Raw genomic sequence first — 135,257 nt, forward strand, 5'->3', positions numbered from 1 at the left:
TTTCTACACAGTAACTGCTGTGTCAGAGTGTGTGCGTGTGCGTGCGTGTGTTAACTTCTGGGAATCCCTTTGTTTCTGTGTGTTGTGTACATCTGCGAGACACAAATCTTGCCCACGCCCCATCCTATATGTTCTCTCGCAGCCTATGGAATTTACCCACAATGCCTCAGCAGAGAAAACAAGAAGAGATGATTGCGGTAACTTTAACCCTATGATGAATGAGTATTGTCCCCGCGCTGTTAAAGCAGGCCGGTCCTGCTCTTAAAAAGCCTGAATAAACATCGCTTTGTTTAACTTGGAAACCCCATTTGACAGTTAATAATCTGGTAGTGAGGCCCGGCATTGTTGGATCATAGACTCCCTTACAATAGATTACGGCGAAGTGGAGCCCATCCAGCCGATATTGACTCAGTGAGGTAAGAGAGAGAAACAAACAAGCAAAGTAACACACAGGACAAATGCTTCACTTTTGTAAAAATAGTGCTCTTTAATATAAATTATTGAAATATTTTAGAAATATAAATATGTGCAACGTTCCTTTTTCATTTATTTTTTTTTTGTAATGCTTTGTCATTTCAGATATTACAGCTTGTATTCTGCCAGACTAGTGGCCAGCCTTTTATGAGAGAGTCTTTATAAAAGACAAATGATTCACATACACGTGTGGTCCACTGCTGCTGCAACACATGTAACAACTTGGTTTTTATGTGAGAGAACAAGACTCGGATTTGACCTCGAAATGTGTCTCACTTGTTGCGTTTCCGTTGATGAATTTTTTATGCAAATTTTAAAGCATTAGAAAAGCTGTTTAGAAAACTTCCTCATTTGAGCAAAAAAAAAAAAAGCTGTTGCTTGAGATGTTTTTCGCTTCCGTTGTGATGTGGGATATTGTAGCCTACAACACCAACTTCTGATGATGCTACACAAGCCAATTGACGGGAACAAGTTTGCTTAAAACTCGCGACACAGTTGAACGGAAACACAGCGGTATATTTCAGTGCTCCTGTCTCAAGTGGCCACATGAGATCACAAAGTGTTTCAGACTGTGAAAAGGCTACCACTCCAATATGGATCACAGGTAAGTATGAGCACTGGAACAAACACAGAAACAAACTTCGATTCAAATCCAAGTCTTGTACTTTGTTTACAAAAAGGCGTTTTGTTTGAAAGAATCACTGTGAGGAAGTCTTGTGTTCCCTTGACATTCAGACAGACAAAGCTCCTGCTTCAGAGGTAACGACGGAGAACAGGTGGGGTGAGAAACCATTCTAAAGTTACAGAGGATTAAACAGTCCACACAACAGTTAATGTCCGCTCCTCGCTCTTTGATGAGCCGTGTCGTAATGCCTCATTTCCACTGTTTGGTACGACTCGACTCGCCTCGCTCAGAACTGTCCTTTGATTTTACAATTGGAAAGAGGAGCACACCTGGCACCTGGTACTTTCTTTGGTATCAGCCACATTGACCAACTCTAACCACTGACTGAATCACTGTGGCTGCTTCACCGTGTAAGAGCTTAAATACACATTCCCTGCACTCACATTTTAATTCCTAACCGAACTTAGTAACTAAATTAAAATGAATAACTTAGTGGCTTTGACACTCAGCTAAAAGCTCAGCCTCGCCAGAGAGCAGATACTAACTTTAGTGGTAAATTAAGTTAAGAAAGCACTGGTACTAGTTCCGAGCGAGTTGAGTGGAGGAGAGCTCAGATCGGGCTGTGTGGAAGAGCGGCGCTTGAAAAGCGAGAGGGAGAGAGAGCAGACGGACACACCAAGACGGGGAGAAAAAAAACACTGAGATGATAATGTAAGAAGAAAATCACTGTGAGAGGGTTAAAAAAACAGAGTTAAGACTCAGAACTGAGGCTTCTTCAGCACGCCTGGCTTTATATTTACAGGAGCAGTGTCCTGTTGAGCCCGATCATTTCCTCTAAGTCTGAGACATCAATCACGTCAATGTTTTTGTTTAGCTGTATACCAGTATGTCTCCTCCCACTACTCCCCTCCCCTAGCCCCCTCCCCACTTCTTTAGTTTCCTATTAACTAATCCCATTTCCCGCTCTTCTTCTCTCTCCTTATTTCAACCCCTCTCCTCATCCTCTCTCCCCCTTTTTCTCTAGGATCTTCATTGTCATTCCCCCGAGGAGTTTTACAGTGTCGCTGACATTTTTCCAGCCTCTCTGGATAAAAATAAGTTCTGATGTTTTGTTTGGTCCTGCGCCAAGGCTTTTGTCTCAGTAACAGGCTTTTGTCTCGGCAACAGCAGCCTGTTTTTTGTCATTGTCAAAGCGAACATGCAACTCAAAAAAAAAAAAAAGAGTGGGCAGGGAGTGGGTAATGGAGGAGAACCGAGACACAAACAGAAAAAGGACAAGATGCTTTGTCAGGCTTTTTTCCACACTTTTGTTCCCACGCTAACAAAACCTACATGTGGGCCTGTACCTGTTTGTGTGTGCGTGTGTGTGCACAGAGCTCGCGTGCATGATCACCCCGCTCCCCCTCTATGAGGCAACATTTGCAGGAAGCAGCAATGGAAATGTGTGTGCCACCACAACACACAAATACACACACACACTCAGACAAACAAATACACTACGTTCTCTGCTTTGTGTCCCTCGTTTGGACTTTGCCTTTTCTCTGTAACTCCTCCATCATTCACCCCCCTCCCTCTTTCTTTTTCTTTTCCTTCTTTCTTTCTGTCCAGTGATCCACTGTGTTGTAAATGTCTGGCTGTCACAGGAGAGGAGACGTTTCTTCTAAAGCACGTTAAACCAGGAGGGAACTCCGGTCCCTTATTGATCATGTCGTTGCTGTCATCGTTAATATCTACCAATCGGGTTAATCTTCTACGAGGCTCTGCTCTGCGTCTGATTCAGTCATAGGAAACATTCACCTTTGACCTCTGGCTTCTTCTGCCACTCACACTAGTGGTCCGTTTTTAGGAGGCAGGACGGACGAGGTAATCATTACCCGATGCTCATCCCAGACACCCCAGGTTGGTGGAGGACTCTAGGAAGAAGTTGTCCGTCAGTGTTGAACCAGATCAGCTGGTCACAATGAAAATCTGACCTCACACTGACCTCACGTTAGCATCTAAGACTAACTCTGGTCAGTATCTGTTGGCGCGCATCCTCACGTATGCACTGAGAACTGGTTTTGCGTTGCCCCTCAGGCACCTGGTCCGTGTATCGGAACTTCTGCAGTTCCTGTCAGTCATATCGGAGCGTCGTACTCCTCCAGGAAGTCTCTAAGTGTGTGTGGGAGCTGCTCCGCTCGCTCTGACACCCCCAGGCCTTGGTTGTTCAGGGTCCTCCTGCACATGTGCTGCAGGGATGAGAGAGAAGTTGAGAGGGGCCGGAGCAATTCCAAGGGAATCCTCTCTCCACCGGTGTGGATCAGATACACGCTGCGGCCCTTCATTTCTGCCTCCCCTGAGTTGCTCCCACATGCCCCTTCTCTGCTCCTTCCAGCCTCTGGGCCCTTCCCCATATAGTGCGCTATGAGTTTCAGCACGCAGTCAAACTGCGGGAGCTCTTGGGTGTTTTGGGGGTCTGGCTGTAAGAAAAAGCCGCCCCCCTCGCTGTGGATGCGTAGGTTCTTTGTACCTCGAGCCGTCTGGACAGAGAGGGTGAAGAAGTGGTGGTGGTCCGAGGAGTCACGTATCAGGAAGGTGCCTGGTGGTTCAGAGCGGAGCATGGAGCTGGCCTCGCGGCCCCCCACAGCCCCCCAGTAAAACCCACTCTCCTGCAGCTTACGCAAAGCACGCATCACCTGAAATACATAGAAAACACATATTAAAAATCATTATTACACAAATGATAAAAAGCGACTTCTTAAATCCCCGCTGTGACTCACCTGCTGGTAGTGTGCATGTGAGCTGAAGGGCTTGAAGTGATGGGGGGTAAAGTTTGACCCTTGAACCCTGCCCACCGCAGAGGTCACGCTGCTCATGGTGAGGGGGTTGCGTCCACTTGAGGCTACCATGGTGCCATGGCCCCCTGCCCGCTGGTCGCGAGGCAGGGGGCCCAGAACAGGAGTGTCGAGGTGGACAGGTGGGAGAGAGTTTAGGGTCGAGGGAGAGGAAAGAGAGGGGGAGAGGGGTGAGTGTGGCGGGGTCACACACCGGGTCCAGGGCCCCGGGGGAGAGGAGTCTGATGCATCCAGAGAGGGGCTGTGAGAGGGCACCTAAACACAGCTGGAGAGAGGAGGGAGCGCAAGTTATACACTGATGCACAAATGCAAAAGCAGGCTGCAGTGAGGCAGTACAGTCTCCTTCTAGACATTAATAAACATGGACACAAATAAACGACCACTCGAACAGTGGAGCTCTCAGTTTACCCCCATAAAATGCAGTTACGGCGACTGTGACAAATGCATAAAGCAAGACTGGGCAAAGCAGCAGGTTATATTTAGTTTACATGAATCTTAGCGTGCTGCTGCTGCACCGTGCAGCCAGACAGCAACTGGATCCTGATTGCTTTCAATTGTCTTCGATCGGGCGTACCGCAACAAGGGATTTCAGAAACGGGGTCACTGTGAAAGGGTCCGGCGCGATTTTTTTCTCCCCCTCTTTCACTAAATAACTCCTTTTTCCCTTCTCGGTGGCGACACAGAGGCCCCATTCTCCGGTTTCACTGTGACTAAAAAGGTGTCCCGTCTGGTCTGGTTTGCTCTGATGCTCTGTGGGAGAATTACAGTCACCGGACAGTGCGGGAAGCAGGAGGCGCCATAACGGTTCAGAACCGTTACAGAGCCGTTTGTGTACGAGTCGGTCCACTATTCATAATATTGCGAAATAATCCCAAAATTTTACACTTCGCCCGCACTGCACCAAGAGCCCGAGCAACTACATTACAACTGCTAGCTTGTATCTGCACTATAACCCTGGTGTTTCATGTCATTTTGTCCACTTGAACCGCTTTCAGACGTCTTTTCACAGCCTTTTAAACTTACCTTGCGGATATGTTCAGCCCCGCACCGCAGCCGTTCGTCGCCAAAGCAAAAGCTATGCAAACTACCCGAGAGTAGTGCTAGATGAATTATTAACTCAGGCATTAAAATCCAAACAAAAAAAGTATCCAGAAAGTGTGAGGGGTTTCTTTCCTGAGCGGAGGAATGTGGCGGCGTCGATATCTGCCGGAGAGACCCAGTGAGTCCGTGTGTGGGGAAGGTTACTGGAGGTTGTGACTAAAGCCGTAAGGCTCCGCCTCCTCCGTTCAGAGGTTCTTCCTGGAAATAAACTCACGCACGCGCACACGCAAAGAACAAACGCACGGGCTCGCGCTCTCTCTTGGCAGATTGCCAATAAATATCAGCGCGACCTTTGTTGGGCTGTTTCCTGGTATTGGTTGGTTCTTTTCTTGACAAGGTGAACAAATTAAAAGCTCCACATATGACACAATATATAACAACAATATATTTCATGATTATATGACTATTACAGAGTTTATTTAAAGATATATGCAGGATTCATCAAGAAAATCCCAATATAGCCTTAAAAATTATAACTTACAAGTCACTATATTATTATACATCACATCATTATTTTTGTTTGCAAATATTAATTCACATATTTATACAGGTTAGAAAATTTGGCAAAAGTGACCTACTTAAAATGACACTGGGGCACATAGTAAGATCAGCTTATTTGTTTGAAAAGAAAGAGTAAACATTTGTCTCTTTAAATGTAGTAATATTTCAATTGTGGCAATACTATATCATATGCCATTTTGTACACATCGATATGCAAATCAAGCAAGATTGAGATATGATCAACTTATGATCGCTACTGCTAACCTTGTTGGATATTTTGGCATGTGTATAATTTTTCTGATTTTGGATATACTATTGATATTGATATTTTTTTGCTATTTTCTTTAATTGTAGGCTACCTATTGTTATTTAAGTTCTATCTTGTCTTTATCTTACACTTACTTACTACCTCTGTAAATATACACTCTTCTCAGTTAATACTACAGCTTTTGAATGCCACTGTAATTAATCAGTTATTTTATTTTTTTATTTAAATAATAAATAACGTATTTTAGACTCTTGTGCTACTGATTTAACTTCTCCCAATGAGGATCAAAAAATTCAGCCTTACCTTAAGATGGTCATCATTTCCATTTTCAATTTTTTACTGCTCCACTGCAGATCTTAAACTGAAATACTCTGTTGCAAGCAGAAGTCCTGCATCCAGAGTCTTACTTAATTTAAAGTATGTGTTATTAGCAAAATGCAAAAGTATTGTGCAGAATGGCCCCTGTCAGTGTTAAATTGTCATATATTGTATTTTTTTTGGGGGGGGGGGGGGGGGTTATTATTACTTGTATATTAATGAGAAAGCAGTAAGTTCTATTAAGTACATTGTATACTGTTTGGTAGTTTTTTGCACACACATCACGATGCATTTAGAGTAACAATAGCTGTCCAATACAGTAGATGTAGCGCAGTAAAAGTACGCTCTTAAAAGTAGTGTAATAGACTTCAAAAAATTAGTAGAAAACGGAAATACTTAAGTAATAAACACTACAAGTACCTCAGACTTTTTATTCCTTGCTTCAAACTGGTTATGAACAAAAACAAACAATATCACTATAAACAATTTAACGTACCTTATGCTCTATGTGTGGGCGTCAGTAAAACGACTATGAAACAATAACAACAGCATACTACTACTATTACCTGTCTTAAAATAGACTCATTGTCATATAATAGTAAGCTTGAACTGGGTGGAGCAGCCCTGGCAGTCCAATTCCCATCACAGGGAAACACCTTTTAGCTTGAACCATAGACTGTACTAATGATTATACAGCCTTAATTTAATGGTTTAAACAAACACCTGCATTCACGTCACATTACTGAAAACATGTGCATACACCTTTGATAGGAAGGGCAAAGTGTTGGCCAGGTATATAAACTGGGAAGCTATATGTTCTAAACATGGGCTCTATGCTGTGTGTCTGAAAAGCTGTTAAGATATACTATTGTTTTGTGTGTACATTTAACAAATGTTTTACCACAAAATAAAAGTTTTAAAGTAGTTTGCAGGTTGGCCACTAGAGGTCATTTAAAGTCATTTAAAATACCCCAGAAACACAGATATAAACATCCGGTAAGATATTATATCACTCGTTTATTTATATTTTAAAGCAAGTCAAAACATATTATACGTATTTTGCCTTCAGTTTCCCATTATAGACTAACGTTACACTATGTACAGTGTTTGTGAACTCGCTGTGTGTCGATAAAGTTTGTTCAAAGTGTCTCTGCTGCAGCAATGGCGGCTCCCATGTCCTGGAGGAGGCTGGTGCACTCCATGTACACACCAGCCATCGCCGGGGTTTTTACCCGAATATCTGACCGACTTTTCCGTGCACGGGACAGACGAGGAGGGTAAGAGACGCGGAACATCCATGACGTGAAAGAAGAAAGCGTTTGGGTCGTCTGTCGCTTGAGTTGAAGATGCCTTGCTAATGTTGTTGCTGCTAATGCTCTCAGTATCGGACGTTATGTCATTTTGGAGGTCTTGTTTTGATCCATAGTGCACAAACTGTACAAGTACAGTTCTCGATAAATTAGCCACCAACTTGTAACTTGTTTTTAATTGAAATAACCGTCATGGGACTGTTAGCCTAGCACACAGTAGCTAACCTTCAGGAGGAGTAGAGGTTTTCATAACTGAACTTCTGTACATCATGTTCCTCTTGACATTTATGTAACACAAGGGCTGTGTGACACCCTCTGTCACTGCTATCATGTCAGAGTTTACATGTTGTACTGACTGTCATGGTAACACAGATGACATCACTGATTGGCACACCTGCGGCTAAATAATAGTAATACTGTTGGGGCCTTTTCATATGTTAAGGGGGCGTGATAACTTGGCATAGAACACATTTCTATGTAGCAAGATAGATTTAAGGCTCCGTTTCAACACACATACTACTATAGCTTACTATTTATTTTGCGAGATAAATATTTAGTTTGAATCAAAACGTGTCAAAAGCAGTATGCCAAAAATACCAGGATTACTGGTAAACAGTTCTACTGGAGGCGACTATGAAACAAACTATAAAAAATGAATACAGAATAACAGAGAAATGCATATTTAATTAGACTGCTGTGAATATAATGCTCCATGTCAGACTATAAATAATTTACAACTACTTATATTAAAAAAGTAACAGCAGTAGGGCTGACCTCAGACTGTGTGCATGTCTCTGGGCAGCATGGCAAATGGTGTTTTGTATTTCCAGAGATCCCATTGTACCAACAATATTAAGATTTTGGGCTTCATACTGTGTTGAATGTACTAAATGAAGGGTTAAAGTTCAAGGTGTAATGTTATGACAAACTCGTATTTGACAGTTGTAAGCAGTGGCATACTCAGGCCGTTAGAGGAGCAGGGGGTAAATAAGGGGCACCCGCTGTATGCCATGGGGCACCAGTGCGCAGAAAGTTGTGATGCAAACTAACAACATGGGCATTTTTAATATGGAGCAATCCCATGAGGGCACATTATCTTACACGTAGGAGTGTGTGGAGGATGTCACTGGATGTGCACTCTGAGGGCATTATATCATTTTTTATCTACAACAGGGGCATCCATGAGGGCACTTTCACTCCGTTTTGTTTAGGCACGGGGGCACCACGGGGGGGGGGCAATCGTTCCCCCTGCCCCTCGGAACAAAAGATCAAAGGCTACAGATGTGATGCAAATCAAAGGAAAAAAGAAACCACATTGAAATTCTAACAACGGCAATAATCAAAATGCTAAAGCGTCCGCCAGGAAGGAGAAAAGATCAGTTACCTGCAATTCCCACTTTTTGCCACAGGTGCTGCCAAAGAGATGAAAAGAGATTTGGCATTGTTACTTTAAGATAACACCGAGTTCAAAGTTGTTTGTTTTATTTGGTGTCCTGATAAAATCTAGACAGTTCCTGGAAGGTGACTCTCTTTACTGAAAGGAAACAAAGTTTTGGCATGATGCAGCCTGTCATCTTCATATCTTTGCTATCTAATCAGTCATACTTTAATGGTTGTGCATGACCTCCATCTTAAAACTCTGGTTTCGGTGCGAGCCACAGCTGGCACAGGGCAAAGCTGTGGAATGCGTGTGTGACGGAGCAGACAAATGGGATCAGGTCTAATCATCACAGTTATTATAAAGACGACTTTATATAACAGTATGTGGCCAAAAGTATCTGGACGTATACTGTTATGTACTTTAAGCGTGGCGTGTTGTGTTTTTTATGGTATTAGCTTCTTCGTTCTTAGTAAGTCAAATTGTAATCGTCAACATTTTTTGTCAGCAGTCTTCCAGCTTATGGAAACAGTTTGGGGACGAGTCTTTCCTGTTTTAACATGACATCAGCATGACATTGCAAATGTGCTCGAAGCCAGGTTCACAAACTAAGTTTTATTTGCTTAATGTGGAACAGCCACAACCTGAACCGGATCCAACACCTTTTGTGATGAACTGGAGCTCTGACTGCGAGCCAGGCCTTCTTACCTAACTTCAGTGTTAGGTCTCGCTAATGCTCCTGATGCTGAATGGGAGCAAATCCCTGCAGCCAGGATCCAAACTGTTGTTAAAAGCCTTCCATGAAGAGACAACCCCAGAACCCTCCAGCCATCATCTAATGACCTCTAGTGTAGCCAGCGGATACCTGAACCAGGACTTCCTTTTTCTGCATTTCCACCAACGCTCTCGTCTTTTTGCTCTCCACGTGGACTGTTTTCCTGCATACATTTAAAGCCCGCTCAAACATGACTGTTCCATCTACACAACCAGAACACTCCCTACAACAAAGATCTTGTCTCTCACCTACAGATTCTGCAGTCGTGAGTCATTTAAGACAGACAGTTATTTTCCTCTTGAACATTTTGACAGAACTCTCTCCCTCTATTTACTGTATTTATTTATTTATTTGCTTAAGTTTGTCTGTTGCACACACCTTCCCCAATCTCGAAGCTTTCAGTTTTATCTTGCTGGCGGGGCTTATGGATGTGAGCATTGATTACAGGTTTGTTTTTGGACCTCGCTCACCTCACTCTTACAGAGATCCAAACGTTTCAAACACTTCTTTGTTTGTCCATAGTAACTGTGTACCTGCAACTCAGCAGAGACCAAAGAAAACCGTACAATGCTTCTGTTTATTCTCCCTGGGGGACAGACCACCTTTTGGTTTCAGGACGCCGCTCTAATCTTTCCTGGAAATGGAATACTGTTAATATCAGTGGGCCATAGCTCAATCAATATTTTATTAACTAATTTGGCCAACTACTGACTTTAAAGATCTTTTAAGACGATAAAGACAAACTTTTCCATTTTACTTAAAGTTATAATCTCAAAGATCTCGGTTTCGTTCTTTTTGGCGATAAACGGTAATTGCGGGAGCACACTTCCCAGATATCCAGACAGTGTTGCGTGTGTGACGTCCACGGTTGGCTCCGGTTGTAACTCTTGATTTTCCTCGCTGACGGTCGCTTTCCTTTTTAGACTGTTTGCCTTCATCTGAGCGTCGCGTTTGTTTCTTTTTCTTTGGATTTTCACTTATTTTTGAAGTTGTATTTGTAGTCATCGATCTTTTCTTTGTTTGTTCAGCCATAGTAGATTACTGTTTACTCGCAACACTTGCAGAGAGCGGAAAAGCAGCCGCTTAGCTCCGCCTACCCTCCCTGGCAGACCGACCACTGCTGGGTGATGGAAAACGCGTCACTAACTGGGCGCCGCTTGTGATTTTTTCTCTGAAAGTTGCCACAGACACCCAGTCTGTAATACTGGAAATACAAAGGCCTTAATCAGCGGGCCATAGGCTCAATCACCATTGTGTTACCTCATTCGGCGATAGATGGAGACTGAACAGACATTTATTTACATGAAAATCTTCGACATTATAACTTTAAATAATTCGGCCAAAAAAGTGACTTAAAAGATTGAAAATTCAAAGGTTAAAACTTTTAGAAGTAAAGGCCATAAAGACCAACTTTTCCATTTTGCTAAATTAAACCGGTTCTGTCAAAACGCATAAAAAAACAATGACGCACGTTCAAAGTCTTGTAAAGTAATTTTGACTTGACGAGGAGCAAAGACTGACGGATGATTTTTTTTCCCATCACATGCTTCAAATCAGGAGGAATGTGGAGCAGTGAGTCTCGTACCAAAGCAAACAGCTCCTCTATTCACTGGAGTTACAACCTCGAGATTCGCATTATTAAATCAGCCTCTGAACTCATTACATCGGTTATCAAGGCACCGTTACGTCAGATGTCCTGTATAGATAGCATACTTCAGTGTGTTGATATTAATGACTGTACATTGACTCTGTTTTATGGAGGCTTTTATTTCACTGAGGTAACAGCTCATTAAAATGTGTCCCCCTCAGTCCTCACTTTAAAGCGCTGTGCCTTACCTCGTGTCACACTCTTATCTTTTACCTCTTACGACAACTGCAGAGACCTCAGGATCAGCTGGTAGCTCCCGCATGTTACATAACTCTCTGCTCGATGTTCTCCTTTAAGATAACGTTTGTAATCTGCACCACAGCAAAACACAGAGATCCAGTAACTCAGTTAAAGCAACACAGACATAAGAAAGAACTTCCCATGTGCGGTTGAACGGTACGGCTCGTCAGTGTGTTTATGATGGGAGTCGAATCCCAAACAAAGGGGGAAATCCCCCTCCTGTGTTTGCTGCAGAGCTTCTCACTCAGCACAGCAGCTTTGGAAAGAAGCCCTCAGCTGTGTTTCCCCTTTTAATGTGACTTTTGTTTCCTCCGACGACTCCTAGTAGACGGTTGTTGTGGGTCAAGTCCAAACCAAAACGTAAACCATGTGTGTGCGTGTGTGTGTGTGTGTGTGTGTGTGTGTGTGTAGAAGACAATATCAAGGATTTCAGTAGAAGGACTCGATCCGCCTCTGAGGTTTTCTGAGGTTAACACTCCGCCCCGTCTTTATTTCATGTGGTCGCATTGTCAGACCAAACCGTGAGGCGGTACGGCAGACAAGGGGGGGCTGCAGTGTTGGGGTGAATTTAAGGACAATGAGGAAGAAAAACTAGATGCACAGATACTTCTTCTGATGGATCTGTGTCCGTAAAGATAATCCCTTAGTACACCGTGTATTAGTTGTTATTTTAAGCCAAACTTTTTCTGCTTTCATGAAAGTAAACTGAGCTGAAATTATACACTTTTCATAAGTGCAATTATTGTAAAGGAATATTTAAATTCTATTGATCATTTTGTATGTTTTTGTTCCCTTTCTGTGTTTCTTCAGGGTGTAGTTTTCATGTAAGCCAGTCAGATGTCTCTGCCCTTACACATACTTTCTTATGTGAGCTGTGGGACGGTTAAACGATAACTGTCAAATAACTACATTTTTAATGTTTACATCGACGTGTCAGTTGAGCAGCTGGTGGCCAGTTTGCATGAAGGAAACCTGAAGTTAAAGCGTCCCTCTTGTTCTGTGGTTGCTTGCCTTATCTGCAAAGTTGCTGCGTTTTGTTTCACGATACATAAAAGCAACGTTTAAGTCCAGCCTAAAAGGATATTCCTGTTTCTTTCACACAACAAAGCAGCTTTTCATTTAACAGTAGTTTCCGTTTGTCCAATAGTGAAATCCCAGGGGTGTCGTATTGAGACTAAAAATGTCTAATCTGTGCGTCCTAGGGTTTTGTTAACTTCTATGAAGAGTTTTTGTCTTGCAACATTTAGCTGATTTCTGATCGGCTTGCGCAACAACTTCCCCAAAAGAACCATTAATAACTTTATTGTCACAAAACTGTAGATTTTGTTTTTCTGAGCACTTTAAAGTTTGATCCAAAGTTCATTCTTCTCCTTGTAACTCCGGGTGATACAAAAGTCCCACTACAAAGGTCATGAGTCCAAACAGACGACACTTTAGCTCCGTGTGTGCCGAGCAGCTCCCTTCTTCTTTCTTTGAGCAAAATGGCCTCCGATGCCTTGAATACCTCAGCTCTATTTACACTACACCCAATGCAGCTATTTACATAAGTAGCAGACCTATATGTGATATAAGAACGAATGGGTGCATCTCTGGAATAAAAAAAACACTAATTATGTTTTAATATCAATTTGCCTCACATCAACAACAACAGACAACATCAGTTTATTCCCAAGCGCACCCCAATTATACGTCGACATTCCCTCCTGTGATCGCTGCTTGTGTATTTACTCTCACATGTACGTCGCTTTGGACAGAAGCGTCTGCTAAATGAAATTGTAACATCGTAATTATTCTCGTGGCATGTTTTGTCCTTAAGTTGCCGATAAACAGTGAAATTATTGTGTTGCTAAACTAACACTTTATCCATGTGTCCCGCAGCTCCTCGGTGCTGCTGCTGGCTCCCCTCCTGGCCGAAACCGACCCGGCCCCCCGACGCGTCTCCAGACCCTCGGGCTCGGCCGGGGCTCAGGGCACAGACGGCCTCTGCAGCCACTTCCGATGGATGGCAGAACACGTGCCGGCCTTCAGGGTGCCGGGCGCCCACATCCACATCCTCACCTCGCCTGACCAGTTCTACCAGGCCATGAAGGTCGGTGTCGCCGTGGAAACAAACGCTCGAGTTAGGCTACGTAACGATGATGCAGTGAAAAGCAAATGAGACAATACCGACCTTTCACGGTTGTTTCACGTCATCATGTGTTGATGACATGAAACTAGTGTGGCAGAGAGGTGATTAATGAGGCAGTGAAAGTGTTTGAGGTATTGAGGAAGAAGAAAATCCCAGAAGACTTGATTGTTTACTTTGCAGCACCTGATTTGGCAGAGAGGCACCCTGACGCTGACAGGAGCTAATTGTTGAGCTCTAAAGTGACTTTACTACTCTGCATAGCTATGTGACAAATAATATAACTTGTAAATACCATCCTGCGAATATTTGTCAATCAGGAGAGAAATGACAGCAGGTAATACCTTTAAATATGTTCCTTTACGTAGCCCCGCACCTGCTGTGTGTCACCACATCGGAATCCTTTTATGTCTCCTCTCTTCAGCCGATTCAGCAGCTCCAGGAACAAAGGAACAGGATCTGCTGCTGTTTTTTATTCTGCTTTTGTGGCGGCCATGCGGGAGCTCCTCTCATACCAAACTATTTAATCATAGACTTTTATTTTGAAAGATCAGACTCTCGTTTTAGTACAAACAAGATGCTACTTGTGGATGAATCTCTTTGCCAGATGCGATGATTTGTAACCTCTGATGTATTTACACCAGTGTCATAATGACTTGCATGTTAATGAGTCATACTGTGTTACATAAAGAGAATTTGATTAACTGTGTGTAAACGCATGTTAGCGGGGTGTGTGAGCGGGTGTGATTACAAAAACATGTAATTTGCTTTGTTTTTTTTTCCACTTCCCTTAAACATCAAGAGCTGGAAATTCTCCCTCTGAATGCCATTGTGCTGATTTATTTAAAGATCACTCTCTCCACGCACATAAAGTCACACACTCTATACTTTCCTCCGGGCTGCTCGGTGTTATATCACGATGACACTTGAGTTTGCCGAACCGGCGAAACATTTTTAGTGTCACAACAAAAATAAAAGTAGGCCATGTAATTATTTTCTCCTCATGACGGGAAGAAAACTTGAACAGAAAACAGGGTGAAACACTATTAAAAGCTAGATTTAAATTAAACAAAAGCATTTTTTTTTTAGTCTTTGAAGAGGTGACATTTTGGAAACTTGAGTTTGCATGGGGCCTACAGTAAATGTGGCGTCTGTTGTCGGCTTGTGAAGTGACAAGAATCCGGCGATACGATACGTATCATGATACAACTATTAGATATATTGCGATGCTGTGAACAAGTTGGTGTCTTCCAATTGTTTAAATCGGATTTTTAGGTAAACAGTAAAAAATATAAAGAACAAACCACCAAATGCATGAAATCACACAGTGGACTTCTTATGCAATCAGAACATAATGGGATCTGCATTTGTCTTTATCACAGTCCCTGTAACATCCAACTTCACAGCACTTCTTTGTTATTATTCTGAGCACAGGAATTATTATTATTATTATTAACATCTATTAGAAAAATAATGTCTCGCAAAATAGCAACAAAAACTTGATTCAGGATGTTTTGAGAATTGAACTGCATCAATAACTGCAGCATCAATAACCGTTTTGTTCTCTTTGGCGGCACCTGTGGCGATAAACAGTAATTGCAGGAGCACACGTCCCAGATATCCAGACAGTGCTGCATGTGTGACGTCCACGGTTGGCTCCGGTTGTAACTGTTGATTTTCCTCGCTGACGGTCGCTTTCCTTTTCAGACTGTTTGCTTCATCTGAGCGTCGAGTTTGTTTCTTTTTCTTTGGATTTTCACTTATTGTTGAAGTTGTATCTGTAGTCATCCATCTTTTCTTTGTTTGTTCAGCCATAGTAGATTACTGTTTACTCGCAACACTTGCAGAGAGCGGAAAAGCAGCCGCTTAGCTCCGCCTACCCTCTCTGACAGACCAACCACTGCTGGATGATGGAAACGCGTCACTAACTGGGCACGCTTGTCGCCATAGACACCCAGTCTGTAACACTGCAAAAGCAAAGGCTTTCATCAGTGGGCCGTAGGCTCAATCACCATTGTCTCACCTCACCTCATTTAGCGACAGATTGAGACTTAACAGACATTTATTTATGTTATTGAAGCAGCATCTGTTAGCACGAAATAAGCAACAACAGATTATTCTTTGTTCTTCTGTTTAATCTCCAATGAATGTTGCATGGAACACAGTATTGCAAAACTGAAATGACTCAATATTTTCTTACACCCCACCACTCTGTTGACTATTTCAGAGTGTGACACATTTGTGACCAGATTCCAAACCCACATACCCTCACACACACACACGGATTCATTGTTGTTTTTGTTTGTTTTTCTTCGCTCCAGGCTCGCATAAAGACTGCGAAGAGACGAGTGGTGATGGCCTCGTTGTATCTGGGAACAGGTCAGCTGGAGCAGGAGCTGGTGAGGAAAGAAGTGTCTGTGTGTATGTGAGAAGCAAAGAATTATGTTTTTAGTTTGGAGCAGGTGAGAACAATGGCATCCAAACGCAGCCGCGTGCCAAAGAACTGGTCAGAGATGCCAGAAAATGTGAGTCAGAGTCCTCCTCGGGAGAACCGCAGTGTGGTTTGTTCAGAATGAAAATGTACTCCAGGCCAGCTACAAGGAATGACCCTAAAATGCGAGGTTTTATGGGAATACGGAGACCACTGCTGGCATGCGATAGCCTGCTGTTCTTCATGCCTGGAAAGCCTAGCATAACAACATTAACCCGAAGCGAACCACAGTCTGGACTGCTGCTCGTATTCAGCTGTTTTTCATGTTGTTTTTTTCTGACAGAGGCCGAATTACAGAAAATACAGACCAGTCCAACATGTTTAATTCCAGTTTGAAGCGTCTGAATCAGCCGCGATGGCCGCCAAACTCTGTAACCTCACAGGGCGAGGGATTACTCGAAATGTAGAGACCATGTGACTTTTGTTTTCAAGCGCAGGTTTGCTTGTAATTCGACACAATGACCTGAACCCGCTTCAAAATGTGAGCTTGGATGTGGTTTAGACTGAAGAATGCAAACTGCAGGTGTGATTTCGCCCTAAAGCCTGAAAGAAGTAACACCACCTGCGTGCCCAGGTCCAGCACGGAAGATTTAATGCCTTCATTGATTCTGTGAGTGGATCTGTGCAGCTTATTTACCTTAGCGCAGGTTCAGACAATGATACAAATTTGGCATTGTAAGGAAAGGCACACAACGTGCAAAGTGTTTTATAAAAGTGCAACGACGCACATCAAAGCCTTTCAGCAAGTCTTTGCGAGTGCTGCGAAGGTGGAGAAAGTTGTTTTATAGCCTTTTGCGGCTGCAGAGGATAACTCGCCTCGGTAGACGCCCTCATCATTAGCAAAACAAACCCAGGAATACAAAGCTCAGTTTGTCGTTTGCTAAATGGCATGAACAGAAAACAGGACGCCCTTTTTGCTGAAATAATTAATCGGTTGTTAAATTAAAAGCCGGGACTTTAAAGTCGAGCTGAAACGGCATTTCTAGAGTATCTAGCTTCCGTATCGTGACGTATTTCCGAGTGAAACAGGACGTGCAGGCGGGACATATCATTAGAGGGATTTGATTTGATCGTTGAGAAGTGGGCGTAGACAGAAGTTCTCCACAGCGCAGTAGCTAGCTAACTGACCGAGCGTTCTTGGTGCTCTGCGGCTAAATGTTGCAGATTGATCGGTTGAAATTGTTTGGTGCTAACTTACGTAAGCACGCGTGAAATTTAGTTTTACCGGAAGAAAAAATGATCGGATTTTTATATAAGAATACGTAGAAATGGATTTTCTGTATTTTTTTTAACCTATATTGTCAAACAGATGCACAATATTACCGGGGATGTGATCTAAAAGGATTAAAAGCGGCGGCTGCGGGACTGCTACAGCGCCTATGAAACATTCCTACGGGTTGCCATAGTGATAGAAATCTGATGTCACTAAGCAACGATTTGTGACGGCTTCTTCTGCTTCATGCGAAAAACGCTACAATGTCTCTTAAAATTGCTCCAGAGCACTTGTTATATGCTTTAGATGACAATTTACTAATAATCCATACAACTACTAAAGGAAGACTCGAATACAAACAAAATGACAAATACAATAAAACACTCTGATGTTGTACTGACTACAGCAAACCTGTCTTTCTCCCATAATAGACAGCTGGGCTACAACGACAGGAAGTCGCTGCTCAACGTCCTGAGTGTTTCTAATTAATTTCACTGGAACAACTACTCAACCTTTTTAGCTCTCAAAGATTAGCACCATATAGACCGCCATGTGCAATGAGAATACGTGGAATTGAGGACAATGAGTCCATCAATAGTAAATCAGTGCTTGGCTCTTTTAATCATGCTCTGATGCTTGTTCTTGTGAAGGTGGACTGTATGGAGGAAGCTCTGCAGCGCTCACAGGACGACAGCCATGCTCCGGACCTGAAAGTCTCTGTGCTGCTGGACTACACACGAGGATCACGAGGTTGTTCACATTTTACATCTGATTCTTGTAACTCTTGTTGCACAGAGAGAGATCGTATTTAGATGACGAACGGAAAGAATTTCAAATCTGATACAGGCTTTGATAAGGTGTCCATATAGGTTAAAGGGCCAGTTCACAGATTTTCAGCCTCAGTCCTATCATGCTATTATGGGGAGCTAATGCCGTTATGGTAGAAGAAAAATGCAATTTGGCTCTGTGCCTTTGGAGGACGCTATCCGATCTCCAACGGGCCCTGGAAAACCTCCGCCAGACTACGTAAAATGCGTCATCTGGCGGAGGCCAGGGAGCTTGCTGAACTACACTTCCTCAATCTAGGACGCCCGCCTCCGATGTCATGTCTCGTTCAAAATCATCAGGTTTGAAATGTAGACTGCAGACCTGAAGATTTTTGAGACGATCCACCGGTATATTCTCGTTGTATTTTGGATTCTGTACCGCTCTGACCCATTGCCTTCAGCGATCAATGTCCTTGACTGGAAAACGTTAGTATTTCGCTCCAGCGTCTCTCGCTGGGCCGTTCCTTTCAGAGGGAGGGGCGCAATGCACGCTGGGTGTTGTAGGAATGTAGACTGGGCGAAACCACGAGCTGTTTGTACAACTTTCTCCACAGCTGTGGCGCCAATTTCAAATATTATTGCTTATATCGATTACAGAGAACACCAGCTTTGACTGACAGGGGACAAATTGCTCCTTTAAGTTGGGTTGCCAGATATTCAGAAAGGTGTTGTAGTCATTTCTTAGAGTATAAGCAATCTTTTCGAGTGGATTAATTTCCACCATCTAGCTATGAGAAGATGCAAATCAGACTTCCAAGTAATTGCTATATACTTCCTTACATTGCACAATGCTACTTCGAAAAACCTCTTCTGAAATGTTCTTAAATTTCCAGTTGCAATGCAGAAACGAGCCCTCCTCTGTCACACCTAAAACGCATGCTGGATATCTCTCAACATCCTGATTGTATGTTTGCATCTTTGGCGTTCAGGACAGGTAAACTCGAGGACCATGCTGCTGCCGCTGCTGCAGCGCTTCACCTCTCAGATGCGAGTGTCTCTGTACCACACCCCCGACCTGAGGGGGCTGCTGCGGCTGCTCGTCCCTCAGCGCTTCAACGAGACCATCGGAGTCCAGCACATCAAAGTGTACCTGTTTGACGACAGCATCATCATCAGCGGGTACGTCGTCGGTTCCTGGGAACAAAGTTTAGCTGCCGCTGCAGCGTCAGTATTTTTTCACTAAAGCTAAAGTTCAAACGTACGTTCTGCTTTCACCCTTGTTATGATCCGTGTCATAATGCTACCTTATCAAAGTGCAGGTGTTTTTACTTCTATTCCTAGGAATTGTTCCAAGCGTTCACCGCTGCTTTGTGCTCCAGGCCCAACGGGCACGGTGCCGGTTTGTGTGGTTTCCACTCCATTGCAGCTCGGCACACAAAATGGCTCGTGCTGCTTTCACTGGCCTGAAGCGACGACTTGTGGGGAGGGAACACAAAATACCATGTGTGCAAAACAAAAGACTAAAGACACTAAACACATATAACCATATTTGCCTTAATAGGAGACATCCCCTGTTTTGTAACTGCGTTTGGGGAAAATACAACACTTTGACACGAGTCCTGTTCAGACTGCTCCCTCATGTGTGAAGTCTTGTTTGTTTTTTCACTGTGAAAGCGAAAGTGGCTGCGTTACTGAAAACGATGTGCAAGTACAAGTATGTCAAAAACAGTATTAGAAAAAAACAGGATGTCCTAATCCATCTGGTTGCATATTGTAGCGTACAATGTAGCAGACTTTTGCCTATTTTTAATTTTATTTTATTTCAATTTATAAACGATACACTCTTCTCACAACAACAAACAATACGACTTGCATTCTTAACAGTGAAACAAAACAGAATAAGACAGAGCTTCACACTTTTAACCCACACATGAAACCAACCAGCTCAACTTCAGCATTTTCCTCTTTTTATGGCTTTTCTGACCCATAATCCTTTGCAGCAGAAGAGAGGTCACATTGACTTTCTCGTGTCTCTTTGCATCTCAGCATCCTTTTTCTTTTTACAATATTCAGATTTTGGGCTACAAACAGCGACAGATGTACAGACAAGGCCGATACAGCGTTGATAAGAGAGTCGTTAGCACGTTAGCTTTAAGTATTTTGTGAACCAGGAAGTAAATCCAAAAAGGAACCACAATCATTGAAACCTTCACTTTGAGAAAAAATGTCCACACACACAAAATTTCCCTCATTTTTCTTCTCGCCAAAACACTTCTGTCGTCTCTTTGTGGTTCAAGATTCAAGATATTTATTGTCACTCCAGTTGCACAAGTACAACTGTGACATTCTGTAGCCGGGGGCTACATTTAAAAAGAGGGATGTATTAAATATAAAAGGCATAAAATATAATAAAATATATATGTAACAAAAAAGGGAAGTGGTGCTAAAAATCAAAGTACGTTTAGACCTAAATATATACATTTAAGGTGCAACTTAAACATAACACCAGTAACTAACCTAAAATAACTCAAAGAAGCCCTCACAAGTGGAGCTCCCGTGCAAGTCGTCCTCATCCTGCTGTGCCCGTCTCCCCTCTTAGAAGTTCTTCTCAGTCTTCCCCCCTCTTATGTTTCAGGGCGAACCTGAGCGACTCGTACTTCACCAACAGGCAGGACCGCTACGTGCTGCTGGAGAACTGCAGGGAGGTCGCCGACTTCTTCTCCGACCTGGTGGAGGCCGTCGGGGACGTTTCCCTGCAGCTCCAGCCGGACGACTCGGTCACCATGCTGGAGGGGATGGTGCACCCGTACAAAGGTAGAAACCATACACGAGCCTGAGTGTGTGTGTGTGTGTGTGTGTGTGTGTGTACACACTGACTCATGTTTACCCTCCAACATGTTTTGACACTGTTTGACACTTTGTGCTCCAGTTTTTCAGCAAGAGGAGCCGATGGGTTTCGCTAATGGAGCTTGAAAGCTTAGACAAGCGAATAAATGATGGTCAGAGTGTGTGTGTGTGTGTATGCGTGTGTGTGTGTGTGTGTGTGTGTGTGAGAAAGTACAGTTAGAAAGATGGAGAGAGCTCTTGCGGTTGGCTAGCCATGCAGCCGGATGTGAAATTGTCAGGATTTTCTCTCCATTCTTACGAACACACACACACACACACACACACACACACACCAACACACACACTTGAACTGTGTGTCCGTAACTGGAGCGCAGACTGCCAGGATGTTAGTTTGAGGAGTGAATGACATCATGTCTGCAGGATCGAGCCGCTGTGGTAACGAACTCCAGGAATAGAGTTGTGATGTCAGAGTGTTGCTGGAAGACGATATGAAGTGGAAACACACACACACACACACTCTCTTAAGGCGCTGGTGAAATTCTAATGAAACACATTAGTAAGGTTGAGGGCTGATAACTGATAATAAAAATAGAGGAGTTCCAATGTACAAAAATAACCGATGCGGCTCAGTCATTGAGAGATAACAGGCAGCATAATGAATGATTGTTGCTGTGCAGTTTAAAGGGTCAGTTCACTTTAATACTCCCGCCTGATAATTGGTATGAATTTCTTTTTCGTTTCACCCCACACACTTAACTTAACATTGTGTGGAATTAGTTTCATTTGGCCTCAACCAATCAGTCGTGACACTAGATCCTCCCAGTCGTTCTGTTTTCTAGGAGAAGCTAGTCGGACTTCTTCTCACTGATCAAACAAATATGTTTTGTCTCTTTGAATGTCCTGGTGGAAGATTTGGGACATTTTGTTGCAAGTCATAATAAAGGAGTTCAATTTAGCTGCTCAAGACCCACTTATGATGAAGCTCATTAGTTTTCTTTGGGACACGAGCACATGGCAGTGCAAGGCATCGATGGATTTGAGGGGGGGGCGGCTGTGGCTCAGTGGTAGAGTCGGTCGTCTTTCAATCGAAGGTCGGAGGTTCGATCCCCAGCTCCCTCAGGCTACATGTCGAAGCGTGCTTGGGCAAGACACTGAACCCCAAATTGCTCCCGGGTATGAGTGTGATATCTGATTGACAGTTGGGCACTTTACGTAGCAGCCTCTGCCATCAGTGTCTGAATGGGTGAATGTAATATGTAGTTGAGTGGTTGCAAAGACTACATAAGCCCTATATAAGTACAGTCCATTTACCATTCCAGACTGAACGGCATCATGCTAACTGTCATTTGGGTAAAGACATTAAAGGCGTTACAGTGACGCCCATAAGGACACATATTTTACCTGGAAACACGTTTTGATTTGCCAAAAAAAATAAAAAGAAACGACAAAGAGAAGTGACACAGTTGCAATATAGGAATTGCAGTGTGAAGATTTTTGTTCTGAGATCCCTCTTCCCTGGCCTCCAGGAACTCGGGTACCAGTTGCTTATTTCTGCAATGTTTGCTAATGTGGGTTGACACTCTTTCAGTAACAATCTTTTTCTGTCTGAACACACTTTCAATTTGATGAATACCCACTATGAGGCCTACTTCTATAAACATTTAAAATCTGAAAGAAGCGTTTTCCAAGATGACACCGATCTCCCATCATGCTCCTCTCTGCTTCTTGTTCCTATGTGGCTGTAAATTTCCTCAAACAAACTCGGAGCTCCGGGCACTGTGACCCAGAGATCAGTCTGACCCGCTCGTCTTTATCTGTGTGTATCCTCACCTGCTGTGTCTCCATGGCGACCAGGCAACAGGCAGGACTTCTCTGTGGCGGCGAGGGAGCGCATCATGGAGGTGATGAACACGGCGCACGTGAGGCAGCAGCTGCTGAACGGCTCGGAGGACTCTGAGGACGAGGGGATGAGCGAGGCGGAGGAGGACACCTGGGTGTTTCCTCTGGTGCAGATGAAACCTCTGGGGATCCAGGTGGACGAGCAGGTCACACAGGTGAGGCTCCACACACGAGCGTGCGATGGCAGAGGCCTCCTCTGATTGGTTGAATCATGTTTTGCAAGAAGTTTACAGAAACAATAGTTAACAGAAAACTAGAATGACCGCCTTGTGGTTGTAGTTACATTTCTGTCTGGGTATAAATTAGGGATAGACCGATTATCGGCCGGGCCGATATGCGGCATTTTGACGCATATCGGCATCGGCCTTTTTTTTAATTTATTTTTTTTACTTGACGGCTGTTAAGAAAAAAAAAAAAAAAGGCCGATGCCGATATGCGGCATTTTGACGCTTTTTTTTTTTTTTAATTTGACGGCCGATAAGAGTTCATTTCTTTGCCAATTTTATTTAACTTTGTTTTATTTACTTTATAAAACTTCAGGAAGTTATTTATTTATTTATTTAAATTTTCAGTTAACTTTATAAGAGATGCTGCTGACCCTGGGAACTCCCTGCGCTTTTTGTTTGTTTGTTTAATAAACATATGCTTAAAGGCATTTAAACAAAGTTTAGTGTTGGAGTTTGTATTATTCAAAATTTTGACGCCAATATTTTCACTTTTACTGCAAATGAATATCGGCTCCAAATATCCGTTATCGGCCTCCTTGACTACTAATAATCGGTATCGGTATCGGCCCTGAAAAAACCATATCGGTCTATCTCTAGTATAAATGTCATCACTTCATCATTTTAAACCAATGAGAAATGTGTGTGAAATTTTGTCATAATTAGCCTATGAATTCTTATAACCCTATCTACATGTAAGTTTAGCTTCTAGATCTAAAATTTAACTTGAGATGTGTGGTAGAATTTTCCTGATTCAGATGTTAGAGTAAGAAGAGATGTGTGAGAGAGCATCCACTGAGGCCCAGAGAACTCTGCGGTCAGACCAGATGTGTTACTGTGCAACAGGTTCACGATGACCCCTGGCAGCATCAGTCGTAAGTCCCACTGTATGCTAGAGAAGATATGCACCACTCGCTACATGGCCTTCGAGTTATCTGTTATTGTGGACAGAATGGCACCAAGCCCGCGTCTTGCTTGTTAAGTTCCCCTCCCTACTCTCATTCTTGCTTTCTGCCCACTGAGGTTACACGTCTTATTTGTCCAAAGGTAAGATTGCACATTCAGTACTTCTGAGATTAGACACGGTTTCAGAAAATGTCCTTTAAGGGAAGATAGTACGTAGACATCATAGCATTCGAATAGGTTAAATACTGAGCTCAAGGGCGGGTCTGGTAGAATTGACTTGGTGCACTGATGCTCTGAGTGTACTGTATTGTCACTTCTCCTTGATCAAGTATATAAACTCTTCAACTTAAGACATCTGAGTCTCCCGAGTCTTCTTCGTCTTCTTGTTCCTCAAGCTCAAGAATTTCCATCACAAGATGAATTCCCTTGACGCTGTGTCACGAAAGTCGTTCAGTGTTCAGATTTCCCAGCTTCCTCGATCCGACCTCCGTTCAACAAACGAGCATTTTAAAAGTTTTCTTCAGACCTGACAAAGCTTGAATTTTTACTTCTTACAAATCTGCATCGTGATGTTGAAATGTCGGCGAAGGTAAGACCCGTTAATTAAAGTCAATCACAAGAAAACGGTTTCTCTTTCTGTAACAATGCAGAGGAAGTCTTGGCGGGAAGTTGATTATCGCTTACCGCCCGGCACGTTCACCGAGTCCCCAGAGGCTCTATTGTCTCAGACTATAGCTGATGGAATCCCAGATTGCAGTGACCTTGACCTTTGACCACCAAAATCCAATCAGTTCATCCTTGGTGAAGAAATTCCCTCAAGGTGTTTCTGAGATACCGTGTTCACAAGAATAGGACGGACGGACGAACAACCCGAAAACATAATGCCTCCGGCCGCAGCTATCGGCGGCGAGGAGGCTTAAAAAAGTTTTCTTTCAGCAGGTTTCAAAAATAAGTTCTCGTGAAGCAAAGAGAAAGTTGAGATAAAAAATGAGCTTTAATTAAACGGTTTAATTAATCTAACTGATGAAGCTTTTATAATTAGATTGTTACCTGGACGAATCATTTATCTTCCACCTGTTTGCTTTCAAGGTAATAATAACAAATCATGCTGTGCTCTACAACAGGCCGTGTGTATAAGGCAGTAATAAAACCAGCTCTGATTAAATCCCAGCATGCAGTTTTATTCCTGTAACACTTTTTCCATCACTTCTCCTGAAACCTGCAGCGCCTGCTGACGGACGCCGGGCCGGACTCCACTGTGTTCCTAACATCAGGTTACTTCAACCTGACCCGGGCGTACATGCGGCTGGTGCTCGGGGCCGGAGCCAGCTACCGCATCCTCACCGCCTCCCCCGAGGTCAACGGCTTCTTCGGAGCCAAGGGCGTCGCTGGAGCGATCCCCGCGGCTTACATCCACATCGCCAGACAGTTCTACAACCAGGTGTGCCGGCTGGGCCAGCAGGAGAGGATACACCTGCACGAGTATCACCGGTCACAGTGGACCTTCCACGCCAAAGGTGGGAGGAAACATACAGAAGAGTCTAACAAAGGGTTGAGTGTAGGAGTAGTAATTCATACTGACTTTAGCTTTCTGTGGCTCCATTTTTAACAGTTAGTTTCAGCACTAATCAACATGGTTTTAAAACAATCTTCAGGTTAGTTTAGCTTGGCTCAGTTAACACATAAAACTCGTCTGTCTGGCTGCTCTTTGCTCTGCTGCTCTTGTTGTGGTCTCAGAGGAATTCAGCGTGAGAGATGAGGGCCTGTACAGTCATCGCGTCGTAGCCTCAGGACAAGGATGTACGCTCACTCTCATACTTTGGGGTTTTGGATCCACGCTGGGGATTTCTGCATGTGCTTCCTCTTAGTTGTGGTCAGAGCCGACAGAACTCCCCGCTGGAGGAGGCTCTCTGAAGAGTTACCTCGTCACCGGCTCACTCCAGTTTTCCCCCTCCTGCAGGTCTGTGGTATTACCTCCAGGGGCAGGACCGGCCCTGCCTCACTCTAATTGGCTCGCCTAACTTTGGTTACCGCTCGGTTCATCGTGACCTGGAGGCGCAGATCGCAATAGTGACAGAGAATGAGGAACTGCAGAGCCAGCTGCAGGAGGTTGGCTCTTTGTTTCCTTAAACCACAGCTAATAAAATAATGATGCTGATGATAAATGACTGTGCTGAATTCACACCTGTGTTTTAAACTCATTCAGGAGCAAGAGACGTTGTACCAGCGCTCCACAGAGGTGTCATCCTCCACGTTTGAGCAGCCGGACCGCCACGTCAAGCTGTGGGTCAAACTGGTCACTCCCCTCATCAAGAACTTCTTCTGAGACTCAACCAGGTGGAAGCACACACATGTACAAACTCACCAAGCATAACATTTTTGAAGTTTTTAAAGGATAATTTTAGTTTGGGTATGCACCGATCATGATTTTATTTAAATAATTGATTAAAATGTAATGTGAAAGAAGTTCCCCTTAACTCTCTGAGGCGTTTTAGAGTCGTTCAGCTCTTTGTTTTTGTGCAGTCTCACAGCTCTCCTCAGCCTTGTCCTCAGATCCAGGTGGCAGCTCTTTCAGTAAAAATTCACTGTTGACAACCTGCCCTGCACCGAACAGCAGACAAACAAAGTTAGCAACTAGCTGGTAAACAGTTAGTGAAGCATTTGGCGACTAATGAGCCAAATATTTCCCTGTTTACGTAAGCAGCTGTTGGCTAATGAATTCACCATTACAAGCTAAATATAACTCCCGAAGGCATTCCCTGATTTATCGTCTTTGTCACACTAAAGAGGAGCATAGTTTTAACACAATGACCATAACTGATTATGGACGATATAAACTGAGTTTATAAATCAAGTGAGAAGTAGGTTTTTTTTATAGACAGGTATAGAATTGGATTTTGCAACCTGTTGAGTCGCCCCCTAATGGCCACAAGAAATAATGCCGTTTTAAGACACTACTTCTTTTATACCATCTGATGTTAAACTGATAATCTCGAAGACTTCAGTTTCGTGCTGTTGAGCGCCACCCACTGGCGATAATTATAATTGCGGGAGCGCACTTCCCAATTTAACGTCTACTGTTGGCTCCCTTTGTTACAGTTGTAACTCTTGATTTTCCTCGCTGACGGTCGCTTTCCTTTTCAGACCGTTTGCTTCATCTGAGCGTCGAGTTTGTTTCTTTTTCTTTGGATTTTCACTTCTTGTTGAAGTTGTATCTGTAGTCATCCATCTTTTCTTTGTTTGTTCAGCCATAGTAGATTACTGTTTACTCGCAACACTTGCAGAGAGCGGAAAAGCAGCCGCTTAGCTCCGCCTACCCTCTCTGGCAGACCGACCACTGCTGGCTGACGGAAAACGCGTCACTAACTGGGCGCTGCTTGTTGTTTTTTCCACCAAAGTCACCACAGACACCCAGTCTGTAATACTGCAAATGCAAAGGCTTTCATCAGTGGGCCATAGGCTCAATCATCATTGTGTTACCTCATTAGGCGATAGATAGAGACTTAACAGACATTTATTTTAATGAAAATCTTTCCTGCATTTTTAGCTTTAAACTAACAAGTAACGCAGTGCAGGAGAACAAATCTAAACATGTCTGACTAAAAATGCAGCATTGCAGATTAAAAAGTTACATAGTGCAAAAAATAGGAGGCATGATACTACTAGTTTATAACGTTAGGTAAAAGGTCATTAGAGTGTTTTATGTGACAAACTGTACAAAACCCAGAGAAACTAAGGTCACAATAAATCAGAGAAAAGCAGCAACATTTTTATTGGCATTGTTGCTCCAGTTCAGATTAAGTTTCTACCAGTACTAGAAGTTATGAGAACATAAACAACATCAACATAAACAATAGAACAAATTTGTTGCACCTTCCTGCATTTATGCATTGTTTCCATTGTTTTAATTCAGATTTGGTCTTTATGCCGAGTAGACAAAATACAACCCTGAACACAGTGTACAGAAACACACACGTAGAAAACAGGCTGTGGCTTCTTAGAAATGCCTGCAGTCATTGTGGTGCGTCCTAAAATCGCGGATCCCGTCCTCGCCTTCCCAGCAGAGAGAGCGAGCGGGGACGGCGGGTCGGCTGATTCACCCGTGTGGAGCAGTGAGTCAGCGCGGTGTTTAATGATGATTTGACTCTGTGGTCTGTGTGTGTGTGTGTATGTGTTAACCTGAGTCCTGTTTGGGCCTGGAGAGGAGCAGTCAGAGAGTTCATCAAACCCTGAAAGTACAGCGTGAAGATTTCAAGTTAATTTTGAATTTGTAGAAAAAGATGAGAGCAGAAGACGGTCAGCAGTTTTTCTCAGAACAGGAAGTGTGACAGGCGGGGTACTGACGGTAAATGGGCGGTGCCTTATCGCTACCTGAACAGAGTCATGGAAGAATCAAACTTGTGATCTGCTGCCAAAAGGAAATCAAATCTTTTCAGCACTGGAGTATTATTATTCACAAATATGTTTGCAGGAGATGTATAAATACCTCGGAGACAAAGACGTGACCTCAAGCACATGCAGGCCTTTTGTTGGGAAACATTTAAAGGACTGGAGTTACTGGCATTATTACGCAAGAACACGGAGAGGTCGAGCTGCGAGACTGTGAGCTGTGAACTCGGGCTAAATGACGAGTTGAAGTTTAAACATTTAGTTAGAAGAAGGAAAGTGTCGCAGTGTCGTCATGATCTTCATAAACTTGTTCCTGCAACATTTACATCCTGCAGCTACTCAAAAACAATTGAAACAAACACAGCTTATTATGAAAGAAAATTTGATTCCAATTCCAGTGATATCCTGATGAAGCAAACAAACTTTAAAGTCCCTGCTGTCGTTAACAGACTTAACAGACATTTATTTACATGAAAATCTTTCCTGCATTTTTAGCTTTAAACTAACAAGTAACGCAGTGCAGGAGAACAAATCTAAACATGTCTGACTAAAAATGCAGCATAGTACAAAAAATAGGAGGCATGATACTACTTGTTTATAATGTTTAGGTAAAAGGTCATTCGAATGTTTAATGTGACAAACTGTACAAAACCCAGAGAAACTAAGGTCACAATAAATCAGAGAAAAGCAAAGATCTGAGAACGAGCAGCCTGTTTGTTACTGGTTTATTTATCAGCCACACCGAGATAAAGATCGTTACACTGGAAAAAGAAATAAAACATATGTAATTGATCTAGGGCATCTGCAGATCCTGTTCCTGGTCAGGCTTATAGATCAGGTTAAAACGATTAAAAACATACTTAAATCAGCCTATTTAATAACATTTACTACTGTTACTAAACTACACAACAGATTTCAGACGTTTTATTTTTGTAATATCTTAAATTCTTGTATTTTTCGATCATGTCTTTGTTGCATTTTGTCAACAACACATTCCAACTGGGCCCCTCCTCACCAGAAGCTCAGTGTCACTCTCTCGTGGGAGAACACGCCCACCCCGCCGAGGTAACACCGACAGTGCGCTAGCATGCTAGCCGCCGGTTAGCTTTTTGCTAGCATGCTAACCGCCGGTTACCGTTGCGCAAACATGCTAACCGCTGGTTAGCTTGGCGCTAGCATGGTAACCGCCGGTTAGCTTGTTCTACCCGGTTTGAGGCACCTACCTGTCCAACAGACAGAACGCCGTCGCCAACGCTCTTTCACCATGTTCGCCGGTCTGAATGGGGGTTAGTTGCTAATTTGAACCACTCCCATACTCACCTATACGCTGTGATTGGCTCAGGGAACCACAACAGCGCCTCTCCTGAAAACGTCCCGTGCAAAGCAGAATAGATGCAGAGGGAAGGGTCTCACAAGGGTCTGCGGATTATATTTGTAAAAGTCTCTGTTTTATTTTTCTAGGAAAATCCTACTTATTATACCTTGAACTCAGCATATTTAATAACATTGATCACTGTTGCTAAATTAGTCAACAGATTTTAGACGTTTTATTTTGTAATATCTTAAATTCTTGTATTTTTCAGTCATGTCTTCTTCCGTAGCAACACTCACTGAAAACAAACTTTACTCCAGAAAAGAAACACTGAGCGCCCTGTTCGCTTATTTATCAGATTTTTTTTTTCTCAGTGGTGTTTTGTTTCCATCTGTTTTGGTCATCTGTAGACTTTACCGCCTTTTCCCGACAGGAAAAAACAAAACACGTCCTTCCAACAATAGCTTTGTCGGGTAAAAGCATTTAAAAAAAAATCCTTCCTTATCGTCAGCACAGCAGGTCTATTGTTAGAGACTAATGACAACAGGTTGGAGCTTCTCCAAACAGATCGTGTTGAACAGACTCGTCTCAGGGTCAGCGGGGTTAAAATACAGCTGATGTACACAAAGCAGCATCAGACCGGCTGGTGTGATGGACACAGCTGCCCTCTAGTGGTGAAGCTGGGGATTCACATTGTGGTTTTACAGGTTGAACTGGCCCCCTGTGACACTTTATGTTGAAGGATAGGACCAGGGCGTGTGTTTCAATAATTATACCAAATATCATGGCAAATAATGAGTGATAGATTGGATGAAGCACTATGTTAACTCAGAGCATGGGAGCTTTTGCCTTTTTGAACAGGAAGTTATCCAACTTTGTTTTGTGTTTTTTCAGGGATGCGCTAAATTGTATTTTTTTTCCCACTTCAGCCAAATTCCCTTCGACTTTAATTCCCATTTCTTCAATCATTTACAAAAACATACAGTAGATTATGAATAAAAACAAAGAAAAATGACGGTAAATAAATCCTAGGTGTGGAGAGGCAGAAAACAGGCATCCGAGGCACTCTGATGTTGAATAAAAATCCTTTATTTAATCATGGATAGGTCCAGTCAGCGCGTTTCAACTCAGCAGAGTTTCAGCAGGACATACATTTTATTTTTCACTACAACAACATCTACCCCAGTTTTTTGACCCAGTGCAGAACTCCCTTAATTTTTTCTTCACACAGTAGATTTTTGCATATTTCACTTGCCGAATGCTACTTAAAGTAGGACGTCAAATCCAAAAAAAACTTTTTGTTTTTACAGAAAAATCATAAAACTGTGGAGAATTGGGGATTTTCTTTTCAACGATAATGGTTCCGTTGAACTTTTCTCTGACTGGCTGATCTTGCTCTGAGATTACATGTGATAAAAACATGATCTGCTACAACACTTCAGTTACCTTCTTGATAAATGTGTTTTGTTTTTTAGGATTTTATTTATAGGACAAGTGCAGGGAGACAGGAAATGTGGGAAGCAGAGAGTGGGGGATGACATGCACCAAATGATCGGCAGACTGAGAGTCCAACCTTTGGATAGCGCGTCGAGGACTGTAGCTTCCATACATGGGGCGTCTATGGATAATTAACTGGACTTGTTGCTAGTTTTTTTAAGAACCAGAGAACCAAAATAACAATATTTTACAGTTTTGTTTTTTAACAAGAAAAACAACACAGGATAATAAAACTATTTTGATCATGCAAAAATATTTATGTGATATTTCAGTTTTGTCCTTTAAATTAATTTGCAAAGAAAACCAGCGTTTGTCATTAAGTTGTATTTAGTGTAGATCATTTTAGCGTAAGGCTGCGAAAAAGAGAATTATTTCTGAACGGACCCCAATTATACTATAATTTCATGTGAGCCCAACGACCCACCAACACCAGACGGTGCTAACCAGTCACAGGCAAGAGCTCAGGTTAACGACTCTCCCTTGCTTACACATCTAATTGCATACTAATGACCTGCAGAGGCTTAAATCTCTCGCTCCGTCCACCAGGCAGTTTAGGAGAAGCCTTTCGGATGAGAGGTGAAACGTCTTCAAGAACTTCAACCAAGCCCAGTTGCCTTTTGGATTTAGCTCTGAACTACTATGACCTGGATGACTGAGAACCTTCACAGACAACTCTTTTTCTTAAACGATGCTCCTGTAACGTGTAACATCAGCCTTCACGTGTCGTCCTTCCTGATAACAATGATTCACTCGTTCCGGACTCTGCAGGGACGTTGATGGAGACCAAACGCTGAACATATTTCTGTGTTGTGTTTTGAGCAGGAGGCGGGTGGCTTTGGTTTTCTTCGCTCCAGACGTTGAAGGTTCTCGGTGGGGGTCGCTCCTGCAGACGGGAAGGTCAGACACACTCGAGTATCGGTGGCGTGTTTGGAGACTCTTGAGCTTCTTCTTGGCGTGGAACAGTCAGCAGTGTGTCCCGGGGACGTGACGCTCTCTCACACACACTCACACGGACAGGAGCAGGTTGTGGTGCATTCAGGGGGTAAATCCTCTTTTTTTTCATGTTAACTCCAGTTCCTTTGGTTTACCTGCATAACTGTTACTCCACTAGATTCTTTACAGTGGAGTTCATCTCACTGTGACATTAGTTTTTTATGTATTACTAATAACAAAAACAACTTGTACTACACTTCTCTGCCGTTACGTGTTGCATGTATGAAATAGCAATAGAGACTTCAGCAGTGAAGCACAGTCGGGTGTGGTCAGCAATTACAATCCTTTGAGGAGCCTTAATGACTGTTTAAGAGCTCTGACAGCCAGTTTACAGCAGTAATCAAAGCTAACTGTACAGTGTCCGTGTTATTATCTTTGTAAATTAAAGGACAATGATGGGAGTTTTTAAAAATGACTTTAAATGTGTCTTCTTTTTTGTTTGGAAGTTGTCTTCTTTCCCCCTTCAAATACAAAGACAGCATTTTATTTTGAAGTGGCTAAAGGGCAACAAAAATCTGCCCTACCCTCATCTCTGTTTACAGATTCTACATTGAAGTCTGTAAGCAGTGAGGTGGATTTTAGGGACGGCAAGTGTTCTGGTTTCCGTTTGTACTACGCTTGTAGTCCAAGTTATATTGACCAATCACGTATCAGCAGGCTGCGGCGTATGCAGGAAAAACAGTCTGTGTGGAGAGCAAAAGCAGGCGTAATGTAATCCGCCGTTATGACACCCCGGCTCCCATCAGCGTGATCTGACAACGATTTAGCTTCTTATTAATCTCTATAAACAGACATCTGCATGCTAACAACAATCTGTTCTAGATCTAAAATTCAACCCGAGATAAATTCCCTGATGCGGTGTCATTAAAGCTGTTCAGCGTTCAGATTTCCCGACTTCCTCGAATACGTCAGAAATGATTCATCCGATCTCCGTTCTCATTTTAAAAGTAGTTTTCTTCTCCTCTTGAGGACAGACCTGACAAAGCTTCATTTTGACTTTTTACTAATCTGCATCATGATGTTCAAATTTCAGCAAAGATAAGACCCGTTAATTAAAGTCAATCACAAGAAAAACGTTTCTTTCTCTGTAAACGATGCAGCACGCGGAAAAGGAAGTCTTGACTGGAAGTCGTTTATCGCTAACCGCTGGCTAAACCGGACACGCCCACTGTTGTCCCCAGAGGCTATACCGTCATCAGGCTATAGTAGATGGGATCCGAGATTGGCCTAAACTCAGATCCAAACGGCAAAACACACACAGTTCTAGACAAGCTGGTGAACAGAGCCAGGAGGTTACTCGTCTTTGTTGTGTTCAAACTAAGGTCACATAAATCTGACAAAGCAGCTCTTATGAAAGTGGCTCAAATCAGAGAAATGGATCCGATTCAAGATTTGTTCTGTTCACACTGTCATGAGAAAAATACAGAAAAAGAAACATTGAAGCAACTTGTGGCTGCAGTCTGAGAGTTGCCTTTAAGAGCAGCTCCAGTCATGTTTTAAGACATAAAACGCTCTGCTTGAAATAATAAATTATGTCTGCAAAATATGTTTAAATTACATCTCAAACCTGCCGATCTGAAAACGTGTTGTTCAGCCTGTCCTTGGTACACTGCAGTTTAAAAGCAGACAGGCCCAGCCATGGAGATGACTGCTTATGTCGTCCCTGATGTGTCTTGTAGTGCATGAAGAACACCACATGGAGATGTTTACAAGGTTAAACACTTACTGGAGGGGGCTTTAAATTAATGAAGAAATCGCAGTTATTCTCCAGCCCTGGTTGACCTTAGCTTCTGACAGATCCAAAAGAAACACAAACCAGAGGTGAATATTATTCTGCAAACTTTTAATGAGACAAAACTTAACAATAAATTACAAGAAATCTGGATAAATAAATATGTAGCTCTTTCAGCTTTGCCTTCATTTTTCAGAAACAGTTTTTGACTAAAGACAAACAGCAGTAAGAAAACAGGCTTAGAAAAAAAAGGTATTTTTATGGCAAAACAGATTAGATGATGAAGTCCAGAGGCCAAACGCCCAGACGAGATGAGTCCTGCACCTATTCTGTCTTCCAGGCGAAACGTTCCAAGTGTTTGAATTAACGAGACGGTTTAATCCAAGTCTGGAAACCAGACCTCAACTGATCAAAATAAAGTTTCAGGCTCACGCTCACGTACAATGTGATTCATTCACCAGCTGTTGTAACGTCCTGCGTCTGAATAAACATCAGCACCTCGTGTTTAACCGCCAACAAAATGAAAAAAATGATCCAGGAAAGGTTACCCGCTGACTGAAACACCTCCGGCTTTGATCTTCCTGTTTACCGTCAGTGTAACTGTTTGAGCAGCTGCAGAGACTCATTATACCACAGCAGACCAAACACTGAGTGTGCATCGAGTGTTTCTGAGGTCAATCCGACACACTCAAACAGTCATTACAGCAGATTTAAAGAGGAGTACAGTACTGCAGGAGGAGAGAGTTCAAAAGGAGATAAAGGAGAGAGATGCTTCGTCTCTAGTCGGGAAGTTTTCAATGTGAAGTCAAACCTGTAGAGAAAGAAGTGCAGGTGCTGACGACAGAGGAAGAGCTCCTTTAAAAGTGGAGTCCTCTGTGGCTGGTCCAGGAGTCTTCAGGTCCACATCCAGTCAATGTTTAATCCTCTACAGCCCCTTCAGAGACGACACCTTCTTCTTCCGAGCAGCGAGCATCTCGTAGAACGGGTCTCTGCTGATGGCGGCTCTGCAGGAAGGAGACGGGGGAGGCTTAGAAATAATCATTCATAATTATCTGCAGGAAATGGAGAGAGAGAGGGTTTAAACGTGGCTCACTTGATGCTGTTGATCCACTCGTCCTTCTCCTCTGTGGTCGGGGCGGAGATCCTGTAAAAAGTGTGGTTTCCCTCGACGACGCGCCCGTCTGCCTCCGTCTTGCAGGCTTTGATCACCTGATCTTTGTGGTCCGGGATGAAGAGCTCAAAGCAGTTCTGGGAGAGAGGAGAGGAACAAACAGGGTGAGTCTACAGGAAATAAAAGGTGTGTTTTGAGTTCAGAGGGAATAAATAGATTTCCTGAAGACAGAAGATAAAAAAGTCAGGAACAAATCTGTAAATAAGTGTTCATTCTTTTTCTGCTTAAACTGAAAATGTTTTCAATAACACAGAATAACACTTATCTTACAATCTGTGCACGATACATAGAGTATAAGAACATTTTATGGGGGATGTTTAACGTAATAAAGTACCATATTTTAAAGCCATTACCAAATTGTTGCTTCACATCCATCAGCCTTTCATTTATAATAGTTCTGGAAAGTTTTGGAAGTATTTATGCCGTGTTTTTGTCTCCTCAAGTTTCTTATTTTATAGCACTTTTAGGCCATGTCCACATGCACATGGGTATTTTTCAAAACGTATCTTTTTCTCTGCGTTTTTGAAAACAGATCTTTTGTAAAACTCCGGCCAGAGTGAAGACGTTTAGGGCGCATTCACACCAAAAGTCCGTTTGTTTGGTCCAAATCAAAGACCAAATTGTTGCATTTTGCCTCGAGTTTGGTTTGTGTTCACACGGCACCTTTTACCAGCGGACCAAGAGTTTTGATGAGCGAGGAAACTGCTCTCTGATTGGTCAGAATTTCCACATGGGAAAACTCCCTGAAGTAAACAAAGCAAGAGAGCACACTGATCAATCGCACTCAGCATGATCGCAGACTCTAATGTTTTGTTATCTGAGTTTTTTACTGTTAACCGACACTGTTCCACAGATCGATCAGATCCATTCACTGAACAGTTTGAACACCTCCGTGTTCTCGTGCTTTTACACAAGCATATGTGAAATTGTTTAGTCAGCCCATATTTCTAATTCCGCATCGCTCCCTCACTTCTGTCCTCTACTCATCTACGTGTCTCTGAAAATGTCAGCACCCGTAAACATACTACAATGCAAAGTGTTATGGTTTGCTTCCTGTATTTGGTCCCACCAGAATCAAACCGGACTGTGGTTCGTTTTGTAACAGATCGAGACCGTCTTTTCTAGCAGACCATGGTCCGGTTGTTTGGTCCGCACCAGAGTTTCATTCCAGCGTTCACACCACCTAAACAAACCGCACCGAGGGGACAAACGCTCCAGGGTTCAGTTCAATCGGACCAAACAAGGCAAGGACTTTTTACATGGTTACACATATGTACAGTTACTCGTCCACTATATTGAGGAACACAGGCGTCGGGATGAACTACGGAGGTCACTGCGCTCCCCTTCGCTATCAGTCCACACACGATACTCTTCCTCGATTGGCCATTGCAGCCCGTGAGGTAGTCTCCCATTAGGAGATTTTTTCAGACTTTTGATTGGCCGCCATTTTCTTTTTCTTCTTTGCATGTCTGGGTTATATCGGGGTTGTGCTTTCGTTTGGACAGGGATTTTTTTTATAACCGTACTCGTGTGGACGAGATTCTTTTTGTAGACGAAAGAGGGAAATACTTCTTTGAAAAATCCCCGTGCAGACAAACAGTTGTATATAAGCTATTGCAGGATTTTTTTTTGCTTCCAGCAGTTTCTTGTTTTATGGTAATTTGGGGAAGTTTGTGATATATTTATGCTGGGGTTTTCTGCCTCCAGATGGTTCTTTTTATGGTAGTTTTGGAAAGTTTTATTGTGTGTTTTTTTGCCTCCAGAAGTCTCTTATTTTATGGTCATTTTGGACAGTTTTGTTGCAGATTATTTTGGATAAATTCGTGCTGCTTTTATATCTCTAGCATATCTTTTTTTGTAATTTGAGATCATCAAAATCTGTTTCTTTCCAACACGACTAAGTTAAACCTGTTATTGAGAGAAAAAAGAGCTGAAATGGTCGGTTATGACAAAACGAGGCAGAAGGTGTGAAAGAGTTTACCGGTTTCTTCGAGTCATCGACTTCCCTGATGCTCAGATTTTCCAGTGGAATAATTCCTCTCGGTTCTTTATCCTTGTAAACACAACAGAGAGGAAAACGAGGTCCTTCATACAGTATTTATCAGATGTCTCTTATGCTGTGATGTAGCTAAACAGAAGTACTCACAGTCGTGTATTCAAAGTAGTAGAGGCAGTTATCTGTGAGGATAAACCAGCGTCTCTTCCAGGTTTTTACTCGTCCACCTGAGGAGAGATGACAGATAAGACTTGAGTGAACACTTAAGCGTGAGAGTCAGAGCAGAAAACTGGACTTGATATGACAGCAGCGACACGGTGAAGCACACTGACGCACAGATCAGAGGGTTAAAGCCGACTGATCGCTGAGACCAAAGCTGAGGTTAAAACTCGCGTCAGCGGCCGACAGTTAGAAACAGATGTGAAGCAGCTTTTGTCTTCACATCTGTTGGCTCAGCAGCAAACAGCGCAGGGGGAAAGCAGGTACAGCAACAGAGTCTTTATTCTAATAATCAAGTGTGTGATGTGAGGGTGAAAGCAAACAGCCAGTGGGAGTAAGGGAGGCAGGGAGGGGAGGGGGGGAGCAGCTGAGAAGCAAAGTAGTGCATTAAAGCTGGGCAGTTTAAAGGTACATACCTCCTGGAGTCAAACACATGAAACACAAACAAACAAGAAGAATGTCAACAAAAGAGGAAAACAAAACATCCTTTGTGCTGAGATTAAAATAAATGTGTCCTCATGTGTACAGAGCCCGTCCACTAGAGGGCCCTCCAGCTCACATGGACATCAGCACCAGTGTAGTGAATCAAAGGGGGAGCACATACCGAGTTTGAGCAGCCACCCCTCCCTGTCGGGGTTGAAGAAGGTGTGTGTGAGGTCGTTCCCATCATCCTCTGGGATCTTAAAGGGTTCATTCTTGATGCTGTCGTACAAGTTCTACAGAGAAGGTGGGATAAGGACGATGAAATGTTATAATGAGAGCATTAATACAGGAAGTGTGACAGAAGCAGAAGAGGAGCAGGGATTGTTTTTGCATCTCTACAGCCTCTTTGGGGGCAAAACAACATTCTGTTTATGTGTGGAGTTTGAATATTTTTGTTTAAGTTTCATCTTCCTCTCAGTCACAGCTGTTCTGGTATGAAACAGATTTTTTTTCCAGTGTGACTTGGCAAATGAAAACACTATGTTCTTGTGGTGGCACTTTCTCTGTACATGTTGTTACTGCCTGGAGATATTTTAAAAAGGAGGGACGTGATTTAAGCTGTTTATGTTGCTTGAATTGAACCTTTTGAAACAGAACTCGTCTCACCCTGAGCAGCTCCTCCGGCAGATCTCCTCCATCATTGATTCCTCTGTTCATCGCCGTGAATCTCTGAACGGACGGTTTGTCCTTCACGTTCGGGTTGTGTAGACTGGTGTTCAACATGATCACAGCGAACGACAACACGTAACACGTATCTGGAAAACAGAAAGAGTGTGTGTATTTTTTAAGTACCGTAAAATTCGAGACGCACTTTTAATTCTTTTTTTTTTCATCTAGAAAGTAGGCTGCGCCCTCTATACCAGTGCAACCAATATACCAGTATAAAATGCAGAGAAGTTTGTTATTGTGTTACAGTATTTTACCCAGATGGCACTGTGCGGTTGTTAACTGATGACGCCACATCTCTGATTCTGGGTCCAAGCCACTACAACGTCTCCTATTCACAATAAGCAGCAGTGCTGTTTTCCTCGCTGTTTTAAGCAAGGAAAACTAACTTGATTGTCGCTTGTTGATTGTCGCTAACGCTTCGTCACAGACCTGAACCGTCATGATCGCCATTGCAGCCGCCACCCTCGCAACAATCAATGTTACCGTAGGCTGCCAGCGACCGCTAGCTACAGCACCGGTAGCTAGCAGGACTGCTAACTTGACATGGTGAAAACAGATGGTAGGCTGTTATTTGTGTGTGTTTTGAATTTGTGTTAAATGAAAATAAATTGAAAGAACTTGTACACACGTTTTTTATAAATACATAGCTGTAGAAAACATTTTCAACCCCCCAAAAACTGCGTCTTATATTTCAGTGCGTCTTATATTCTGTGTTTTACAGTTTTTCTAGTTTATTTCAGATGATTTCAATGCAAAGACAGAAAAGTGTGTTGAAATTGACTCATTCAATATAATTGTATTTTAATTGTCTGTGATGTGTTTTTGCAGCATTTAAGAAGTCATTATACAGTCGGGCCAAAGTACACGCTGTGCAAATACAGAATCATTTTGTTCCTGCTGTTCCTGAAATAAATGAAAGATTTAATAGAAAAGGTTTAAAAACTGTGACTGTAAACTTGTTTTGTCTTCCCGGCTGGCTGTGTTTTTTCGTACCTGTGCTCTGAAACACGCCGGGGTTGCAGCGACAGTATCTCTGAGCGAACGCCTCCATCATGCGGTCGATCTTCTGAGCCTCGCCCGGCAGCCTGAAGCTCCACAGAAACTGCCTGAGGGCCTGAACCAGGTTCAGATCTGTGAACTCGTGTAGCTCCAGGAAGGCGTGCAGAACCTCGATGTTGAAGTCATCTCTGCACGACACGCACGCCATCCCACACAAACACACGCACACAGTGGGAGTCAACAGAAGGAATACAGGCTGAATGCAGCTCACTGAGTTGGCAGCTTAAAAATGTTTGGACGAGATGTGACGAATCAGATAAAAACAGATTAACGGATGATCTGCACATGAGGTCATATTTCGCAGATTATGGTATATTGATAAGGCCTGATTTGTCCTCAGTGCTGCACACGTGCAAACATGTACAGCTTTGAGGAGTAGGCCTCTTTAACAGACATGTCACGGTAGGCTGATTTCATAAAGTCCCTGCTCTGACAGGTCAAAGTGTCTGATGTGAAAAAAGGTCATTTAGTTTGAAGGAACATCATCGGCGTCACTCACCTCTCCCCGAGGTAGTCGCCGATAGCCGTCTTATTAAGCCCCTCCCCCTTGTAGAGGAACTGAGCGATGTCATCACTGGTGTTTTTGAGGAGGGAGCTGTCAATCAAGAAGCGAATCCCCTGAGGGAGAAAACAAGACACACAATCTGGTCAGAACATCACACATGAAAACTACAATTACACTTTATATGAGCTTCTATAAGAGGTCAGACCAGGGGAAGACATTAGATTCATTGACATCAACTCTAAAACAGAGTGTCTTAGTTGGACAACACGAGACATTTAAAGGAGCAGTTCCCTGGAAATAAACACTGTCGGTCACAGCTGGTGTTCTCTGTAATCGATAGAAGCAATAATATTTTAAATTGGCGCCATAACTGTGGAGAAAGTTGTACAGCTCGTGGTTTCGCCCATTCTACATTCCTACAACACCCAGCGTGCATTGCGGCCCTCCCTCTGAAACGAACAGCCCAGGGAGAGACGCTGGAGTAAAAAAAACTACAGTTTTCTAGTCAAGGACATTGATCATTGAGTGATACAGAATGGAACAGAATCCGAAATACGACGAGAATATATAGGTGGATCGTCTCAGAAATCTTCAGGTCTGCAGTCTACATTTCAAACCTGACAATTTTGAACGAGACATGACATCGGAGGCGGGCGTCCTAGATTGAGGAAGCGTAGTTTAGCGAGCTCCCAGGGCCTATTGGAGAAGCGGATAGCGTCCTCCAAAGGCACAGAGCGAAAGTGCATTCATTTCCTACCATAATGGCATCAGCTCCCCATAATAACTGAAGCTGAAAATTGGCAAACTGGCCCTTTAAGGACAACTGGAATGGAAATTTTCTCTATATTTTCTGAGGTTTTTTTAGACTAAACAATGAATGGATTTATCTAGAAACAAGCAGACTGGTTGGCAAAGAAAACCTGTATTAGTTGTAGTGCTACACGTATCTGCTACCTAAAGAAAGAGCCTGATGAAGTCTCACCTTCTTGGGGTCCATGTTGAACTTCTTCCGGCCCATGGCCATCTGTTTGTTCCTCTGCATACTTTTCCTACAAACAAATGAAACAAAACAAAACCTTTGGAACACAGTCACTTCTTAAATCAACAGATCATTTGTCAGAAATGTTAATCGACAAAAAAAAGTTTGCGATAGCTACTTGTGAAATGCCAAACATTCACGAGTGTCAGCGTCTCAAATGAGAGGATTTGCTGCTTCTCTCTGTTTGTCTTAAAGAGTAAACAGAATATCTTTGAGTGTGGAGATTGATTCTCGACCTTGAGAACATGTATCACATTCCTCAGCTTCTTTAGCTGAAGAATTTAAAGCTTTTGATGCGGTCGAAAGCTCTGAGAATAGCTCAGTAACTGAACTTGTGAGCAGAATATTTGTCTCTGAATATCTCTGTTTTTATCTCTGCTTGTTATCTAGTTTTTAGATATCTCATAAACTAAAAATATTAACAGATATATCGATAATGTAAACAATCCTCAGTTGCAGATGGTTCTGCTCTGAGTGTCAGGCAGGTTTATTCAGGTCTTTCTGGTGCATCTGCACTAAAACAAAAGCTGAGTGGACCACAGCGGCCCACACACACGCTCAGAAGTGGTTGTTGAGAGATACTTCACCTCTCTTCAGTCAGGCCCAGGCTCTCAATCTCTATGGTCACCTCTGCTATCTCATCCTTCAGCCTCTGAGAGCAGACAGCGCGATGGGGAGAGAGATGCAACAGAAAGAGGAAGGAGAAAAGGTTATTCAGGTTTTTTGGGGTGTAGAATGAAAAAAAGAAAAAACAGCTACATACATTTGGTATATTTGTGACATCTGACTCTTTTTAAAAGCTCTGAGATGCTTTGTCAGCACCATGCCTGTCTGCTCCAGCTACATCCAGACAATGACTTCTTACTGAAATATGACCCAGAAAAGAAGCCTAAAAGTGCAGACGTGATTCACTCTCTAAGCCCGACTCTTTCTTCCTCTCGGCAGGAGTTTTGCGGAACAGCCGCCCTCTGCAGAAAATCCTCTCTGGGAGCTGTAGCACCTGTTCTAGGGTCAGTGCCGACCACCCTTTCCCCCTGCTTCCCCTCTCCCCTGCTCCTCCTCTCCCCTGTGCTGACCCAGATTTACCAGCCTGCCTCCCCCCCTGCGTGACTCCCTCCCTAGCCTGTGTGAGTGTCGCACTGGAAGGGAGACGGGAGTCTGCGGGATCAAAGACTTTGACTGGCTTAGCTGAGCTGCTCCACAGAGCTCAGAGGTTATGGGTGGAAAGAACAGAGGAGAGAAACAGATGGAAAGGAACACTGAGCGCAGCAGAAAAGATAATGAACTGAGATAATTATGGAAGAGAGAGACACGCAGACGAGGCCGGGGCCTCAGCCGAGCTTTAATCATCTACAACTCCCAGTGAGTGTGCGTGTATGTTGTGTAAAGCAGGTAAACAATGCAAATAACTTCACTTGTCTGGATTCCTACATGTGCATTTCCATGGTAACACCCCCTCACAAACAAGCAGCATCGTCTGTCTCCATTACCGGAATATTTTGTGGCTCATTACCCATCAGCCCCCAGGGCGAGACCTGGCTGGGCTTAGAGGAGAGAAGCACAGAGCGAGAGTCGACCTCAGTAATAAACTCCATCAATCTACTCGCACAGCGTCGCTGCCTCGAGGGCACGATTGTGTTGTGTTTATGCGTGTGTGTCTTCGTGTGTGTGTGTTTTGGATGTCCACCTTACAAAACACAGGGGACAACCTTTGACAGCATCTTTTCAAATCCAAATGATTTAATCCAAAAGTCCCTGATGTAATCATTTTGGGTAGCTTGTTTTGTCTTTGTTTCATCTTAAATCATCTTTAACTAATATGCAATGTTTTTATTTTACTCCAAATTACCCTTAAAGAGATTCTACTGTGCTCATGTCATAGTTTAATATTGTTGCACTGTATTGTAAACAGTGATTTTTATATGGATTGAAGCAGACTTTTATTTTGAAAGTGGCTGGCTAGCGTCTCCCCAAGCACATCCTGTATTTAGTTAAAGTTTTGTTGACCTGTTGTGAACATATTTTTAGAAACTGTTGGCATTCTTTCTCACCTTTTGTTGTGAGCTTCCTCCTAAAGAATATTGCATGGCCGTATGAAACTACCGTATGTGCAGGATGTAAACAACAGACATGGCGACACTCAAGGAGGTTACTATGATGTTCATTCTGAGATCACAGCAGAAACAGCGACAGCTTTTGTGTGTTCGTTGGACAGAACACATCGTCGGCACGGTCCACAATGTTTCTCCAACATTTTCCTCCGTGCACGGACGTAACGGTGCCGGGCTTGTTTCCATTTAGTTTTGCAGGTTTCCACGTCGACTTCTAAACTGTAACTTATCTGTCTCCAGCTGTTTTGACGGCCATGTTTGTCTCTGTGAAGAAGCAATGACACATCGGTGTGGATAATTGTGGACTTTGTCTATCAGCTTGTCTTCAGAACTTTCTGCCCTTGTTGTCCCTGCTGCTGTGTAGACCCACTCACATCCCCTCTGCCTCTACACCGGCCCTACTGCTCATGTGCATACCGCATCTAGCGTTAATTTTTAAGGACGTGCACAGCCGACGCTCCAAACAGACGCAGGGAACATGTGGCAGCTATGATGCGCACGTGAACGCTAGTTATAAGCAAGTATATATCCAGCTTTAGACAAAAGGCAACATACATCAGTATTAGTTCTTTTTCATTTCAGGCTTTTGTTTATCTTTTAACATGCATATATCTAAATGTTGTTGATGAGGACGAGGCCAGTTTTACCTGCATGTTGGAAAATAAATGAACCCAGGTAAAGAGCTGACACAGACAGTCTCGCTAATTTATTTAAGGTTGTAGAGAGAACTGATGCGGTGGGCTGAAACTGTCCCTACAGGCAGAGCTAGAACATACACACACACACACACACATGTCCCAACCCCCTTGTACCCATGCACCGCCACACAAAGAGGATCATCCATCGTAAATGCGTACAGTAACGCTCCAGTGGTCATATGCCTATACCCCCCTCATACACACACGCACACACACACAAACACACACCTCCCTAGACACGCTGGTCTAGACGTGCAGTTACAAAATCTACTCAAGGACACAGAGAGAAGAAAGAACTACCTCAACAATGGGCCGTTCAGACAAAGAAGAAAAAAGAAGAGCGTAAATTAGACGATATGTTATTCCTGGAACTACCTGAAACAATGAAACATAGGAACAAGAAGTTTCTCTCCAGATTAATTCAAATGAACGGACTTAAAGTGTGAAAAATTGTGTGTTTTTACTTGTATGTCGTGCAGCAGCTCTTGTTTTCTGCGGCGGATGCTTTCCAGCTCCTGTCTCTCCTCTGGACTGAGGTCATCAGGCACTGAGGAGAGAAGAACATGCAGCAGTCAAATCAAATATTCTCTCAGACACACACGCACAAACACAATAGATATACTGCACACACACACACACACACACACTTACAAAAGGAAGACAAGGGACCTGAGAGTCCCACTGCTCTGGGTCACTAAGGCAACACAATATTTTATCCATCAAATTACCCCCCCCCCCCACCCCCCCCACCCCCCCACCCCCCGCCACGCATCCAAACCCCAAAGTGGATGAAACTAAACCCCTTTGTCTGATACAGATGTATAAACACACACACACACACACACATATAAGTTTTCTACTCCTTTTCAACAACATTTAAGGTGACATCTTGGTGGAAATATTATGGCTGCTCAGGCTGCTCCATTATAACAAAAATCACAATCAGTATCATTTTGGTCAATAGTGATATCATGATTTTTTTAACCCATTTACCCAATGACCTTAGAATAATCATGCCATAATAAAACTTTTAAAAACAACTTTTTTTGACAACAGATTCTCTTGACTTTTAAATACGATTCAACTGGGAAAAAAACAGTATCTTGTTTCTTTAAAAACAAAACAATACTTGTTTCCAAGCATACAAATAGAGCTTCACCATGTGTCCGTGATGTGAAATTGATAATAGAAAACCTGTAGGCGTCAGAAACTGAGAGACTGAACTCTGAAGAAACGTTTAAATCGACACTTAAAAAAAAGAACTTCTTTTTAAAAGAAACAAATTCTTCAATGTTTTTACTAGGGCTCAAAGATTCCCTACAATATACAGCATTGACACATGTCCGCTAAAGATGATGCAACATACTGAGGCAGATACGCTCCACTACACTATACAAACTAAAATTAGAGCTAATGAAGAATGGCAGAAAAACACTGATTGTCTTCTTCATACAATATTTATATTAAAGTCCTAACACTGTACAGCTGATGGTTAACAGAATGTAGCCCAATCGAGGCAGATGGCTCATGTATCACAAGTAAAAGATGTCCGTAGTTTAAAATGAATGAAGAAGACAAAAGAAGAAATATATACTTGTTAAAAGAACCAAAACATTCTTCAAATGAATAAAAGTAAACGAAGAGTTCATAGCTTACTGTATCTGCTGAGCTCATACGTCCATGCTGCCTTACATCTATTACTCACTCTTAACGGTCAATGACCAAGTGTCAACTGTGATAGAAACAGAAGTTCATAAGCCCACAGACACCCTAGATATCTGCGGAGGAACAATAAGAGGAGGAAAGTTTGGACCTGTCACTGACACTGTGGTTTTTCTCTGGAAAACTTGACCAACAAAAAAAGGAAATAAAAGGGTTTACTTTCGAGTCATTATGCAGCATGTAGAGTTACAGCTGATCTGTATTTACATGTTAGGATTTTTAAATGTTACAACTTTGTACTGTCAACTGTAACTGATTTTCCTCTCCGTGTTTGGTGAAATGAAAACAGACCTTTGCTATGCTATAGATATTTCACAATAGACAATGTCAACCCATTTTAGAGCTAACCCCTGTCTGCTCAGCTGTCTACACATGCAGTAAACACCGCTGAGAGGATTGTCAAATATGGAGACATACAAATATACATTTGATAGGCCCACATATGGTGCATATGAAACAACATATTTGTTAGGCCCTAAAAGCAAAGGCTGGTTTTACTACGGGTGGAAATCGCATACGATATGATACGAGAAGATTAAGTGCTCATAATAAATAATCAATAGGGCCCAAACTTTGTAGTCAGTCCGCCTGGTGATGCTTTCTTTTTCAACTCCATTGATGTGTCGACGCAAAATGTACAAAAAACACTTTACGTCCCACACCGAAAGTTCCTGTACTTTTGGAAAGTACCACCTTTCAAGCAGGGATTTGTTGGAAAATGTTACCGAAACTTAATTAAAGTAGTTCCCTAATGTAGAAACAACCTAGAGACTAGGAAAGTTTCTGTGGTGGAACTATAGTGGACAAAAAAAACAAGCAAATATTCACTTTTCTGGACATTTTTTTAAACCAGTTGTCTATATTAGTACAATTGACTAATTGATTCCACTCTACAAATATATGCTAGCTCTATGATTAATATCTAAGACCTTATATATAGCTATAATATCTCCAGAGAAAGAGGACGTTTCTCTGTCAAACCACTAAAAAGCCTCTCAGGACATGTAGGCAAATTCAGATACAGGTGCCACAGACACGATACTGATATCATTTACATACTGCAGACACACACAGACTTTGTCATCGCACACACGCACACCTCTCATCTACAGAGAAAGGTTTAAGTAGGCCGGAGCAGCAGCTCTTTTTATAAACCTGAGGACAAGAATAAACGCACCATTGTGAGCAGAGAGGCAGTGAAACTGGCATTCAGGCTCACTTCCTCTCTCTGTCTGTTCATTAAGAGGAAATTAAATCATTTGTTTATGACGTTTTATCGCACATATCATCCTTCTCTTCAAACGGACAAAAACAAAACGCACACATCCTGACGTAAATAACAACATGCCTCTCCTGCCTCCTGAACCAGCTGCTCTGCATAGTCTCCAGGTCACCGAGTGTGTGTGTTTGTGTTGGCACGTAATGGGACACCTTGTCATAGCAATGCTGCAGATGACCAGCTGCTATGGACAACCAACATATTCAGGCCTAAAGTTCACTCTCTGTCCTTCTACTTCAACTCTCTGGCTTCTAAGTTATGCAACACTTGACATCCTGTTCAGACACAATGACATAGAAAAAATACTAAAACCACACGTACGTACTTCTGGCTGCTCATCCTGCTTTCCAAAGAAGACGTGACGACACACATGCACGCACACTCATTCAAATAAGTTTCTGTATAACAGCCCTAAAGCAGAAGTTATGATGACGCACTGAACACCTACACAATTGTGTCATAATCCTGAGGCTCATACCAGAGAAAGCTTCTGTCTGATGGGTGGCTTCACTACCAGAGTCAAAGGTCCCAGTGCTCCCAGTGCAGCCAAAAACACACTTCTTTGATATCTATGTGGTAGTCAAGGCCTGTTTGCTGCAGTCCAGTCTGGTGTCTCCAACAACACAATATAATCCAGTCCTGCCCGAGCCCTCCAATCCCAATCCTGTGGTCCTCTGGTCCAGCCTCCCTGCTCCCTAATCCTCAGGCACTCATTCCAGCAGAGGGGAGAGAGGAGGGGAGCAGCCAAATGGGGATGAGTGTGTTTGAGAGTGTGTGTGTGTGTGTGTGTGTGTGTGTGTGTGTGTGTGTGTGTGTGTGAGGGGAGGAAAACCCTTGAACTCTCATCTCTCTCTTTCCCCCACTCCTCCCTCCATCCATCTTGACTCCTCCCTCCCAGCTTCCCACCCTCAGTGAGCACATCACAAACACAGGCTCCCCCACGTGGACACCGGTGTCCGAGAGACAGAGAGAGAGAGAAAGAGAGAGGGAGAGGAAGAGAGGATGGGGGGTGCAGTTTTGCATCAGCAACAGTGATGAGGAAGGTGCAGCAGACATGAGGTTGACTCACCTCTCTGGGCGCCAGCAACAACCAAATAACCAATTACTAAACACAGCTTCTGTTGTGGTAAAATTAAATCATTCTTCCGCCCACACATACACCAGACTGTTAGCATTTTCTTACACCTCACCAATCAGTAACAGAAGGTACTAAGCCTAAATAGTGGGGCAAGTTAGTTGGCTGTAAAGTAGAGCTAGCAACAGAGCCGAATCAACATCTGTGTCAATTATGTAGCCTGCAGGACAGGGCTGTATGTGTGAGTGTGTGTGTGACGCAGATGCAGTTGTTAAAATGTCAAAATGCATTATACTTTTTCCCAAAAGAGCTCCACCAAATTGCGCTCATTTGCTGTAAAGTGCTAGTACTGGGATTGGTTAGTATTCGCTGCCTCTAATTTAGCCTTCAGAGCTTTCTGCAAGAAATGCTCTTTCACCGCAGAGCCATACAGTCACGTCAAGTTATTCTGAAAGCTGAAACCATGATTTCTTACTAAACCTTCCTTAAACTAACCAAACCGCAGCCATTTACCACGTGCCTGGCTAAGTTAAGGCACCACTACTTGGTTAGTTTTAAAAAAGATTATAGTTTGAGCGTTTTTATTTTGTTTCACACGAGACTCCCACAGCGGTCTCCACAGGACAAACCAGTGTTCGAGGTTTTCCTGGTCAATCACAGCACAGAAGTACAAGCCAAGCCCATCACAGGCCGGCAGAATTGGGGAAAAAAACATAAAGGGCCTAAAATTATACACTGGGGCAGCAATATGCCAGCGTTGCTATGTTCAAAGTAAAAAATCACAGCCGGATAACTGCAGGGGACTCTTTATGGTGAATCTCTGCACAATGGCATCTGTTTACCCCACAGCAAAGCAGCTGACCCAGGACCCAAGGCAAAGCCGTTTGGTTATGACTAGAAAACTATCTTCATATTTCAGATTCAGTGATTCAGTGTCTGGCGCTGTTTACATGGTAATAATAGTCCATTTCAGCATTCACAAGGCCATAATTGTCTGCTTAAACGTCCCCTGGCCCGAGGAGAGCAAGCTCAACATAGCGATATAATCGTGTGGTTCTGGTAAAATCCCTGGTGACTGATCAGTTCACACAAGAACAAACTGTGCCTTCAGACAGATTGGAAGAAGTTTCATACAACTTGAGCTTCTCTCTCTCACGTCTAAGTGTAGTTTAAGTCGAGTGGGGCAAAGCAAAAAGCACTACCTGAATTGTAACTGTGCTTTTAGAACAAGTTGGCACTCACTCTGTCAAGTGTAAAAAAAAAAAAAAGCTATGAAAAGCTACCTGTAATGGTGGAGGTTGTGAAATTTCCAACATCAGAGCAGCTACCATACTTTTTAGAGATCTATGTTTTATCTGTTGCTCACTTTAACAGCTTTTCCCCTCCAGAAGAAATGAATTGTCTTATTTTGAAGCACATCTGGTAATTTGTTTTCACAGGTTTTTCCTTCCTGACAGAATAAAGCACATCCTGTAGGGGTGGCTCAAACTGTCAGAGGAAACGAGTGCATTTGTGCAGAAGATGATTTATGATCAAAGCAAATTCTAATGTATTTGTGGCATTCCTCCCTTTCTGTCCTGACTTGTTTTAGTCTCTCCTAAGCCTCTTATTACAGAAACTGACCACGCTTTGGTCACAAGTTGGAAAACTGAGCAAAGAAGTGCATGCAACCAATTCAACTATGTTTGAGGGCAATCCCTTCATTGCACACCAATAAAGGGGGCATTGATCGTATTTATAGACACATGGACTGTAAAGTGCTGCACAGTAAGCACAAACCCCCATGAGGTCTGGCCTCAATCCAGATTAATAATAATGGATCTCTTGTGCCACTTAATAAAGACTGGCTTTAACAAGCATTAACAACTCAGTCAAATGAGGACTTGTTGCTTTCGCTCTGCTTATAGGTACCAAAATGTCAAAACACAAACAACAACGTGTTGCTTAGACAATACGTGACTGCTTACTTCTTCTATTCAACGTTACATAAAGTTACGTTAGTTGCTAGTTAGCGAGCTAACCTGGTTAGCCTCTCGATTAGCCCTGTTCACTGTAACTATATAACGCGGGTCGGGCAACTTACCAACTCCGTCCTCCGACTTTAAAACCATGTTTGCGCTGTTGGTCAACACCGGTAAAGAAGACTTTTTTCAGTTAAAAGTTGTTTTAAAGGTCAAAAGATAACGTTTTATTCCAACTCGGTAACCGTTAGGCTGGCAGTTGATGACAACTGTCTGCGGAGAGACAGCCGGTGCTGGGGCAGGATGACGTAGGCGTGGTCTCCACGGCAGCAGCCAATCAGAGAGCGGGTACGTGCTAACAAACTTCTGTATCATCTATCTATCTAACTATCTATCTCTCTATCTATCCAGCTATCTATCGCTCTATTTTTCCAGCTATCTATCTATCTCACAATAACTGACATATTATTATTAATTATTACTTATAATAATTTGTATTGTTACTATTATCATTATTATTATAAAGTGTATAAAATATATGTAATCTAATAATGTCCATCCTTGTGTATTTTATCTTCACTTCCACAATTGTTTTGTTTTTTCACCAATAAAAAAAGAAGAAGTAAGTAATGATTTCTAAAGTCTACAGTATAATAATAACTCTCTGACACTAGCATAATAACACTCTGACACTAGCATAATCTTTGACCTTGCATCTCATCATTACAGCCTATTATGGTACATCATTGTGTTGTGTGAGACAGCCTGTCCTGGTATTGTGACAGAGAAGACTATTACATAAATGTAATGTCTCTCATTCCTGAGGGAGAACAGAAGGAAGCTTCTGTGTCTATCTCTATCTGAATATGGGTGTAACTACATGCTCACAAATCAGATTTAATGCCTCTGGCCTGCGGGTACGTGTAATTGTTCCTTTTTTTTCAAGCCTCAGCCCTCCACCCTGTGTGAACATCCATGTGTGTTTGTACAAAGCGTTAAAAGTGTTGGCATAGTGACAAAAGCTTGCTGACAAAGGAAACATGACTCAACAAGAAGTAAAGAAAAATAATTAATCTTAAAGTGATGTTCCCGCCACCTGCGGAGGATGAGATACATATTTATCCAAATGAGTGTGAGGACAGAGGAAGCAGGTTTGATATGTGAGATGGATGGCTTTGTGTGAGGCAAAAAGGGGAAGGGAGAGGAGAGGATGTAGGGAAGGATAGAGGAAAGGAGGGCAGAGGATTGCAGCTGTGAGCTTGAATCAGGGCTTTATTCAGAGTTTGGACACACCAAAAACAGGATATGCTGAGGAGGGGTTTTGGGAAGAACTGCTGCAATGCAACAGTTTAAAGTGTCAGCTCAGCCAAACACAGAAGACATATTCTTATCTTTGAAGAAGCTGTGAATAGTTTTCATTGGGACTAGTTCTTTGAATAGAGTTGAATAGACAGTGAGGCCTGTAGATTACTCAGGGCAACAGGGACATTGTTTTATGGAATGAGATTTCACTTAAATTATCAGCATTAATAGACAGTGGCAGATCTCTCGCTGGGGCAGTAGCAAACAAATTAAGCACTAGACACTTGTAGAGGGGCAACAGCACGCCTGTATTGCTATGCATTGCATTTTCTCAACTAGAAGGTCATTATGTTTTCTCCAGTTTAGGGGCACCCTGAAAGGCTTGTGTTTTTCACTCACAGGGCACTTTTCCAAGGAGGTGAACTCTAGAATGCACATTATTATAATTTCGCCACAGCAAAGGGCATTTTAAGGGCTATCACTATCACACTTTTTCTTAACTGGAAAAACACCCTGGAGGACATGGCATCAAGTTTTCTTCACTGGGAGGGGAAGCTGTAGGGCACTTTATTCTGATTTCTCCACCTAGAGGGCAAACTGAAAAGTGTTTTAACATATTTTCTCAACTGGATGGGTTTATGAGGTCACTTTATTTAAGGAAGATTTTCATGTAAATAAAATGTCTGTTAAGTCACTATCCATCGCCTAATGAGGTAACCATGGCGATTGAGCCTATGGCCCTCTGATGAAAGCCTTTGCATTTGCAGTATTACAGACTGGCGCCCAGTTAGTGAAGCGTTTTCCATCACCCAGCAGTGGTTGGTCTGCCAGAGAGGGTAGGCGGAGCTAAGCGGCTGCTTTTTTCCGCTCTCTGCAAGTGTTGCGAGTAAACAGTAATCTACTATGGCTGAACAAACAAAGAAAAGGTCGAGGACTACAGACAAAATACGTGAAAATCCAAAGAAAAACAAATTCGACACTCAGATGAAGACAAACAGTCTAAAAAGGAAAGCGACCGTCAGTGAGGAAAATCAAGAGTTACAACCGGAGCCAACCGTGGATGTTAAATTGGGAAGTGTCCTCCCGCAATTACGGTTAGAGGGCACCCAAGAGAACTAAACTGAACTCTTCGAGACTCAATCTTTGAATGTACCCACTCAAAGGGTACTCTAGAGGGCATGTTATCACTTTTTCTCCACCAAGAGGGCAACTGGGAAGTTTTTTTTCAACTAGAAGGGCACCCAAGAGAGCATTTTATCAAGTTCCAACAGCAGGGCAACCTCCACTACTCTACACAGGGCACTCTGGGAGGAACTTTATCACACTGCTGAAGTAAAAGGGCGTCCTAGTGGGAACTTTACCACGTTTTCTAGGGCACTCTAAAGGGAATGTCATCACATGCTCTCTACTGACAGCACCCTGGAAGGCATGTTATCAAGTTTTCTCCACTGAAAGGACACTTGAGAGGGCCCTGCATCAGGATTTATTCACTGAAAGGGCACTCTGAAAGGCCTTTTATCATATTTTCCCCACTGGAAGGGCATCCCAGAGGGCACTTTATCCTGTGCGCTGTCTTCTCAGTCCACCAGTGTGACTAGATATCCGCTAGAGGTGAGTGATGACCCAACATGTAAATACTTACAAACGGTAAATATGTATAATATACATGAATGGTATAGCCTATTGAGGAAAATCATCTGCTTCACAGCTAAAGGGTTCATCTGTGAAAGCATCACTGTTTCAGAGGTCTTGAGGCTAGAGGAATAAAAAATGAGGTAACGAGAGCAGAAGAAACTCGAGGGGGAAGTCCAGCTTTAGAAAGAAGGGTTATCAAAGCAGAACAGCAAATGGAAATAACCTGGGTGAGTCCCATGCCGCTTTCATTGTGTGTATGATTGGCATTTGATCGAGCACATTTATACGGCATGAAAGCACCTGCACAGAGATGGAGATTAAGTTTAAAGTGAGAGGCTGATGGGTGTACGTCATGTTCTGGAAACGAGCCCTCGGTATCGCGCACACTTTGCCCGCCTCGTGTCTGCACCAACATGGAAATGAAACACAGCATGGCACACATCCACACACTTCAGAGTGCTGCGTGTCTTGATAAGCTAACAGAGGATCACCACAGCAACTGAACACTTGTAGCACTGTAGCTCTGAGTGTGTCTGTATTTAAAGATGTGTAACACCCTATTCATAAAGCTGTTTTTGTGATAGAAAAATGTGAAACAAAAGGAAGACAAGAAATATATATATTAACAACATATTTCTGGCACGTATATATCTTTAAAACACTTACCTGCGGCTGCAGCAGGTGGTCGTACAGACGGACAGAGAAAAGCCTGGAAACTGGAGGCACACAGCTCACTCACAGTCCCCATCACAACACAAGGAGTATTCAGGTGTTTCAAATACAGCCGTATCCTCTCTGCATCTCTTTGCTTTATTCCCCCTTAAGACGGCGTCACGCTCAAGCAAAAGGAGACAAAAAACAGCAACAGGTTCTTGAAAAAGCCGGGCTTTCAGCGTTTTCTCTCCCGCCTGCCTCCAGACTCTGACAGACTCTCAGAAACACTCTGCGCTCTCACTCTCTCTCCTCCCTCCTCGCTCTCGCTCACACTCTTGACCTCCTGAATCCAGCCTCACACACTCCACGCTGAAAAACCTCTCACTCTATGATATGTGTTATTCGATATAAAAAACAATCTTAAGGCATAAAAAAATATAGACGCACGCCCACTGCTGTGTCACTTTGAACAGTTGTTGTGTATTCTTGGAAGTGATGACAAATGTACACACACATGCTCGCAACCTCCTATCCTCCTGTTTCACACCCACACACACATCAGAGCCCGGCATAGTTTAGTCACAGCTCGCACAAACACATACATTATGTTGTATTAGAGGTAAAATATACATTAACACCTTTCATTTGAGTAGCAATACTACAGTGTAAAAATACTGCTTTACAACTATACATAAGTCCGTCATTCAAACTGTATGTAGATGTTGTAAAAAGCATGAATTAAGTAAGGCATGATGTAAAGTGAGCAGGTTGTAATCACAGAATGTGTGATGTTTTCTCTCTTTTCTTTTTTCCAGACTGACGTCAAATTTACCGGATTTCTTTCGGCGGATTGATTTGATTACAGTTTGTCCTCCGGCAACGGTCTGTTCTTCATAGCAACGGTCTGTTATGTAGAAATAGCAGACCTCGGAATGTGGTAATAACCAATCAGAATCAAGTGTTTAACACAGCTGTGTAATAAAATGTTTTAAGGCCCACCTCAGGCTTTATAAGAAGTTTTAATGGTTGGTAAGAAATTTAAAAGGACTCTAATACCCCTTTCCCACCAAAATGACTCTCAATGTCTCTTTTCCCATTGCCAGTGAAGTATACTCCTGTCGGTCTCTTTTCTGCTGCGTCACCGTCTGACGTCACAAACGCACCAGAGACACGGCTAGTAAACAGTGAAGATGTTACGGTGGTTAGGTCTTTATTGTATCTATTACTCATTCAGTCTGTTTGTCAAACTCGGCGCCTTTGCAAGGTACGTTCAATGTGCTTACTTAGACTCTTAACTGTATATCCTTTTGACTCAACTTCTATGGAATAATTTTTGTACATAAACACAAAATATTAAGTTAACTTCTAGTTATACTTACAGTGAATTTTACGTTTCCATGACTAATTGTTTTAGCAGCAACCGGATCTAAAGCAAGAACAATGCCTTATAAAGAAACATCCACTATAGCTATTAATACACGGCATCTGCCCTAAAGGAGCGGCACAATGCTATTTAGGTGAACACAGTGTGAGTGTGATATCTTCGACCTTTTCGGGTGCCTTTCAGTTTGATTTTGTTCCTTTATACACATTACACTCCTCCTCTGCTCCCATACCTCCACGAGCACTACATCCTTTCATCAGCATCACTCCATTTCTCTCTTTCACTCATTAAATCTGCTCTTCTCTCTCTGCAGAGCTGACCTCTTTCTGTGCCGCCTGACCTCATCACCCCGTTCTTGAACTTGACATTCATCGCTCCGTGGTCTGTAGATCTCGTGGCTCTGCTCTCATTAACACTCTCAAAACAGAACGTATACATGCACATTAATGCTGGAAACCTCGACATCACAAGTGGCAGGTGGTACTAAAAAGACAGAGTGGGCGGAGTGACGTAAGCAGCCCTGGTGAACTTTTGCATATGAAATATATAAATAAAGATAAATGGAGACAGTCAGTATTAACAGCATCAGGCTTCATCCGGCAGTGATGCTGTTGAAATGCGTACGAGTGGACCTTTCCATATATAGATGTATGCAGCTGGGTTAAACTTGTCTGTGTTGCCCCCTGCTGCATTTACACAATGCTCCTTGTGCACAACACAAAATCAATAGTTAAAAAGTTACAATGAGGAGAAGAAGAGGAGAATTATCAATAAACATAATGTGTTCATATACTTAACTTAATGTATTTTCTCTAAATAACTAGTTCTGTCTTTCTTTGTGCTGCTGTAACATCCACATTACCCAGCTGGAATTATCTTATCTTATCCTATGAACTTTTTTTATGATTAGCACACAAAATGTGAGCTGAAACTATCAAGTCAACTGTATAAAAAGGACAATATTTCCCTCTGAATTTAAGTGGAGTAACAAGAGTTGCATAAAATGGATGTACTTAAGGAAAAGTCTAATTTACTCATGTTTACTCATAATCTCAAACTGGATAAATGGTACCTTAGATATTTATGAGAAATCGCATTAAATATGATACTTGCCATATAAAACTACCGTAAGTAAAGTTGCATTAATTTTGAAGATCTCAGTTTCGTTCTCTTTGGCGGCGCCTATGGCGATAAACGGTAATTGCGGGAGCACACTTCCCAGATATCCAGACAGTGTCGCATGTGTGACGTCCACGCTGACGGTCGTTTTCCTTTTTAGACTGTTTGCCTTCATCTGAACGTCGACTTTGTTTCTTTTTCTTTGGATTTTCACTTATTGTTGAAGTTGTATCTGTAGTCATCCATCTTTTCTTTGTTTGTTCAGCCATAGTAGATTACTGTTTACTCACAACACTTGCAGAGACCGGAAAAGCAGCCGCTTAGCTCCGCCTACCCTCTCTGGCAGACCAACCACTGCTGGGTGATGGAAAACACGTCAGTAACTGGGCGCCACTTGTGATTTTTTCTGCTAAAGTCGCACCGGACACCCAGTCTGTAATACTGCAAATGCAAAGACTTTCATCAGCGGGCCAAAGACTCAATCACCATTGTGTTACCTCATTCGGCGATAGAGAGAGACTTAACAGACATTTATTTACATGAAAATCTTCCAGATTATCACTTTAACGCGTGAGATGAGAAAGTACTTACAGTGGCGAACAAATATTTTTGATTTTCTCTGTTCGGTCTATAAAATCAAAACCTGCTCGTTCCAGTAGAAACTTTTCTTGAGGTCAAGATAATATAATCAAATGTCTTGTTGTGTCTAACCAGCAGTTTAAAACCAAGGAGAGGAAATGTATTCTTATATAAGACAAGAAAAAGCAGCCAATCCTCTAACTTGAGAAGCTGGAACCATCAGACATTAGATCATTAGACATATTTTCGCTTGTAAAGTGATTCAAATTAAAGTCGTTAGCTGTTGTTAGAGTTTCCTAAGTACTGGCGCTGTTGAATAATGAAGGTACGCATCATGTAGATGTTGTATTTGTTGACCAAATAGGAAAGCTGCGAGAGCAGCAAAATGTGTCTCCATCCATTAGAGAATTTCACTTCAAGAGGTTAAATCCATAACAGCTACTGCCATGCTAGCAGCTACAGGCTGTACTCAGTCACAGCAGTGCTTTGAACTAGCTAAATGCTAAAGTTGGCATGCTAAACAACTCACAACAGCTATGCTAACATGCTGATGTTTAATGGGTATGCTAACCATAGTCACCTGTTTAGTTTAACTTGTTAGCATGCTATGTATAAGTACATGCGAGGGTAGCACGATTGTCATGAGCTAGCTTTGCCATTCTTTGGTCATTAACTGAACATGGTAAACAATTTATGAGCTTATGATGGCACTAGATGAAACAAGGGGGCCGTGAATATCTGCATCAAAATGTGCAGTAAAGGGTTTTAAAAATGTTTTTAAAGGCCTTAAATAAAAATATATGGGGGGAGGAGTGTTGCTGTCATAGAGTCTGATGAGAAGAATTTGGAGTTAAAAGACGAGGTCAAAAACACTTTGAATCTCTACGAGAATGCCAACAATTATCTGAATTAAATCACAAGTTTAAGGTTACATATTTGCCTTATTTAATCTCTCATATTTTCTAAGTGATTCAGATAGATTTGATTCGATATGGAGTTGAATAAATTGGCAAGGCAGGCATTTCCCCGAGCCATTGAGACAGTGTGTGTGTGGGCGCAAGTTTTAATTCAGTTACCCTGCTGATCCACAGTGTATTGGAGCTAAGAAAATTGACTTTGTGTTTATCTCAGAGCTACTTTTGAATTTGGTTCAACTACACGGTCGAATCTGAGAAAAGGGTTTGCTTTAGAAATGTGCGCTCTATGGACGTTTTAAAATTGACAAACACTTACAGAAGAACATTTTACACTTTTATAGCTGTTAGGGGCAAGAAGGCCGTGACCTGACCTGAAAGTATCCAAAGAAAGTCGCAGATGATTTAACAAAAGAGGAAAAGCACTGAATAAGTCTTTGAAACATACACGTTTTCACCAGTTTGGACATGTTTCATCTTTCATGGTCGGTAATGAACGGGTTTGAAGAAAAAGGGCCTTGAAAAAAAGAATGAAAAGTGGACTCACATGGTGCAGAGAAAAGATATTTTGGGAATATTTGAGTTATATGGCAACCCATTCAGAGGAAGTTCAATAAAGAAACCCAATTCCACATGTGAAAGAGTTGCTCTAAAGTGGAACCATTTACAAGACCAAACAACAAAATGAACCAACAATTCTTCTGAGCTTGAACGATGCAGCCTTAAAATATTACTGCACACAGCAGTAAGACTGTGAAAGCTGAACACCAGTCAAAGATTTTCATAACCACATTAGATAAACGTAAGTTACCGCGTGGGTTTTTGTTGACCTTTTCTATGTGATGCAGATTTTTTCACTTTATTTAGGTAAATTTCTGATTGTAATGTTAAAGAAATTAGCAAAGTAAATTCTTTACCTTCCTCGGTAAAAACCGCGACCAGGCACCGGATAAGCGAAAGATAATGGATGGACCTTTCTCTGTAAAATGCATAGGATTTGTAGCCTTGTTGAGAGGGATGAGGCTGCTATGTCCCCTGGTGGCCACTGGGTGGCATCACAACCACAAATAACAATTTGTCTGAATTATTAACATGACAGTGCAGCTTTATTGGACCATGTAGATGCAGATTTGACTTTATTTACATGCTTTTATTTCATCAGGTAACATCAGACTATGAGTCAAATAGCGTGGTTAGACTTAGAAATAAGTACAAAATAAGTGACCTCAGACCCTCAATGTTAACCATATACTGCTTTAATTGTTACATTGTGTAGATTATAATTAAAGATTGAGGCCTTCTGATGATGAATTAATAAAAAAAAAATTATCCTCTAACATTATATATATTTTTTTTCAATAAATAATTTAAATCTGAAAAGTAAAGCTGTCAGAAAAACAAAGTGAAGGAAATGCACAATATATCCAGAGACATATAATGGAGCAGAAGCATATTGCTTAGATGGAATATAATGATAATAATAACAACAACAACAACAACAATAATAATAATTCATTTCTTCACACATTTGTTGTGCCTGTATGTTATTTCCTTACTGGTGTAACCAGGATTGCAAAGGGTTGGCTGCAGCAACATCCGTCACATACTCAAGTGTTACCCAAACACAAAACAGGGAAGTAAAGCAAGTTCAGATTGAAGGGACATAAAAGAAGACATTCACACACACCTTGCTTAAGTCCGCCTTCATGTAAAAAGAAGTCAGATACACTGACCTGACCTCTGAATGTCCCAGTAGAAGCTCTGTGTAGGAAGAAGTGAAATCCCCTCTGTCACCAGATGATTATTACAATCCTGTTTGACATTTGTGAGGAGAGAATGAACAGAAATGACAAAACCGCCCAGTCTGGGCTGTGCCTGCACATTTCTCACATATTTTCCTAGTTGAGTAGATCACCACATCTATTTGAGCGTATTTGTCTGCCCTTCTCCCAACACAGCCTCTCAACTCTCTCATGGCTGAAGTACGTCCCAAACATACCTACAGCTGATAAAAGTGTGAAATCTACAACGATAATGAAGGCAAAGTTTGTTTGGTTAAAATCACTACGGCAGATGTTTAGAAGTGTAATTTAAAAATCTAGCCATATTTCAAGTTGAAACAACCTATTTAATAACCTATTAGCTATGGTCAACAACAGCTAACGTTAGCTTTTAGTCACTTATTAAACTACCCGAAATTGCTGTTAGCTAGGAAGTGGTTGAAGGATAACATTAACATTTGATGATGTTACACAATACAGAAGCTAAATTACAAGCTAACGTAATGTTAGCTAAGAATTTACTTCCTAGCTTGCTAGCTTAAGCTGTTGTTTAAAGGTAGCTAATGGTTTTCAAAAATTATATTTTAGCTAGAAATATGTTGCAATTTCAGTTTATGAAAGATTATACATTTTGTGATCTTAAACCTTTTACTTAATGCCATCAGCATCAAAACAATATTTGTTTTGTTTGCGTTGTCACTGCCAACCATGTTAGCTAGCTGGTGTTAGCGTTTGCCTAAAGCGCCCAAAAGCTGCTAGCTGTCAACAAAATTGGTTTTAATTTTTAAATCTTAAACTTTATTCTTCAAAATATCTTTTAACTTCTGTTGAAACACATGCTTTCCCTCCAACTATTTAATTTTATCATGCCTATTTTCATCTTGCTTTGCACTTAGACCCATGTCGTTAGCTTAACAGTTCTCGACCAAAGAAACAGCTAATTAGCTTACATAGTGAGTCTGCACCATTCGTCTTGGTAACTGCTGGACTTGTATTATAATAAAAGTAGCATTAAATAAAGTATTTGGGAAAAATAAGCTGAAATAAGAACGCTGGACTGGAATAACAAAAGCATACTGACATTCTTTGATGTAAACGCTAACATTCTTGCTAACATGTTGATGTTCGCATGTTCAGAATCTTAATTTAGTGTGTTTGCATTGTAATGAGAACTAAACACAAACCTGTCTAAACCCTTTAGCTTGGAGAAGCAGAATGAATTTGTGTTTAAGGCTTTTTACTTGCAACTATAATTAGCATGTAACAAAAGAAAAGGCTTAGTTCAGCGGCTAAGGTAAACAGGTCAAAACAAATCTGCAGCAAATAACTCACACATACAGCGTTTGTTCTCAAACATGTTTTTTATTTGATAATACTGAATATTTTGTCCTTCGCCTGGACTTACACAAAGCATCAAACACATGCACAATCCTCTATTCACACAAGGTACCCATTCTCATTTCTCTACACCTCTGCAAAAAGGATTAATCTCTTCTCACTCTCACGTTACTCCAGCGCAAGAGGACCTTCTCAACTCGACACTACAGCTAAATACATCGTAGACAAAGACAGCGAGAACACACAAAAATCATGACAGGTATAATAATAACACTGAAAAAATACAAAGTAATGGAAAATGGAAAGAGTTTACTTTTAAATTATGCCTCTAATACTCCATCATATATAGATTTTTTTGTTAATGTAGCTCGAGGTGTATAAAACAGCACTGTAAACTTCGATTGAGTAACTTGCTTTCTATGACAGCAATAAAGCTTTCATTAATAACGGGAAGGAGCAGGAAAGACAAGTCAAAGCTAACATTAAGCATGTAAAGACCTAATTACTCATGAAATTAACCGTCTGCGAGAATATATCGGCAAAATCATGTAACTGCTTTTGGCATTTACAATCAACAGATAATACAAAGACACTGAAATAACATCCCACAAGCTCTTTTTGTTTCCCTTTCACACATAAAATCTGCAAAAAGATCCCTTATATCCGAACCTCTCGCGCCCTTATTTCCCCCCTTTAACTGCAGGTACTGTTTTATCTCCTATGACAAAGATAGCAAGAATAAGCCTGTGAATATGGATCACCAAAAGCACTCAAAATAGGCGAAATCTGCACCTGAGGTGGATCTGTCGGTCTGGGCAAACGATAACTGTCACATCAGAGTGTTCAGGCTCTTGTCTTTACTGGTACTCATCCTCAAAAAGTGCAAATCTAGTTCTAATGCAGTAAATAATTATCAAGTAACAACAAAAGTATATGCATAGGTACTGTACAGCTACATAGTGGGGACAACAATGGAGAAAGGATGAAGATGAGATGAGGAAGAGAGAGAAATTTATGATGGGATATTTCTGATTTGTTTTTGTGTTGTTTTTACGTCAAGAGCAGGTTTGAATTTAGAGCGCTCATCTTTACACAGCATAGACTGGTCCAGTGAGGCCTGTGACGGTCACACAAGATCACAACAAGGAAAAGATTTTCACCTGACGAAACCAGAAAAAGATCAGCCGTGCAAGATGATTCATGTGCTTTTTAAAGAAAAGAGCTAAGCATGTTGTGGGCGTCTGATGTCACCGGAGGCCAAAACAGCTCCCAGCAGAGAAAATGAGAGAGAAGCTGTAACTTAAATCGTTCGGACAGAGCGAGACAATCATTTAAAAAAAGGCAACTTGGAATTTGGCTTTGGAGTAAAATGGAGAATGAGGTAATAAAAGTAGAAACACGATGGGCAACGAATGATCGTCGGTAGATCTGGGATTGATTTGAAGAGCAGAGCGGTTAAAGAAAGAGCTTTACGGGGCAGGAAGTGCTCTGTCTCACCTAAGATTTATGTCCTCCTGACGCCAGCCTCAGGAGGAAGTGACATCATCACTCGACCAGTCTATGTCTCATGATGCTATTTTAGTTGCTTTTAACAGAAACGGTCCGAAAACAACCTCTGAGCCTCTTCTGAGTCGGTGAATGTCGAGCAATGCCGAGCTTAAAGCAGCCTCGTGTTGCTTTTTCTGACTGAAATGCTAACGGACAACAAATTCAAAGAGAGGCTAAAGATTGTTTTCAGACCAGCTGGTAATTTCAGTCACATTAGCTTTGCTTTTTTTTCTAAATATATCAAAAATCCCTTTGCCTGATGTTGTTTTAAGTTTCAATGGAATCATTTACATTTATTTTGGTCAGGCGTGCCACATGACTAAGGATCCTCTGTGTCCAGGAAGTCCTTCTTGGGCGGTGTCACGCCACGGTACCAGGAGCAGGAGCTGTCCGCCCTCTTGACGCAGGCGTAGTGGTTGGCCTGGCGTCCGTGCACCTGCTTCTCGATCATCAGGTCCGTCCACAGACACTCCTCAGGGGCCGAGATCTCACAGGGCAACATGGTGCAGCGCACAATCTGCAGAGACACACAGAACAATCTCTATAGTGCGTGCATAATCTGCTTAATCATGGATAGCCTAAAATGAACTTAAACATAAAATAGTTTAAAATGTAAAAAATAGGCATATTTGCTTTTTTGGTAGTTAAAGTTAAATTAAAGATTAATACTACTTTAATGTGTGTGCATTTTCATTCAAAGCTGGTGTTCTCTGTAATTGATAGAAGCAATAATATTTGAAATTGGCGCCATTGCTGTGGAGAAAGTTGTATAAAGTTCAAGTTCTATATTCCCACAACACCCAGCATGCATTGCACCCCTCGCTCTGAAAAGAACGGGCCAGTAAGAGACGCTGGAGTGAAATACTACAGTTTCGCTGCAGGCAATGGCTCAGAGCGGCACAGAATCCGAAATATGACGAGAATATACCGGTGGATCGTCTGAAAAAATCTTGGGGTCTGCAGTCTACATTTCAGTTTTGAACGAGACATGACATCGGAGGCGGGCGTCCTATATTGAGGAAGTGTAGTTTAGCGAGCTCCCTGGCCTCCGCCAGATGATGCGCTTCACGTAGTCTGGCGGAGGTTTTCCAGGGCCCATTGGAGAAGTGGATAGCGTCCTCCAAAGGCACAGAGCGAAAGTGCTTTTTTTTTTTTCAATAACGGCATTAGCTCCCCATGATAGCATGATAGGACTGAGGTTGAAAATCAGCGAACTGGCCCTTTAATAAGAAGCATGAAGCTGGTTAGCTTAACGTAGCCTGAAAACACAGGAGAAAAGCTAGCCTAGCTCCACCCAAAGGTTACAAAATCTGCCTACCAGCGCCTTTATCAAGGATATTATACTGTGTCTTTAACCCTTAAAAAACATCTAACAATAATTAAAGATAAAAAAGACCAAAATAAATCCTTTGATATAAGAAACTAAAACTAAAAAACAATTGGCTTTTTGTTCACGAAGACTCGCTTCATCAAAGTCCATTCACTCTTTGCTCTGATGTTTGTTGTTGCAGCTGTTGTTGTGGCTCATGTCTCGTCTCGTTTGCTCTGTTATGTCTGGTTTTGTGCTGCAGACGGAGAAAAAACTGTCGGAGATAAACGGCACACGCAGAGACAGTCTCTCATTTCATTACCTTGCATTCACAGCCCATCTCGTAGCGCTGGGTGAGACCCTTCTTCTGGGTGTTGCTCAAGGAGTCCCAGGGCATAATGTAATCACACAGCGTCACATGCATGCTCCCGCTGGTGTCTGCCTTGCCTGTAAGAGAACGAGACAAAGATAAAAGCGTCCCGATGAAAGACGTAACAAGATTGCACATGTAGGAAAACACCAACACTGAGCTCCTGAAATGTTTTCAGTAATCAAAAGGTCACAAACTATGAGCGTCAAATAACTGATAAATCAAAAGATTAAATCTGTGGGCGTCAACACACACCACCTGTCCTCGTGAAACCTGGAAGTTATGTTTAATGCTTGAGTGGCACCAGTCAAAACAAGAACACATTTCAAGTTGAGTTTACAGATCTGTTGAGGCCGTGTCCTCTTCAATTCACCCCTGCAACTCCCGACATGTTGAAGTCTTTACAGCATGTCCTCGCAGACGGGACTGACTCACGTTTCACTGTTAACCCTTCGAACTGCAGAAAGGATGAATCATTATAAAAGTCGCCCTGGTCAGCAGAAAGTTAACTGTCTTTCCCACTGCTTGAGTCCTACATCTTGACAAAAAAAAAGAGTCTGCGAGAGAGAAAATGCTGGCTTCAGCAGTTCCTTCTCTTACAACTCTGTAATTAGGGCGAGTGTTTGCGGGTGCATCTCTGTCTGCGATGGGGAAACCAGAGCATGCATGACATCATGTTCCTCTGTGTCTCCTCTACTCGCTGCACTGTATTTCACTCTGCTGCTGACTGCCTTTGATGCTTTCAATCACAATACCAGCCAGATTTAGCATAAAAACATGTCGGAATAGTTAGACCAGTTTAGGAAATGAGTTTATTCACTAAGGTTAGCTTCGCTTAGCATTAGGTTAGCTTAGCTTAGCATAAGGACTGGAAACACAGGGAAACTTGAAAGCTAGCCTGGCTCTGTTCCAACTTAACTCTTGAGCTCTTTAATTAACGTGTTTTTTAATCTGAAATAAATTAAAGTATGAAAATAAATATTAAATATTTTCAATATTTAAAGGGTTATGTGCTGGATTATTTCCTGGCAAGTGTAAGCAAGTAGTTGGGGCAAAAATTTTACACTTTGATTTTGTAGAGATAAAACAAATGCAGGATGAAGTGTTCATTTGTGTGCCTTAGAGGAGCTGGTAAGTAGATTTTGTTGCTTTTGGACAGAGCTAAGCTAGCTGTTTCCCGTTTCAAGCCAGGGCTAAGCTACCTGCAGTGTAGTTTCATTTAACGAATGAAAATAAAAGTCAATCTTCTCATTTTTTCTCTTAAAAAGGTATAATCTCGAAGATTTTAATTTAAATAAATGTCTGGTAAGTCGCTATCGCCAAATGAGGTAACACAATGGTGACTGAGCCTATGTCCCACTGATGAAAGCCTTTGCATTTGCAGTATTACAGACTGGGTGTCTGTGGCGACTTGCGCAGAAAAAATCCCAAGCGGCGCCCAGTTAGTGACACGTTTTCCATCAGCCAGCAGTGGTTGGGCTGCCAGAGAGGGTAGGCGGAGCTAAGCGGCTGCTTTTCCGCTCTCTGCAAGTGTTGCGAGTAAACAGTAATCTACTATGGCTGAACAAAAAAGGAAAAGATGGATGACTACAGATACAACTTCAAAAATAAGTGAAAATCCAAAGAAAAAGAAACAAACTCGACGCTCAGATGAAGCAAACAGTCTGAAAAGGAAAGCGACCGTCAGCGAGGAAAATCAAGAGTCACAACCGGAGCCAACCGTGGACGTCACACATGCAACACTGTCTGGATATCTGGGAAGTGTGCTCCCGCAATTACCGTTTATCACCATAGGTGCCGCCAAAGATAACGAAACTCAGATCTTCGAGATTATAACTTTAAAAAAAGTGAAACGTTTTGCTTTGAATTTGTCAGTTGTGTGTCGTGGAAACACGCTGCGAACACAACACTGATATATTAATGTCATCATGTTAGAAAAAGTTGCTCAATTTAGAAAATAAGGAACATTATCATTCATTTAGTGTTTTAGTCGTAGCATTGTGAAGCTTAAAGTTTACTAGTAAAAATATTGTCTCATACAAGTAATCAGAGTGTAGAAGGAAGGCGATGCAGATATAAATATGCAGCCTTGTTGTTAAAGTTTTCATCTTTGAAAGTAAATTTGAGTACAAGGTCACGAGTCATCCAACGAACTAGAAAAATGCTCCCTTCAGGCTGTTATACTGCAAACTGAACATATTTATCTCCTCATGGTCATTGGACCTCGAGCAGGGACAACACAATAAACAGTGTGGAAATTTACAACGCTTTGGATCATAAGCTGTGCCTGGACAGGCAAGGTGACTCCGTGTCAGCAGCATATCATTACCCATAATAACACAAACAGTAAACCTCCAACACACAAAATGGGCCGTTAGCCTCTGTCCAATGTTTGTCTGCCCGGGCGTTTGCACCTCAAGGTCGATATCAGACTGTCAGTGAACTCTGATGCTTCCTTATCTGTCCGTGTCTCCGTTCACTTTCTGTTAGTGTGCTTATACTTAGCCACCAATGACCTGCCACGCACACGTTTAACATAAAATCTCATTAGTAAAACACACCTGAGATCAAGTACTCCTTCTTGCCATTGGCATCCAGGGTGACGCCACAGACAGCGGACACAGGAGCAGTGAACACAGACTCAATGTCCTGGTTAGGCCCCTTGAACATCTGGAACAAAACCACAGAAGAGGGGGTCAAAGGTCATATTAAAAGGAGTCAGAGTCCCGTCAGTTTTTGCACCATCAGGGGGATTTTCCAGCAAGGTAAGGGTTCAGATTTGATACATATATTCTTACCTTGATCTGTTTGACCTCATACTGGATTCTCTTGATGGGGTTCCCGTAGATATCATTCCCAGAATCCACCTCACTCTCTCCCACCACCTTCGCTCGAATCACTGTTAGAGAAAAAAGAGAAACATGGTGTCAGATCACATGTCGATACATGATCCCAAAGACAAGACAAAACCATTTCCAATAAAGCAAGCAGAAAGAATGCAGTTGTATGAAACTCAATATGTAAACAAGATATTCTTTGGAGAACAATTATTGTGGACCGAGAACTTATATTAGATCCTTGAAGATAAATTAGCATTGTAGCATAATTCAGCCGATAAATAACAAGAAACTAAAGCATAGAAATGCCAAAGATAGGTTTTGAAACAATGTCACCTTTCAACTTTTTGTCAAAGAGTTGCCATTTCTGAAAACATACTTAAAACATCCATATACCTGTTATCTACATTTGCCTAAACACAACAACTACAAACATATAAATCTGAATCGATTTGAATCAAAACCACAGCCATTTTTCCAAAACAAATTACATCATAATATTCATAAGTATGGTTTTCTGGTGAGATTCTGTTAACACAATATGGCAGATCTTTGTGCTGCCAGCAGTTGGTTACATTTGAACATTCTGTTGCTACAGCAACCACTACTGGCAGAGTTCCCTAGCAGCGTTGTTACCGCCGCCAACTGTGACTCAGCAAATATCAACAGACATCTTTTGTCCTCTTGTCCCCAAACTGCCCTTGTTGGAGAACAAGAATTTAGAGAACTTATGAAAGTTTAGCTTTTTCATTATCAGCTAACAGTTAACTAAGCTAGCTACACCAGCTGTGGGGGCTAACGTGTGCTAATGTTCTAAGTTGAATACTGCTGATATGCAAGATAAATGTTGTGTACTTGACTCTTTTGAACTGTACTATTGCAGCCTGTGTATGTGTTAACTTGACTAATGACTGTTGTACTTCCAAGGAGAACCTAATGAGGACTCACTGATGATTCTTTGCTTTCACTAAGCATGTAGCTTTACTGCCACAAATTGCATACTTTCATAGTACATTTTTCTTGCGACTGTCCTAACTGATGTTTATAATATACAGTATTTGGTCTAATTCTTGTTCATGTAATCTCATTGATTTAGAATTTGAAATCATTGAGTGTGTTGTCATATTTTTCACAACTGCTACCGCTAAGACTTGCTCATAGCTCTCTTCCACCTGTACTGGAAATGTGTTAAACTCCCATATGTTAAAATCTGTCAAAATTAATTGTTATCAATATTAAGAAACATGTTCCATTTTGAAAAATAACTTGAGACAATACATTTAAATATATATATAATAATTGATTAATGTAGTAAGTGAAGAAAGGTAGTCTGGTCTTTTTTCCCCCCAACCAACACCTCTAAACCCAGAGATATTCAGTAAAGCAGCAAACATTGAAGAAACTGGCACCACAGAATATGCAGCCTTTTACTTGGTAAGTGACTCAAACTGTTACTTGATTATCAAATAGTTTGCATTCAATTTATCCTATGTTATTAGTTAAATACTTACATTAATGCTTTCGCAGGGTACATAGCACACATAGGACAACAAAGTTAGCTAGCAGGAGTAGCTAACCCAATTCTGCATTACTATGGGGTCCAAACTGAACAAGGGCCAAAGATACAAACTGACAGCAGCACGAAACTTCCTGCTTACAAACATGACCAGGAAACCGCCAAAGGTCCAGTATTAAGAAATAAGGTTACTAATTTAAAGCTACAGAGAAAGGTTTGGCCAGAGGCATGTTTCTCACCGTGTGTGTGTGTGTGTGTGTGTGTGTGTGTGTTTTAATGGCCTGACTGGCTACATCAAGCTTCTGCTATGCTTAGGGCATTTATTCAGAATGGAAAATATGAGCAATAGAGAAAAAAAAAACATAAAATAAGCAGGAACAGAGGACACGTAGATAAACACACAGTTGACTGCTGTTGCTCTTACACCCTTGGGTTCAGTTTATGGCTCAGAGCAGACACAAATATGGGGTTCACGGCTCCCTGAGTTAATAGCGTCTCTCTCATTCTTCTGCTCCTTTCCTCGCCAGGTCCTTTTCCCCTTTTTATTTCCCCCTCTGGTCCGACATGCATGCTTTTCCGCACAGGTCATTAAGACATCATGTGCTCCAAATAACAATTATTTTCATTGTAGATTAATCATGTAGTCTGCTGAATGTCAGAAGAGTGAAATAATAAGTTGTCCCAGAGCCGAAGGTGAGGTCTTTAAATGGCTTGTTTTGCTAGCTAAAAAAAGAAAACCTCATGATGTAATGATAATGGAGCTCGCAACATTTTATGTATTTGTAATTGATAGATTATTTCATTAGTTAATTGACTATCAAAACAATTGTATATTCCTCTGAACAGGGAAACGTCCTGCTGGGGTTCAGTAGCATTAAAGGTGGAGTATCATGCTAATGTCAAGCTTCACATTTCACTCTGTGATACCTGTGGAGTAGCTTAGCATCATGTACAGTTAAAAAAAATCATAATTTTTCTCACACTGGTGCTCTGTGCAGGCCCTCATACAGCCTCTGCCTGAAACGACTCAGTCAGCTCTGTCCCTTTAAGAAACCCCACCCCTACAAGCTTTCTTCTGATTGGCCTGCTGAGGCTGCACTTTGTGACGTCACAAAAAACTGTGTGAAACCTGGCGTTCACAGCAGCCTGCAGACTGAGCTGAGAAGCCTGGGGATTACTCCAACATACTTTTACCTACAGATTTGAATCTTCACCCACGTTTAGTCTGAACATCCAACATTGTAACATTATATATATATGTCTTAAAATGTGAAACAGCAGAATACGCCCTCTTTAACATCCCAACAAATGCCTTCCTGTGACCAATAAGTTAGCAGATAACTAAAAACGTCTTGACATAAACTGTGAGAGGAAGTGCTTCTGCTCTTTTTTACCCCTCCAACAATCTAACAATGACCACAACGTTGGCGGAGGTGGTCTTCATGGGAAGGTAAGAAGAATCGATGCTAAATCTGAAAACAGCACAGAAACTGAATTCTTCACAAAGTCTTGAGGCATTTAGAAGCTTTCTAAAATCTAAAAGCTGCTCTAATTGATCATTTGTATTGATTATGGATTAAATTACTTGGATTGTTAATTATATTAAAGCTCCTGTGAGGAGTTTTTTGATGGTTATGAAACAGACTGAAATTAATTCTGATTACTCTATATGAGCTACAAAAGCAAACCAGACCATCAGCGACAAGATTGGTTATTTCTATATAGTTATTTTTAATGCCTGAAACCACTGGCGGGGGGGTAGGTGTCAGACAAAGTGATTAACTGCACGCTGCCTTTGTTTACATTTTCCAGGGCTAAAATTTAGTGAGTGATACATGTGACTGTTAAAGAAAGCAGGGGGAGATGTTTGTTAAAAAACACCACTTAAGCATGTACAGGACAAAATCAGCAAAGAGATAAGAGGTAAGGTTTTGTCCACAGGGGGCGCCAAAATCAACACAAACCGAACGTTCCTCACAGGAGCTTTAATAAACTAAATTTGTATTGCACTTCAACGGTTAGTTATGCACAGCCAAGGTGATGTTTGTATAAGGAAGAATCACCCAGTTTAAATGAAAGACCAAATGTTGTTTAAAGTTGATCTCCCTGCCAAAAAGCGACCAAAAATATCAATCAATGCGTGCTTAAGTGGAAAAATTTGTAAATAACTGATACCGTTAAGAAAGAACTGGTTTTGAAAGACCTCTTACATACTCACAATTTCAACATATGACTTCCTGTGTGTTAAGATTCATTGCTAATAAATCAAAAGGGGTGTGATATCAGATTCAATAAGATGTTTGTTGCGTAATTGTAAACAAAGATTCATTGTGAGCCCTTCACTTGCCCATTGAGCCTGTGACACAATATCTTTTGTTGGGGGAAAAATGCTAATGCGTTCCCAAAAATTAGGCTACGTCACAGGAAAAAACATCATGAATGCCACAAAACCCACTCATTTTGTAACAGTCTTCCTCCTTGGTCTGAGCCTGCACTCTTTTGCAAGTTCAAATGACTTTGCCTGCCAATAACGACAGTTAAAATTGCCCATTCATGTTTATTCGTTTTTTTCTTTTCTTAGCTGACCCATGCACAACAAATCTGGTGCTTTTTTGACCTTTGACCTTCTTGTGTAAGTGACATAAGCAGTTACAGAAAAGGATCAAAAATGGAGCTGTCAATCAGAACAGATAAATCGCCTTATAATGCAAGAGATTACACCAGGGCTTCTTAGAAACAAATCTTAGTTTGTCACACGCTAACTTCTGCATTTTAGTTCCCCTCTGATGCTTATGCAAATATACAGAGGCAGCCAGAATACACACATAAACACACGCGCGCACACACACACACGGAGCAGTATACCTGGCTGGCAGTCTCTCCTGCATTCCTCACAGTTTTTCCGCTCTCATTTCCTGACCTCATTCTGAGCTACAAACTAATGAGCAAAGAATCAGCAGCAGGACACAATACTGAGGGGAAATTACTCGGTTATTTACAATAGATTGTTATTACGAAAGCTTCACTTTGCTTGTTGCAGACATGTTTACTTCTCTGTTTCCCCCCTGCAATAAAGCCAGAGCGGATCATCCTGTGCAGTCTAAACAGCGGGCTGCGGAGGCTGCAGACTACACAACGTGATGGGAAAACAGCACGACAACAGGGGGTCCGCAGGCGGCCAAGTCTCACCGCAGATTGATCGTGAAGTCACTGGATCACCAGCAGGAGCCCACCCTCCCATAAACCACCAACTGACCCACATTTCGGCTGCTCCCCCACCCTCCCGGCCAGGACGACATCTAATGACTTATACATGCGTATCAGTTGCACTACGCAATGTTTTCCATGCCCACCCCATAAGATTCTACACACACACACACCACATCCTCCGTGCCCCCCTTCAATCCACCGCATGACTATCCTTTTCTTTTTTCATGCGCCAGTGACCACCAAATCATCCCTGACTCAGGGCCTTCTGTTTAACCTGTCATTTGACCCGAGACGGACCGCCCTCAAGAACGCAATCCAGCCGGCCTCATGACCTCTGAACATCTGTATGAAGACCAGCGAGGCAAAGACGAAAGCTCTGTTCTCTTTTGTAAGTCTTTAAAGTAGTATTTGTGTTTTATTATAACAATACACATTGCTTGTTTGACCTCTAATGTGTCATACAAATGTAAAAAAAATGGCCTGCATAAACTTCAACATCCTAATGGAGATCTTCAAATTGCGTGTCTTGTCCAACAAATAATCCAAGACACAAAAGTAATCACGTGACAAAGATATAAAACAGAGAGAGGCAGCTAATAGTCACATTTGAGAAGCAGAGACCAAAGAGTGTTCGGCTTTTTTAGCTGTCAAAATGTTCATGAATTTTGATCGATCAGCATATATTTTTAGAACTATAATAAATAAAGCCGCACTAATTAATCTTTTGGCCACTTGGTGGCAGTCGACCAAAATTTCAACACATAGCTGACATATTTTCTTTTAAAGGGGGGTATTATGGTAATTTCAAGCTTCATATTCACTCTGTACAAACTCTGTGATACCTGTGGAGTAGCTTAGCATCATTTACAGTTAAAAAAACTGGTGCTCTGTGCAGGCCCTCACACAGCCTCTGCCTGAAACGACTCAGTCAGCTCTGTCCCTTTAAGAAACCCCACCCCTACGAGCCCACTTTCATCTGATTGGCCAGCTCTCTGAAGCCTGCTGACGCTGCACTTTGTGACATCACAAAGTGCAGCGTGTAGAAAACAGTGTGTGAAACCTGGCGTTCACAGCGGCCTGCAGACTGAGCTGAGAAGCCTGGGGATTACTCCAACATACTTTTACCTACAGATTTGAAACTTCACCCACATTTAGTCTGAACATCCAACATTGTAACATTATGTCTTAAAATGTGAAACAGCACAATACCCCCTCTTTAAGTTTATAAGGGTGGCCTGTTTGAATCCAACAGTAATGAAGCAGCATTGATTTGTATTTCTGGCCATTTGATGGAGTCCAATATTAACTCTACTTTCACCTCTGTTTTTGGTCTCCACCAACTCCTGAGGAAATATCTGGCATTAAGCTGCTAAATTCTTCACTTTGTTCACTGGCAAGTTGTTAAATGCGTCCGTCTGGAACAGCTGCTGGAAAAAAGCTTTTATTTACAGCGCTGACAGAATTTGGGCCAAAAATGTGGTTCAGAAAATCAAAACAATGATCTGAAAAATTCTTCCAGTTCAATAGAGTTCAGAGCAACCGCAGCTGGGTGTTACTCCCTGTGGGTTCATAACAACGAATTATCCCTTTCACATTATGATTTGAGCTTGATTTAAAATATTCATTAATGCAGCTTTAATTTGTATTTGAACGTATATGGTTATATTTGTTGTGCCTGTTCTCTCCCATAAATTAGATTATTGCTAAACTGTAAAACATTAATGCCTTCGTAACATTTTGACCGGTAAAATTTACTTCAATTGTTTTTATTCTCGTGTAGAAGCCTGAGAGTCCATCAGGCCTGTTTGAATTTCCTCCACAGCTGTGCGATTTGTGACCTAGGCTTTAAGACACTGCTCTTTTTACGATGCATGTTAAGCACATTTCATGAACAAAACATAAATGGAGACATGTACACTAATCGTGTGCATGTGTTGTTGCATGTCCACTCCTGCCTGCAGACGGCGGGGTGACTCTGGTCTTCCGCGGCGCCCAGCCTCAGGACAGTCTGCCTGGGCAGGGCTGCCGGGGAAGTTCCCCTTTGTGGGCAACAGATTTATATGAAAGGAGGATGTTTGTCTGGGCATGTGTACTTACTGTATGTGTGTGTGTGTGTGTGAGCGTGTGGTGGGTGCATGACACTGCTCGATCTTTTTAGCTTGTGGTTTGACCTGGAGCATCGTTGAGAATGAAAAATAGAAGGTGACACACACACACACACACACACACACACACTGGTGCTGGTCCCTGCCTGTAGATCCCATTAAATCAAAAAACAAATATCAATTGTCTAACCACAAAATTGTTGACAGTGTCACTTCGTTGTTGCCTATATGCTCATTTTAGGAAACCAGACGACCAACTTCTCCTCATTGTGATCTGGCAAAACCCAATGCTTCTTCTCTGTCTTTATCTCCCTGCAGCAGTGCTTTGGGCGTTTCAGAATCTGCCAGTTTCATCCTCAGGTCCACCCTGAAACCATGGCCGGACAATGACATCAACCATTGTTGGCTTAAGTGGTTTGCACGCTTTTAAACGTGCAGCCTCTCTTTAAAAAACATCACGAGCACACCAAACACACCCCCACCTCTCCTCTGAGACATCCTGTTTCTAAGACCTGCCAGCTCAGCGAAAGATTGAGTCACACCTGAAAATAGTCATTTTGTAATGTGAAATTACACAGATAGACACTTTGCCCACAAACACACCCGTGCATGAGGAAGTGTGTGAATAAAAAGTCAAAGGATGGAAAGAGAGATGGACGCAGGGTAGTAGTGCGGTCTTAAAGTTCTCATTCTCGAGGATACCACGCATATTTTAACTTTGACCGTGCGTTTTATTGCTTTTTCCCCTAAAACACACCCTGAACTGACAGCCAGATGTCATCTGTAGTCAATGTGTGTGCATGAGAGAGTCCACCATCCAAGGCAGCAGGCCTACAGTTGTCTATTTGAGCTGTGTAAGTGTGTGCAAGTGTGTGTCCCAGCGTTACACCGGAGAAAACTTGGGAAAACCCCAGCAACATTCCTGCAATTCTTCCCAGCACCACCCCTCACAGGAAGAAAAAGGGCAGGAATGGAAATAAAATAAAGAAAGCTGTTGGTGTGACATATTCTGTGGTTCAGATTCGACCCTGTCTTCCTCCTCCCTTAAATTTCTCTCCACATTCTCCATCCCTTGTCCTCCTCTCTGCTCTTTCCCTCCTTGTCTCCCTTTTCCTCTCTTGTGCCACGTTGCCCTGCAGAAGCCAGGCGACGCTGCTGCTTCGTCCTGGAGGATCCGAGGGTGAAGCCTGCCTGGAGAACACACACTCTGCACCAGACCTGAGACATCATGCACAGACACCTTCCTCTACATAACACTGAGCTACACAAAGATTGTGCCCTCACAGCCTGAGGTACAAGAGTGAAGTCTCCTTATTGTGGATTTTATTGCAGATATTACAATGAAATCAGACAGTATAATGCTCAGTAAAGTTCATTAAGGTCATTATTAGCAGCTCAGTGAGTGACATACGTGCACTTCTAACTCTTTATTGTTATTTTAAGTGGACTCATTATAGTTAGCATGTGTTGTGCTTATCTCCCTTCAAAGCATCCCTCTGCGACACCTTCATAAAATAGATTTGTCCCTGTGCTTCCTAAATGGCTACTTTGGCATTTCAAGGGTCTATGCACGACACCATGACATGACTGAATGTGACAATGGGATCTGCGTGAGTCTGCAATCTGAATGCAAACGCAAACTGTCTGGCCATGGCCTTGAGAAGCAACATCCTCCACCACCTCCAGGCTTTCCAGTGGTTTCCAGAAGTCTCTGAGCCCAGTGAGCATGCACCAGAGGCGGACAGAGCGGCTGCAAACCGCCGCTGTAGCTCCTGCTGGAGCCTGCTGCATCATGGGCTAAGTAAACAACAACAACAACAGACCCCGGGGCTGTACTCACCTACATCGGCGTTGCAGAACGCCTGTTGCGGATGTACCGGAGCGCAGCTGCACGCTTCCGCGAGCTCCTCCGCCCGCCACAAGACCAGCAGCGCGAGCGTGCAAAGGATGCCGTTAACGGAGAACGGCATTTTCATAAACACTGATGCGATGTTTTTTCGCCCTCTTCGTTGCTGTGTGCTACGCAGATGCGTTGCAGTCTGGATCCAGCGGCAGGCAGCAGAGTCCCCCCTCCTCTTTCTTATTTATTTTTTTAACCGACAGAGACCTGACGACGTCAACAACCCCGGGCGGCTCGCTCACTCTGCTCCGTTAGAAAGGTGAGGCTTCACTGTGCTCGGTGGCTTCCGGCGGTGTCTCGGCTGGTGTCGGCAGCTGCCTGTCTTTAGGGTGTGTTTTCGTTTTTGGGATCAAGGCGGTTTTATAAAGCTGCACGAGAGGCCCCTCCCACCGGCGGGAAAATGGCTGAACCGGCAGAGGGCGCTGCTTCCCCCGTCTGGAGCAACCGGAGCTGCAGCGGCGGTTTGAGGGCCAACAGTTTTCTGGTACTTATATTTGTTGTATATAAGCAGATTATACCATGGCATGCATGAATACTTCATTCTGATTGGCTGCAAAGTGTCCAATAATCCCGGATATTGGACCCCTACCAAGTGTTCACCGCTCTAAATGAATGTGCTGGCTGCATTGTTTAAACTTGTGTCTAAAAGACGTTATTATAGCAAAAAGACAGTCAAAGCCTCTGTTTCCAATATATTGCAACTCCTTGACTATTTTACATCACATTAAAACCATCACTGACCATTTTTATAACGTATTTGGAGACAGCTCAAGAAAGAGAAACTGAAGTGAAGGCAGACATGGAACATGACATGGCTGGATAGCTAGCTAGTCTTGCGGTTTAACATACTGTGAAAATATACAGTATTTAGTGTATGTCAACCGTACACAATGTTATTGACTTTGAATCATGCTAGCATACGTTGGCTTTCTGGCTCATATCTTAGCCAAACAGTTCCATGAGCTCTCTCCAAGGCCCATTCAGGCCCCAACTACGCTTCATCGGGCATTATCATACATGTACAGTTGTGTTATACATAACAGTTACAGTTATGTATCAGTTAATGTTATTGATAATACCCTATTTTAAGCAGATTCCCATATTTAGCAATTATAAGCATAATAAACAATTGAAAACCGTGGAAATGTATCATATTTACTTTTAAATTCACAACATTTTGTCTTCACACCTTTAGTTGCTTTCCCACCATGATGTGGCTGCGTTGCCAAAACTTTAAAAAGTACATTTTACTATTAACAAAATATAATCTTTATTTATCCCATAAGAAACTGAAAAACACTTCAGGTTTCTGTACTTCAAAGTTTTGTGTGGTTTTATTCCAGCTTTTACCGACGATTGTGGCACAAGTCTCAGTTTACACAGTGAAGAGATCTGACTGGAAAACCTTTCACATAAATCATGCAAACAAGTCCTAACACATCTACCTCCATTCTGTCAGAAGAGGGCAGTGTCCTCCACCTTTATCACGCTCAATGCCAGTTTCTGAGTTAACCCATGCATACAGTCTGATTCACAGTAAAGCCAATACTGGTCTAATAAAAAAACAAAAGAAAAACCAGCAGTGTTGTTGCTCCTGCTACTTTGTAGAAGGCACAGATTGTAAGAAAGGTCAACAGATTTAAGAGCAATTTAAGAACATCTCCCGACATTGAGAAATGACAACAACTACAGAAGACACACCACAAAGGACAAAGTAACAAGAGTTTTATCTAGAAAAATAATGTCCTGTTCCTGAGGTGAGATCATTTGGTTTCTCAACAGGAGTACACAGTGCCCCTTCTATCTGCTTATTGTAAGAAAACAGAAATAATTTGACCCAAAGCAAAGAAACAGATAAAAAAAAAAACTGATCAAAGTTCAAACAAATACGCACTGATTTGAAGATGAAGGGAAAAGAGCATTTCATCATGGCTAACAATTAAAAATGAAAACAACCTACACAAATTTATTCTGCCTTATATGCTGATTTGATGATGCTAACGGCTGCCTCAGGCTCAGAGGCCTTTGTTGAAGTAGACTTGTTGTACGGCGTCTCCGTACTGAGACGCGATGGAGTCTCTGAGCTCGGGCTCCAGCTTCGACACAGCCATAGAGCTGCAGGCAGACAGGCAGAGGGAGAGACAAGAAGAGAAACATGGTCAAAATGATTCGATTAAACAAGCTAATGCTGGTTTGTTTGCTTGTGCAGAACACTTCAGACTAAACAAAAGTGAAGGCCCTCCTCTCTGCCAGACCACCATTGGCCTCACAGGAAAACTGTGCACAGTGCACAAGGGTAAGACACTCAATCATTTTGATCATGTTAGAATTGAGCCGCGGTACTTTATTGTTGTTACGCTTACTTTTTTACTCTTTCATTCATTGTTCTTACGTCAACTACCATCCGGTTTGTTTAAAGTCGAGGTGAAATGAAAAATGTCATTTGAATCATTTTCGATCACATCCCCGGTAATATTGTGCATCTATTTGACAATATAGGCAAAAAAAATTACAGAAAATCCATTTCTTCGTATTCTTATATCAAAATCCTATCGTTTTTTCTTCCCGTAAAAAAATATTTCGTGTGCTTACGTAAGTTAGCACCAAACAATTTCAACCAATCAATCTGCAACATTTAGCCGCAGAGCACCAAGAACGCTCGGTCAGTTAGCTAGCTACTGCGCTCTGGAGAACGTCTGTCTACGCCCACTTCTCAACGATCAAATCAAATCCCTCTAATGATATGTCCCGCCTGCACGTCCTGTTTCACTCCGGAATACGTCACGATACGGAAGCTAGATACTCTTGAAATGCCGTTTCAGCTCGACTTGAATAGTGATGCAACAGTGGAATTAGAAAGCTCCACACCAGCGGCAGCCATCTTTGTTGTTAGAGAAGAAAAAATTGGAAGATTGGCCAGAGCAGAATCCGGCTCAATGAATATCTGTCTGAATGGGAGGGGGACCGGATGTATCTTCTAGAGCTGTAGTTCTCAACTGGTGGGTCACGGAGTCGTTATCAGTGGGTCATGGAAGTGTGCTTGGAAAAACAGTCGACGCTTATTGCTTTATTTTGAAGGACATGGGTTTCCTCTGACGTGCGTGCAGTAGTAGTCTAGTTTAGTCACACTCCATGTATCCACTGATGAGCTCTGCAGTGGTTGCATTTATGTTGCAGTTTTTAGCATTTAGAAGTAAAGGGAATATTTTCCTCTTATGCACCGCAACCATTTTGCGTGACTATTACACGGTTGTGTGTTGTGATGCTGACGTACTGTGATGTTTTGTTCCGTCTCAGGTCCAAACTGCACCATTTTTCATTAAATACATTTGAGTGGTTGAAAACAATCTGAAATTTGAGTCGCGGTTTGTCATTAAGGAGGTGGTGTTGGGTCCTGAGGCGAGACCAGTTTAGACCCAATGGTCGAGAGCAAATTAAATAACACTCATTTGTTTATGAGAACACAGGAAAATAATAAGAAATGCAATGTATACGGTTTTGCCATCATTAGGCACCACTAGATATTATAAGGCCCATACTATTAATTAAATGCCTGTACCTGGAAACCAGAGTTGCTCGTTGAGATGATATCTCAGTAATCAAATGCAAAGAGATTGATGATTGTTTATAGAGCTCAATTTCACACAGACTTTTAAAAGTGCTTCGGATTCACTGAAAGGATTATTTACAGTGAATTAATAGCTTATACGTTTTCTAAGTAATAAAAATTCTATAAATTATCTAAAAAAGTAAATCTACCTGAACAATAATCAGTGAAACCTACACAATATTTTACTTAATGTTGTATGTCTGTCTCCTACCAGTTTGAACATGGAGCTCAAGCAAAGGACAAACTGAATTCTGCAATAAAACAATAGGTATAGAGAAGAGGAAAGATGGTGAAAGCATGTTAAATTTATTGATTTATTAATGTATTTATTTGTTTCTACTGTACTGGGTGTATATTTGTGTTATAGTTGTTGAAAAGTTAATAAGCGGTAGGAAAAATAAGAGTAAAACGCTTCCTCAAAAACACGAGGTGCTCTGCAACGCAAAAGCAGCGCACAAAAAGCGTCCCTCTAAGTGAAAACTACAAAAGAGACGCCCCCAGCTGCTAAAACGCGTTCTGTCTGATCGGGCCCTAAGTTTGCTTTTTTGTTTAGTTATTCGTCAACTTTATTTTATTAAATCTTATTAAACTTTATTATATTTGAGCTTGGCTTCACCCATAGCTGCAAACATGTGTACGCCATGTTTTTTTGTGTATCATTTGTACATCTGGCCCCGGATTTGACAAAGGAAACAGATTATTTGGAATAAAAATGGTCATATCTCTTTTGCTAAACTGCCCTTTAAGTGCATCATTTGAAGTGTATTAGCTGCATGTGTCAGCAGGTGAATGTGCAGAAACATGTTCGTACCATCTCTGAGGGAACAGGGAGCAGGCAGCAGGCACCATGAAGATCAAACTTTAAAAGAGAAAAGAAACAAAGGTTATCGTCTTCTAAACACTCCTGAGCTGATTTACACCCCTGTGACCCTCTTTACTTACAATCCTCCCACCAGCATCACTTGAAGCGGTCCGTGCAGGAACGTGATTCTCTGCGAAGAAGACAAATAAAGGAGCACGATGACTTTCATGTTGGATAGTTAGGAAGCAGAAAGGCGGTAATGAAGGTTAAAAGGTCTGACCTGCATGAACTTGTATTTTTCCAGCCTCTGCATGAGGATGGGGAGGAGGACTGACAGGAGAAATGAAGAAAAGTCAAAGGAGGAAGAGGAGAACATGAAGAAGTTGATGTAATATTTATAAGATGAAACTCATGCTTACTCATTCCTGGTGCGGCCATGGTGATCCGAGAGACGACCACCTGAGTGATGCCTTTCACGGCCGCTTTCTACGATGAGATGAAAGAAGATTTAAAGACAGTTTATCAATGACAGGAGACTGTTGTGTCGAAAAAATGTGTCCTGAACGCCGACCTTAGAGTGACCCAATTTGTTGCCGTTTTCATCTGTGACAGCGATGCCGTTCAGAATCTCCCTGACACAGAGAAAGAGAAATGGCGGTGAAGTGAAACCAAAAGCAAGTTGGACGTAAACAATCTGTAACTTGGTGAAAATGATTTCACAGTAAAAGCACACAGGACTATGAAGATGTCCCGTTCAAAGGAAAAGACTCTAATCAAACTCTAAAGAGCAGAGTAAAATAATATATGACGATTTTTAAACTAAAATGACAAAGACGAGCACCCCTAAAGTTTTGGTGTATAATTCATTCTCTAGCCAACGACTTAAAAACCGGTCCAAGATTTACTCTTTAGCTCTTTAGCTATGCCTCTACGATATATTCATCCCTCCCACGATGTCCATACTGAGAATACAGACCAGCTATGTGAGAAATTTGCCTTCCGGGATTTTCTGCAAGGAAGCTTTGCTCGGTTTTTGCAGATTTTACACGCTAAAATCAAGAATAACAGGCATCTGGGGTGAAGAGTGGAAATTAAAAGCACCTTTTTCCCTATTACAACTCACTGTAGCATAAAAAAAACCACTTTCATCCCCAGTAGTATGCTTTATTATATATTATATTATTCTTTGTATTCAAATTTGACGTGATTACAGCCCTGAAACATCCCTTTTTTTGAGTCCAGTAATATCTTTCAGGGTCTTAAACCAAAAATGTAGCAGTGCTGTGATTGGCCGTCAGCACACGTAGCTTTTAACATAACCCCTGCTTCCACATTTACCGATATGTGCACATATTATAAGTTCAAACAGTAGCGCAGCAGGACTCACTGTTGCCTCATCATGGGAATGTTAACACAGTTAGCTGCTGCCACCGCTGCAAAAGGGACCCAGCGAGCCACGAGAGGGGGAGCTTTCTGCGGGAGACAGCGAAGGCAAAATCAAAACTCCCTCATGCAAATCTAAAAAAATATCAAGAGCCACTTAAAAAGTTTACATTTTTCAGATTGTACATGTAGCACTATCCAGATCAGTGACAAATTAGAGTGTGTGTGTGTGTGCGTACCTTTGTGTAGAGGTTGAGTCCGACTGCTGTTGCTAATGCTGTGCTGGTTGCTGTTGCGTAGGCGATTCCAATTTGTCTGCGAGAGACAATAAAAAGATTTTGTCAGACATGGAAAAGCATTTGTTGGTTAAAGTGGCGACAGAGGCGACTTCTGATGAAGAAGGTTGTTCTCTCACAGGCTGCACTAGTGATAGATTTTAATGTGAGAAGTGATTTGCTTTAATCTCGTTTCATGTTTAATCTAATTCTGCTGTTGTCGTTGTGATTTTTACATAAATCAGGAATCTATTCAGCCGAGAAAGCAACACACTAAACATCCATTAGATTTACAAAAAAAGATGTCAGAGAGGAGAGAGACAATCCAGCAGGATTATAGTTCCTCTGCACAGACCACGCCGACTGAAAGCTCACATTTTCAGTAGATTCTTACTTGGGAGTGATGGGGGAGGCAGCGTTTCGGTTTGTGTAGTTGACCAAAGCGTTGAAGGACTGATTGACCCACTGCCAGAACACCACAGCAGGAACTGTCCTACAAACACACACACACAGTTATGAAACCTCAAAAGCTTCCTCTCTTTTGTTTGTTTTCTTGTCTGCGTGCTCTCCTTCAGGTACCTGTAGAACTGCAGCATGAAGCCGGTGATGGCCATGCCTCCAGGGACCTGGAAAGACATGCGGCCGATCAGGTTCATGCGGTCCCCTGTGTCCGGGTGGAAGGCCGAGTCGTACAGCTTCTTAGCGTAGTGGAGCTGCTCCTCTGTGGTGCCGGGAGGGAGGGATCCTGCCCTAAAAGACATACAGATAACACACAATGAACACAGGACGTCAGAAAACACAAGATAAGGAAAATTAGGAAATTAAGGAAGGAAATATTTTTTTCATAGGACGTCTAAATGTAACAGGAAAGGGGAAAATTGGTATCTGCAAGGTGTCAAGGCTGCTCAATGGTTACTGGAGCACAAAGCAGTGAAGGACTTAGGTCTTCACGATATGAGGAAAATCTTCATCATGCCTGAGGGTTGTCATACTATAAAGACCTGCATGTTACCATTAAAGTCAGTGTGTGAAGTGTCCACCCTCTCACCTGCAGCTCTCTACTAAAGCTTTGGCCTCGTCCAGGCGCGAGTCGGGTAAGATCGCCGTCCGGCAGTCCGTGATGTTGAAGAAGTGTTTCAGTCGGCCCATAAACGTCGACTGATCCCATCGCGGTGCGTCGATGTCGAACGAGCTCAAAGCCATCGTGGTTGTTAAAAAGGCAACTTAATAAGGCATTAAAGAGCTCGAGGGTGGGGATGGCCTCTGTTTAGAGGTTACTCAGCAGCTGCAAGGCTGGAGAAAAGGGGAGAGAAATAATATAGTCAGTTAAACGTGCTGTTGAAAATACATATACTGACTTTTATTTAATAAATGAACATCTTGCAAGTTCACCAGAACCTGGTTAATGTTTGTCGTCCCACCAGACCACACTGGTTTGAGCTGATGTAACATTAACAGACTTTTAGTTCAGTGGGTCAGAGAGCCTTTCCCACAGGGTGTCCATGAGGTAGGTGTGTGTGTGTGTGTGTGTGTGTGTGTGTGTGTGTGTGTGTGTGTCAAGGTGGTTTAAGATATTTTTTAAGCAAGAACTCTCCTGTTTAAGAAATGTGAATATGTAATGCTTTTTTTGGACAAATATTTAGGGTTTTTTGGACATTTGTTAACACAAAATGTGATTTTTTTTATGACATTATGGAATAGTAATGTGAATTAACTGTTTTCAGATGTTATATGGATGAGCATGTTTGCTTTTATTTTGGCAACCTGCCTCACTGACAGCCTCTACCCAAAGACTACAGATGGACAAAGCTAATTTTTTATGTAAAACTGTCAAACATTTGCTGGTTCAAGCTTTTTAAATGTGAGGATCTGCTTCTTTTCTTTGTCTTACAATGCTGTAAATTAATGGTCATTGAGTTTTTGAGTATTGGTTCATCAAAATATAATTTTAAAGATGTTCTTATGGGCTTTTGGAAATTACAAATGGGGGTTTGAATATTTGAAAATTTCATAAAATAAATGTGTCACCAAGAAAATAATGAGGAGATTAAACAATGACGATCACTTTTATAACTGAGACCTGAAGTCACGGCAACTGAAGTCTTTGAGACGCTGTTTTTCTGCACCAAGGTGAAGTTGTTTTTATGCTGTAGCCCCCTCCCAAGCTGCTGTACTTAATGTTTGTTAACATGTGCCCTTGGATTCAACCCAACAAAACCCTGAACAAACACAAACTCTTGTTCTTCCCTTAAAAACTCTCAAGGGCCAAACTTCCACTAGAAATCATTGACCACATCCTGGCAAATGGTTCCACAGGTTGTCATTTTGTGTTTTTGCAGGTGCAGCATTCTGCTTCTTATTACACAACCAGAGGAACCCAAACCTGCTGACCGCAGCTCAATCTACCCAAACATCCCAGCGAGCATCTTCAGCATTACATTCCTAATTATGTTCTGCAGGCATTAACTGAAATCTCACAACAGAAAGCTGCCCCGTGTGGTTTCATATTTTCTAGGTAAAAGGCACATGAGGAGAGGAGGATATCAGTGCCGTCTTTGAAGCTTCAGTCTGGTTGAATCTGGATCCTTTCTGCAGCTGTTTGTTTAGAAAGGAGGGTAAAGGCCTGCAGAACCTTGAGGCGAACCCTCAGCGTGAGCCAAAAGTCGAGATGGCCTCACATACCATGACATATCATGAAGATTATATAAACAAACACTGGAACTGATGGCTGCGTAGGATGAAACTAGGTCATTAGTAGGACAGTAATGTACGGACACACTGTATGTATTAAAAAGACAAATTATAGATTATACACAGATAACTAAAAGAACAAATTAGGGTTGCAACTAACCAATTATTGCCATGATCAGTTAACTTGTTTCCTTTTATTCTGTTTAACTGTTTAGTATTTAAAATGCATGAAAATCACATTTCTCAAAGGCCCAAAAGTTCTGCTGCAAAAATTGCATGTTTTTTTATGAACTGTAAACAAAAACCTAAAATATTAAATTAAATATAAAAAGCAGTGAAAATTATGGCATACTGAAGACATTAACCTATGCTCTAAGAAACTGTGAAAGCCATCTCACTATTAGTCAAAAATAATCACAATAATCCCAAGTTACAATCTCAGACACTGAATATTTGGCTTTTTTGATTGTATTGTGGACAAAACAAGCTATTTTAAAAGCTCAATTTGGGTTTTAGGAAATGGTAGTGAACAGTTTCTATTGATTTGAAACTTGTTTTAAACGATTAATCGAGTCATTGATTATGACTACGATTGAAGCAGGTAAGGAGGAAATTAAGAAACTGATATAAGGCTAAAAAAGATTCTCTATCAGACAAGTTTAGGCCTACACTAATTATTAGGGACTGCAAGAAGCTTCAGCAGAGGCTTGACAAACTGGATCTGCAGCACAGTGCACAAAAACATCTGAATACATCTGGATAACTGACATCTCAGCAGATAACACGTGAGAGTCAGCAGCTCATGAGCTCGTGCGTGCATAAAACATGTTGAATAATATTTATACACTTCCTCAAACAAAGACAGAGACTTGATGTGTGCATAGAAAGGGGTTCTGTGTTCAGCCTACCAACCAAACTGCAGAGAAAAGAGTTAAGACATGTCAGCTGAAGCAGAGTGATGCAACATTTCTCGAGTTACCAGCTGGATTTGACTTTTTCAAGGAGCAGGAACGACAAACAAACAACGGGTCGACGCTTCGACCAGTTGATAACAATCCTCACTGACAAACACAGAATACTTACCTTTGAGAGATCCTCCAAACGCCTTACACAGCAACCTGTCAGGTAATCAAACGTGCTAGTGTGGCATAGTAAAGATATGTGCACGTGGCATGCCGTCCTCCAATCACGAGTTGGGGCAGCTCCCTGCGCGAGAACCGGCGAAAACCAAACCTGACACCTTATAAACTGACCGAAATATAAACACGCATACACGGTCAATGTGTGACTAATGCGTGTGTTCCGGGTTCTGTCTGTGTGACTACACCATATGGCGTTAACTGTTATGCTAACTAACTAGCTAAAACCCTCTAGCTAGCTAGTTAACTCTTTGACAACTGCAGACTTTGTTCTGCGTCGTCTGTGTGAATGAAACACATTTGCATGCAGTGACTTAGTGAAACTTATATATGCAGGAACCGAGCGCAACATTAAACATGTTGAACTATTCTTGGCCTACATTTGAAACAAGTAGAAAGCAAAGAGCAAGCTAAACTTCTTCTTCCTTTTTGTTTTATGGTGGGTGGCACTCAGCTTTTAGGTGCATTACTGCCACCTACTGTGTAGGAGTGTGCACCAGAGTTATACAGTCTATGGTTATTACCTATTACTGTAGCTACTGTAAGGAGTTTTTCACTGGATATGAAACAAACGGAAATTAATTCCAAATGCTCTATTTGACCTACAAAAGCACACCTATGGAAACCCGATTCCCCCAACTTGGATAAAAAAAAGTACTTATTTTGAGTCAAAAAATGTAGATAAAATATTGACATACTAAGTCAAAATATTGAGATACGAAGTCATATTAAGATACTAAGTCAAAATATTGAGATACTAAGTCATTATTTTGAGATACTCAAAATATTGAAAAAGTATCTCAATATGAGGACCTTTTTTTCATCCAAGTGGCGGAAACGGGCCTCCATATAAACCAGACCATCAGCGACAAGATTGATTATTTCTATATAGTAATTTCTAATGCCTGAAACTGCTGGCGGGGGGTAGGTGTCAGACAAAGCGATTAACTGCACGCTGCCTTTGTTTACATTTTCCAGGGCAAAAATTTAAAGTGATTGATACATATGATTGTTAAAGGCAGCAGGATAAGGTTTTTTTGTCTTGAAAAAACACCACTTAAGCAAGTACAGGACAAAACCTAACCTTTATATATATATAGTTAATTATAGTTAATTTTTGTCTTTTTGGCATTGTAAATTAACATGTTCCACTGATTCTTCTAAATGACATTGCTGACATAGTCCTGTGGGGTGTTTATTTATCAAATGCAATGTTTGACCTACTCTGAAAAGATGTTTTCCTCCTTTGCTGAACTTGTTCTCCATACGTGCTGGAGTTTTGTGCGTAACTTGTGCGTCTGACGTCACCCCCCTTAGTAACCCTCGGCGGCGTCTCCAAGAGCGAAGGCAACAAGATGGTGAGTTTAATTTATCGTAATAATTAGCCATTAACTGGAAAAATAAATCCCCAAATGTGCAATTATTCACATAAAGTAGCGCTCGCTTGAATACAGTTGAGCTGTAGCGACTGTCGCTGCCAGCAACCTGCCGAGAAAAACATTCAACTGCAAAAGCTGCCTTGTTGCTTCGTTCAGTTATCAAGGGAGATTAGCTTAGCACGTTAGCTACCTTTAGCTTCCACTGGGTGCCGTTAACTATCCCTGTATTCAAACAACTAGCCCGCGAGGCACAAGAATACCAAAGCAGATCTGATTAGCTACTTTCAGGCTCTGTTGTTGTCTTAGTTCATCAGTACCGTTAGGAGAGTGTTTGCTTGTCATAAAAGAAAAAAACACTTGTACGGCCTGTAAGTGAGGATGGAGGATGAAAGCAGGAGATGCATTTCCACAATGGTGGTTAGCTGAAACAGTGCTCCCCCTGTCCCCCCGGCAAAGTAACATCACATGGCTGTTTTCACTGATTTTGCAGGGATTGCTGTCCATACTTCGTAAGCTAAAAAGCACACCAGACCAGGAGGTTAGGATACTGCTGCTGGGTCTGGACAACGGAGGGAAGACCACCCTGCTCAAACAGCTGGCATCAGAGGACATCAGCCACATCACCCCCACACAGGTAGGGAGAGAAGTTTCATACATGCACCACTGTCACTGGAGCAAAGAGACGAGGCTGATTGTCTTTGCTCTTTTACATATGTATGAATAATGATCAAATCTTAAATTTTAACCTAATATGTGTTCTGGTTAGGGATTCAACATTAAGAGCGTCCAGTCTCAGGGTTTTAAACTGAACGTTTGGGACATCGGAGGTCAGAGGAAGATCAGGCCTTATTGGAGAAACTACTTTGAAAACACAGATGTACTGGTGAGTGGGCGCAAAGTTTACATTATAGTGTGGGCCTGTTCATCACTGTAAATCACAGATGCTAACGAGGCTAATCTGAAATTCTGTTTCAGATTTACGTGATTGACAGCGCTGACAGAAAGAGATTTGAGGAAACAGGCCAGGTATGTAAAACATGTTTTGATTTGTGATGGTGTGCACTTGGCATTTAGTGTACAGATACTTATTTTCATTGCTATTTATCTGTAAATAGTTTTTTCAATTAATTTAATAATCATTTGGGCTACAAAATGTTGTTAAATAGTTAAGACTCTATAACATCTTAGAAGTAAAGGTGATGCCTGGTCAAAACCGTCCAAATTGTAGCATATTTATTGTTTATGGGCTGATTGTAATTAGTAATACTAATTGTTTCAGTCTTGACTTTTTGTTTGTTTTTTAGCAGAGACAGTTTTAGACATATGGGACAAAGTTTCATGTCTATCAGTGCTCTAACAACTTTTTAACATTTCCCCTTAAAGTAAATGCTGGTTATTTAAAACTATATTGCATTATGGAAGCCCTATCCTGTCAATGCAGTGGCCTAGTCATAGAGGCATCAAGGTGTGTGAATATGTCTGTTGTTGTCTTTAAGGTTCAAGGATTTAGCAGAGTCCAAGTCCAGGTGTCAAGTCTACAGCTCAGTTTTAATAACATGAAGGAGCCTGTCCTTCTGTTACAGCACTTGTCTGCTTAATTGAAAATTGTTCATGTGTGTTGCAGGAGCTGGCTGAGTTGTTGGATGAGGAGAAGTTGAGCGGCGTACCAGTTCTGATCTTCGCAAACAAACAGGACCTGCTGACGGCCGCCCCGGCCTCAGAGATCGCCGAGGGTCTTAATCTGCACACCATCCGGGATCGCATGTGGCAGATCCAGTCCTGCTCCGCCCTCACAGGGGAGGGGATTCAGGTGAGGATACAAGCAGAGCCTTTTTTTGCATTTGTTTTTATTTTATTTCCTTTTTTACTCATCATGGTGTTTTCTCTCTCTCAGGAGGGCATGAATTGGGTCTGCAAGAGCGTCAACTCCAAGAAGAAATAGCTTTGCTTATAGTCTTCTACTTCTTAGGAGGAGCAGCAGCAGCAGTGGAAGCACACACACATACACTGACACACATTGCACCCTCCTGAGCCTTAGTACGATGGGATATACCTGTGAATGTAAACACACTACTAATCCAACATGGACTTGGAGTTTTTAACCCAATGCATTCCTGTATCGCTGAAGTTAACCCATCTCAACACATCTTTCTAAAGAGAGAGGGGGGGTTTGACCTCAAAGGGAACCCATGCCAGGAAATCAAACCCCCTCCACCCAGACTACCAACGTCACCACCACCACCACCATCCCAGCCAATCCCAGCCACCGTCCTCGGCCTGTTACAACCTCAAACATTCCCATTAAAACTGCTGTCTTTCATTTGAATTCCAGCTTGTTCTCTAATCCTTTCCTCCATCTCGCTCTCACAGGTTGATATGTGTTGTTTTTTAAGTATCATTCCACGATGGCTGTAAGCGCTTTTCCTGCTATGGCTCTGTTTGAAGTGAGGTATATTTTTGTAATTGTTTTATTTATGGTGAAGTAGAGTGTGGAGTGCTTTCAAACAACAACTGGTGTGTCTGTGTGTGATTTCAAGGATGTTGGAAAAACGGTCCAACTCTCCCCATTTAAAGAAATATACTTTACATGTTAATATGTATAAAAAACAAAGAAGAAATTAAATGGTTAAGAGGAACTACATTTTTGGATCAACTGTAAATAGGTCAGCCCTGTGTTCTAATGTTACGTTATGCACATGTTATAGAGTATATGTCACCCTGCTGTACTCTGTAGTCTATAATGTTTGCATATGTAATATAAGCTGGCAGATTTTTAACAGAGGTACTGTACGTCCCGATGCATTTCTTTGTGCTTCTTGGGTTAGTGAGGGAATTCACTTTTGGCATTTCCTTTTGATATTCTTGAATGTAATCTGTCCAGAATTGAAGGTACTGTATGTGAATAAAAATGTAAGAAAAATAACAGATGTCGTTGATTATTGGATCAATTTAAGCCAACATTTCATTTCACTCCCATCATGCAGGGACATTTACATATCGTAAGACTGACCAGGCTCTAGTGGCTCCACACCCGCAGCAGGTGGAGTCAGCTGTTTATGACAGCAACCAGGCCTGTGTGGAGAGGCCTCAGTGGAGCTCTATTGAATAAAATAGACCATTGAATTCAGTATTTATATGTACTGGGATCATGGGTGGGTTATAAGACAATGGGCTATACGCCCCTCCTGCATCTGAGAAACACTTACAGTTAGATTGTTTCGTGTCTCATTGTGGTTGTTCAGCTTATCTTTGTGGCTGTGTTTTTTGCATTTGTTTCGAATCTATTTGTCCTCTTCTAATCATAGTACTTTTCTTATTTTTGTGGTTGTCTTGCATAACTGCATTTGTTTTGTTTGTCTTTGTATTCGTTTAGTGCCTCTGTTGTGATTTGTGTCATTGTGGTTGTTTTGCTTCGCTGTCGTCCTTTAGTGTCTCATTTGAGTTGTTTTATGTCTTCTTGTCGTTTTTTAATCTTTGAAGTTGTTTTGAGTCTCTTTGTCATCGTTCTTGTTTTTGTTTTTTGCATAGTTTTGTAGCTGTTTTAAGTCTCTTTGCTGTTTGCATTTTGCTCTTGTTGTTTTCTCTTTTTAGTTGTGTTTGGTCTCTTTTTAGTCTTTTTGTGACTCATGTAGTTGTGACTGTGTAGCATCTGTTTGCATTTGTAGTTGTGCTGTGTCTCACTGTAGTCATCGTGGTTGTTTTGCATTACTGTAGATGTGCTTAGCTTTGTAGTTGTCCTTTGTTTCTTTGTGGTTGTTTTGCATTTTTTAGATCCTAATGTTGGTTTATGTTGTTTTATGTCTTCTTGTGGTGTTTTAATCTTTAAGGTTGTTTTGCATCTCTTTGTAGCTGTTTTAAGTTTCTCTGTTGTTATTTGTGTCTCTTTGTGGTTGTTTTTTGTATCTTTGTAGTTATTGTGAATCCCTTTGTAGTTGTTTGATGCCTCTGAAGTAGTTTGTTTCTCTGTTGGTGTTTGTATTTCTTCTTCATTGTGTCTCTTTTTAGCCTGTTCGGTGTCTTTATGGTCATTTTTGTCTCGCCATTCTTGGTTTGCATATCTTCATAGTTTTTTTGTGTCTCTTTGCATCATTTTAGGGTCATATTTGCTCTTCTAGCAAGAAATATTAACAGTCACACAAGCAGAGGCCCCGTGACCTGTGCCCAGTAGGCCGTTCCAGTTATCCATCCATGACTTGGTGATAGAAGAACACAGAATTATTTTTTGTATTAAAGGCTCAAAGCAGGTTGAAGGCCACTGACCTGGAAGATTTAAAAGTCCTAACTGAAATAAATGCCTGCATTATGGATACAAACAAACATTTGACAGTCTCAGAAAATAACTTGTTGAATGATAGCATGATCCTTATTTTATTGCACCTGCATATATAAATATGTTTTCATGTGATTTGTAAGAAAATAAGTGCTGCAGAATACTAACTATGAAATCATATCTGGTTTGTTCTAGCAGGCTTGAGTTTCAGGCAGGTGGTGCTGTATCCACCTGGTTGGGTAAGTGCCTCCTGGCCTGGGGCTGACTGACAACTATCTGCACTGCACAAACCTGGGCCTGAAGGGCTGCAGGTACGTGAGACCACCTGCATGAGGGGGATGAGCGATAAAGACATCTTTCTGACAACATTGCAGGCTTCAACCTCCATCCAGTGGTGGAATACAATTGGGTACATTTACTAAGTTCTTTAGTCATGTCAAATTTTTTGTTAGTTGTACTGAAGTATTTCCATTTTATACTCGTTTATACTTATTTCACCCGCTTATAATGTACTTTTTAGGCTCAGGAGGCAGCTAGCATAACTGTAGACTTTTGGTCTTATTCCAATACAATCTACAGCATTAGACTGTTTATACAAAGTCAGTTAAACACATGAATTGTTGTCTCTGGTCTTTTTATAGGGATATGAGTATTTAACAAAAGATTTATAAATGCTAGATTTTTACTTAAAATGTAAAATACTTAATACTGTTATTACCATGGTTTGTTAAAAACCTAATTTGATACTGAACTAACTACAATTAATTTAAGTGTGTCATATTCGTTTGTGTAATAGCTTAAATGAGTACGGTCTAGACCTGCTCTTTTGATAGAGTGTCTCGAGATAACTTTGGTTATAATTTGGTGCTAAACAAATAAAATTTGATTGATTGATTGATTGAATTTGAAATGTAGATTTCAGAACTTTTAGAGACAGTATGTATTTTTAGAAGTTGTCTTTGTCACCTACAGGCTTATTACTTAACTTCAGACCACATTTAGGTCATAAATAATTGCCTGGAGTGAGACATTTGAAGGTGTTATGTGTCTAACAGTTTGTTCCTGCTGTAGGAACAGTACGCCGTGTGTTTGATTTGTATGTAACATTGTATGTGAATGATTCAGAGGGCCTCAGAGGCTCGCAAACAGCCTCTTCTTCTCCTCTCACAAAGAATCTTTTTGTCCACTCTCACACAGACAGGATGTGCTAGTATTGTTCCTCATCTGGATCTTATCTCCCTGTTAAATTAGATTCACAGAGAGTACCACTGAAAAAACAATAGGGTGCATCCTGGGAGATACATTTAGAAACAACGGTATTTAAAGGAATGATTAGACTTAGTGGGAAATGCTATTATTTGCTTTAGACAACATCAACACCACCCTCATGTTGTTACATCAGGCTTAAGCTAGCAGTGGGTTAGCATAACTTAGCTTAAAGGCTAACATGGCTTTGTCCAAAGATAATTAAATCTTCCTATTAGCACCTCTAAAACTCACTAATTAACACATTTAAGACCCAGGAATCTGGGTTACTTGTATATAATAAACAAAGATAAAACATGTTAAATAATGTGCTTTATACTTGCTGGTACAAGCTAATTCCAGGGTTTATGCTAGCTGCTTGCTTTAGCTTCAAATGTAGACTACTGTGCAAACATTACAGCGGTATTTATCATTTGTGTGTGACTGCTACCAGCACATTTAAAGCTAAATAATGTACAGATATAGCTTGTTTGTTTAGTCAATTTTCTGCTCTGAGGTGGCTATGTACTAGCTTGTTTCTTGGCTGGGACCAGAAACTTCCTGGAGTCTTTTTGGTTGCCTGGTAAAAAAACAAAACAAAAAACAGACGCAAATAAACCCCACAAAATTGCTAATTGTTGTTTTAAAACCTAAGATTTTAGACGGATTAACATGCTGTAGGGCTACATGTTAGCGAGTTAGTTTGAGAGGTGCTGGTAATCAAGAACCTCTGCACAAAGCCATCATGGCTGTTTCCAGTCTTCATGCTAGGCTAAGCTAACAAGCTACTGTAGCCTCTTATTTATCATACAAACATAAGAGGGGTATCGACTTTCTCTTGTCACTTGTAAATCATAGAATAAAAAGTTGTGGTTGTTTAATGAGTAAATAAAATCCCCCCCTCGTCACATTGTGTGTGTGGGGGTAATTTAAAGGAGCCAGACATGTGACAGAGATACATATCAGAGACGTAGGCGACCAAATCGCTGCCTCTCGTTCCTCGTGGATCAAACAGCTGTTCAGCAGCTGTGTGAGCAAGTGTGAGAAAATGTGTGTGTCAGGAGACTGAGAGGGGGAGTGTTTGGTGATGACTGTGTGTGTGTGTCAGAGAGTGAAAGATAGAAAAGCAGCGCTGTAATTTATGCCGCACCTCCGACCCCACACTTCTTGGCTGCCGGTGTCTCTGCTGAGGTTTGCTGACGCGAGAAAAAAAAAAAGCAGCACATCAGACCTCTTTTTCCACCAGCTCGAGAGAGGAAAGAGGTGGGAGGAAGACGAGGGAGGAGCAAGAAGAACGAATTATTAAAATGTTTGATTTTACGTGTACGTCCTTATAATCATATCCGGAATCTGAAACTTACATTCCAATGAATACATGTGTTACAAAAACATGTGATTGGGATTGAAAGTTCATTATTTAGAAACAATCGCTCGAAGTGGGTCGTTTAGCAACTGTTTTGAGATTTCAGTTTTATTACATGATCGTCTTTAGAGGACTGAACAGTAGATATTTAAATGTCCTTTTTTCTGAGCACTAAAATGACTTCCTTGCTTTGAGGCTGACTTAAAAAGTGATTTAAAAAACACACACTGGTTTAACATTTCAGGAAATAGGCTTATTTCTTTCTTTTTTTTTTACCATTGTCAAGTCTGTATGGTTTAAGCTACGGCCAACAGCCGATTAACTTAGCTTAGCATGAAGAGTGGAAGCACGGGGAAACAGTTAGCTTGCCTTGTTGAAGTCAAATTTAGACTGATCAAAAATTAGATAGTAAAAAAAACCACAATGTAGTTTTACAGAAAGTGCAGAAGGTGAGGTTTTGTAAGTGTTTCCAAACAAGCTGTTCCTGTGTTTGTGTCTGCTAGCCAAACTTAAAATGCTTGAAAAGTAGCTATTAGCCCCCGTTTTCAGTGTTTTTGCTAACCTAAACCAAGCAGTTGCTAGCATAAGATAAAGAACTTGAAAAGCAAATGTTTCAAAACCAAAAGTTTGGCTTTTATCCCTGTTTTGATTCCTTGTGCCAAGCTTTGCTAACAGCTGGTAGCTCAAACATAAGATGTTACATCTCTTTTTTTCCCCTTTTGATCTTTTTTCTTTTTATTCCTGTCTTTGAGCTAAATTAAGTTAACTGGCTGCTAACTTGTCATAAAAACGTTGAAAAGCTTTGGTTATAAATGAACTAACAGATTGGATTTGTTTTCTTATTTCAAGGCCAGCTGTTTCCCTGTTTCCAGTCTTTGTGCTAAGCTAAGCTATCTTGCTGACCTCTCCAGAGTGTTGTCAATCATCTCATCGATCTCAAACAAGATAGCCAATAAAAGTTGACGCTTTGGCTCGCATCACTGGATTTTCCCGATTAGATACAACTAATCTTCAATTCCAAGTATTAATTCACAAACGTTAGCTGTTCTTGCCTACATTTGATTTAAATTTCCATTCCCAGTTCACTCACTGAAACACACAAGTGAATCATGTCTGCCGTCTGAACGGGGGATTGAGGCTGAAAGTGCTGTGTAGGGTAAGGCCATAATGTAACAGCCTAATCAGGCTAAGGGGAACAAACACACATACGCACACACACACTTTGACTGAGTACTCATCTCGAGACTTGATCTCTCCATCCTGTTTTCTCTCTGTAGGCCTCCACCCACACATGAGCCCAGTTTGTACTCGGTGGACACAGAGACGTTTAAAGTTCTAGTTCGGTCCTTCTGTTTATGTGGCTGCTAAGAAAAGTGTTTTAATAGAAGAACAGATAGGCAGGATACGAAGGCAGAATATTTGCATATTTAAGAGAGAACAGCAGCAATTGTGTGATATTCGGGGTACAAGTGGGAGGATGTTGTTTTTCTTTTAAGTCATATGAAAAGGTAGCAGATGACTGTGCAAACCCTGTGCACAAAACAAATGCAGAAGTTCTGTACAAATGTGAGAAATATGAAATGGGAAGGCTGCTGATACTTCATTATTTCATTTTAAACAATGAGAAGACCAAAACCAGGAATTAAGCTGTTAAAGTAACCGGCCCCCTGCAACGCTGAATAGGATAAGCAGTATGGATGGATGGAAGTAACAAGAGTTGTTCATTTCTTAAGCGATTCTTCTTTTTGTAGTGTGTTCACATATTTCCATCCATTGGATCCTTTCCCTTGGGTTTGTAGTCGTGTTCCAAACACACCTGCGTAGTCAGAGTTGAAGACAGTTGAATCGGACCTGGCCCAGAGATCACAGCAAATCTGTAACAACTCGTGCTTGAATACATTTTTTGAGTATGAGCTTCAAGAGAGAATGTTCACAGAACTGAAATATAATGCGACTTTACTAGCGCAGTGCTATAATAAGCATGCTAACAAGCTCACAAGCAGCTAAGCAGGTAAACTGTAAACAATGATTAGCACTTAAGCGTGCTAACGTTTGCAGATGTGGCTGGTGTAAGTCAACACTGGGGTCCTATGTTCGAGGATATTGTAAGAGATTGTAAGGGATATCTTGCAATCAAATCAGAGGGTAAATAGAAATTAGGAGACGTGGGCCTTTCAAAGGTATTTCAAATGGTAAAAATGAGTTCAGCCACTAAAGAGATAGTAATGTTTAAGGCCATGAATTGTGTCTTGTCTGCGGATTTAAGATTGTAGGTGTCAGGTATAACATCTTTGGTATAATGAAATATTGACCCACAGAAACATGCATTGACATTTGACCTACGGGAAAACATTGCAGAGAACGTAAAACATTAGAATGGTCTTCCTGGGAAGTGATACCCTCCTTGTTGGTGGGAATGTTGTGGTTTAGTTTTAGTCTGACGTTTTAGACAAACCAAAAAATGAAAGGATCACAAATGTTATTTTAATCGATCCACAGGGACACAAAATGTCCACTCTATCCAAAAGTTGAGATATTTGATATCTGATTACCCTGTTGATGTGCTGGCACTCGCTGCCCATCCAACTACAAGATTGAGTTGTGGGGGCCTTATGGTGGGGTACGTAGTATTGGCTTTGTCAAGACCTGGAGCTCATATGAACGGAGCCTGTGTCTGTTGAAGTTGGCAATGCTGCTTGGGTAGCAATGACCACTAAGGGTCATGTGGTAGGTTAATTTTAAGTATTGGGATGAGGGCACAAGGGAAGGGGTTTCTTCCCTGGGTTAGGGTTACCCACTACCCTAACCTTGACCCCACCATCTTCCTTGCTCTGGGGAAGACAGGGGCTCAGGCACGTAGGGACTTGGCTTGGGAACCAGAGGGTGGCCGGTCCAAGTCTCGGTATGGACCAAGCGTGGAATTGGGGCTGCTAGTTGGAGAGGTGCCAGCTCCTTTCCTGGGCTCCGTCAAGGTGTCCTTGAGCAAGGCACCGAATCCCCCACTGCTCGGGGCGCATGTCCATGTGCACTCTGATATCTCTCCGTTAATGCATGTCCATAGAGTCCTATTTGAGCATGTGTGTATTTCGGGCCTGTGTGTGTGTAGCATGTTTGTACTAACAGAGTGAAAACATTGAATTTCCCCTCCCTTCTCTACCCTGATGGAAATGGGGGAGTAGAGGGAGGTAGAGCGTACAGCCCGGTCCCGCGGGGGGTGAGTACTAGCAACAGACAGGGCACCTCGCCCTTCTTTCTAACACACCTCTCTCTACAAACCCTTCTCTCTACATTTTCCCACTCTTCAATCAAATTCACTCTAGATTATTTGCCGTCAAAAGCTGTCAAACAATTCACGTGTGACCAGTTTTTGAGGATTTAAAAAAATATATGTTTGCCTTTATTAGATACGACAGATCCAAGAGAGTGGGGGATGACACGCACCAAATAGATCGGCAGAACAGGAGTCTAACCAAGGACTGTAGCCTCTGTACCTGGGGCGCCTGCTCTACCTACTGAGCTAAACCAGCGCCCCAGTTTTGAGGATTAACAGCAGTGTCATTGGGCTTGTGGAACAAACAGGGTAGGAAAGCAGCAAATTATTTAAGCACTGATGGTTTTGGTCTTTTCATGGGATTTATTGAAAATAACAAAACTATCGATTATCACCACCTTTGTCCTCTAAACGAATACGAGGAAGCAGGACTTTCACATACAGAGATGACAGCAGACACTGGTTTAAATTTGTTCGTTTATTTGGAACCCTTCTCCAAATCACGTCAGTAATTTTTCCATTTCACAAAATATTTACAAAAAAAGATACTTTTATGTCGGTTTTTTTCTATTTATGTTGACTGTTGTAACAGCTCCTTTTTAGGATGATGACAATTGCTTACATCTTGCAGTCCAGTCTAGTTCTTTTAGAAAAAGTTCATGAAAAAAATTCCTCCCACCCTCCTTATTTTTCGTTACACTCAATTTAAAACTGCATACATTTCCCCCCCCATTGTTCTTCTTCTTTTGAGTGCTTTAAAAAACTCTTCCTTGCATGCTTTCAGCTGCAAACAGGAAGCCAAGAGCTCGTGTGCTTATTGAGAGGAAGTGACATCTTTGCCCTGCAGGAAGTACAATTACAGCATCATCAGATCCTCCAGATGCTTGATTGGTTTGGTCTGTCCAGTCTTGTCTTTTTCTCTTGAATCAAAGAGTCTCTCTAGACAAGCTTGACACCTACAGATGTACCAAATAACACAAAGTCTTAGTAAGTACTAAATGGAAACAGTCTTTGTCAGAAGAAGAGCTTCTGTCCTGTGGAGCCTGGGAGCAGGAAAGGGAGTGTTGGGAATAACGACCATATTCCCAAAAACTCGGAGCTCTAGTGTCTCTCTGCAGGTCTGTAGTCCAGGCGTTACAAGGCGTCCACAAGTGCATTGTGGGTGTTCGATGGAAGAGCGTTTTGTTTTTCAAGCCGTACGATCCATCCCTGAACTCAGCAAAGAAAGGAAGAGAGACACAGAGGGGCCGCGGTCCCTCATTAAAGGATCTATCAGACAAAAGTGAGCCGGGCGGAGAAAATGATGATGCTAATAACATAAGGCAATCGACCTCAGTACAACTGGAGGGGTGATTATATCAGATGAAGCGCTAAACTGGAAAGGTCAAAACTGCACGGTGATTTCCCTTTAGCGTCGGTGAGAAGCTGTGAAGAGGCCTGAGAAGGATTTCTAATAAATGTTCATTTTTCTATCAATCCGTCTCCTGCTCTATAAATAAAACGATGCAAGATGTCTCCTCTCAGGCCTCACGTTTGTTGTTTATGTGTAAAATGCTGAGCCCAGTTGTGCCAGAGTGATGCGGATGGCTGTTTACGTATAATACACTACATGAAACACTGACTGAAAATAAAGAAATTAAGAAAAATAAACACACAAAGAGATCGACCCTGCCCCCGAATGTGTGTACATGTTCTAGATCTGTGTGTGTGTGGGTATAATTTTACTATTTACTGTGTGGAGAGTATATCTGCAGTGTGTTGTTTCCGGTTAATAAGTCAGTAAAGATGTGCTATTTTGGTGCCTGTCTCTATATCCGAGTGTGTGTGTGTGTGTGTGTGTGTGTGTGTCTACTCCGTTAACTGGTGACGTAATGCTTTGTAGACGGCTGCCCATACAGCCCGTAAAAATCAGCATGTCTGTGTGTCTGTGAGGCGTCTATCCAGTCCCGCACTGCCAGGCCCTGCATGGACGGACCTCCAGAGGCCAGACCCGGAGGAGGGGGGTAGTCCTGGGCGCTGACCCAGGGGAATGAGCCAGAGCGCGGGTACGGAGGGTGGCTGCGGTGGCCCGACACCGAGGGCACCCCGGAGCAGTAGCAGTTATCCATCGTGCACACCAGGATCTTGCGGCCGCCGTATTGAGGCAGCACGGCCTGCTGGGAGGAGTGGGAGGAGCTGCTGCCTCCCGGAGGAAAGTGCGAGGAGCCGAACACAGAGCCCGAGTGGTGGTTGGTCAGAGAGCCGCTTCCGCTTCCTGTCCCGCCGCTCTCGCTGATGTGAGGCGGGCCGCAGGGGCCGAGAGGCTGCTGATTGGCAGACTGGCCTTCTCCAGAGGCGGAGCCCGAGCCCAGGTAGGGCTGCTTGGCTAGGGATGAGGAGGAGGATGAGGAAGAAGAGGAGGAGTCCTTGAAACCTGGAGCTGCATTTTTTCCGACGTTCCCGTTGCCCTCTGGGAAGGCAGTGGAATGTTTCCGTTTCTCTGATCCGGAGCCAGAGCTCTGGCCGCTGGGATACGCAGGAACAGACTGCAGGAAGGTCGAGGGAGGGGTGAGGGGAGCTGAGTGAAAAGAGAAGAGGTGTGAAATAAGAGGAGGCAAGTGGTAATTAAAATAAAAACACGCTCATTAAAGTAAAACGCTCATGACTTTGTTTGAGATCTACCTTCCAGCGTTCTCTTCAAGCTCTTCTCTCTTTTTGAGATTTCAGAGAGGAACAGTTTTGAGTTTAGATTCCCCACTTTGTAAGGAGGGAGACTGCTGCCCACACATGCCTGAGACCTGCAACAAGCGCCAAGAGACATGCAAAATTCAAGATAAGACGTCAGCTTAGGAGCAGAACCTGCATATTACAGACCCACAGGCAAAAAAGGGGGACGTCCATTTTAAAAATAAAAGTCTGACAGTTTCCTCACCTGTCTGTGAGGATTTTTACAGGCTTGGTGTTTTTCATGAAGCTCAGCTCCTCCGCCTTGTTGAAGGCTGTGTGGATGGAGCTCAGCAGCTTCTGGGCTTCGTGGCGCTGCTCTCCCAGAACCAAAACCTGGGCAGCGTTCTCCTGGCAGAACCGAGCCTGAGCGCGGTCCAGAGCCTCCAGTGTCCGACCGAGGTCCTCCTCCAGGAGCTGGTGCATCCGCTGGTACTGCAGACGCACCTCCTCCTTCAGCTCACACACCCTGTCCTGTGGAGGTAACAAACACAGACACACAAACATCAATCCACTCATGATCTCCTGTCGTGTCATGCAAGGCTGGAATCTCTGGAAATGTGTGTAGAAACGTTCCCCCCACATAGTCGGGTGTTGAAACATACCTCCACCACACACTTGTCAGAGTCGAGTTTGCAGAGCTGCTCCTCGATCTCCTGCACTCGCTCCTCCACGCGCTCCTGCTGTCTTAAAAGGCTTTGCTGTGAGAGAGAGGGAGAAACCGAAAAGAAAGAGTCTTTAGCTTGGGGAAGTTGTGACCCCAGCTAGCCACTAGCATCCCCCTCCCCGCTCCCCCACGCCTGAGATATTAAATCCAGGAGCCGGCTAATTTAGTCTCCATCCAACACACAATCCCTGCGGGGGAGGAAGGGAGGGTGTGCTGTCATAGCAACCAGCAGCTATTTTGTGTTTGCATTACAGAGTGAGGACTAATGTTGGGGGAGCTGGCGCAGCGAGCAGAGATAAATAAATGGGCATACAGAGGCAGAAAAAGCTCCAGCAGCTCCTCTCTGTACCGACTGTATAAAAGATGCACATGTATTCACAGAGAGGAGGTCGCTCTGTCACAACAACACTTGTTATTTCTCGGCTGATGAGTGCATGTGAACAGCAGCAGACGCCTGAATGAGATATCAGGCTCAGCTTCTGGTCAAAATACGTAAAAACATCATCAATGGCTCAACAATCCTTTACGACGCTCGCTACATGAGTGGAAATCTGGCAGTACGACTATAACTGACAAAGAACTGCTAATCCCTCATGTAATTAATATTTAATGTGAGATATGAATAATCCTCAATCAACACCTAATGAATGAGAAGCATCACGATAAGACTGTGGAAAGCAAAATAATGAGATGATGCCAATGTGACCAAGAATCAAATAAACAACACTTAATATCAAGTCTGCAGTGAGAAACAGCAGTGCTTTGAGCTAAATGCTAACATGCTAGTAGTAAAATTAAAGACGTGTGGCTGTGGCTCGGAGGTAGAGCGGGTGGCCCTCCGATTGGAATGTTGGCGGTTAGATTTCCAGCTCCTCAGGTCTACATGTCAAAGTGTCCTCCTGAACCCAAATTGCTCTCGAAGACGGAGCCAGTGTTGTGTGAATGATTAGCTGAACTGTTGCCTAGCATGGCAATAAATTAGTCTATGAACGTGTGTATGAAAGAGTGAATGCTGACATGTAGTGTAAAGCACTATTAGTGGTCTGAAGACAATAAGAACATGAAAATTATGCAATTTTTATTTCGTAGTAGTTGCCTGCCTGCCTGCCTGCCTACATGACCTACGACTAGAGCTGTGACAGTACTGAATTTTTCTAACTGGCGGTGAACCCTAACGCCCCCTTGCGGTTTGGTAGTTAACCGCCGCCCCCAGCCCGCATTTTGTGTGTTGCTTATTTCACTACAGCGCGTCCCCCACACGGTAAAACATCACTGACATGAGTGAACATGGCATAAGCAGTGGAAACACGAGTTTATTATCAGCACTTTGTTCGTATCCTTATTTGTCAAAATGAAACCTTGGGCGACGGGCTAGCTGTTGTTGCTAAACTAGCTTGTCGCGAGACTGCACACGGGCTCGTCTGCTCCGATGAGATGCGCAGAGGGTTAAAACAGCGGTGCTCTGATAGCCAGTTTTCTTTTGATGATTACTGTGATTTTTAAAACGACTTTGTTAATGTTTTGTTCTGTATGGAAAGATGAGGTGGGTAGTGAGTTTACCCTTTAGATATTAAAGCGCCAGAGACGCAGAACGCGTTCCGATCAACATCACTGGGTCTATGTAAAAGGTATAATCTTGAAGATTTTCATGTAAATAAATCTCTGTTAAGTCTCTATCTATCGCCGAATGAGGTAACACAATGGTGATTGAGCCTATGGCCCACTGATGAAAGCCTTTGCATTTGCAGTATTACAGACTGGGTGTCTGTAGCGACTTTAGTGGAAAAAAAGATCACAAGCGGCGCCCAGTTCGTGACGCGTTTTCCATCACCCAGCAGTGGTTGGTCTGCCAGAGAGGGTAGGCGGAGCTAAGCGGCTGCTTTTCCGCTCTCTGCAAGTGTTGCGAGTAAACAGTAATCTACTATGGCTGAACAAACAAAGAAAAGATGGATGACTACAGATACAACTTCAAAAATAAGTGAAAATACAAAGAAAAAGAAACAAACTCGACGCTCAGATGAAGCAAACAGTCGAAAAAGGAAAGCGACCGTCAGCGAGGAAAATCAAGAGTTACAACCGTAACAAAGGGAGCCAGCCGTGGACGTCTGGTTAATTTGGTGCTCCCGCAATTACCAATTATCACCACAGGTGTCGCCAAAGAGAATGAAACTGAAATCTTCGAGATAACATCTTTAAAAATAAAAAAGCGGTGATGAGGGTCACTTGGTCCACCCCGCAGCTGGTGTCACATAACTGCGGCACTGTGGTCATGTGGTCCTACCTACTACTGCAACACTGAGTGGGTTGTAGTTTGGGACAATTCTCTTTTATCTTGAAAGCCTAGCATTATTAACTGAAGGATCTATTTTGTTGTCAGCTTCTGAATGGTGATTCAGAAAGTAAACAGAGAGAAATATGTTGGATAGCATGTTCATTGTAAAATTTAAAAATATTTTGCAACATATTTATTCATTTGAAACGTTTAGTTTTAAGGAAAAGCTTTTTACAGTGGTTTAAGTCCGCTTTTTTTGGTGTTATTTTGACTCCATACTCCATACATATTTAGTATCAAATTAAAGATAAAGTTGTATTTTTTTCAATGAAAACATCTTTTAATTTCATTCTGTTTTTGAGAAGGAGCAGATTGTTCGCACAGAGTAGGAAAATGCTCCTTTAAAGGGAGGGTTCTTAGTAAATAACATCCGAGAAATCTACTGGGGTCTACAAATCAATAATCTGTTGTTTTTCACAGGCTTATGGTCTGTTTACGTGCCATCATCAACGTCATCATCATCAACATCATCATCATGGTATCCAGTCCCTCCGACTGAACAGCAGCTGATTTTATCATTAGTGATCAGCTGCTGTAGAGCTTGATAGGAATGAAAACCTGCATACTCTTGGGGACTCAGCGGCACATGGTTGGGAACCGCTGCCCTAGATATCTTTCACACACACACACACACACACACAGTTGGCATGGTTAGATCCAGGACTGTGACCTGGTTGTGCTGATTGATTGAGTTAGGCTCCGAGCAGAAGCCAGGGGAAAAACAGGGTCGAAGGAGCCGCAGCGTCCCAGGGGAGGGGGGGGCGGCTCAATGTATGGGATACCTTTGGGGAAAGGAGAGGAGGGGGTATAAAGAGGGGAGGGCGCTCTTTAGCTGTCATTTCACCACAGTGTCTTCTCCATCAGAGCCAGCAGAGCAGGAACGCAGGGCCAGAGGGAAGGTCTGTCCTCACCCGGAGAGGCTGCTGGATGGTGCGAGGGGGTGAGGTGAATTTGGTGGTGGGGGGGGGGGGGGGGGGGGTGACGGAGGGGAAGAGAAGGGAGGGGGTTGCTGCGACTTGTGTGTGTGTGAGGGGGTTAATTCTGCATTCCTTGATGGCATTTAGCATGGAGGCTAACTCAAGGATCACTAGTGTGGTACCATTTCTTTGCTGACATGGTCCCTGATGGAAATAACAATAGCTGCACAATTTAAAGGTGGGGTATTTTCTGCTCTTTTTCAGCTCACTCTTGTTAACTCATTGTAATGTGACGCACTGTCTCTTCTCATTTAACCCTTACACTTTATATTCCACTTAGATATGAGTTGTTGTTTTTGTAATACTGTAATTTTGAAGCAATCTGGCACTAGAATTTCCTTCACGATTAATAAAGTTCTGTCTTCTCTTATCTCTTATATCTTTGTATACATTTGTGTAGATCTAGTTTCATGTTTGCCTTGTTTACAAGTATCAGCATTTATCTGAGTTGATATGCAACACAAAATGCCAAAGACTCAGATCCGAGGTAAACTAGAAACCATGCAATTTAAGCCTGGATGATACTGGAGTTTTTTTATGTATGTACTGCAAATACAGTTGAGTAACTTGTTAATTTCTTTTTTATTTCGACCATCAAAAATGCCAAACATTTGCTGATTCTTGGTAAAATACCAGCTCCAAGTTTGAAATTCCTGCACCAAACTGTTACATGAGCATTAACATAACATTCATTGTTGCAGGTTTGTTTTCAAGTCCTTTGTTTTGTACTTGTATATTTATTGTTGTGCAGTAACATACCTAAACAAATTCAACAAAGCAGAGAACTTTTAGTGTCATTAGACCATAAACTGAGTGTCTTTGTATTTCTTGGTGGACTGGGGGAAAGAACTGGCGTCACCATGGACTTTGCACTTATTGTAGACAGAACTGTGTGTCGATTAATCGAGTACATTGTAAACAGATTAAAAAATAATGAATATAATTGTTGGTTGCACCTTACTTTGGTTTAAGGCTGTTTGAAAATGCATACTACATAGTACAAACCGTGTTTGGCGGTAGTATGTAGTACCAAGCTGTTCATATTTGTCTTGCAGCTTTGCATTGTGGGAAACAGTAGGTGAGGCAGACTGGTCCAATGCATACTGGACATCCAGGTATTTCTGGCATACTGTTGATTTTGCTTTTGTGTGCATACTGCATACTACAGTTTGGACAATTGAGTCCGTACTGCTGGTATAGTATGCCATTTCGAACTATGACTCTCCTTTCAGCCCAACCGTCCTTTTCCATGCTAATATTTAGTGCCTGTTAAACGTTAGCATGTTAACGCACTACGCTACACGTGGTTAATGTTATGAATAGTTTGTGGTTTGGGCGTTCATCATCACTGATGAATGTTTAACACATTTTTGGCATGTTTAAAAAGCAATTTCTTGTTATTTATCGGCCAACATATATATGTGATAAGCTAACGTTAGCTCGCTTTGGCTTTAGCCATAACGACGCTAAGAAACAAGGGTTTATTTTTCAACTGTTAAATGTCCCACGAAACTCAAGATTGTTTTCTAATAACATTTAAGGGATTTGTTTAAAAATGTCTTGCGTTTATGCCAAAAAAGGGAATATCCACTGACGCTACATCTAGTTCCTAAAGGTATTATTGGTATTCCAAATCCAGAATGCATCAGACTCTTCTCATCAGCCAGCCTGGTTAGAGAAAAGGCGTAAAAGCTGTTAATGTAAAGGTTATCAGCCTTTAAATTCAGGCCAGGTCCCACCCGATGCCCTCCCTGCGCCCCAGCGACTGATTAACTATACATAAAGCTGAGTCATAGCCTTACTAACAGGAAATACACCCAAGCGTGACAAGGGTGACACCTAAACAGGGTGTTGGGTGATCTGGATGAGTCAGTTAGCCGTCATGGTTCTCCATCTGACTAAACTGACCCGTCACACACCCACCTTAAGGAAAACCAATCCAACTGATGCTCGAACCAACGACAGCGAGCACCAAACCCCCAGGAAGGCAAGAGGTTAATAAAAAAACCCAAGTAGACCGCAGAATCAAGTGACAAATCACTTTAATCCCCCTTCCCCTTGTCTCCACTCCCGCCCCCTCCCACAACTGGCGATCCCTGAGCTAGGATGCACCTGTGCTGGGGAGATAAGGCCCTCTGAGGGCCCCCTCATTGTTCCACCCTTGACTGCATTGTTTGTCATTCCAACAGATGAGAATGGAGGCTGGAGGAGATCACTACTGAAAAATGCACCAGACTCTCACAGAGAGGCTGAAACACACTCGAAATGCAATTGTTCCTTTACATGGGAAATTCTGTTTTTGATAGAGTGGAGTGAATAGTTACATATATAAAAGACTGAGAGCAGATCACTAAAGCTTTTACACCCAAGTCTCTACTTAATGTCTTTTATTTGGCAAAAAACAGCTTTAAAATATGCCCTTTGTTCTGACGGTGTTAGCTAACCAATCCAATTCCACCCAGTGCAATTAAAAATCGACATTTTTCAACAGCTGTATCCCCATGCTACTAACTTATTAAGGCAACGCTAGTACTACGACTCGCTACTTGCATTCTGGTGGATCGTTGCCTTACTGGTGGCATGTTCTGGTGTACCAAACATGCTGACATTTTGCTAGCTCAGGCTAACGTTGCGTTCTCTGCTAGCACCGCACTGTTGCCGTTTGCTATCGTTATGTGATTAATTACCTATAATCCATCCCTCTTTACTTCTGTAAAACAGTTTTTGAAGGCTTATAAATTATTGTATTGGACCTGGGCATAGACTGGAGCACTTGCAGATACCTGAGCCAGCATTGGAGGCCTCTTGCTTACTGGTCATGGAACTCTAGTTGCGAGCAGGCCCAGGCCGCTACAAACAAGTATTTTTAGTATGGAATAGTCAAATTACTTTCTTGTCCTTTATTTTTTGGTTTCCTAGAGCCAAAAGGTGACGTCTTATAACGTCTTATTTAACCTAGAAGTATTTAGTCCAATAAAAAAACAGTATTATTGACATTCACAAAGCTGGAGCCACTGAATTTGTCCTATTTTTGCTTTTTAAAGATCAGTGACTGATTACAGAAATATCAAAATACTTGCATCTTCTGTCTATCAATAAATTATTTCAGTTCTACTTCTAAGATGTTAGACATCTACTTCCATAATGAGACAGTGATGAAGTCAAAGTACCAGCTGTGGTTTTGTTTCAGTCACAGTGACGAGGCATTGAGCAGTAATAAGAAGAGAGCAAACAAGCATGCATTTGTTTGATGTATGTGTATGACATAAAAGCCTCCTTACTCTGATGTCGTTGCGTCGCAGCTCCACGTCTGTGACTGCGTGGCCGTGGCTCGGGTGGCAGCGGGCGAAGCAGCAGTACTGACACACCGCCGTCTGCTCGGCCTCGCAGTGGTACAGCCTGTACTCGTCGTGCTGCAGGCAGGTCCAGGCCTTCACTGCCTCGGCCTCCACCAACAGGTGCCCGAGGGCCGAGCACGGCTGCTGCAGGTGCGTCTGGACGTGGGACTGGCAGCAAGGGGCGTTGCAGCGCAGGCAGACCTTCACAGCAGGGAGTGGTGGGCCTCGGCGGCACAGGATGCACTGCAGCGCCGGCGTGGTGGCCTTCTCCACGCTCAGGGCGTTGTACTTCTCCACTATGTTGGACAGTTTGTGGTTCTTCTCCAGGCTGGGCTTCTGTGTGTAAGCATGATTGCACTCGGGGCAGCGGGCCAGCGAGGAGTCTTTGGCCCAGGCCTCGCTGATGCAGCCCCGGCAGAAGTTGTGCTTGCAGGGCAGCTGGATGGGATCTGAGAACACGTGCAGGCAGATGGGGCAGATGAGCTCCTCCTCGAAACAGTTCCTCCACGTCTCAGCCATGTCAGAGGCCATCATGGTGCAGGCAGGCATACACTAACTGTTCCCCACTTCTACCACACCTCCAGGCCTCTCTGTCCTCGCAGGAAACCTGACACTCTGAAAAAATGAGTCTCGAGAAAAAGATAAAAACAGACCTGACGCAGTCCTGAAAGATCAGCCTGTGTGTTTCAACCCTTGTGACCAAATTAGACGAGTCTCCCTGACAGACGATGAGTATTGCTTATTGCTGCAGCATGAAGGCAAATTCCAGAAAATTGACCAGAGAAGGCTTCAGGCGAGGATGACAACACCTTGGTGATTTCAACACACACAGCAGGGGCTGACGTTTTACAGATTACAGTAAACGGTGCTTTCCTTTCCTCTAAATCACATACACATACGCTAACACAGAGGGCCTGCTTTTACAGCTTCTGTGTGTGTTTATAGGCCTACAGGAAGCTAAAATCCTGCCTGCTACAGGTAAACCATGAAATGCAAACAAGGCACAGAGAACTAAATATCTACACAATTACATATATGATCATGGGGTGAATGAATCTCAGTGTAGCACATGAAAAGACACTTGATCCTTTCCTGCTGCCTGCTCAGGCCCTTACCTTGAGAGCTGCCTTCACTTCAACGTCGGATTATGATTCAGACCAGCAAACGAAGCATGAAAACCACGAGAAAGGACTGCTCCAGTCCAGTCCACACCCTGATTACTAATCACACACACACACCGAGAGCTGTTTTAAAACCTGAATCTGTTTTGTCAGGACCTCAAGGACGCTTGATTCCCTTCAATAATCAAAACGCAGCGCTGAATCATAAATAAGTATCCGAGGAGCCTCCACCTGCGATTTAATTATACATACAACCAGCGAAGGGTTGGCAGTAGACGAGAAATGCTTTTTAACAGGTCAGATTAACACCACAGCTCCCTCCAGCCCTTCAATGTGACAAAAAGGCGACATTTCTGTTTGATGAATACCGCCTGCTCTGTGGCACAGCTCGCATATCTGTACACAAGGCCTCGGCTTTTCTAGCAGTACACTGTCGACAACAAAGGCCTTATAATCTCATTAAACTGAAAATCATACCCGGGCCATCATTTCCAGCCTGTTTACTGCATAGTTAATCGTTTTAATAGTCGAGTCCAGCTCCTGCGCACAAAACAAAGGCTTTTAGGATCCGCAGGAATGTTGGCTGCTCCGACACATCCATCAAATATCTCCTCACCCACAAATTATTATTACCTTTATCCAAGCTCTGGCCTCTTTTTATTACCGTGCTCTCCACCTTATTCACCTATCTCAGCCTTTAGCCAACAACATATTTTTCCACTTCCTTATCTCGAATAAATCGTGTAAATTACCTCAGACGTCACCTCACCATTTTCTACCACAGCACAGGTACAGATAAACACAAGCCTGACACTATTTCCCCACAAGGACGGTCGTTGCTAATACAGTCATTATTTTAAAAAAGCAGCCATATTTTATATATTTAACTAATAGAAATACAAAAATATACCCCGCTAATCTTAAAGGGGACGTCGCTTTTCTGTCCTTGTTAGGGGGAGCTGTCATCAGCCATCTTGCAAATCCTCATTAAAAAAAAAGAGAGAAAAAAAAGGAGATATCCGCCGAGGAAAGGAAAGCAGCTTTTCGATAGCTTTCAACGCAAAGTCCCGTCTTTACAGAGGAAAAACACGGCTTTTTCTCGCTAGAGTAGGTCCAAAAGGCGCAGTCTTGCCTCAGACGTGGTTATTTTGTCGTTATTTTCCGGTCTGTGTGTCCGGTGTGAGTTCATAAAAATCCAACACGGTTGTGAATAATAATTGGCCTTTTCTCCCCCCTCCTCTCTTCCCTTTCTTTCTCTGTCTCTATCGGTCAGGCTTTAGAGAGAGGAGGAATGCAGGCGAGCTGGACTAGTCCTGAAACCAGCGTAAAGAAAACCAGTATAACATGCGATTTCCGGTAATGTTTTTCAAAATAAAACACGACCTACATAATCCTCTCGTATAATCCTGCATGTAATGAGGAAACCTGCAATGTGTGATAACATTGTTCAATACTGTAATGACGTTATGATGTGTGATAAATGAAAAATCGTAGGTCGCATTTAAACTATTACGTTTTATCACACGGCTGTGTTGAATACTCGATTCTGATTGGTCAATTACTGGATTTCTAGGTCTGTTATTACTGTAACGCAGACTGCTGCTATGAAGAACAGGCCGTTACTCTGACGCAGCTTGAGTCACAGACTCTGGATTGAGGACTACTCAACTGTGGGGAAAAATAGGACATATGAAGAAAACATCAAAGAAAAAGCAAAGAGGATAAAAGGCACAAAAATCTGTGTAAGATACATGAAGTGAACTATAAACATAACACGGTGAGGGATGTGGCATTGTTGCAAAGACTTCTGAAAGGTAAAAAAAACAAAGCCAACAGATTTGAACAGTTATGATGCAGAAAACCTCAATTAGGTGCTACTATAATTCATAGATAGAACATTTTGTGTTAAATGTAAGTTATAACAGCTATGTAGAGTGATTTTAAGAAGGCTCAGTACTTTACTGTTGCCATTGAAGCAGTTCCAACCTGAGAGTCAAAGGGACAATATTTTTAGCAAAAGACAAGCAATCCTTATTAAATCACTACAATTATTACCAAGCCATAATTCTGTGTAAAAAAATATATACTTTAGTAAGTGGCTGTGTAATTCGCAAGATAATGTAAAGTGTTGTTATAGGGGGAGCCCAACAGGGTGATGCAAGACCCCAACAGGAAGCAGGTGCATAGTCTTCTATTAAAAATAGACAATTTAAAACCCAGTTTAGAAGCCCTAAAAGGAGCTCTACATGGTTTTCATCGGACAGGAAGCGTATAAAAGATTGTAATCTAATCTAAAGCTATCAGACTAATGCAGCAGAGTTGAAATGGACAACAATGCACTCATCAGCCTCACGTCAGACAGTCATTGCATTCAAAGTTCGGTTAAAACAAGATAAGGCCTTTAAAATATTTTCAACAACAACAACCTAAAATTGGATTTGTTATTTTGGAGTAAAAACAGTGGCAATGACAGAAAGTCCTGCATGTAAAAACAATGACTGCATGAGATGCAAAATATGGAGCTTTATTTTGAAGCCGAGTCGCCGAGCTTCCTGTATGATTCAGCCTGTCTCTGGCTGACCTGATGCAGTTTCTCGGCAACATCAGCCTCCCCCTCTCTCCCTCCCTACCCTCCTTCCCTCCCTCCTTCCGGATCAATGCTACGGCCGTCACGTGACCTGTCACACAACTGATGTGTGTCACGTTTTAACCGGGAGGAGCTGGGGGACGAACCGGGGGAGGAAGGGCAGGAAATCATATTTAAAGAGCTTACTGCATTTGTTAATGGCCTGAACACGCATGATGGTTCTCTGGGGCAACACTGCATATCTGCGAGTGTGTGTGTGTGCGTGTGTGTGTGTGTGTGTGTTGCAGGAAAATATGACTGTAATATTCCTGTAATATTCCCTTAGAGACTAAAGCTGCAGTTCATTTCACCAAGACCGGGGTTTGAGTCAGTTTATATTCACAGCATATTATTACTTGAAGTCTGAATAAAATGTAACATAAAACACAGAAAACAAAAAGTATTTCATTACAAAAAAGTAGTGGTAAATTAATTAATGTAAAAGCAGCAATGCAACATTTCTTCGCTACCACCTTGCATGTGTTATGAGGAAGTGATTAAGGTTTTTTTTTTGTATGAATATTATAATAAAAGTAGATAAGTATTAGGATTAAAAAAAATATCCAAAAAAGTATCAAAGTTGGGGCTCATTTTTTTTCTGCAGATTGTGTGCTCAATTCATTAATTGATTTGTTTGTAAAAAAGAAAAATCAAAATAAAAGGGGGAGAAATGCTGTGACAATTACCCGGGGACTAAGTGATGCTGTCTCAATGATTGTTTTGTCCAAACAACAGTCAAACTACTAATAAAGAAATGAACATTTTGCATATTAAGTGACTTAAAGGATAATTTAGGCGTTTTTAAACCTGGGCCCCATTTTTACAAATTTGGGTGTTGAAATGACTCATAGGAACAAAAAACTTTAGGAATCGGTCCAGTGACAGGCTCAGATTGTTACTCCAGGCGTCCGACAACATTATGGAAATGATCCCTACAAAGATTGTCATTTTTAAAAAAAAAGTAAGATCCTTTTTGTGTAACCAGAAACAGAAGTCTCGCTCTGAAATCTTGCGGCTGTTGAGATGTTACCTGAACAGGATGGTGGAAACGCAAGTTAGAGTTGGAGAGAGGATTTGTTTACATAGAGGACTGCCAGCAAGAATATATTTCAAAACCCATGGCTGAATATTTACCTGATCGACGATGAAGATGAGGCATTTGAACCACCATCCTGTTCGGGGTAACATCTCACCACCCGCGAGACTTCTGTTTCTGGTTACACAAAAAGGATCTTACTTTTTAAAAATAGGACGATCTTTGTAGGGATCATTTCCGTGATGTTGTCGGACACCTGGAGTAGCAATCTGAGCCTGACAGTGGCAAAAACAAGCACTTTTAGTGGACAGACTTTAATTGGGTGCAATTGCCCCAGATGATTATGTTGATGCCATAGAGGCCGTATCGTGGTACGCCTAAGGCAGAGGCTATCTACTGGACCGATTCTTCAAGTTTTTGTTCCTACGAGTCATTTCAATGACTTTGAGTGCTTGATTCATGCTTTTATGTCGACCCGTTTGGACTACTGTAATGCACTTTACACTGGCATCAACCAGGCCTCCCTCGCTCGCTTACAGTTAGTCCAAAACGCTGCTGCTCGTCTTTTAACAGGAACGCGCAAGCATGAACACATTACCCCCGTTTTTCGCCTCCCTCCACTGGCTCCCTGTCCATTTTTGAATTAATTTTAAGATTGTATTGTTTGTTTTTAAGTCATTAAATGGTCTGGCGCCATTGAGGTCCGCTGATCAGCTGCGTCTTGTCATCCCAAAAAGCAGACATAAGACCAGGGGTGACCGTGCTTTTTCAGTGGTAGCTCCTTAATTGTGGAATGAGCTACCCACCCACGTCAAAATGGCCCCCACTCTAGATACTTTAAAATCTCGTCTTAAAACGCATTTTTATATCTTGGCTTTTAATCCAGCATGAGAGTTGTGTGGTCTCTGTTTGTCTTTTATTGTTTCTAAATCATTGGTTGTTGTTTTGTGTTTTACGTATTTCTCAGTTCTTTTATATGCTTTTATTTTACTGTGTATTTTAATCTTTGACTTGTTATATATTTATTTTAACATTTGAATTTTACTTATTTACTGTTTTTATCTGTTGTGCATCACTTTGGTAACCTTGTTGTTTTTAAAATGTGCTATATAAATAAAGTGGATTGGATTGGATTTCAACACCCAAATTTGTAAAAATAGGGCCTGGGTCTAAACATACCGAACTTCTCCTTTAAGTGGTGATCACAATCTTGTCTACTAATTTATGGGTCACTGATTACAGATTTATTGTACTCATACATTTTTTGTGTGTTGTGTTTTTGTAAATTAAATTGATCAGTTAGATAATGTTGTGGGGTATACGTTTATGGTTGCATAAAATGAAAGTGAAGTACAAGTTCATCCAGATTGTACTTATACAGTATGTAGTACTTGCGGAAGTCTACTCAATTACATTATAACACTTACTGATACTCATGACTAGGTGTATTCATTTTCTATTCACTATGACTGTAACTGTTAAGTCAACATGTTGCTTTGCTGCAACATTAATTGTATTACTGTTTAACTTAAAAAAGGTATGACTCCTTTGTGATACTGGTACATAGTGTTGTTTGTTGATGAGAAACCTCAATTCTCATTCTACAAATATGACAAGTATACCCGTCTTTAGATAAGTCGTGTCAAAAGAAGAATTTAAATCCTGTATTCATGTTAGCAGAAACACAACTATGTAGAAATACTCGGCTAAAAGTAAAAGTCTTTTTAATTAAGTTAGAATAGATGTATCTGCAAAATCTACTTTAAATAACAAGCGCACTCATAGCTATTGTGTATGTTTTTGTTTTGACATGTGAGCAGCATTTTGATGCATAGGTGGCGAGTTATTCATTTTATTTTAACAAATTATGAAATTATTCTGTGGTTTAATGTATAATAACGAATTTGTTCTTTATGTGTAAAATAAGAGTAATAATTTTGTCTAAATATGTCTTTCTATGTTTTTGGGTAGTATTAGGATGTAGTATTTCCCCATCAAATACATTTATCCATCAAATACTGTGTATACTTGGCAATGTGGAGAGGGCTTGAAAACAGTCCTACTGCCCATAAGGGAGGAGAAATGTACTGAAAGTGTAATTGCACAGTTACACAAATTAAAAAGATGGTAAAAAAAATACAAAAAAAAACTTTTTGGTGGCTGGTTGAAGTTTGTCAGTGGATTATATTTTAGGATTCACACTTATGATTACTCATGCATTAATGTAAGCATCATTAGTCTTAGCAACTTGAGGTGAGGATTTAATTCAAACAACCTAATTCAAGGGTTTATTTTAAGTATTAATAGAACTTTTAAAATCCTGCACAAAGGTGGATAGAAAAAGTAAGTAGTAATTCAAAATTGTACTTTACTACTTTAGTAAATGTATTTGGTTACTTTTTAAAAAATTTTTTTACCACTGATGGAGCTACCATAATTTTAAGTTAATTTGTGATCAAAACACTTTGTAGTAGTTTATATTACACACCAAACTCCAAATTTCTGACTGCTCGAGTTTTTGCACACAAAACACATACAATGTGCAAGAATACTTAAAAGGATTAGTATGTGATAGAAAATAGTTTTACAATGTTTTGTGATTGTAATTTTTCAAGTAAAAACTTTAAGAAGTCCATAACAGATGTGATGTGCTGCTTAATCTTACAAATGCTACATTTATAACAATAAAAATTTTGAGTGTCACTTCTGACAGCCTCTCACATTATTTTGAAGAACAAAGAAATCGACAATAACAGATAACAATACAAAATTAATTCGTGATTAATTAACCAACAGTTCACGTGACAGTTCAAAGGGAGCTTCATCTTCGCTACGTCATGATATACTAGCATATTACCCATCAACAATCACACCACATTCGCAATTTGTATCTGATAGTAAATTTTATTTGACAGAGAAGGAAAGCCCTACTGGAAGCAGGGCATCAAAAAATTGTTTAAAACTCTTATTGGTCCTCTCCACGGAAATCTTTAGTAAAAGGCGAAAGATTTATACGATTTGAAGAGAACCAAGAGTGATCTGAATTCAACGGTCATTGAAACCAACCAGATTCGCGACGATACAACTTTAAGTGACGGTTTACTTTAAAATGTTCTTCTACAAACATCTAAATCACTTAATATACTGGTTGAAAAAACATGAGCAAATCACCGCCGTCTTTTGTTGTGAAAATAATACGTTGGGTAAGCATTTGTTAGCCATTCACGCTAGCGCGCAAGGCATGATGGGACTTTATATTCACTTCCCGGTTATGTAGAATTAAGTTTCAGAAAGCCGGGTCCGTCATTTTCCGTTATTCAATTAGAGCGATAATTCAGTCTCACAAAGAATCCGTAATTCTCTAGTTCTCACTGTGTTAGTGTGCCTGCTGATAAATAAAGTTTTATCAGGATTCAGAAAGATCCGCCCCCTCTATTTCAAACATCTCAGACAAACACGAAGCTCGGGTATCTATTGTTGAGGAATAGAGAGAACGGGCTATCCCAGACTGTTATACACTAACATTAAAATAAACCTTTGTTCAAGAGGTCATTGATTTTATTTTTCTTCTGACGAAACATAACCAGATTTCTGGAAGAATACAAAGTGGTTTCTGGTGAGAATTAGATCCTGCTTAGCGATGGATGATTAAAGGTAGTGCTTGGAAATAAGACCATAAGAGATGAAACATGTTTCTTCTGACTATGGACACATCACGTGTTACGCAAGAGTCACTAAAACACATGCACTTCTGATAAGTGATGATGACATCATATTTTATTTTCCTGGACACATTAGAAAGCCCCGTACTGAAACAGGGCATCAAAAATTTTTTTAAAACTCTTATTGGTCCTCTCCACGGAAATCTTTAGTAAAAGGCGAAAGATTTATACGATTTGAAGAGAACCAAGAGTGATCTACCCTTCAGACGTAAGACGGGCCGGTCCCTTAATCGGAGACATGTACTTCACCTCTGGTATATTATTGATACCACATAGAAATCACATAACCAATTCAATTTGTAAACATTTATAGCTGTGCGGGTAAATTTCAACCTTACGCTACTCAACTTTGGTTGTTTAAATGCAACATTTACACCGTTCACGAACGCAAGGCATGCTGGGAATGTGAGACGTCATTGATTTACATTTTCTCTCTGATACTCCCTTGCCGTTTACATTTCATAAATTTGTTCTACCTTTCAGGGAAACAATTTACATGCATAGTTTAAATATTATTACCTCCTCCTTTGTACATTTACACGAAATGTCAGTCAAAGATAAATGAAGGCAAGCTGACATGTCCACAGCTTACGTGGGGCCCTAAAAGTAAAACAAAAAGAACGTATTTTTTTTGGTTCTTTGGTAGTAAGAGAACATCTTGGTAGTGCTCGGAAATAAAAGTGCATGAGCACGACACGTTTCTGACCACGTATACCGTACGTGTTACATTAGGAGAGACAACAGAAGTAATCAAGTTAAGATAAGATAACAAGATACGATAGTTTTTTTTATTAATCACCAGAGGGGAAATTCGGTTGTTGCAACAGCACAAAGACAAGTAACAAGAAGGCAAATACAAATAGAAAATTAGAAAAAAATGTACTAAATAAATAAGGGGTGTATACAAATGGTATACAAAGGTGACAATTTAAAGTGACATGTATGGGTAATCACATTAACACTTAGCAGTAGGAAATAGTACAGTATAAATAACGTGCAATACAAAAAGTATCAGATAAAACGATATGTTATACTACTGCATGTATATGATTTTTTTAATTACTATATTTATATAGATTAACTGACCAGTTACGCAAAATGAGATTAGTTTTCTTGAACATTCAGAAAAGCCCCGCATTGTGGCAGGGCATCAAAAAATTGAGTATAACTCTTGTTGATCCTCTCCACGGAAATCTTTAGTAAAAGGCGAAAGATTTATACGATATGAAGAGAATCAAGAGTGATCTGACCCAAGGTTATACCAAGGGCCCGGCACTTGATCGGAGACATGTACTTCACCTCTGGTGTATTGTTGCTACCACTTATAACACAAAAGACACCACGAGATTGTGAACATTTGTAGCTCTGCGGGTAGATGTCAATTTTACGCCACTACACTGTGGTACTTTAAACGCAACATCTATCCCGTTCTCAAGTCGAACGCAAAGCATGTTGGGAATGTGAGGCCTAATTTACGCTGGATTCTCCCTTATCTCCCCGATTACCCTTTGTCGTGTACGCTTCATAGATTTGATCTACCCTTTAATGAAACAATTTACATACAGACTGCAGTGCCGCATGTGAAAATACTCAATTCTTTTTGAAATTGTGTTGTTGTTTCTGCTTTTGACTGCCCAACAACTGCAGATTCCATGCAGAACGACGACTCCGTGTGGCAGCAGACCACACAAGGCAAAAAAAACTTGATTCTCTCCTCGTTACATTGACCCTAAATAGCATGTATTGGATTAGAATCAAACAAGAAGTAATGGCGGTGAAAAATATTACAGTTTTACGGGTTGGGGACATTGTAGAGTTGATTAATGTATACAAGTGCTTCCCACAAGAAATCGCAAGAATACTTGAGGAAAACTGTTAAAACAGCTTGTGACAACATTGGTCGCAGTTGTGTTAAATACAAAAATACCAGCAGTTCGTGCACTGTTTTAAACATATGAATTCTTATGAAGTCCAAATGCTTTATGTTATGAATGCTAGGCTAGGGTTACTTACCTCCTACCCGTAGTGTCAATTCAGTCCACATGTTCTCCACAGCAACGTCGATAAAAGGTCAGTAAAATCCATTTTCCAAGTGCAAATCACTCGGTTGAGAAAAAAAAAAGGTTTTTAGTGTTCTCCTTCCAAGACAGCTGCTCGGGAAGGACATTTCTTTTACGTTTCTTTATATTTTGATTGGGGTTTTTTTTGCCCTCCATGATACAATTTTCTATAATTCGCCATGGTGGTGACAGTAATGTTAGCTAACGTTAACTAACTCGCCTCTGCCCAGTTTGACCTTAAACCTACCTGCAAACTGACAAACCCCATCACAATACTAGTTAATGAGAACACAAATCATCAGCCAAGAAGGTTCAAGATTATGCATTATGTATTTTATCCATTCATTTTGTTCCCTGTCAGGGCCCAACATCGCCTGACGCCGAGGCCTCGTGTTCACAGGTGTTGTACCGTATTCGGTGACCCGTCAGAATTTGTAACCTATGAGTCTTCCGGGGCTCCGTAAATGCATACGTTTTTATTATATCAACTTCTAAATTGTAATCAGTATTGGCAAAAAAATTAAATGTAGACAAAGACACATGTTTAGATACCAGAGGATTCATTAATCTGTAGAACACTAGCTTAGAACTAATTTAGCTTAGCATACACACCGGAAACAGGGAGAAACAGCTAGCCTTGCTACTCGCACCTGAACAACTAACGTCTTGACATGTTATATCTTGTTTGTTAAATTTGTATAAAAACTGAGGTGTAATAACAACATTTCTCTAATTTATGGTACTTAAGCGGCAGACGATTTCTTGGTCAGGAAGAATAAAAAAAGTAAAAAGTTATTTAAATTGAAATAAAAAAGATTGACATCTACAAAGTCTTAGCTTGTAGTGGATTTAGCCATCTTATTCAGATAATTTGCGCTTTCATTAATTTTTTTCCCCCATTCTAATTTATTGAACTTACATTTCTTGTTTCCACCCCTTCTAATTACCTATTCCAGTGTCAAAAACATACTGTAGCTTTCTGTTGTTATGAACAAACTATGTAGAAAAAATATACTTGTCATACCTGTAATTGGACAGAAGATGGTGCTATTTGTTTTAAGAACTTTCATGGAAATGTCTGAAAACGTGCACTAGTCAAAACTACACTGTTGCTGGTTCAGAAGGGCATTCCAGTTCATAAAAAAATATTGGTAGCGGCTTGCACTCCAAACTTTATGTTGAGTACAATACTGCAACATATCAAATGTCTTTTATTTACTTACTTAAAACTAGATTAAAATTTTAACTACATTTTTATGAAATGGCAGGTAAAGGTGAATAAGGCCAAGCTAAACCTATGTTAAACCTGTTTTCCAGGTTTTCATAGTGCAGAGCTAGACAGTGATGACAACGTGATCCTGAAACATAGTCAAGGACCACAAGCAGGTTAAGTCATGAAACTGTTATTACAATAGGCATATTATACTGTATATGTGTGTGTATTCTGTATAATTAATGTTTTATATAAGAAATGTGAAATTAACTCAGCCTCAGCCAGTGGTGGAAATGTACTGGGATCCTTGCCAAGATTGTATGTCAAGCAAATTTATAGTAGCATTGATGTGGTTGTCAGAAGAAATGTCAAATGTCAAAAAGCATGACAGCACAACAAAGGGAGCCAACCGTGGACGTCTGGTTAAATTGGGAAGTGTATTTCTTGAGACACCTGTTATCAACAAAGGTGTCGCTAAAGAGAATAAAATTGAAATCTTTGAGATATCATCTTTAAACAAAGTCAAATATCTGCTGCTTCAAATGTGTGTTTTGTGCTCTACATGACCAGTGAGATTGCATCCTGTTACCTGACGACAAAATGTGTAAAAGGATGATTAATTTCCAGCATCTTTGTGCCTAATATTTCGGTCTCTGAATCTTGAAGGAAGACGTACACAAATCCATTATTAATACATGAAGATCTTTCATTAAAAGTTGAAGTCCTGCATTTTAAACCTAAGTCAGAGTAAAGATGCATTGCCAGAAAAATGTTCTTATTATGCAGCGTAGTGGCCCCTGTCAGCCTTACATTATTATGAAAATACGAGTGATTATTGTCAGTTAACACGTTAGCTGCATTTAGAAGTTGTAGATTGCCAACGTACAGTTCATTTTTAATATTTTTGTATGGTAGTAAAAAGAATAAAGTTTCCCCTCTGAATTGTAGTGGAGTAGAAGTGAAAGTGGCATGAGGCTAAAACAGTGGTTCCCAACCATTTGTCCTTGGAGCCCCCCCTGCTTGTATCTAAGAAAGGCTGAGCCCCCCTAGCCCGCACTATGCAGCGCTCGAACATCGTTCCAAATTTGTCTGCGCCGAGTTTGACACACAGACTGAATAAATAATAGATACATTAAACCTAACCACCGTAACAACCTCTCAGACGGTGACGCAGTGGAGACCAAAGCAGGATACTCCACTGGCAATGGGAAAAGACACAATCGGCATCTATATGCGGGTCTTCCTGGGTCTGAAAAACCTGCGTTAACGCGCTAATTTGGGTGGGAAAAGGGTAAAAGCCTCGCGCACCCGATCTTTGGCACCCCCCTAAGGGGGGCCTGGACCCCAGGTTGGGAACCAATGGACTTAAATACTCAAGTAAAGCACAAGTAACATACATTTGTGAAAATAATAAGTACAGTTTATCTAATATGGGGTGATCAAAGCGCTGTTGAGCCATTTTCCTAAACAATCAAGATGGCTGCCGCTGGTGTTGAACATTCTGAATCGACTTCATTTGCACTTAGGATTCCATCTGTGTTAAACAAACCGGACAGTAGTTCACATTTAACGGTACAATACAATACGATGCGATGCAACCAGTCGCTGATCATAACCTTTTTAATGTTTAAAGATAAATACATGTATTTAGCCTGTAAACAGTAGCTGCACATTGACACAAACCTCACCTCCTAAATTCAGCACAATAAATGTGGCTGGATTTCTACACAGCTTTGCCCTCGCATAAAAGGGACTCATTCTTCATTTGGAACGACTGCCGACTTTTACGAGTACTGTCGACCACACAATGGATTAAGTGCATTATGTGTAATATTATTTGATCACCAAAGAGAATATGGATTTGTAGCCATTTAAAATCTCAATAATAAACTAAACTCAGTACAATACAAAGAAAGTACATAGAAACAACAAAAAACAAACACCTGCACACAAATAAAGTTAATTATACATTTGCAATATTCCCGGAATGTGCAATACAAAAATGTACATAGAAGCTAGTATGCATAGACACCAAGTGCAATAAATCATCCCACACTTCCACAGTTATTCTCAACACCGTATACACTCTTCACATCTTGCTGTATAGATGGATTAACTATAAAGATGGCATAGTAAATGATCACATTGTGGCTGTGAGTTTTCTACCCTGCTGCGTGCACATCCTTCATTGTTTGTAAATAGGAAAGCCACCTTTTATAACATCACAGCGTTTTTATATTCATATATAACGTTTATTTGATTTCTCTAAATTAATACCCCTGAGATGCAACTGCAATTCAGCTAGTTAATTGCTAAAGTTTGCTAGAACTAAAGTATAATCCAACGCCCCTCTTTAAATCCAGCCTTCATAAAGGTTATAAGGTCAAGTTTTTGTCTTAATCAGGTAGAAAACACCTTATAAAGACACTTTATACTGTTAAGTGTTATAGAGTTAACCATTGTTAATTTGTTATCCACTCCCAGTCAGACCACGACTGACAGAAAAAGGGGTATAAACCTGTTCCCTGTAACTATTACACATTGTCACGCAGAGTTGGATTTTCTATCATGGAAGAGTTAATAAAATGTAGTGTAAACAAAATAAAAAATGACCTAGTTTTTGACGCCACCAGTGCCGTTCTCTGTGTATCAGGGTTTCTTTGGCTTTTCTGTCACCGTTTCTGACTCGGTTCTTTGGTAGAGTCTCATAATTTTGGTCTCGTGTAGTTTTTTCCACATATTCTTCTCTAAGATGTAGTCATGGTTGGCGTAGAAAACGACATGGGTTTTGACATTGTTCTCAAAATAGTAGTTGTTGTATTTCTTGTAGTCCTCAGTCATAAATCCATACATGGACACCTGCAAATGACAAAACAGAGAAGAGGGGCGATTTAAAAAAAAACACAAGGTTCATTAAAGGAGTTCATTTTGAGACGGATCCTTTTTTAGTTTCCTTCAGAGAGTTAGATGAGATGATACCACTCCAATGCCTGGGGTACAACAACTAAATAAAAAACACCATTTAATAGTTAACAGGATTTGTTTGGGACTATTTAAGAAACCCCTGCACCTGGCCAAGAAATAGTCCCAGATATTATTTACAGTAAACCTACATATAGTCGTTTTCAATCTCCACTTTTATTCTGATTAAACAAAGAAGATAGAACATTTTAATTAGAGGTGCTGTTAGGCACATGTTTCTTTTTAATGCTAAGCTAAGCTAACCCACCTGCTGGCTACAGCTACATCATTAAAGGGCAGACATGAGCACTGCATCGCTTTCCTCATCTCAACATTAAAGACAGTAAGCGTATGAATAAACTTTACCAATTCAGAGTGAAAATGCTAACAAATGAATGTACTTTGCAGACGTCATGTTTATTGAGGCGTGGATACCCGTAGATGGCATTTGGACAAGTTTAGGTAACATGATATAACTTACAATGTCACATGTGTGCAGAGCCGTGAAGATAGCAAATGCCCCGTTGGTTGGTCTGACTATCGCCCAGTATCTAGCATTCAGATTACGAGATTTTAAGAACCTGTAGGCAATAAACAGTGTGAAATTATTACATACACACATAAAAGACTCAGAGGTAAATTTACAAATGATCTAATTATTTTAATTTGCTGTTAATCATCAAGTTAAAGCATAAGAAGATGAAAGGTTTGTGTGAGAGTTTGAAAGAGGGTCGACCTGTTTCGCACGTATCTGAGGAAATCCGGGTGCAGAACGTAAAAGCGGCTTTCATCAAACTGATCCCCATAGTATGTCCATGGCCTGGATGGTTAGAGTTCAGAGGTAAAGACAAACAATGAGAGGCGGTTAGAAATGAGACAAGGCACTGACAGTCATTTTCAGTTTCTGTGCCACTCCTCTTTCAGACCAGACTATTGGCAGGTTCAAGTCTATGGGCTTATTTTTCTTTGTTACACACCACGGGCAGAAAAACACAGGTGTTCATTATAGCTATTACAATGGTTCTATTATATTCAGGTGTCTGAGCACGCCATGACAGGCAGTCAGCATGCACACAACCAGGACCATGAAACTGAAGCAGCTAAATGGAATACAGCCATCATTAATGCTACTATAAACACCTGTGCTGTTCCCAGATTTCTGGTTTGGTCAATGGTTTTCAACACTAATGACTAGGGATGCACGATATTATCGGCAAGTTACCGGTATCGGCTGATATTGGCTTAAAAATGAAATATCGGATATTGGCGTGTTGGCCGATATAATTAACCGATAAAATAATGGGCTGCTGCATACTTGATTAAATGCCCGACCTCGGCGCAATGTCCCCGGCGCGAAGAAGACCTGCGCGGCGCATCGTGATGACGTCACGTGTGTCTCCCTGCAGTATGAGAGAGTTGGAAGCCAAAATGTCCGTGGTGTGGAAGTTTTTCAAAGTGTCCGAAATAGATAGCAAAACTGCTGTTTGCAATGACTGCTCAGCTTCGGTGATGCGAGGAGGAGCCAAGGCAAAGTCTTTCAACACTACAAACCTGATTAACCATCTCAAGACCCGTCACCCCGACCGTTGTAACAAATGTGATAAGAGTATCACCATTATACTGTACGTTAATTCCAATACAGAAGAGAGCTGATGATCTCTGCAATTAGGTGTGCGGGAAAAAAATATCGGTATCGGTTATCGGTTAAATGAGTTGTAAAATATCGGCATATCGGATATCGGCAAAAAATCCAATATCGTGCATCCCTACTAATGACTACACATGTAATCTTTGTCTGCTCAGATGTAAACACAAAGGAGTGCCTGTCCTTTAAGTAAGAACCAAACCAGTTTAGTACTGTGCCAGAAAGTCCAACCCAGCTCACTTCTTGCTCTCTGTTGGTGCTGAAAGTACCTCTGACGTCTCTTTCCAAATTGTTCAACAGTATTTTAAAATAATTTATATATACAGTAATGAATACAAAATTTTTTACTGAAAGTTAATACTGAAATAAAAGTTGAATTTCTTTGCTTATATTATCAAATAGTATTAAAGAGGAAAAAATCTCTTTTTTCAAATCAGCCAATCTATAATTAACAACTTATGAAGCGACAGTGAAAAGACAAATACAGAGAAACTGCTGTAACCTTTCCTTACTTCCTACCTCAGTCACCTTGCTGAACAAACAACAAGCTGAGTATTTTTTAAAGCCTTTTATAGCATATTTATTATGTTTTTACATCACTGTGCATATTTATAAATCTTTTATGCTCTATAGTCTGTGCCTACAGACACGCTTTGTTTTTATAGTTACCGTTGTTAGGTGCTTAGTTTGTTTATATTACATAGTTGCACTATTGCTCAAGGCAAATTCCCACCCTACAAGAAAGTAAAGCTTACTTTATCCAGTCTTATATTCTCTTCTGCATCTACTTCCTTCTTTTTTATTAGTTTTTTTTATAACCAAGAGTTGCTGACTGCATCAGGTCAATGTGCGTTTTTTTTTGGCTACGTGTTTCAAGGACTGTCCTTATGAGTCTCTCACTCACTCAGTCAATCTGTCACACACAGACCCGTGTGTAGGGCTGCCCCGCTCAATAACACAACAGCTCAATAAAGTAGGATTTTGTTTGCAAAGAGAAATAATAAGTTAATGAATAAACAAATCAAAGACACGTCAAAACAACTTTTGGCACACTCTATACAATACACAGGCCCTGCCTTCAAATAAACACAATTACAAAATGTAAATAGGTAAAGTAGACAAATGACTTGTGTGATGAAATATGAAGGCAGTCACTTAAAAAGTAGCATTTAAACGCCTTATAAAAGTTTTTGTATCAATCGTTTAATTGAAAAACTACATATTCAGTGAATTATCGTTTTTAAACATGTTCAAAATTCTCAAGTTATTCGAATGTAACACCAGAAAAGACTTTCGCTATAGCAGTGGCACTTTCCAAACTCCCAACAACACAAGTGTTAACTTAAAAGTGTTTAAGGGAATCATCGAGCATTTAGGCAGAATTAAAGCGTTGTTTTATCGGTGGAAAATATTGACAGATTTCAAGCCGTAATCTGCAGATACCGATAACGTGTCGATAATATTGTGCATCCCTACTTGTAACCTCCATAAAACATATTAATTAATGTCAGTCTCTTCTAAAAGTAACTCTTAAGAATAATATAAATAGAGTTGATATTCACCGTGAGTTGCGATATGGACCGGTGGCAATCCTCTCTCTTCTGAGAAGACCAGTTAGCCAATTGAAATCCCTCATCCCTTCAGGAATCATCACATATTTTATACCCTGCCAAAAGCAAGAGGATGACAGATGAGTGCTGGGGGTAGAAAACATGACAATATAACACTATTCTCATAGGAGTTTGTGTACCTTATCAGTAGGGGCAGATGTGTATCCATACTTCTTGAACAAATACTTAGACGTGGTGATCGAGTGAGCCGTGTGAACGTACACAGATGTTCTGTTTCCTACATCTTCCTCGTGACCTTTTATGACGGCACCGTTCATCCTGCCACACAGACAAATTCAAATGTAAGAGGCCAGTGAAAAACATTGTTTAACTGAAATGTCATTTGCAGCAATCTCCTCTATGCTGCCCTATCAGTGGAGGAAACGTTAAGAAAATGTTATGCACTGCTCTCCAGGGAGCCCTCCCTCCTCTACAGTGGCTTTTAGTGGAGAAATTGTGATGTCATGCCCTGAAGCGTGAACTTACATCCTCAAGCGCTTTCAGTGGAGGAATGCGGTGGCATACTGGCTTCCCTACCCTTGAGAAAAACATGCCTCTTATATAATTAATAATACTTACTAGGGTTGGGCACCGAGAACTAGTTGTATAACATAATTCTGATTTCTTTAAATTGTCTTCTTTCAGTTCAGTACCTTTCAATGTGTCACTCCTCTCTCCCAAATCTTTCTGTGGAGCAGTAAATCCAACTTTCTAAATCTATCATTTACTGATTTCGTCAAGGATATCTCCACGTCCACGCTTTGTTTCCTGGCATTTTCAGTAGATGTAATCTCTGTGCGCAACTTTTTACGTTGGTTAATTATATCTTTCTATATTATAATATATATATATATATCATTATATATATCTATATCTTTCAAACAGAAGTTATTTACTTAGTTTAATAATAAAGCAAGAAAGTAGAAACTAATATTGACTTGTGGGCTTTATATTGGCATTAAAATAATATTTAAATTGGATCCATTTAAACACAATGCTTTTAATATTGACATTAAAGTACCGGTATGTTTTGGTAGATCAGTTTGAACAATAGTTTAATTGATATGTGAGATTCAATGTCATACACAGTCCTTCTTTTTATAGGGTACACAAGTCATGTCCATATTGGCCTCCATACTGAAGCAAAATATATATTGCCTTAGCAAATAAAAGAAGGACTAGTGCCCCTCATGTCCTTAACGTAAGACAGATGTGAAGCATAGATATAAGATAAGTGACAGGGTTGTATGTCTTTAAAACCCCTCCCATGAACAGCCTGTCGAAGTGGTTTGAAACTATTTTTGAGGTAGGGCCTTACAAGCTAATTTGACAGACATTCTCACTCTTACCGGATAACGTAATCGTGATCATCGATCTCTTTCCCCATTTTAGAGCCATTCAGGATCCCAGCGGTGCCCACCACAGCACAGCGCACACACCCATTGCTGCCTGGCTTTGGAAGGAATAGTGGCTCTTTTGGCTTTGGGATCAATTTCACTGCCTCCATCACATCTGCCAACAAAACATAAAAATAATAATAATAATAAAATAATGATAAAAAGGCAGGAACAACAATAACAAAACTCACTGGCAAAGTCTCATGTATTTCAAGTAAAGTGGCTATAATCTGTATTTTTATAGTAACATGTATTAACAATGTGAAGTCAATGGGATTGAGTCAGAGGTGTCGCTCATAGTGATGAACGGATACAGCAGTGGCAGCGCGCACAACTCCAAAAATAAGTTACGAAGTATCGTTCCGGGAGCACGGCAAAAACCAGAAAGCTCCGGCACTCACGGGATCAAGTAGAACTGACTTTAATGAGGGTCACAGATGAAGGAGTTCCGTCTTCAGCATACTAAGGAGAACAAAGGAGTCCTTTGTTCCTGTGAGTGCCGGAGCTTTCCGTTTTTTCTGGAGCTCATAGTGATGAAACTACACTGAATTCTCACCTGAATCTGCAGCCCACCTCAGCTTAACAAGGCTTTATTGTAGTTTCAACTCCGATGTTTTGGTGGGCGGGAGTTTTCAGTGAAAAAAACTCCACATAATATAACTACATGTACACTACGGGCTCAGCATAGAACAGGAGATAAACACAGGTCACAACTAGCTGGTGAACATGGTGGAGCTTTTAGCAACTAAAGAGCCAGATAGTTCCCTCAAGAGTGGGTGGAGACCAAAAATAAAACCAAAGAAAAAAAGGGAAAATTGGACTAAAATCTGCCAGATGTCTAAAAACAGCTGTGTAACTACTGTATGCGTAAATTAATTTGCGGTTACATCTTTTTTGCTGTCTGGGGCCAGTGGGCCAGCAACTTTTCCCCTTCATCCTGTACGAGAAAAAAATTATTTTCTTGCTAAAAATGTCCAAATTGCGAAGTTTGGTGATCCAAGGAAGAAGCAGTTTGGCAATATCCAGAAGAAGGTAGAAAATAGATCCACAATAAGTACGTATCCATTAGTAACCACCACACAGTTATTGGGAAAGTCAGTGTTGAAAGTTTGAAACCGTCTGTATCTGTTTTAAAGAGAGACTCACAAACACTTACCTTTATACTGGAACTCCATAAAACCAAAAGGATTGTTAAAATGGGACAGTCGGTTCCACTCGCTCATGTTGACATTGTCTTTATGCATATACAGACGTATGTTAGGAAGGAAAGCCTTCTTGAAGCTCTCATCCTGGGAGTTTCGCAGAGACTGGGCACAAGTCTGAGAATGTAGAATAAAATATTCACTTATGAAACAGGAAAAATGTGTTGTTTTCATGTTAACCATGAGTTAATGACGGGCCGAAACAGGTGAAGAAACCGCCGGTAAAATAACGTGAACTCAAGTTTAAGGTGTACAAGTATAAAGGGGAAGCAAACAGAGAATCTTTGCAAGTCACACCAAAGTCAAACAGCTGAACAATTGACTGCCTACATACTCCCACACAGAAGAATTATATTTGCTCGGTCTTATCTTGTTTTAACGTGCTTACTGTCTGTCTGGGTGAGGCATCCTGGTTATAAACTTCCTCAAAATCCCATATAGGAAGCTTACTGAAGGACTTTCTGGCGAGGGGAGGCATTGGAGTCTCGGCGCTGCGTGTAGAGACTATCTGTCGATCATGTTTTGTCTCTGTCACTGGGTTTGCTTTTGAGGATTCAGCAAGTTTTGCTTTGCTTGTTGTGGTAAACACATCAGGTGGTGGAGTCCCGTTTTCTTTTGTATACTGAAACCCAATTAATCTGTATAAGTCTTCATCTCTGTGTTTGGTTAGGAAAGCAGTCCAGCTGAGTTTGGAATATAAAAAAAATTAGATGCAACATTTAAGAAAAGCAAAACACGTTTGATTAAAATACTAAAATACTATTTCTATGAAAACATTTTTTTACCAGAAAATATCATAAATAAAAGATCTGTAACTTCTAGACTAAGTAGGAATAAAACTTACCTGGTGCTTTCTGATAAAAATCCATATGAGAGAATTAAAAGGAAAATGGAAAATGAGACCACACACAGCAAAGAAACAATCCGGGGGTTTTGGAGCGCCATCCCTGACCACCTGAGGCTTAGATGTGCAATTAAACGCAAAAAGTGTTTGCAGTTTGATATCTGTCGTTAAGAGAGATTTTTGGGTAGGGCTTCAGCACAGGTCGCTGATAACGAGGAGGAACAGCACACACAAACACACCTTTAAAACAATATGTTTCTCAACAAGGAAGTTATGCAGAAAGAACATTGCAGGACCGGCACATCCAGGAGGATGACTATGACTTAAACAGGTTTTGCAATAAATCAACACGTCAATTTTTTAATACATCGAACTAACAGGAGCAGTAGTCTGTTATACTTTTTAGTCCTTGCATAGTTGGAACATCCTTTCTCTGTTCTGTAAAAGCTGTAAAATGAGCAATATAAGGTGACAAAGATTAACAGCACTGCGGTGGATCCTCTCCATGTATTTTAGAGCTAGAGTTTATTCATACTGGCTGGAGTTATACAGGCAGTACAGAACATTTTTAGAGACTGTTTGGTGTGAGGCAGATATCTAATAAGATATTATATTTATTTAATTAATTAGACATAGCAAGAAAGAGGTGAAAGACTGAACCCCCAAATAAGCAGATACAAAGAGTTTAATAAGCTGTGTTTTATTAACTGAAAACAACCTTCCACTTCACATAGGTTGTGCTGGCTTCTTGGAACTGTCTTTCTCATCCCTGTTTCCTCCTGGACTTGGTTGAAGAAATAGACACAAACGCATGTTTAGATGTTACAGGAAGAGATCAGTTCTAGTGTATACATTTGTGCGTACAGCAGTAAGATAGCGGTGACTTGAAGACAGGGGTACAAAGTGTAGTAACAATATATCTCTAATTTATCAGGGTTAATAAGCGGCAGACTATTTCTATTTCTTACCGTCAACAAGATTTTTTTTTAACTAGTTGTTTTGTTTTAGTTGATTTTCATATATAAATATGTACGATCCCTCTTAAAATATAACCACCTCCTATTTCTACTTTTTTATGAAATGCCAGTCAAAGATCAATGGACCTTAAATTGTAATCAAGATGTTTTATATATATATATTTATATAAATACAAAGCCAATATGACAGAAAATAAAGGTTCAAAGTCATAAAAAAATACTGTATGATTGATGAGTTTAAAATTGTTTGTTTGTCTGAGTTTCCCTTAACCTGAGGGAAATAGAGAGCTCCTGCTTCAAACGGTGTCTTTTTATAGTGCATTACTAGCGTGTAAAGCCATGCCGTTATCTGATAGTAGGTGACACAGAGCGCACCCTGAAAAACTGGTTTTAGCATCAGTTGAACTTTGAAATACTTTCCCACTGAGATTCTTTCTGCTCAGTTTGTTGTCTCTGTATAAGTATACAAATCCATTTTTAAAAAATTAAAGATCTTCCATGACAAATGAACATTCTTCATTTTAATCTTATCTAAGTCAGACTCAAGAAGGAAAATGTACTCGAAAGTACTTCTTATGCAGCACAGTGGACGCTGTGAGCCTTACATTATTAATGTTATTTTACTGTGTTTTTTAATCTCTTACTTTTTATATATTTATTTTAACATTTGAATTTTACTTATTTACTGTTTTTATCTGTTGTGCAGCACTTTGGTAACCTTGTTGTTTTTAAAATGTGCTATAGAAATAAAGTGGATTGGATTGAATGTGTTTGAATATTATTGCGTCTCATTAACAGGTAAGCGGCATTTAAGAGTTTTAGATGAAACTTTTTTTGCGTCATAGTAAAAATAATATTCCCCTTTGATTTGTAGTGGAGTATAGAAAGTGACATGACACTAAAATACTCAAGTAAAGTGCAGACGATACGGTACAGTACACTTTATTGTCTCCGTAGGGTCATTTGTCTACGACGTGTTGGCAGCTAATTTATGCCATCATCTACATTATATATACTGTTCAGCAAGAAGCCATTGGTAATTGGTAATATGGGTATTTTTTGTATGCACTCTTTGAAATAGAAAAAGAGATTTCTAAGTTGTTTTTGAAAATTGGTTTTGAGATGCAGGCTTTCCTAAAATAGAAGCATTCTCACTTGACAACATAACTCCTGTTTCATGTTGTATGAATTGTCATAATGTGTGTGTAGATCAACACTGGGCATGCAGTTTAACTTGAATGTTGGAATGTTTAGCTGTTGCTACCTTTCATCTAAATGTAGTTTGAATGACAGTGGGTTGTCTCGGTCATTGTTGGTGTAGCGTCAGCTGAGAAGTGCAACGATGCATAAAGGGGGAGGCAATTAAGCTGTTTAATCTCCACCCGTGTGCCCCTTCACCGCCTGTACTGCTCACCTATTATCTCCTCTGGTTTGGGGTGGCGTCTGTGCTGCTCAGTTTCGCCTTTGTTTAGCAACCTTTCACGGTTTATACTGAGTAAGTTCTCATCCTTAATGCTGTTTTGAATCATACACGGTCTCCGTCATGACGAATGTGTCGCTGCTGTTTTATAACATCAAGCTTGTGTGCCATTGTTATTGGGTTTGTTAGGAAGCAGACGTTCCCCCAGAAGGCATTACCTTTGACGTTCCGCTAATAATTAGCTCCCTTGGCAGTGGAACGAGGTACGTAGTCCTCAATTTATGTATTATTTTAAATCCTTGGGATGTTTCTGGAATTCATTTAGTCTCTGAGTGATGCTACTTACACAAGTTGATAATGAATTATTTGTTTGAATTTTAACAACCATTATTGCTTTGTCTAATGAATGTATTTATTATTATTATTATATTTCTCTCTATTAAATTGTGTATAATTGCACTTATGGATTTCCTTTCGCTTCATTCATTGGAACCAAGGGCCAGCTACATGTAGCAACATGAAGGTCACAATAACAAGTGATGACAGAAATGTGGCTGCAGGTCTACACAGCTTTGCCTTCCAAAGAAAGTGACTTTTTATTTCTATGTAACACTGCATTAAGTGCATTATGTGTCATAGTGTTTGAACAACAAAGGGGAAGGGGCCCTTAAAATGTCATTAGTAAACTCTACGATACAAAGAAAGTAAAAATGACAAAACAAACACATATAAACATATAAAGTTAATGATATATGTATTTGCATTATCTGAGACTTTGAAATACAACAATGTACATAGAAGACGTGCACTAAATCTTCCCACACTTCCACAGTTATGCCTGACAACATACAGCACATTCTTTTCATCCTGCTGCAAAGACATCGAGGTATATGCACGCATGCAAGGGGCAAAAAATAATAAAATATGTCATGAGTGAAAAATGTTCAATATCCTCTAAAAAAAACTGCCTTTAGATCCAGATGAACATTTGGCCTAGCTATTTGTGACGATCCATTTTGATGGAGCCATTTTTGGCATGATCCCCTGCGGCTGAGAATGATTGAATCCTGCTTTGACACATTTTCTTACGAGTAAGGAAATTTAATATTTTTTCTTCATAAGACCTCTGTCATATATTTAGTGTATGGTATATTTTAATTGTGAGACACACACAACAATAGAACACCGTTAGCTTCCTTGTGTAGAAGAAATTAATAATCTTCAGGTCCGATTCAGTGGCTGGTTCAGATGAGTTTTATTCACTGCGCAGTGGAGAGAGATCATCACAGCAAGTTGTAGAAAACCTCTCTGACTAGAGTCCGCTCTAGTCAGATTATATATCTTGGGTCACAGTAAACAAAGGGCTAACCAAAAGGGCTATGCTTATTGAAATCGAGCAACAAAGGGCAATACACAACCAAGATGAAAGAAGCTACGGTGTCATTCTCAGAGGGGGGTGTCTGGGGGACCAAACTAACGAGGGTTCAAGCTAGCTTCTCGAGGCTCATACAGTGGTCTTAGGTGTGAAGAACTCACAGTCTGATGGCTAAACAAATGTATAGAAGGAAGTTAATCACAGGGGTTCCTTTGGAAACATCAAAACCTTGATTAACACTGATGTGATAGCAGGAAGGAAAAAGAATACACTCTGATGTTGTTCAGCTCTGAAGTTACAATTTGTTGAGACAATTTAACTAAAAGTAGAAAGGTGGAACGAATTGTGAAGAAAACCATAATTATTTAAGATGTTAACAAATACAGAATTAAAGCTATAAATTCTGTTTCCACACTTGCTAACATGACAATATTTCGAATAAAGTGGTCTTAACTCCACGTCAACAGGATAAAATCTCATAAATAATTTTTGGAGTGTTAATTTGTGCTGCCAGTTGATTTTCTGGGAGGAAAACATTTCTAATAAACTGCAAAAGGTCACTTTGTGTTGTCTTGGTTAGCATTATTATTCATATGCTAGCAGCTGTTTCTCCCCCAAATTTACATTCGCTAGAAAGAGCAGACGGATGTTTATTTATGCATGGTGTTGAATTTACCTTGAAAAGTATTTTCTGTGTGGTTTTATGATTTGGTATTTGTTACGCCCCACCCTTAGGCGTCCCTATGGGGCTAACAACTATCCACAGTTGACCCAAATATTACCATGTGAACACCTTAAGACACTCGAATACATGGGATTTATTAAAGACAATACTCCAACCAAATCATTATCCGACGACTAACAAAAGCAACTAGAACACAACACAGAATCCCAGCCTGACAGCAGTCCCCACTCCAGAAGCCTCTCTCTTCCGATGCCATGTCTGGGGTTTTTAAGCATCCAAGACCCGGTGAACCTCATTGTGCAATCAGCAGGGAAGAGCTGGGAAGACACAGCTGAAAGGCAAAAGGGACAAACAGTGCAGGGAACACATCCGGCTGTAACAGTTTTTGTTTTCTTCTAAATATTTCATTTGTCCATAAATGATCACATTGTGGGTTTGTGAGTTTTCTACCGTGCTGCGTGCACATCCTCGACCGTCTGTAAACAGAAAACCCACCCAATGTTACTGTGTTTTCATATTAATATTTCAGTATATTTACTATAAATGTTTCTTTCCTTTATTCAATGACTTTCTTCCTTCTTTGAAACTTCGCAAAACTTCTTTTGGTACTTTTACATTGTTATTCTCTGAGTAAATGACCCTTAGATGCAACTGCAATTCAGCTAACTAAACAATGAAGTTTGCTAGAACTAATGCAGACTAATAAAACAACCCTCTTTAAATCCAGCCAATTTATGATCTCCTATTTTTAGCTTTATGAGGTAGACAAACACCTTAAAAAGACACTTTGTGTGTCTGTTGTTTCCTTTAAATATTTAACCATTAGCAATTTGTTTTCAGGTCCCAGTCAGAAAGATGGAAAATCACCTCAAACCAAACACCTCAACCAGACAGTTTTCCTGTCACAATAACACATTGTCACGCAGACTTGGGTTTTCGTTCATGGCAGACTAAACAATGAATACACTTTTTTAAAAAGTAAAATGACCTAGTTTTTGACGCCACCAGTGCCGTTCTCTGTGTATCAGGGTTTCTTTGGCTTTTCTGTCACCGTTTCTGACTCGGTTCTTTGGTAGAGTCTCATTATTTTGGTCTCGTGGAGTTTTTTCCACATATTCTTCTCTAAGATGTAGTCATGGTTGGTGTAGAAAAAGACATGGGTTTTGACATTGTTCTCAAAATAGTAGTTGTTGTATTTCATGTAGTCCTCAGTCATAAATCCATACGCGGACACCTGCAAATGACAAAACAGAGAAGAGGGGCAATTAAAAAAAATCACAAGGTTCATTAAAAAAAGTTCAACATTTTGAGACGGATGATTTTTTAGTTTCCTTCAGAGAGTTAGATGCCTGAGATACAGCAACTTAATATCTAAAAAACTAAATAAAAACACAATTTAATAGTCTAACAGGAGTTGTTTTTGGGACTATTTAAAGCTGTAGTAGGTAACATTATTAAAACTAACTTTTTGTCATATTTGCTCAGACTGTCACTTCAAGCATGCAGTAGTCCATGAGAGAGATAATGTGTGAAAAAGATCATGTTCCTCTGTGTCCTCCTACTGCTCCTAATGGCATTTGTAACACAACAACCAATCAGAGCCGAGCTGTCCAGTACAACACTAGGCTTGTTTGAGATCACTGCCGGCGCGCCTCGACAACAGGCGAGAGTAGCCAATTGCAGTCGGGGGAGGAGTCAAAAAGTCGGACACTTCTTTGTTGACAAGTTTGTTGCTCTCCTCGTCAAGCATCCATAATACCAACACCTCACTGTAAATTGAAGTGAATAAAGTGTTGTTATTATTATTATTATTAGTATCATTCTTATTTTAAGTGGAAAAAAACACACAGCGGTGGTGCGCGGTGATGCGCTCCTGTCATGCTGCCGTGCCCCACAGTTTGAGAACCACTGCATTACCCTAACCGTTATATTGTAAACTGACAGAAGGCCCGCCTCTCCTTTCATCCGATTGGACAATCAGAAAAAACGCCTATGACCTCGGGCGCATATAAATAAATTTAGGGGATGGCTGGGCGATATGGCTAAAATCCTAAGTCACGATATAGGATTCTTCTTCCACTAACTGTAACAACCGTCCCTGTATGTTGTTATTTTCAGTAAATAGCAAATCAACAGGCATTCACAAAAGATTAGTAAAAATTACAGTAGGCTGCAGCGCTGCCTACTATTGACTTAAAGCAGAGGCGAGTTCTTTTACAATGAACGGGAAAAGATTATTTTATCTTATCTTAACCCTTATGCCCTCCTCAAATTTACTACCCTCTGGACACCTTCGTGGCAAAAATGTACACGCACAGAAAAACCTCTATAAAATCATCATACATCAATATTTTTTTCTGATTTTTTTTTCATAAATCACTTAAACAACTTCAGACCTGCTCAAAACTACCAAACATTCAATCATTTTCAGAATTTTAACCCTTTAAATGCCAGTTTAATTATTTGAATTATTTCATTATTTATTACATAAAAACACAAAAAGTGAATTATTTTCCATATTATAAATAGTAGGGAGATGGGGCTTTGCTGGTGATTAGAGTCT

The 135,257-nt window shown here is 41.3% G+C and overlaps 9 protein-coding genes and 3 non-coding genes across 16 annotated transcripts in view; 2 read left to right on the forward strand and 10 right to left on the reverse strand.

The window, feature by feature from the left end:
• Positions 1-473: 473 nt before the first annotated feature.
• Positions 474-5,163, reverse strand: socs3b (suppressor of cytokine signaling 3b). Its single transcript, XM_069664489.1, has 3 exons — positions 4,957-5,163; positions 3,859-4,198; positions 474-3,774 (listed from the first exon to the last, which is right to left on the reverse strand). The coding sequence occupies exons 2-3, from the start codon at positions 3,985-3,987 to the stop codon at positions 3,217-3,219; spliced, it is 687 nt and encodes a 228-aa protein (XP_069520590.1). The 5' UTR covers positions 3,988-4,198; positions 4,957-5,163; the 3' UTR covers positions 474-3,216.
• A 2,119-nt stretch (positions 5,164-7,282) lies between these two features.
• Positions 7,283-32,531, forward strand: LOC138593207 (CDP-diacylglycerol--glycerol-3-phosphate 3-phosphatidyltransferase, mitochondrial). Its single transcript, XM_069664109.1, has 11 exons — positions 7,283-7,398; positions 13,351-13,561; positions 15,919-15,996; positions 17,952-18,051; positions 19,058-19,247; positions 20,704-20,882; positions 22,770-22,969; positions 25,170-25,461; positions 25,905-26,053; positions 26,151-26,281; positions 31,965-32,531. The coding sequence occupies exons 1-10, from the start codon at positions 7,283-7,285 to the stop codon at positions 26,268-26,270; spliced, it is 1,635 nt and encodes a 544-aa protein (XP_069520210.1). The 3' UTR covers positions 26,271-26,281; positions 31,965-32,531.
• A 1,445-nt stretch (positions 32,532-33,976) lies between these two features.
• Positions 33,977-53,539, reverse strand: LOC138593208 (cytohesin-1-like). Of its 3 annotated transcripts, none has more exons than XM_069664111.1 (12): positions 53,458-53,539; positions 44,282-44,364; positions 41,596-41,660; positions 40,952-41,018; positions 39,964-40,082; positions 39,399-39,592; positions 38,343-38,491; positions 37,857-37,969; positions 37,185-37,263; positions 37,020-37,091; positions 34,961-35,115; positions 33,977-34,871 (listed from the first exon to the last, which is right to left on the reverse strand). In XM_069664111.1, the coding sequence occupies exons 1-12, from the start codon at positions 53,537-53,539 to the stop codon at positions 34,793-34,795; spliced, it is 1,257 nt and encodes a 418-aa protein (XP_069520212.1). In that variant the 3' UTR covers positions 33,977-34,792. The 3 variants fall into 3 exon arrangements, with proteins under 3 accessions (XP_069520212.1, XP_069520213.1, XP_069520214.1); XM_069664112.1 differs by lacking the exon at positions 53,458-53,539 and adding an exon at positions 49,977-50,099; XM_069664113.1 differs by lacking the exon at positions 53,458-53,539 and adding an exon at positions 45,474-45,516.
• Positions 53,540-60,564: 7,025 nt separating this feature from the next.
• Positions 60,565-75,712, reverse strand: timp2a (TIMP metallopeptidase inhibitor 2a). The gene is made up of 5 exons (XM_069664352.1): positions 75,296-75,712; positions 66,586-66,686; positions 66,349-66,457; positions 63,740-63,864; positions 60,565-62,625 (listed from the first exon to the last, which is right to left on the reverse strand). Exons 1-5 carry the CDS (start codon positions 75,429-75,431, stop codon positions 62,428-62,430), a joined length of 669 nt encoding a protein of 222 aa, XP_069520453.1. The 5' UTR covers positions 75,432-75,712; the 3' UTR covers positions 60,565-62,427.
• Positions 75,713-76,555: 843 nt separating this feature from the next.
• On the reverse strand, positions 76,556-85,416 carry sfxn2 (sideroflexin 2). 2 transcript variants are annotated; one of them, XM_069664251.1, is made up of 12 exons: positions 85,200-85,416; positions 82,474-82,718; positions 82,005-82,175; positions 81,820-81,918; positions 81,390-81,465; positions 81,155-81,240; positions 80,339-80,399; positions 80,187-80,253; positions 80,048-80,097; positions 79,908-79,957; positions 79,777-79,824; positions 76,556-77,470 (listed from the first exon to the last, which is right to left on the reverse strand). In XM_069664251.1, the coding sequence occupies exons 2-12, from the start codon at positions 82,626-82,628 to the stop codon at positions 77,371-77,373; spliced, it is 963 nt and encodes a 320-aa protein (XP_069520352.1). In that variant the 5' UTR covers positions 82,629-82,718; positions 85,200-85,416; the 3' UTR covers positions 76,556-77,370. The 2 variants fall into 2 exon arrangements, with proteins under 2 accessions (XP_069520352.1, XP_069520353.1); XM_069664252.1 differs by lacking the exons at positions 79,777-79,824; positions 79,908-79,957; positions 85,200-85,416 and having other exon boundaries at positions 82,474-83,424.
• A 1,155-nt stretch (positions 85,417-86,571) lies between these two features.
• Positions 86,572-89,543, forward strand: arl3b (ADP ribosylation factor like GTPase 3b). Its single transcript, XM_069664132.1, has 6 exons — positions 86,572-86,613; positions 87,125-87,268; positions 87,401-87,517; positions 87,610-87,660; positions 88,259-88,444; positions 88,529-89,543. Exons 1-6 carry the CDS (start codon positions 86,611-86,613, stop codon positions 88,574-88,576), a joined length of 549 nt encoding a protein of 182 aa, XP_069520233.1. The 5' UTR covers positions 86,572-86,610; the 3' UTR covers positions 88,577-89,543.
• A 7,703-nt stretch (positions 89,544-97,246) lies between these two features.
• trim8b (tripartite motif containing 8b) lies at positions 97,247-109,202 on the reverse strand. The gene is made up of 5 exons (XM_069664594.1): positions 106,744-109,202; positions 100,092-100,187; positions 99,695-99,960; positions 99,445-99,560; positions 97,247-99,340 (listed from the first exon to the last, which is right to left on the reverse strand). Exons 1-5 carry the CDS (start codon positions 107,347-107,349, stop codon positions 98,640-98,642), a joined length of 1,785 nt encoding a protein of 594 aa, XP_069520695.1. The 5' UTR covers positions 107,350-109,202; the 3' UTR covers positions 97,247-98,639.
• A 5,304-nt stretch (positions 109,203-114,506) lies between these two features.
• Positions 114,507-114,621, reverse strand: LOC138594060 (U5 spliceosomal RNA). The gene has a single exon (XR_011308354.1). It is a non-coding gene; the product is annotated as a U5 spliceosomal RNA (small nuclear RNA).
• A 763-nt stretch (positions 114,622-115,384) lies between these two features.
• Positions 115,385-115,499, reverse strand: LOC138594063 (U5 spliceosomal RNA). Its single transcript, XR_011308357.1, has one exon. It is a non-coding gene; the product is annotated as a U5 spliceosomal RNA (small nuclear RNA).
• A 934-nt stretch (positions 115,500-116,433) lies between these two features.
• On the reverse strand, positions 116,434-116,549 carry LOC138594065 (U5 spliceosomal RNA). Its single transcript, XR_011308359.1, has one exon. It is a non-coding gene; the product is annotated as a U5 spliceosomal RNA (small nuclear RNA).
• A 3,332-nt stretch (positions 116,550-119,881) lies between these two features.
• Positions 119,882-128,430, reverse strand: LOC138594054 (alpha-N-acetylgalactosaminide alpha-2,6-sialyltransferase 1-like). Its single transcript, XM_069665149.1, has 9 exons — positions 128,238-128,430; positions 127,782-128,076; positions 127,348-127,510; positions 126,144-126,306; positions 124,935-125,073; positions 124,747-124,850; positions 122,276-122,359; positions 122,021-122,120; positions 119,882-121,437 (listed from the first exon to the last, which is right to left on the reverse strand). Exons 1-9 carry the CDS (start codon positions 128,336-128,338, stop codon positions 121,228-121,230), a joined length of 1,359 nt encoding a protein of 452 aa, XP_069521250.1. The 5' UTR covers positions 128,339-128,430; the 3' UTR covers positions 119,882-121,227.
• A 4,806-nt stretch (positions 128,431-133,236) lies between these two features.
• LOC138593031 (alpha-N-acetylgalactosaminide alpha-2,6-sialyltransferase 1-like) overlaps positions 133,237-135,257 on the reverse strand; it is a 13,013-nt gene continuing 10,992 nt past the window's right edge. The window contains exons 9-10 of one of the 2 annotated variants that reach the window (XR_011308308.1): positions 134,160-134,463; positions 133,855-133,928 (exon numbers count right to left, since the gene is read on the reverse strand). Coding sequence is in view for 1 of the 2 variants with exons in the window: in XM_069663851.1 (XP_069519952.1) it covers positions 133,719-133,928 (210 nt within the window). In the remaining variant the exon portion in view is untranslated. Of the gene's footprint in view, positions 133,929-134,159; positions 134,464-135,257 lie in introns of both variants that reach the window. The other variant, XM_069663851.1, reaches the window with a different exon arrangement.

The sequence above is a fragment of the Semicossyphus pulcher genome, unplaced genomic scaffold, assembly GCF_022749685.1.
Source record: "Semicossyphus pulcher isolate SPU_LCO1_2020_fin unplaced genomic scaffold, fSemPul1.0.p SCAF_16, whole genome shotgun sequence".
In the NCBI taxonomy this organism is placed as follows: Eukaryota; Metazoa; Chordata; class Actinopteri; order Labriformes; family Labridae; genus Semicossyphus; species Semicossyphus pulcher.

Coding starts and splice junctions, on each gene's coding strand:
- LOC138593207 (XM_069664109.1), top strand. CDS start 7,283: ATGGCGGCTCCCATGTCCTGGAGGAGGCTGGTGCACTCCATGTACACA. Junction 15,997..17,951: donor GTCAGCTGGAGCAGGAGCTG/GTGAGGAAAGAA, acceptor GTTCTTGTGAAG/GTGGACTGTATGGAGGAAGC. Junction 26,054..26,150: donor TGCAGAGCCAGCTGCAGGAG/GTTGGCTCTTTG, acceptor AAACTCATTCAG/GAGCAAGAGACGTTGTACCA.
- socs3b (XM_069664489.1), bottom strand. CDS start 3,987: ATGGTAGCCTCAAGTGGACGCAACCCCCTCACCATGAGCAGCGTGACC. Junction 3,775..3,858: donor CACATGCACACTACCAGCAG/GTGAGTCACAGC, acceptor TATGTATTTCAG/GTGATGCGTGCTTTGCGTAA.
- LOC138594054 (XM_069665149.1), bottom strand. CDS start 128,338: ATGGCGCTCCAAAACCCCCGGATTGTTTCTTTGCTGTGTGTGGTCTCA. Junction 128,077..128,237: donor TTTTTATCAGAAAGCACCAG/GTAAGTTTTATT, acceptor TTCCAAACTCAG/CTGGACTGCTTTCCTAACCA. Junction 125,074..126,143: donor GATCACGATTACGTTATCCG/GTAAGAGTGAGA, acceptor TCTGTGTGGCAG/GATGAACGGTGCCGTCATAA.
- LOC138593208 (XM_069664111.1), bottom strand. CDS start 53,539: ATGGGGACTGTGAGTGAGCTGTGTGCCTCCAGTTTCCAGGCTTTTCTC. Junction 44,365..53,457: donor ACCACCTGCTGCAGCCGCAG/GTAAGTGTTTTA, acceptor TTCTCTCCTCAG/TGCCTGATGACCTCAGTCCA. Junction 37,264..37,856: donor GGGTGGCTGCTCAAACTCGG/TATGTGCTCCCC, acceptor TCATCTCTCCTC/AGGTGGACGAGTAAAAACCT.
- arl3b (XM_069664132.1), top strand. Junction 87,269..87,400: donor GCCACATCACCCCCACACAG/GTAGGGAGAGAA, acceptor TGTTCTGGTTAG/GGATTCAACATTAAGAGCGT. Junction 87,661..88,258: donor GATTTGAGGAAACAGGCCAG/GTATGTAAAACA, acceptor TGTGTGTTGCAG/GAGCTGGCTGAGTTGTTGGA.
- sfxn2 (XM_069664251.1), bottom strand. CDS start 82,628: ATGGCTTTGAGCTCGTTCGACATCGACGCACCGCGATGGGATCAGTCG. Junction 80,400..81,154: donor ATTCCCATGATGAGGCAACA/GTGAGTCCTGCT, acceptor TCTCTGTGTCAG/GGAGATTCTGAACGGCATCG. Junction 79,825..79,907: donor GTGATGCTGGTGGGAGGATT/GTAAGTAAAGAG, acceptor TCTCTTTTAAAG/TTTGATCTTCATGGTGCCTG.
- timp2a (XM_069664352.1), bottom strand. CDS start 75,431: ATGAAAATGCCGTTCTCCGTTAACGGCATCCTTTGCACGCTCGCGCTG. Junction 66,687..75,295: donor GTTCTGCAACGCCGATGTAG/GTGAGTACAGCC, acceptor TTTCTCTAACAG/TGATTCGAGCGAAGGTGGTG. Junction 63,865..66,348: donor GAAGGAGTACTTGATCTCAG/GTGTGTTTTACT, acceptor GTTCTCTTACAG/GCAAGGCAGACACCAGCGGG.
- trim8b (XM_069664594.1), bottom strand. CDS start 107,349: ATGCCTGCCTGCACCATGATGGCCTCTGACATGGCTGAGACGTGGAGG. Junction 100,188..106,743: donor TGCGACGCAACGACATCAGA/GTAAGGAGGCTT, acceptor TCTCTCTCACAG/CAAAGCCTTTTAAGACAGCA. Junction 99,961..100,091: donor CTGACAAGTGTGTGGTGGAG/GTATGTTTCAAC, acceptor TTACCTCCACAG/GACAGGGTGTGTGAGCTGAA.